A 113,765-nucleotide genomic window follows, 5' to 3' on the forward strand; every position below is an offset into this window, starting at 1 on the left:
AGCTCCCCCCCCCCGCCCAGGCACCGGCTCCTCATCCCCCTCGGCTCTGGGTAGCGTGGGGCCCCCCCCCCCGGCCACAGCTCCCCCCCCCTGTCCAGGCACCGACTCCTCATCCCCCTCGGCTCTGGGTAGCGTGGGGCCCCCCCCCGGCCACAGCTCCCCCCCCCGTCCAGGCACCGGCTCCTCATCCCCCTCGGCTCTGGGTAGCGTGGGGCCTCCCCCCCGGCCACAGCTCCCCCCCCCCCGTCCAGGCACCGGCTCCTCATCCCCCTCGGCTCTGGGTAGCGTGGGGCCCCCCCCCGGCCACAGCTCCCCCCCCCCGTCCAGGCACCGGCTCCTCATCCCCCTCGGCTCTGGGTAGCGTGGGGCCCCCCCCCCGGCCACAGCTCCCCTCTCCCCCGGCCACAGCTCCACCCCCCGTCCAGGCACCGGCTCCTCATCCCCCTCGGCTCTTGGTAGCGTGGGGCCCCCCCCCCGGCCACAGCTCCCCCCCCCTGTCCAGGCACCGGCACCTCATCCCCCTCGGCTCTGGGTAGCGTGGGGCCCCCCCCCGGCCACAGCTCCCCCCCCGTCCAGGCACCGGCTCCTCATCCCCCTCGGCTCTGGGTAGCGTGGGGCCCCCCCCCCCGGCCACAGCTCCCCTCTCCCCCGGCCACAGCTCCCCCCCCCATCCAGGCACCGGCTCCTCATCCCCCTCGGCTCTGGGTAGCGTGGGGCCCCCCCCCCCGGCCACAGCTCCCCCCCCCGTCCAGGCACCGGCTCCTCATCCCCCTCGGCTCTGGGTAGCGTGGGGCCCCCCCCCCGGCCACAGCTCCCCCCCCCGTCCAGGCACCGGCTCCTCATCCCCCTCGGCTCTGGGTAGCGTGGGGCCCCCCCCCCGGCCACAGCTCCCCTCTCCCCCGGCCACAGCTCCACCCCCCGTCCAGGCACCGGCTCCTCATCCCCCTCGGCTCTGGGTAGCGTGGGCCCCCCCCCCCGGCCACAGCTCCCCCCCCCTGTCCAGGCACCGGCTCCTCATCCCCCTCGGCTCTGGGTAGCGTGGGGCCCCCCCCCCGGCCACAGCTCCCCCCCCGCCCAGGCACCGGCTCCTCATCCCCCTCGGCTCTGGGTAGCGTGGGGCCCCCCCCCCCGGCCACAGCTCCCCCCCCGCCCAGGCACCGGCTCCTCATCCCCCTCGGCTCTGGGTAGCGTGGGGCCCCCCCCCGCCCACAGCTCCCCCCCCCGTCCAGGCACCGGCTCCTCATCCCCCTCGGCTCTGGGTAGCGTGGGGCTCCCCCTCCCCCGGACACAGCTCCCCACATCCCCAGGGCTCCCAGTAGCATAGACCCCCCGGCTGCCCCATGCGCAGGGGCTGGTGGGGCTGGCGCGGTGCCCATGGCCCTGGCCTGCGCGGAGGCCAACGTGCTCCTGACGTTCCCCAGCGGGGAGCCCGGCTGGACTGACCACCTGGCCCTGCAGGTCTGGCTGATGGGCGGCCTCGGCGGCGGGGGGCTCGTGGTGAGTGGGGCGGGGGGTGGGCCGGGTGTCCTCTGTCTGTCTGTCTGTCATGCCAGGAGCTGGGTAAATACCCGATCGGGGTGTACTGGGAACTGGGTAAATGCCCAGTTAGGGCACACAGGGAGCTGGGTAAATACCAGATCGTGGTGTGCTGGGAACTGGGTAAATGCCTGATTGGGGCATGCGAGGAGGTGGGTAACTACCCGATCGGGGCGTGCCGAGAGCTGCGTAAATACCCGGTCGGGCCACACAGGGAGTTGGGTAAATACCTGATCGGGGCACGCAGGGAGCTGGGTAAATACCCGACTGGGGCGTACTGGGGGCTGGGTAAATACCCAATCGGGGCATTCCGGGAGCTGGGTAAATACCCTGTTGGGGCACACAGGGAGCTGGGTAAATACCCAATAGGGGCGTGCCGAGAGCTGGGTAAATACCCGGTCAGGCCACACAGGGAGTTGGGTAAATACCTGATCGGGGCACGCAGGGAGCTGGGTAAATACCCAGTAGGGACATGCCGGGAGCTGAGTAAATACCCGACTGGGGCGTACTGGGGGCTGGGTAAATACCCAGTAGGGGCATGCTGGGAACTGGGTAAATACCCGGCCTGGGCTCACGGGGAGCTCAGTAAATACCCAGTTAGGGCGCACAGGGCCTGGGTAAATATCCGCTCACTAACTGGCTGTGTCTGCGGTTCTCTTCCCACAGGGTGAAGGCCCCTGAGCCACATAGGGACCTGGAAAACACGGCAGGGGCCTGACCCCACTTCCCGAGGGAGCCCCGACAGCTCCGTGGCAGGGGCGCCCGGGAGGGGTGAAGGGCTCTGGGGGTCACATCAGTGACTGCTGGGAACCTGGACCCATATGTGGGGGATCCAGCAGGGCCCCCCAGCCTGCTCTGTCCTTGGTTGGGGGGCTCAGTGCACCCCAGATACCCCGGCTTATTCTGCCCCTTCTGCACCATAAAGACCCCCATCCCTGCCCCTAGAGGGGCCAGGCCCTGCCCCATTCCCACCCCGAGCCGGCCAGTCCTGCCCTGGGCCGGGGGGAGCCGGCGCCCCTAGAGGGGCCAGGCCCTGCCCCATTCCCACGCCCTGAACCGGCCAGTCCTGCCCTGGGCTGGGGGAAGCCGGCGCCCCTAGAGGGGCCAGGCCCTGCCCCATTCCCACGCCCTGAGCCGGCCAGTCCTGCCCTGGGCCGGGGGGAGCCGGCACCCCTAGAGGGGCCGGGCCCTGCCCCACTCCCACCCCCTGAGCCAGCCAGTCCTGCCCTGGGCCGGGGGGAGCCGGCGCCCCTAGAGGGGCCGGGCCCTGCCCCACTCCCACCCCCTGAGCCAGCCAGTCCTGCCCTGGGCCGGGGGGAGCCGGCGCCCCTAGAGGGGCCAGGCCCTGCCCCATTCCCTGCCCCTGAGCCAGCCAGTCCTGCCCTGGGCCAGGGGGAGCCGGCGCCCCTAGAGGGGCCAGGCCCTGCCCCATTCCCTGCCCCCCGAGCTATCCTGCTCTCACCTCCCCTTCTACCCCACCTTAGTTGGGGGGCGGGACCAGCCCTCCGACCCATGGCCACGGCCACCCAATAAGACGCAGGCTCTGTTCCCCTGTGAGCTGAATGGCATCTCTATTTTTGGTGGGTCCTTGGGGGGCCGAAGGTGGGAGCCAAGGAGCCGGGTTAGGTGAGGATTTCTCCTATCTGTTCCCCTTCACAGGGGTGTTCTTCGTCCGCGGGTTAGCGGGAGCAAAGAGCACGGTCAAGGTCCTGGCTGGGGCTGGGGTTGGTTGCAGCATCGGAAATAGACGTCATTGAGGGCCGTGTCATCCCCCTTCCCTTTGGGGGGCTCCACCTTGGTGGCAATGGTGCAGATCCCCTCCTGGCCGCAGGGGTTGCTCTGGGGCCCCCAGGTGCCCCAGCAGCACCCCTGGCCCCGCAGCTCCGTCCCGTCCGTGCACTCGAACTCGATGTTGGTGGCCCCCGAGTCGTCCTTCAAGCCCTGGCACTGCTGGGTCCGCAGGCGGAACCGCATTAGCCGGTGATTGCAGGGGCATTTCTTCACCAGGCCCCAATGGCCCCAGCTGCGCAGAGAGAACGGGTCAACCGGGCAGGGCCATGCTGGCCTGGGAACCTGCTGCCTTGGTATCCCACTTCTGCCACCAGGATTCTGCTATGACTCCTACAATCTCACCCCTCCCAACACCACTATCCCACTGCTGACCCCTCCATCCCAATTCTGACCCACAGTCAATGCCTCAGTCCCACCTCTGACACCATTATCTCACCGCTGACACCACTATCCCACCACTGACCCACAGTCAATGCTTCAGTCCCACCTCTTACACCACTATCCCATGGCTGACCCCTCAATCCCACCACTGACACCACTATCTCACCACTGACCCACACTCAATGCCTCAATCCCACCTCTTACACCACTATCCCACTGCTGACCCCTCCATCCCAATTCTGACCCACAGTCAATGCCTCAGTCCCACCTCTGACACCATTATCTCACCACTGACACCACTATCCCACCACTGACCCACAGTCAATGCTTCAGTCCCACCTCTTACACCACTATCCCATGGCTGACCCCTCAATCCCACCACTGACACCACTATCCCACCACTGACCCACAGTCAATGCCTCAATCCCACCTCTTACACCACTATCCCACTGCTGACCCCTCCATCCCAATTCTGACCCACAGTCAATGCCTCAGTCCCACCTCTGACACCATTATCTCACCACTGACACCACTATCCCACCACTGACCCACAGTCAATGCTTCAGTCCCACCTCTTACACCACTATCCCACGGCTGACCCCTCAATCCCACCACTGACACCACTATCTCACCGCTGACACCACTAGCCCACCACTGACCCACAGTCAGTGCCTCAATCCCACATCTCACACCACTATCCCATGGCTGACCCCTCCATCCCACAGCTGACACCAGTATCCCACTGCTGACCCCACTGTCCCACCACTGACCCACAGCTAGTGCCTCAATCCCACCGCTAACGCCACTATCCCACCACTGACCCACAGTTTAATGCCTCAATCCCACTCTAACACCACTGTCCCACTATTGACACCACTATCCCACTTCGAGAACTGCAATCCCACCACTGACCCACACTCAATGCCTCAATTTCACCATTGACACCACTATCCCACCGTCATCCCACTGCTGACATCACCATCCCACTGCTGTCACTATATCACCCTCAACACCACTATCCCCATGCTACCACCACTAATCTACCACCCATAATCCCATCCCACTGCCAACAGCACTACTGCCCATCTGCCACCACTAACCTGTCACTACCCCAATCCCACTGCTTGTAGCACTATCCCACACCTAGGCTACGTCTACACGTGCACCCAACTTCGAAATAGCTTATTTCGATGTTGCGACATCGAAATAGACTATTTCGATGAATAACGTCTACACGTCCTCCAGGGCTGGCAACGTCGATGTTCAACTTCGACGTTGCTCAGCCCAACATCGAAATAGGCGCTGCGAGGGAACGTCTACACGGCAAAGTAGCACACATCGAAATAGGGATGCCAGGCACAGCTGCAGACAGGGTCACGGGGCGGACTCAACAGCAAGCCGCTCCCTTAAAGGGCCCCTCCCAGACACACTTTCATTAAACAGTGCAAGATACACAGAGCCAACAACTAGTTGCAGACCCTGTATATGCAGCACGGACCCCCAGCTGCAGCAGCAGCAGCCAGAAGCCCTGGGCTAAGGGCTGCTGCCCACGGTGACCACAAAGCCCCGCAAGGGCTGGAGAGAGAGTATCTCTCAACCCCCCAGCTGATGGCCGCCATGGAGGACCCCGCTATTTCGATGTTGCGGGACGCGGATCATCTACACGTCCCTACTTCGATGTTGAACGTCGAAGTAGGGCGCTATTCCCATCCCCTCATGGGGTTAGCGACTTCGACGTCTCGCCGCCTAACGTCGATTTCAACTTCGAAATAGCGCCCAACACGTGTAGACGTGACGGGCGCTATTTCGAAGTTACTGCCGCTACTTCGAAGTAGCGTGCACGTGTAGACGCAGCCCTACTGCCATTAACCCACCATCGATACCCCAATCCCACTGTTGACACCATGATCCCACTGTTACCACCAGTAATGCAACGTCAATCCCACTCTGAATGCCGCAATTCCATGGCTACTACCACTAACCCACCTCTCCCACCATGATCCTACCAGTAATACTATAATCCCACCACTGACACCACTAACCCAAGGGCAATATCACAATCCTTTTCCTGGATTGTGCCGCGATCCCACCTCTGCCACCACCGTCCATAGCATCCTCCCATCCCTGCCACCGCCGTCCTCCCACCAGTCGCTGCTCTGTTTGTGGCCACCACCTTCCACGGAGCCCCCACCGCTGCCGACTCACGCCCTCCCCTGCAATACTTACGGCCCCACGGTGGACTGGATGGTGCTACCATTGGAGCAGATCAGCCGGATTCCATTCAGCGCCGTGTCATCCCCGGCCAGCTGGGCGAACTCTACCTGCAGGGAGTCAGTGAGAAGGAGCATGAGAGATTGTCTCCCTCTGGCTGCAGGGCAGGGAGACGGGAGCAGGGAGGCACAGAGGTGTGGGGCAGGGCAGTCTGGAACGAGGCAGTGCGGAGCCTTTACCTTCAGAGCGAACCCATTGGCATAGGTGCCTGGGGGGCAGGACTCTTCCTTTCCCCACTCTCCCCAGTGCCCTCCATTGCTGACGGTGATCTTGGTCTGGGCCCAGGCCCCCCACAGGCAGCAGCAGAGCACAAACGCGAGCCTGGCGTGCCAGGAGGTGTCCATGGCTGGGTGGGTCCTGCACCACCTGACGCAGGGCAGGGTTGTTTTGTACCCTCCTGAGCTGAGTTTCCACCTACGTGGGCAGCGCAAAGGGGCTGGTCCCTTTTCTTGTTGGCTCAAGGGTTATAATTAGGTTAACCCACTGCCAGCTGCCCCAGGGCGCATGGCGCAAGTTTCCTGCTGCCACCCACCAGGGCTCAGTTGCCTCATCGGCCCAACTCTTGGAAACACCCAGAGCAGCACACATCATGGGACCATTAATCTGGCCTCCTCCCAAACAACAAGACGCTCTTCCCTGATACCAGGGGTGTCCTTAGGGTGCCAGGATTTTGATGTCAGCAAATTGCTCATAGCATCCCACCTCTCGCACCACTATGCTGTTACAATGCTAGGGTCCCATCGCTGCTACTGCCACGGACGTGCTATCCCACCGCTGGCACCACTATGCAGCTACAATTTCAGGGTCCCATCGCTGCTACTGCCACGGACGTGGTTCAGGGCTCTGCCCCCCGTCTGCAGGCAGGAGTGACTCTCACTCAGCAGGAGAACAGCGGGTTTATTAGCCGACAGGACACAGCATCGTACAGAGGAGTCAGTGCAGCCGGCAGAGACAGCCAGTCCCATCCATGTGGGGAGAGGAGGCCCCAAGGGGCCCTCAGAGCTGGGGCCTGGCCCCCTCCTTTGTCTCTGTCTCTCCCAGCCCAGATTCACTGCTTCCAACTCCCAGTTCCAATTTAAACCCCTCAGGCTCCACCTCCCCCTTTGTCTGCAGTACAAAGGTGTTACCTGGTCGTCAGGGTTACCCTCAGCAGGAGCCCCACACCCTCTGTGAGCCACTCACACACACACAGGTATCCCCCACTTCATCACATCTCTCCCCCCTTCCAGACCGAACTGAGCAGGGTCACTCAGCCGGTGACCTGGGGAAGTTTGGGGCCCTCCCCTCGTGATTGGGCATCGGCTGTACCCTCAGTGCTCCCCTCGATGTGCACCACCTCCATGTCATAATCGTGCTGGGGGAGGCTCCAACTCAGGAGCTTGGTATTGGCCCTTTTCATGTGATGCAGCCGGGCAAGTCCCTTTAGTTCCCTCAGGTTGGTCGGTCTCCCTGCTTCTGTCTCTGGTCCATTAGCCACGTTCTCAAGTTGGGCAGGGAGAGCCCATACAGATGCTGCACCACCAACAGATCAAACAGGTCTTTTCTGGTCTGGGCCCTGCCCCGTCTGCCCACCAGCCCATACAGCTGCTCCAGCCAATGTTTGGATTTCAGTTACAGTCCAGTAAGGGAAGGTACAAACGCTTTCCACCCTCCGCATTTAGCCAGACCACCCAAATGGCTGTGTGCCTCAGTTTCCCCTGCCCTGCCACACAATAGGTTTGGGATGTTCCTCCTCATGCGCGAGGTTGCAAGACTCGTTACGGGGACCAGCGGTGGCATTTCAGAATTACAGACGCCTGCAACGCACAACTCATGCTAATACATCCATGTCATCATGTTACATGGCTCTTTCCAAACAGTCAGCCCACGGTACAATCCTACAGCTGTGGGAAGCAGCACCCAGTGGCTACAGCCGTCGGCGGGAGTGACAAGAACAAACCCATTGCAATGGTACCTTTGCGTTGCTCTTTGGTAGCCCACACCCTGGAGAACCCGGCCGAGGCCTTTCCTTTGCAAAACCAAGTTCTAACCTTCCCCTTGCCCCGGGGGTGGAAATCTGACCTCTCGGGGTGAGCCCTCCCTTCTCACCAGAGCTGGGCCGTTGCTCAGCCTGAGGAGGAGTTTCCCCTGCCCAGCCAGGCCAGAAATTTGCAAACCCGACTGCTTCCTGAAAGTGGCTTCCTGAGTCCCAGAGGGAGCATCCGCGTGGAGGAATCCCTGCGTGTCCCTTACTGGCCCACGGCTCCTTTGTCCCTCCACCTCCGACGTCTGCCTCCCCTTGGGCTCGGAAGTGGAGCCCGTGAGGCGAGGGTAAGTGTTTCCAGCAGCTGGAGATGGGGGCTCCCCGGCCCTCCGCTGCAGCCCACACAGATTTGCTTGCAGCTGTTTCACTTGCAGCAGAGAGGCGGCCGTGCGAGCCTGCGTCTGGGAGAACAACCAGAAGTCCTGGGGCACCTTAGAGACTAACCTGTTTTGGAGCAAGAGCTTTGGTGGACAAAGACCTGCTTTGTCAGAGGCGTGAGCTGGCGGGGGGAGGTTCCAGGGGGACGTTAAAGGGGGGGCCCCGGTAAAAGGGAGGGCCAGAGCTGACACGGTCTATTCCCTCGGGGTGGAAAAGGCCCATTATCCCTCGTGTGTAGGAAGGGAGGAAAACCGTGTCAGATAAGCCGGGGGACGTGGCCCAGGGTCAGTCTAGCGTGGAGCTGTTAACACCCAGGGCAGAGCAGCTGCTTTCGTAAGGGGCTGCCCACTCCCAGCCTCTGCTTAATCCTTGGCTCATGGAGTCAAATTTGCAAATAAATCGCAGCTCAGAGATTTACTTGCAAATTTGCCTCCATGAACGAAGGGTGAAACAGAGGCTGGGAGTGGCCGGCCCCTTACAAAAGCAGCTGCTCTGCCCTGGGTGTTAACAGCTCCACGCTAGACGGACACTGGGCCACGTCCCCCCGGCTGATCTGACCTGTTTTTCCCCATTTTGGTAAGGGCTGTTGACACTGGGCCATTTCACTTCTGGTTGTTCTGTTTCACGTGGTTCTCACAGGGCTGCTCACGTTCCCTGATGGTTTTCACTCTACCTGGAGCAACTTCCAGCTCCTGGGAGACCTTTACGCTGCCTGCGTTGGACCCTGGCAGAGCACAGCCGGTGGCTTCACGCTCAGGCGGGTCCTGGCCATCAGGAGCTGGGACCACCTTCTCCCCAGGCAAAGGGCTGCTCTGGCTCTTACAGACAAGCACCTTTCCTGTTCACTCTCCTCCACCTCACTCCCATTTTCTGCAGTCCCCACAGACGGGTCAGGAAAAGTTTCAGGGACATTCTTTTCCTCAAGAGCTCCCCCAAACAACAACTCACCCCTGTCTGGCTCCACAGGGGCACTGCTCCCTTGAGCCACAACCAGCTCCTGGGTTTCACCTACACCCAGGATCACTTCTGGCCCATTAGGCAGATTCCCACATAATCCCCCTCCAGGCAGACAGCCAGTATCACCGGACAGAAGGTTAGGGTCCCTTTCCTCCCTTCTGCTGCCAGCTCCTTTATCTTCATCAGTCAGCGTAACTCCATTGCCCGTCTGTTCTTGTGTCCTGGCGAGAGGATGACTCTGGTAGGACAGAGTCCTCTCACCCCCTCCCAATAACACCTCAGCATCAGGCAAAGAACAAGTACCAGAATCGTCTGGTCTCTGGGATTCCCTGATGATACTAACTGGATCAGACCGAGTTAAAGCATCATCCCCCCTGAGAGACACAGAGGTAGGCCCACTTCCCATCTGGGCTTCAGCTGCCCTCAGATCCAGCTCTGGGATCTTGGCTCCATCTCGAGCCCCCACAGGCTCAGGCAAAGGATTCACTTCCCCAGAAGCACTTTTCTTGCACCAAGGACCAGTGTCCTTAGCAGGGATACCACTGCCCATCCCAGAGCCATTCCCTCTGCTCCAGCCCCCATGGCTGGATTCAGAGACGCACCTGGAATGCTCTTTTCTGGTGGATCCTTCTCCAGCCACCCCAGGCTGGGGAATCCTCCTCAGACAATGGGCTAGTTTCCTCATTGGCACCTTTTCCAAACGCAGGCTCTGCTCTCTCCCCAGGCTGCTGCTGCTGTTCAACACAGACAGACAATGGGAGACACTCTCTCCTTTGTCCCAGCCCCCCGGCTGGTCTCCACACACACACAGAAGGTGGAGCAGCTTCTCTCACAGACAACTTGCCATTCCCAGTGGATCAGCTGCTTTCCTGCACAGACACACAGGGACCTTCCTCGGCCCAGGCCTGGAAAACTCTTCGCAGGTCTGTCTTGGCCACTAGTAGACGATGGGGTGGAATCGCTCCTTCCCTCCTTGAGCTGCGGCAGGCCACTCGGTTCAGAGCTCCAGGCAGTCCAGGGTTCCCTGCCCCGATCCGGGCTCACCTCTGCAGGATTCTCCCCAGCCCTGAGCTCCGCCACTGCACATCCACGCTGCCTTGTCCAGCTTCTTTAATCTTGATTCGGTTTCCAGGTGCTGCCACTTCACAGCGGAGTTGCTCAGCGTGGTTGCAGGCTCTCAGGCTGATGCCCTCTGCACCCCACGCTTCCTGGAAGAATCCCTTCAGTGTGCCAGGCTCCTTGCGGGTCACAAGCTGCCCAGGGTTAGGCCGTAGGCCCCTCTGCCCTCTAGGACTGACTCCAACAGACTCCCAGCGGAACCCCTTCTTCAGTGTGACACCCGCTCTCAAGGACCATGAGCACCCTGTCTTGGGAAGAACTCATTCAGCGTCAGCCTCCTCAGGGGTCACTTGTTCCTGGGGGTTGGGCCCTCGGCCCCTCCACCTTCTGGGACCGACTCCAACAGATTCCCAGGAGTAACCCCTGCTCGGGTGTGACCCCCCCCCCGCCCGCCGAGGACCACGACCGCAGTTGCTTGGGTTCGGCCGCAGGCCCCTCCGCCTTGGGGAGCTGCACCTCACTGCCCTTCAGCACACCTGGGTCTCGCAGGCCCCACTTCTTCTTCCGTGGCACCCGTCACTTACTGCTGGATGCTCCATCCTCGGGGTGCAGAACATCCCAATGCTGGCACCAGTGTGATGGGGTTCGGGGTCCCCCAGGCTCTGCACTCCATCTGCAGACAGGAGTGACTCTCACTCGGCAGGAGAACAGTGGGTTTATGAGCCGACAGGACACACCGTCGTACAGAGGAGTCAGTGCAGCCGGCAGAGACAGCCAGTCCAATCCATGTTGGGGAGAGGAGGCCCCGAGGGGCCCCCAGAGCCGGGGCCTGGCCCCCTCCTTTGTCCGTCTCTCTCTCTCTCTCAGCCCAGACTCACTGCTGCCAACTCCCAGTTCCAATTCACACCCCTCAGGCTCCACCTCCTCCTTTGTCTGCAGCCCAGAAGGGTCACCTGGTCGCCAGATTACCCCCAGCAGGAGCCCCCCACCCTCTGTGAGCCCCCCACATACACAGGTATCCCCCACTCCATCACAGGGGCAGGCCAGGAGTTCCTGGGGCAGGGACAGTTGTGTGTGTGGGGGGTCTCCAGGGCAGCTGGTTTGGTGTGGCTCAGCCCTGACCCCACATGCCTGCAGCGTATCCCACTGCACCCACCAGCAGCCCACAAATGGCCCCTCTGCTACTGCCTTGGATGCAGCCTTCCACCATATCCATCCCCCTCCCCAGGCACCAGGCCCACCCCCACGCCCCTGACCCTTGACGGTCGTCATGCTCGGCCCCACGGCCCTTCTTTAGCCGTTCATTGCTTGGCAGTTTCGCAGCCCTTCCAAGAAGCTGCGAAGGGTGGGGAGCACCGCTCACCGCTCCCGACCATGGGAGGAAATATCTCCCCCTCGCCCCAAACCCCCAGCACCAGGTGATGAGATGTGATGTGTGTGCAGGTGGGGAGAAACTGAGTCACGCCACCGGAGCAAACTAAGGATGCAGCTTATCCAGCCCCGCCCGTGCCAGCCACACGATTTCTGACGCAGCCTGCCAGCAACCCTGCCTTCCCCATTCCCAGCAACGCCCCAAGCAGGCAACTCCCCCCACGGCCCCTGGGAATTAGGAGCGTCTCCCTCTGCCGGTGATCACTTGGTGAGATAATGAATTCAAGGGGGGTGTGATGGGGTTCAGGGAACCCCAAGCGCTGCCCCCCGGCCGCAGGCAGGAGGGACTCTCACCCAGCAGGTAGAACGGGAGGTTTAGGAGGCGGCAGAGCCCAGCTCAGCACAGTGGGGTCAGTACAGCCGGCAGAGACAGTCCTTCCAACCCGTCCTGGGGAGAGGAGCCCGAGGGGTGCCCCTCTGGGGTGCAGCTTCCCCCCTCGCCAGGCTGGCTGCCCTCCAGCTCCCTCTCCCCCCAGCTTCTCACTGCCGCCCCCATTCCAACCCAGCTCGGCTCCTCCCTGCTCTGTGCTCAGGGCAGAGGTGTTACCTGCCAGCCTAGGGTGCAGCCCAGGGGTCATCCTTAGCCGCTGGGAGCTGCTCTGCCTGTCACACCCACACCCACACCCACACCCACACACACACACACACAGAGAGAGAGAGAGAGCCTGGGTCTTACCCATGCACTCCCCCCAGTCCATCACATGGGGTTTGATGCAATACAGCAGGCAGGCTTGGACGGTGCTGGTGTCAGTGGGTGACCCAGGGCAGCTGAGGGCCCCTGGGCTGCCAGTGACTGGCTCTGGGTCTCTGCGTCCAGGGTGGGGAGGAGCCCAAGGCCAGGAGGTGTCGAACGTGTGGGTGGGGGCAGTGGGACCCATCACCTCCGTGTGGGCAGGGCGCTGGGGGGCCTCCCTCCGCAGCCCTTTCGCCTGGTGCTGGCTGGCACTGGGGGGCTGCGTTCTGGGCTATCCCCTGTGTGATGGAGTGTGGGGAGTGCAAATGCGAGACTCAGGCTGGATGTGAGAGACAGGCAGAGCAGCTCCCAGTGGCTAAGGGTGACCCTGGGGCTACAACTGGCAGGTAACACCTCTGCCTGAACAAAGAGAAGGGAGGAGCCGAGCTGGGTTTGAATTGGGGGTGGCAGTTAGAGGCTAGGAAAAGGGAGAGCTGGAAGGCAGCCAGCCGGAGGAGGGGGAAGCTACACCCCAGAGGGGCTCCCCTCGGGCTCCTCTCCCCAGGACGGGTTGGAAGGACTGTCTCTGGCTGCTGTGCTGTCGCTTCTGTGAGAAACTGGGCATCTGTTGCCTAATAAACCTGCTGTTGTACCTGCTGAGTGAGAGTCTCTCCTGCCAGCGGACGGGGTGCAGTGTACGGGGACCCCTGAACCCCATCACACCCTGAAACACCCAACGCCCCCTCCTTGTTAATCCAACTCACCCAGGAGTGCTCAGGGCCCCTCTTGCCTACAAACCCCCCTCTGCCTGCAAACCCTGGGGCACTGAGCACTGCCTCCAGGGGCGCTCACTCGTGCCATGTCTCCCAAGACTGAGCACTCCCTCGCACCCCCAGGAGGAAGGGCCCGGTTACTGCCACATCGTCACTGGCAGCGGACTTGCCTCTACATCAGGCCCAAGGCTGGGGGCGCAGAGGGACAGGCCCCTGCCCAGAACGGAGGAGGGAGGTGAGTGCTGTGGGGCAGGGGACCCGGGGGTGCTGGGATCAGGAGATGGGGTGCAGAGCCAGAGCTGGGGAGAGGCAGAGCAGGGAGCAGGGCTGGGTCTGGGCAGGCGCTCACGTGACACCCATCAGGACAGATCCTGCCCTGGGACCTCCAGAGCGTCCAGGAACCGACGTCTCCGGTAACTAATGCAGCAGGAAACCAGCCAGAGGAAGGTCAGGCCAGGGGCCAGGACCCGCCCGACCAGCTGACAAAGTCCCGGTCCCATTCTCTGCCCTGGGGCCCTGCCCCACTCCCTGCCCCCTGAGCCAGCCACCCCTGTTGTCCCTGCCCACACAGCCCTGTTCCTCCTCGCGCCCCGAAGGCTCCTCAGACCATTGTTCCCTGTACAATGCGCACTTGGGCGCCGTCCGCGAGAGATTCAGGTGCCACACAGCAGAACAGCAGAGCTCAGACAGCCTGTTTTTCCACAGGTGGTGCCCGTCTGAACCTCCCACGGTGCACAGAACGAAAGTTATTCTGTGTGTGGATGGGAAAACAAATTAGCAGGATGTGATGGAGTGGGGGATACCGGTGGGGGGGGGGGGGGGCTCACAGAGGGTGTGGGGCTCCTGCTGAGGGTAACCCTGACGACCAGGTAACACCTTTGTACTGCAGACAAAGGAGGAGGTGGAGCCTGAGGGGTTTGAATTGGAACTGGGAGTTGGAAGCAGTTAGTCTGGGCTAAGAGAGAGAGACCAAGGAGGGGGCCAGGCCCCAGCTCTGGGGGCCCCTCGAGGCCTCCTCTCCCCAACATGGATGGGACTGGCTGTCTCTGCCTGCTGCACTGACTCCTCTGTACGATGCTGTGTCCTGTCGGCTAATAAACCTGCTGTTCTCCTGCTGAGTGAGAGACTCTCCTGCCTGCGGACAGGGTGCAGAGCTTGGGGGACCCCAGAACCCCATCACACTGGTGTCAGGAGTGGGATGTTCTGCACCCCGAGGATGGAGCATCCAGCAGTAAGTGACCGGGGCCCCGGAAGAAGTGGGGCCTGTGAGACCCAGGTGTGCTGAAGGGCAGTGAGGTGCAGCTCCCCAAGGCGGAGGGGCCTGCGGCCGAACCCAAGCAACTGCGGTCGTGGTTCTCGAGAGGGGGTGTCACACCCGAGGAGGGGTTACTCTTGGGAATCTGTTGGAGTCGGTCCCAGAAGGTGGAGGGGCCGAGAGCCCAACCCCCAGGAACAAGTGACCCCTGAGGAGGCTGACGCTGAATGAGTCCTTCCCAAGACAGGGTGCTCATGGTCCCTGAGAGCGGGTGTCACACTGAAGAAGGGGTTCCTCTGAGAGTCTGTTGGAGTCAGTCCCAGAGGGCAGAGGGGCCTACGGCCTAACCCCGGGCAGCTTGTGACCTGCAAGGAGCTTGGCACACTGAAGGGATTCTTCCAGGAAGCGTGGGGTGCAGAGGGCATCAGCCTGAGAGCCTGCAACCACGCTGAGCAACTCCGCTGTGAAGTGGCAGCACCTGGAAACTGAATCGAGATTAAAGAAGCTGGACAAGGCAGCGTGGATGTGCAGTGGCGGAGCTCAGGGCTGGGGAGAATCCTGCAGAGGTGAGCCCGGATCGGGGCAGGGAACCCTGGACTGCATGGAGCTCTGAACCGAGTGGCCTGCCACAGCTCAAGGAGGGAAGGAGCGATTCCAGCCCATCGTCTACTAGTGGCCAAGACAGACCTACGAAGAGTTTTCCAGGCCTGGGCCGAGGAAGGTGCCTGTGTGTCTGTGCAGGAAAGCAGCTGGTCCACTGGGAATGGCAAGTTGTCTCTGAGAGAAGCTGCTTCACCTTCTGTGTGTGTGTGGAGACCAGCCGGGGGGCTGGGACAAAGGAGAGAGTGTCTCCCATTGTCTGTCTGTGTTGAACAGCAGCAGCAGCCTGGGGAGAGAGCAGAGCCTGCGTTTGGAAAAGGTGCCAATGAGGAAACTAGCCCATTGTCTGAGGAATATTCACCAGCCTGGGGTGGCTGGAGAAGGATCCACCAGAAAAGAGCATTCCAGGTGTGCCTAAACCCAGCCATGGGGGCTGGAGCAGAGGGAATGGCTCTGGGATGGGCAGTGGTGTCCCTGCTAAGGACACTGGTCCTTGGTGCAAGAAAAGTGCTTCTGCTTCTGGGGAAGTGAATCCTTTGTCTGAGCCTGTGGGGGCTCGAGATGGAGCCAAGGTCCCAGAGCTGGATCTGAGGGCAGCTGAAGCCCAGATGGGAAGTGGGCCTACCTCAGTGTCTCTCAGGGGGGATGATGCTTTAACTCGGTCTAATCCAGTTAGTATCATCAGGGAATCCCAGAGACCAGACGATTCTGGTACTTGTTCTTTGCCTGATGCTGAGGTGTTACTGGGAGGGGGTGAGAGGACTCTGTCCTACCAGAGTCATCCTCTAGCCAGGACACAAGAACAGATGGGCAATGGAGTTACGCTGACTGATGAAGATAAAGGAGCTGGTAGCAGAAGGGAGGAAAGGGATCCTAACCTTCTGTCCGGTGGTACTGGCTGTCTGCCTGGAGGGGGATTACGTGGGAATCTGCCTAATGGGCCAGAAGTGATCCTGGGTGTAGGTGAACCCCAGGAGCTGGTTGTGGCTCAAGGGAGCAGTGCCCCTGTGGAGCCAGACAGGGGTGAGTTATTGTTTGGGGGAGCTCTTAAGGAAGAGAATTTCCCTGAAACTTTTCCTGACCCGTCTGTGGGGACTGCAGAAAATGGGAGTGAGGTGAAGGAGAGTGAACAGGAAAGGTGCTTGTCTGTAAGAGCCAGAGCAGCCCTTTGCCTGGGGAGAAGTTTGTTTCAGCTCCTGATGGCCAGGACCTGCCTGAGTGTGAAACCACTGGCTGTGCTCTGCAAGGGTCCAAAGCAGGCAGGGTAAAAGTTTCTCAGGAATTGGAAGTTGGTGCAAGTAAAGTGAAAACTATCAGGGAATGTGAGCAGCTCTGTGAGAACCAAGTAAAACAGCTGCACAGTCAGTCTCTGTAGGATGCAGGAGAGCACCAGCAATTCCCCATCTCCAGATGGTGGAAACACTTATATTCTCATACTGGACTCGACTTCTGATTCCATGGGGAGGCAGTAGTTGGAGGTGGAAGGACAAAGGAGCTGTGGTCCTGGTGGGCCAGTAAGGGATAAACAGGGATTCCTTCATGTGGATTCTGCGTCTGGGACTCACAAAACAACTCTCAGAAAGCAGTTTGGTTTGCAAATTTCCAGACTGGTGGGGGGGGGGGGGCGGCATCTCCCTGAGATCATCAATGGCCCAGCTCTTGTTAGAAGGGAGGGCACAGCCAGAGAGATCAGATTTCCACCCCAGGGGGCAAGAGAGAAGATTAGAACTTGATGGTGCTAAGAAAGGCCTCAGCCATTGAGCCGCAAAATACCAGATTCTCAAGGATGTTGCACAAAGGTTGTGGTCTACCAAAGAGCAACGTAAGTGTACAGTTGCAATGGGGTTGTTCTGTTACTCACGCTGACTGATGTAACCAAGGGGTGCTGCTACCAAAAGCTGTAGAATTGTACCATGTACTGAATGTTTGGAAAGAGCCATGTGACATGATGACATTGATGTAGAAGCATGAGTTGTATGTTGAAGGAGTCCGTAACTCTGAAATGTCACCATTGTTCCCTGTAACTAGTCTTGCAACCTCTGACATGAGGAGGAACATTCCAAACCTATTGTGTGGCATGGAAGGGGAAACTGAGGCACACAACCATTGTGGTGGTCTGGCTAAATGCCAAGGATGGAAGCATTTGTACCTTCCTTTACTGGACTGTATCTGAATTCCAAACATTGGCTGGAGCAGCTGTATGGACTGGTGGGCAGACAGGGCAGGGCCCAGCCCAGAAAAGAACTATTTGATCTGTTGGTGGTGCAGCATCTGTATGGGCTCTGCCTGCCCGACTTGAGAACGTGGCTGATGGACCAGAGACAGAAGCAGGGAGACCGACCAACCCAAGGGAACTAAAGGGACTTGCCCGGCTGCATCACATGAAAAGGGCCAATACCAAGCTCCTGAGTTGGAGCCTCCCCCAGGGAGGTGGTGCACATCAAGGGGAGCACTGAGGGTACAGCTGATGCCCAATCACAAGGGGAGGGCCCCAAACTTCCCCAGGTCACCGGCTGAGTGACCCCGCTCAGTTCGGTCTGGAAGGGGGGAGAGATGTGATGGAGTGGGGGATACCTGTGTGTGTGTGGGGGGCTCACAGAGGGTGTGGGGCTCCTGCTGAGGGTAACCCTGACGACCAGGTAACACCTTTGTACTGCAGACAAAGGGGGAGGTGGAGCCTGAGGGGTTTGAATTGGAACTGGGAGTTGGGAGCAGTTAGTCTGGGCTGGGAGAGAGAGAGAGACAAAGGAGGGGGCCAGGCCCCAGCTCTGGGGGCCCCTCGGGGCCTCCTCTCCCCAACATGGATGGGACTGGCTGTCTCTGCCGGCTGCACTGACTCCTCTGTACGACGCTGTGTCCTGTCGGCTAATAAACCCGCTGTTCTCCTGCTAAGTGAGAGACTCTCCTGCCTGCGGACGGGGTGCAGAGCTCGGGGGACCCCAGAACCCCCTCACACCGTCCCCCTGCCTCAGGCCCCGGGGCTCACCAGGCGACGGCAGATGGGTCTACCCCTTTCCCATTGCCCTCGGTTTCTGCGCGACGCCTCTCCCGCGGACGGGGCTTCACCTTCCTGTCCGGGTGGGTCCCCGCTGTTGAGCCCCGTTCTCACTGTCCTCCCGCCTCCGGGTCTTTCCTGTCCGGACGGGCGGGCTCCAGCCACACCTTATGGACGAGCCGACCGTTTCGAGCATGAGCGTTCGTGGGCAAGGACCTGCGTCATCAGACGCGTGTGTCTGACGGAGCGGGGCTGTGACCACGACAGCGTCTGCTCCAAAGTGTCTGCTAGTCTCCGAGGTGCCCCAGGACTTCTTGTTCGCGAAGACACAGACTAACGCGGCTGCCTCTCTGGTACAGCACAGCATCACCTTAACTCTGCCCTAGCTCAGGTGGATCTCAGGAAGCAGCTGTGATGGGGTTTGGGGTCCCCCAAGCTCTGCACCCTGTCCGCAGGCAGGAGAGTCTCTCGCTCGGCAGGAGAACAGCAGGTTTATTAGCCGACAGGACACAGTGTCGTACAGCGGAGTCAGTGCAGCCGGCAGAGACAGCCAGTCCCATCCATGCTGGGGAGAGGAGGCCCCGAGGGGCCCCCAGAGCTGGGGCCTGGCCCCCTCCTTTGTCTCCCTCTCTCTCTCCCAGCCCAGACCAACTGCTTCCAACTCCCAGTTCCAATTCACACCCCTCAGGCTCCACCTCCCACTTTGTCTGCAGCCCAGAGGGGTCAATGACGAGTTAGTCTGTGAGGTGCCCCAGGGCCGCTTGTTGTTCTCGAAGCGACGGACGGACGCGGCCGCCTCTGCGCTGCTCGGCTCCGGAAACGCGCCAGGGCGGCAGCCGCGTGGGTGGAGGTACCAGCCGAAGCAAAGAGCAGCCCAGGCGCGCTTGAGAGACGAGCGAAACGACGTATTCGGGGATGGGCTTTGGTGGCTCAGACCCACGTCTGCAGCCCACGGCCGCACCGGGACAGACTCCGCATTTGCGGCCCAGAGGCCCAGCGATTAAGCAGCAGCCCGGGAGCGCCGGGAAGGCGAGGAAGATGATTAATTCGGTGGTGCGCTTTGGTGGGGACACGCGGGGCGGTCCCACGTCCCACCGGTCCCCGCTTCGGCGTGGGGAGACGGTTTGCTGGGAGCCGCACCAGCCGTGGTTATCACCTGGGCCGGGTGCAAGGGCAGCGGGGGGCGGGCAGGCCCAGACACCCGCTTACCTAACAGCTGGCCGCCCACGTCTCTGCCGTTGGTGAGGGGGTGGATCATGGGGGTCTGAACAAGCCGAGAGGTTGGTCCAGGGGGGTGTTGCAGAGGCAGCCAGGTTTGAGCCTCACGACTTGGGGGTGGCGCTGTGGGGCACTGCAGGGATGTGTGGGGTGCGTGGGGACACCAGCCTTGGGGGAGGCGGTGCCATGGGGCACTGCAGGGATGTGTGGGGTGCGTGGGGACACCAGCCTTGGGGGAGGCGGTGCCGTGGGGCGCTGCAGGGATGGGGGACGCCAGCCTTGTGGGGGGTGGTGCCGTGGGGCGCTGCAGGGATGGGGGACGCCAGCCTTGTGGGGGGGCGGTGCCGTGGGGCACTGCAGGGATGGGGGACGCCAGCCTTGTGGGGGGTGGTGCCGTGGGGCGCTGCAGGGATGGGGGACGCCAGCCTTGTGGGGGGGCGGTGCCGTGGGGCGCTGCAGGGATGGGGGACGCCAGCCTTGTGGGGGGTGGTGCCGTGGGGCGCTGCAGGGATGGGGGACGCCAGCCTTGGGGGGGGGCGGTGCCGTGGGGCGCTGCAGGGATGGGGGACGCCAGCCTTGTGGGGGGAGGTGCCGTGGGGTGCTGCAGGGATGGGGGACGCCAGCCTTGGGGGGGGGCGGTGCCGTGGGGCGCTGCAGGGATGGGGGACGCCAGCCTTGTGGGGGGCAGTGCCGTGGGGCGCTGCAGGGATGGGGGACACCAGCCTTGTGGGGGGCCGTGCCGTGGGGCACTGCAGGGATGGGGGACACCAGCCTTGTGGGGGGGTGGTGCCGTGGGGCGCTGCAGGGATGGGGGGGTGCACGGGGACACCATCCTTCTGGGGCGGTGCCGTGGGGCGCCACAGGGATGGGGGCGCACAGGGACGCCAGCCGTGTGGGCTGGATGGGGGCGTGCAGAGACAGGCGTTTCAGGCTCGTTATCTCCCGTCACCGGTTTCCTGCTAACGAGACGCAGGGCCCAGGCGCAGAACCACTTCCCCCCCAGCTCCCCCCGGCCCAGCAGAGCAGAGCGCCAGGGCCTGGCCTGGGGGGAAACCACAGTGATGCAACCGTCCCACCCAGACCCACGGCGCCCCCCGGGGCCAGGAGCGCCGGCTCTGCCGTCTGTCCGCCCCGCCCCGTGGAAGCGCTGCAAACGGAGCCGGGCCCAGGGCCTGTCTCCTCGGCACGGTCTCCCCCAGCCCCCCCGCAGTCCGCCCCAGGGCCTCCGGAGGGCAGGGTGGGGGTTACGCTCTCCCAGGCTGGCGGTCGGGGAGCTGGGTCTCTCTGCGCACACCTGGTGAGTGCCGGGGGCACCAGCCTGAGTGTGTGTCAGTGCAATGGGTGGCTCAGTACGTGTGAAGCTGCTCGCACGAGGCTGCCTATGTTCAAACCTGCTTGCACCAGTGTGTGCGTACGTGCGTCTGCCTCCGTGGGTTCGTGTTTGCACAAGTCGTTGAATCCCTGCCAAGTGCGTGAAGCTGCTCGCACGAGGCTGCCCATGTTCAAATCTGCTTGCACTGGTGTGTGCGTGCATGCGTGACTCTACTTCCATGGGTTCGTGTTTGCACAAGTCGGTGAATCCCTGGCAAGTGCGTGAAGCTGCCCGCACGAGGCTGCCCATGTTCAAATCTGCTTGCACCAGTGTGTGCGTACGTGACTCTGCCTCTGTGGGTTCGTGTTTGCACAAGTCGGTGAATCCACGGGCAAGTGTGTGAAACTGCTCGCACAGATGTGTCTTTTGCACTTGGGTGTGAGCTTTTGCCTTCACAAAGGAGTTAATCTGCTTGTGCCGATTTGCACACCTGTGTGCAAAGGGAGCTTGTCTGTTCCACACTCACACACTGGTCCAACCAACCCAGCCGGAAGCGCTTGGATCTGGGTGTGCAGCCACCCGTCTGGGCCCCGGTGGAGCTCGGCCTGTGCCCCCTGCTCCACCCAGCTGCAGCCTGGCCCGGCACCAAGTCCAGCAGCCCTCTGTGCCTCAGTTTCCCCTTGCGGGGGCTGTGCCCAGGGCAGGGCGCCGCACGCAGCAGAAGCCCCCGGGAGGCGCCGAGCCTACGTGCGAGGTGGGCCGCCCCAGCTGTCGCCTCTGACGTCAGTCCCCCCCCCGGGGGGGCAGGAAATGGGTCCCGCCCCACGGCGCCATCACAGCTGCAGAAGGGCCTGTGGCCCCCGGCGCCATGGAGCCCCCGCTCGGCCTTGTCCTCCTGGTTCTCTGCTTTGGGGGTGAGCTGCCAGGGGGGGCACAATCTGGGGAGCCCCTTCCCTGGGGAACCTGCGTGGGGCAGGGAGGGAACGGGGTGTGGGGCAGGGAGGGAGAGACACACAGATGGAGGCGGGTTTGGGGGTGGCTGGCAGGGCCGATCTCTCGACCCACCTGTGTCACGGGCAGAGGGGCCTTCGCCCACGTCCTCCACCAACCAGACCTCCCCTCCCCGGCACGGGCGGGTTCGCGACGGGCACAGGCTCACCAGACACAGGTTCAGGGGACAGTCCTGGCTCCCACCCCCTGCTCTAACCACCAGCCCCCACTGCCCCCCCTGCGCCGGGGAGAGAACCTAGGAGTCCTGGCTCCCACCCCCTGCTCTAACCACCACCCCCACTGCCCTCCCAGCGCCGGGGAGAGAACCTAGGAGTCCTGGCTCCCGGCCCCTGCTCTAACCACCAGCCCCCACTGCCCCCCTGCGCCGGGGAGAGAGCCCAGGAGTCCTGGCTCCCACCCCCTGCTCTAACCACCAGCCCCCACTGCCCTCCCAGCACCAGGGAGAGAACCCAGGAGTCCTGGCTCCCACCCCCTGCTCTAACCACCAGCCCCCACTGCCCTCCCAGCGCCGGGGAGAGAACCCAGGAGTCCTGGCTCCCACCCCCTGCTCTAACCACCAGCCCCCACTGCCCTCCCAGCACCAGGGAGAGAACCCAGGAGTCCTGGCTCCCACCCCCTGCTCTAACCACCAGCCCCCACTGCCCTCCCAGCGCCGGGGAGAGAACCCAGGAGTCCTGGCTCCCACCCCCTGCTCTGACCACCAGCCCCCACTGCCCTCCCAGCGCCGGGGAGAGAACCCAGGAGTCCTGGCTCCCACCCCCTGCTCTAACCACCAGCCCCCACTGCCCTCCCAGCGCCGGGGAGAGAACCCAGGAGTCCTGGCTCCCACCCCCTGCTCTAACCACCAGCCCCCACTGCCCTCCCAGCGCCGGGGAGAGAACCCAGGAGTCCTGGCTCCCGCCCCCTGCTCTAACCGCCAGCCCCCACTGCCCTCCCAGCACCGGGGAGAGAACCCAGGAGTCCTGGCTCCCACCCCCTGCTCTGACCACCAGCCCCCACTGCCCTCCCAGCACCGGGGAGAGAACCCAGGAGTCCTGGCTCCCACCCCCTGCTCTGACCACCAGCCCCCACTGCCCTCCCAGCGCCGGGGAGAGAACCCAGGAGTCCTGGCTCCCAGCTCCAACCGCCAGCCCCCACTGCCCTCCCAGCGCTGGGGAGAGAACCCAGGAGTCCTGGCTCCCACCTCCTGCTCTAACCACCAGCCCCCACTGCCCTCCCAGCGCTGGGGAGAGAACCCAGGAGTCCTGGCTCCCACCTCCTGCTCTAACCACCAGCCCCCTCTGCCCTCCCAGCGCCGGGGAGAGAACCCAGGAGTCCTGGCTCCCAGCCCCCCTGCTCTAACCACCAGCCCCCACTGCCCCCCCAGCGCCGGGGAGAGAACCCAGGAGTCCTGGCTCCCACCCCCTGCTCTAACCACCAGCCCCCACTGCCCTCCCAGCGCCAAGGAGAGAACCCAGGAGTCCTGGCTCCCAGCCCCCTGCTCTAACCACCAGCCCCCACTGCCCTCCCAGCGCCGGGGAGAGAACCCAGGAGTCCTGGCTCCCACCCCCTGCTCTAACCACCAGCCCCCACTGCCCTCCCAGCACCAGGGAGAGAACCCAGGAGTCCTGGCTCCCACCCCCTGCTCTAACCACCAGCCCCCACTGCCCTCCCAGCGCCGGGGAGAGAACCCAGGAGTCCTGGCTCCCACCCCCTGCTCTGACCACCAGCCCCCACTGCCCTCCCAGCGCCGGGGAGAGAACCCAGGAGTCCTGGCTCCCACCCCCTGCTCTAACCACCAGCCCCCACTGCCCTCCCAGCGCCGGGGAGAGAACCCAGGAGTCCTGGCTCCCACCCCCTGCTCTAACCACCAGCCCCCACTGCCCTCCCAGCGCCGGGGAGAGAACCCAGGAGTCCTGGCTCCCGCCCCCTGCTCTAACCACCAGCCCCCACTGCCCTCCCAGCGCCGGGGAGAGAACCCAGGAGTCCTGGCTCCCACCCCCTGCTCTAACCGCCAGCCCCCACTGCCCTCCCAGCACCGGGGAGAGAACCCAGGAGTCCTGGCTCCCACCCCCTGCTCTGACCACCAGCCCCCACTGCCCTCCCAGCACCGGGGAGAGAACCCAGGAGTCCTGGCTCCCACCCCCTGCTCTGACCACCAGCCCCCACTGCCCTCCCAGCGCCGGGGAGAGAACCCAGGAGTCCTGGCTCCCAGCTCCAACCGCCAGCCCCCACTGCCCTCCCAGCGCTGGGGAGAGAACCCAGGAGTCCTGGCTCCCACCTCCTGCTCTAACCACCAGCCCCCACTGCCCTCCCAGCGCTGGGGAGAGAACCCAGGAGTCCTGGCTCCCACCTCCTGCTCTAACCACCAGCCCCCTCTGCCCTCCCAGCGCCGGGGAGAGAACCCAGGAGTCCTGGCTCCCAGCCCCCCTGCTCTAACCACCAGCCCCCACTGCCCCCCCAGCGCCGGGGAGAGAACCCAGGAGTCCTGGCTCCCACCCCCTGCTCTAACCACCAGCCCCCACTGCCCTCCCAGCGCCAAGGAGAGAACCCAGGAGTCCTGGCTCCCAGCCCCCTGCTCTAACCACCAGCCCCCACTGCCCTCCCAGCGCCGGGGAGAGAACCCAGGAGTCCTGGCTCCCACCCCCTGCTCTAACCACCAGCCCCCTCTGCCCTCCCAGTGCCGGGGAGAGAACCCAGGAGTCCTGGCTCCCGGCCCTGTCTCACTGCTGTGGCGGTGTCTGTGGGTGCGGAGCCGCTGGGTGGGTTTGACCCTTCACCCCGCTCCTCACAGGAGCCCTGGCCGGGCCACCCCAGCTGAGCCAGCTGTCCCCAACCCACACGGTGGACGAGACAATCCCACGGCTCCGCTGCCAGATGTCGGGCGGCGACATCACCAGCCACGTGCTGTCCTGGTACCACCAGCCCCCCGGGCAGGGCCCCGTCTTCCTGCTAAGCCACCGGGCCGGGGAGAGAAAGCCCAGCTACGGGCCGGGCATCTCGGAGCGCTTCATCGCCCACCTGGAGCGCGACACCAACACCTTCAGCCTCACCATCGGCAACGTGAACGCCGCCGACGCCGGCACCTACTACTGTGCCGTCTGGTACGCCGGGCACTACCGCTTCGGAGAGGGCACCCGCCTCCTGCTGCCGGGTGAGGTCACGACGGACGGTGCGCGGGGGGTCGATCTAGAACCGGCCCCGACCGGAGGTGTTCTACAGCCGTCACGTAGGCAGGCCCAAAGGGGCCCGTGTTGGATCTAGAACCCATTCCAGAACACGAGCTAGAATGGGGAAGTCTAGATTGGCCCCAATAAAGGGTTGCCCGGTCTAGAGTTTGCCATGTCTAGATTTAGAACATCACAGACGGGGGGGGGGGAAATTAAATCGATCTAGAACCTGTACTAAACTGATCTGGACCATGCTTGCTCAATGATCTAGAGCTTGTGCTGACTACAATGGGTCTAGAACCTGCAGCACTGCTAGAAACCTTTCATGATGCTCTAGATCAGAGCCTCAGAGGTGCCCCAAAGAAGATATGTGGGTCGTGCCTAGGGTTCATCTAGAACACAACAACCTAGAACCAGTCCTCCGGGATCCACCTCAAACACAGGTCATGGTGCAGATCTAGAACCCATCCCGTTTCAATCCAGAGAGCGAGCAGACCCACTGCGGATCAGATCTACAGCTACACGCCGAGACCTGGGTGGGAAAGGGTTCTCTGTTCTAGATCTGGGTGGGAAATGGGGCAGTTAGGGCATGGGGCAGATCCAGAACCCATCCCAGTCCAATCTAGAGAGTGAGCAGAGCCCCTCCGGGTCAGATCTAGAACCTGTCCAGAGAAGATCCAGGGAGTTCTAGATCTGAGCGGGAAAGGGAGTGGTTCTGTGCCTGGAGTGGGAGGAAGGCATGGTGTGGATCTAGAATTCAATCTAGTGAGCAGAGCCCCCCCGGTCAGATCTAGAACTTGCCCGTAGATCTGGGGGTCGGATCTAGAACCCATCCGAATTATGAACCTGCCCGGATAATTAAGGTAGGTTCTAGATCCGACCCAGGGCCCCCAGCCTGAGCCTCGAACGTGCCCCAATCAAACGATGTTCTAGATCGGGGCGGGAAAGGGGGCGGTTCTGTGCCTGGGGCGTGGTGCAGATCTAGAACCCGTCCCGATTCAATCCAGAGGGCGGGCCGGACCTAGAACCTGCCCTGAGCATCTCCCCATCCGGTTGCAGGCGACGCGGAGCCGAAGCGGCGGCCGGAGGTGGCGGTGCTGGGCCCGGTGCCGGCGGCCCGCCCGGCCTTCCTGTGCCTGGCGTGGGGGTTCTTCCCGCCTCTGGTCCGGCTGCGCTGGCAGGTGGGCGGGCGGGAGCCGGGCCCGGGGGAGGTGGCCCTGCTGGCAGACGGCCAGAGGGAGCCTGGGGCCGCCGGACTGCTCGTCCTCCCGGCGGAGGCCTGGCTGGCTGGCGCCCACGTGACCTGCCGAGTGGAGCACGAGTCGCAGGCCCAGGAGGGCAGCCAGGAGATCAAAGGGGCCGGGCGCCCAGGTGAGACCCCCCCCTGAGCCCCCCAGCCCCCCAGGGCCTGCCCCCCAGATTTGACCCCCACTTCGCCTCTCCCCTCCAGGCTGCTCACGTCCCACTGGAGACCTGGTCTTGCCCCTGGATGGTGCCCTCGGCGACGGCACAGCGGAGACCAGTGCCCCCCGGAGGGCTGGTATGGGACCCCCAAAGGGGGGGGCTGCTGGGGGGGGGGGCTGCTGCCTCTGGGGTCCCCTAACTGTGCCCTCTCTCTGCAGGGGCCCCCAGCCTGGGCCGGATCCTGCAAACAGCCTGGCACTGCTACCTGGGCTCACTGGCCGCCAGCAGCCTCTACAGCCTGGGGGTCTCCCTCCTGCTGGTGCGGCGGGGACCCTGGCGTCCGGGGCCTGCCCCTCCCCCGCAAGAACCCCTTCAGAGAGCTGAGAGGAGACGCCGCCTCGCATGAGGGCCAGGAAGGGGGGTGACCCCCTGCTCTGAACCCTGAGCCACCCACTCCGAGCCCTCGGCCCCCCAGAGGCGGCACCTGGTACCCCCACCCCGCAACTTCAATAAAGCCTTTGAGAAACCACCAGAGCGTGTGCAGTGGGGACCCTCTCCCTGGCGCTGGGAGGGCAGTGGGGGCTGGTGGTTAGAGCAGGGGGCGGGAGCCAGGACTCCTGGGTTCTCTCCCCGGCGCTGGGAGGGCAGTGGGGGCTGGTGGTTAGAGCAGGGGGTGGGAGCCAGGACTCCTGGGTTCTCTCCCCGGCGCTGGGAGGGCAGTGGGGGCTGGTGGTTAGAGCAGGGGCCGGGAGCCAGGACTCCTGGGTTCTCTCCCCGGTGCTGGGAGGGCAGTGGGGGCTGGTGGTTAGAGCAGGGGGTGGAGCCAGGACTCCTGGGTTCTCTCCCCGGCGCTGGGAGGCAGTGGGGGCTGGTGGTTAGAGCAGGGGGTGGGAGCCAGGACTCCTGGGTTCTCTCCCCGGCACTGGGAGGGCAGTGGGGGCTGGTGGTTAGAGCAGGGGGTGGGAGCCAGGACTCCTGGGTTCTCTCCCCGGCGCTGGGAGGGCAGTGGGGGCTGGTGGTTAGAGCAGGGGGTGGGAGCCAGGACTCCTGGGTTCTCTCCCCGGCGCTGGGAGGGCAGTGGGGGCTGGTGGTTAGAGCAGGGGCCGGGAGCCAGGACTCCTGGGTTCTCTCCCCGGTGCTGGGAGGGCAGTGGGGGCTGGTGGTTAGAGCAGGGGGTGGAGCCAGGACTCCTGGGTTCTCTCCCCGGCGCTGGGAGGGCAGTGGGGGCTGATGGTTAGAGCAGGGGGTGGAGCCAGGACTCCTGGGTTCTCTCCCCGGCGCTGGGAGGGCAGTGGGGGCTGGTGGTTAGAGCAGGGGCCGGGAGCCAGGACTCCTGGGTTCTCTCCCCGGCGCTGGGAGGCCCACAGGGCCCAGGGGTTGCGGGTGGTGGGGGCCATAGGAGACACCGAACTCCAGTCTGCTCCTGCCCCACGTCCCTCCCTGGGGCGAAGTCCCTGCAGCTGTTAATGTTTAACCCAACTGTCCCCCTCTCCCCGACCCCAACTTGCAGCGCCCCCCGCCCAGTAGGTGCCGTGGGGCTGGAGGGAGCCCCCCCGGGACACGGGGTGCTGTCTGTGGGGGGACGGGAGCCGGCGGGGAGGGGACATTTCCCTGGCCCCGCCCCAGATAACAGGCCCTTATCTGTGGTGAGCGGGGACAGGGGTCAGGGCCGGGAGAGTGGGGATGGGCCCCCAGCGAGCGCTGCGCCTCGTCCTGCCGGCGGTGGCCTTCCTCGGCCTCCTCTTCCTCTCCGGCCTCCGGCTCCGTGAGTCACCCCCCAGGCCCAGCCAGCCACATCCCGCCCCACCTCTGATCGACACAGGCTGCCCCGTACCCTCACGCCACCGAGCCCCCGTAACCCCCATGCTGGGCACGGGGAGGGGATTGTGCGTGCCCGTGTGACACAGGCGCGGGAGTTCGTGCACGGCCTTGGGGGGCGCCAGCCATAGAGCTGGGCGGGGGGAGAGGGTTGCACGCACACGAGGACGTGCCTGACAGGTTACAGCGAGTGTGTGTTTTCACATGTGTGCAAGGAGGGATTTGCACAAACGTCGTGTGCCTCTGGCTTCTACCTGGCTCTGCGCCCCCATGTTCGTACGGGGCTTTGCGTGGGTCACGTGTGTTCTTCGCACGCCGGCTGCACTGCCATACCCCCCACGTCTGCAGGCCACGAGCCGTGCGAGCCTGGGACGTGTGTGTGCCAGGAGTGTCCTTAGTGTGGAGCGGGGGGTCACGCGTGTCACTGGCGTGTCTGTCTGTCCGCGTCGCTCAGCACTGCCCTTCCCTCCACGGCACAGCAGAGCTGCAGCTCTCAGCCTGCGTTGCTGGCGGGCGGCCCTGTGGCTGGCTCGGGGGCAGAGGGGAGACGGCCCTGGTCGGACAAGACAGGAAGGTGAGACACACACCCCCACGCCCCTTTCCACCTGCCCCACTTCCTGCCCCTTCGCGCCCCACATACACCCTGCCTGTGCGTCTCCTCCGCAGCCCAGCAGCTCCCTCCGGCTCCTTCCCCAGCTCCGGACCCCACAGCCGAGCCCGGCCCCCGGCTGCCCGGGCCAGGACTTCCAGATCGGCCGCCTGATGGGAGCCTTCCGGGAGTGCGTGCACCCCGACGGGGAAATCCTCCTGCAGGAGTATCTGGCCGGCTGGAAAGAACTGATCAAGTGAGTCTAGTGTTATACTCTGCTGCCCCGCCCCAGAGGTGGGCGCATCTCAGTGCTGGGCAAGGGGTCCCCGTGTCACCAGCCGCCCTGCCCCAGAGCTGGACGCACCTCGGTGCCGGACGAGGGGTCCCTGTGTCACCGGCCGCCCCGCCCCAGAGCTGGGCGCATCTCGGCACCAGGCGAGGGGTCCCCATGTCCCCGGCCGCCCCACCCCAGAGCTGGGCGCATCTTGGTGCCGGGCGAGGGGTCCCCGTGTCACCCACCGCCCCGCCCCAGAGCTGGGCGCATCTCGGCGCCGGGCGAGGGGTCCCCGTGTCACCGGCCGCCCCACCCCAGAGGTGGGCGCATCTTGGCGCTGGGCAAGGGGTCCCTGTGTCACCGACCGCCCCGCCCCAGAGCTGGGCACACTGTGACGCCGGGCGAGGGGTCCCCGTGTCACCGACCGCCCCGCCCCAGAGGTAGATGCATCTCGGCGCCAGGCGAGGGGTCCCCATGTCCCCGGCCGCCCCACCCCAGAGGTGGGCGCATCTCGGTGCCGGGCGAGGGGTCCCCGTGTCACCGACCGCCCCGCCCCAGAGCTGGGCGCACCGTGGCGCCGGGCCGGAGCTCAGCCGTCCCCTCTCTCCCGCAGGCTGATCGACGCGCTGGGGGCCGCCTTCGGGCTGCTGGCCCGGGAGACGCGTGCGAAGGTGGCTGTGATGCAGGCCCACCGCTCGGGGCCGCACGCGCCTCACTACCGCACCCTGCAGGGGATGGTGGCCTTCGAGCTGCGCCAGGGGCTGGTGGGGCTGCGGGCGCTGCCCCCCACCCAGCCCCCCTCGGGCTGCCGGACTCTGCTGCGCCTGCACCGGGCCCTGCAGTGGCTGAAGCTCTTCCTGGCCATGCTGGGCCGCAGCCGGCCGGGCGAGGACCCCTCCGAGCTGTGCGCCGCGGCTTACCGGGTGGCCCTGGCCCACTACCACAGCTGGTGGGTGCAGCAGGCGGCTGCGCTGGCCTTCCTGGCTCTGCCCTCGCGCTCCCAGCTGCTGGGGCTGGTGTGCGCCCCCAGGGAGCCCGAGGCCCAGGCCGTGCTGCTGAGCACCGCCAGCGCCCTGGGCCGGGTCTACAACCTCACCCAGCAGGTCTACGCCAGCCGGGGCCTCCTGGACCTGCCCTGAGCCGGGGCCGAGCCACCGGCCCGCGGGCGGAGCGAAGTTTTTCTCGGCGCGGCCGCCACCGCCCGGCTTTGGAACCGGAGGGACCTGAGCGGGAACCGGCCGCGGCCTCACCCAGCGCCCACCCGGGCCCGACGGGCGCCCCCCGCGTGCGGGACAGGAGGGCGCAGCCGGGGTCTCGTCGGGGCGGGGGGCCCCCAACGCAGGACAGAGGGCAGGTCCCCGGTGCGGAGTGACCCAGGGACTTGGCCGAGCGGGAGTTCGTCGGCTGCAGCCGGCGCCGTGATCGGTGGGATGGTGTTAACAATTTCTCTCCCGTCCTCCTCTGCCTTTTCATGGGGACCCTTTCGCCACTGACGGCCGGGCCCGGCGCGCTCCTGGGGGTGGGGTGGGAGGTGCCCGCTGGCCTGGGGAGAACTGGGGTGACTCTCGCGGGCTGGCACGGGGGCAGGAGTGGTCTGGGGCCGGACCATGGAGGCCCCCAGCGTCTGGGCTGTCAGCGGCCCTGGCTCTGAGCAACTCACCCTGAGTTGGTTCTCTAGCGGAGCAGGGAATGGGGCAGGGCCTGTCCCCTTTATGGGCACCGGCTCTCCTGGCCCAGGGCAGGACTGGCTGGCTCAGGGGGCAGGGAATGGGCCGGGGTTCTCCTGCTGGCCCAGCCGAGGGGCCGGGCGCTGGGTGGGGCTCTGGGACCCCAGGGGTTCGGGGCCAGGCACTGGGCGGGGCTCTGGGACCCCGGGGGTTCGGGGCCGGGCGCTGGGCGGGGCTCTGGGACCCCGGGGGTTCGGGGCCGGGCGCTGGGCGGGGCTCTGGGACCCCGGGGGTTCGGGGCCGGGCGCTGGGCGGGGCTCTGGGAGCCCGGGGGTTTGGGGCCGGGTGATGGGTGGTGCTCTGGGACCCTGGGGGTTCGGGGCTGGGCGCTGGGCGGGGTTCTGGGACCCCGGGAGTTCGGGGCCGGGCGCTGGGCGGGGCTCTGGGACCCCGGGCGTTCGGGGCCGGGCGCTGGGCGGGGCTCTGGGACCCCGGGTGTTCGGGGCCGGGCGCTGGGCGGGGCTCTGGGACCCCGGGGGTTCGGGGCCGGGCGCTGGGTGGGGTTCTGGGACCCCAGGGGTTCGGGGCCGGAAGCTGGGTTGTCTCCCAGGCCAGGGGCTTGGATGAGCGTCTGGCTCCCAGGTGCTGGAGTTTGATATTTCTCACCCCGCTCGCGGGGGCTGCACTGCCCTGTGGGGCCTCCAGACCCCCAGTTCCTGGCAGCTGTGCCTGGGGGTCCTTGACCCCTCTGCCCCCCAAGTGTGGGGCTGTGTCCTGGGCTCACCCTGGAAAATCCCCAAACCTGCTGCCCCCCAAGTGTGGGGCTGTGTTCTGGGCTCACCCTGGGATCCCCAAACCTGCTGCCCCCCCAAGTGTGGGGCTGTGCCCTGGGCTCACCCTGGGATCCCCAAACCTGCTGCCCCCCCAAGTGTGGGGCTGTCCACTGGGCTCACCCTGGGGATCCCCAAACCTGCTGCCCCCCCAAGTGTGGGGCTGTGTCCTGGGCTCACCCTGGGGATCCCCAAACCTGCTGCCCCCCCAAGTGTGGGGCTGTGCCCTGGGCTCACCCTGGGGATCCCCAAACCTGCTGCCCCCCAAGTGTGGGGCTGTGCCCTGGGCTCACCCTGGGGATCCCCAAACCTGCTGCCCCCCCAAGTGTGGGGCTGTGTCCTGGGCTCACCCTGGGATCCCCAAACCTGCTGCCCCCCCAACTGTGGAGCTGGGGCAGGGACTCAGGGTACACACGGGGGGGGAGGGGCTGACACAGACACCAGTGGGTTGGGCGGTGACATCACTGTGACGCGATGACGTCAGAGCCCCTGCAGTGACGTCACAACAATGCCAGGCCAGGGTTGTGATGTCACACCGGTCCCCGGCGGGACAACGGTGACATCACAACCGAGAGACGATGTCGTCATTCTGGAACGCCCGGTGCCCTCAGGGCCGCAGCCAATGACGCCAGCGCCACTGATTGCGGGTTGGGGCCGCCCCCCGGCAGCCACGCTGCCGTAAGGCGTCCCGGCAACTGCCGTAAATTCGCTTATGGACCGCAAGCCGTTAAGCAACACGAGAGCGCGTCGCAAAGAGGGGCAGGCGGCCGCGCCGCCGTCAAGCAGCGCCACCTTGGGTGTCATAAAGGAATTGCCGTGTTGCCGTAAAGCAAAGCCCCCACGCTGTCGCAAAGCGCGACGTTCCAGGGGGGTGGGGCTACCGTAAAGCACGCCTCAGGTAGGGTGCCGTAAAGCACAGCCCCCCTCCCGCGGACTGCCGTAAAGTCGCTCTCCTCTCCCCTTCCCCACACGCTGCCGTCAAGTGAAGCCGGACGGGGCCAGCGGTCGCAAAATCGCCTCGCCACGCCGTAAAGCGCCCGGGGGTTGGCGACAGTGTCGCGCGAGGCCGGCGGGGCGATGGCGGCGCTGGCGGTGCTGAGCCCCCTGGGGGGAGCCCCGGACTGGGCGGGGCGGAGCCTGAGCACCGGGGTGCGCCGGGGGCGGGGCATCTGGGGGAGCTGGGGCGGGGGCACTGGGGGAGCTGGGGCGGGAGGCGCCGGGGCACTGGGGCGGGGGCACTGGGGGCTCTGGTGCGGGAGACGCTGGGGGAGCTGGGGCGGGGGGCGCTGGGGGCACTGGGGCGGGGGGCACTGGGAGCTCTGGTGCGGGAGACGCTGGGGGAGCTGGGGCGGGGGGCGCTGGTGCGGGAGACGCTGGGGGAGCTGGTGCGGGAGACGCTGGGGGAGCTGGGGCGGGGGGCGCTGGGGGAGCTGGTGCGGGAGACGCTGGGGGAGCTGGTGCGGGAGACGCTGGGGGAGCTGGGGCGGGGGGCGCTGGGGCGGGAGACACTGGGGGAGCTGGGGCAGGGGGCGCTGGGGGCACTGGGGCGGGGGGCGCTGGGGCGGGAGACACTGGGGGAGCTAGGGCGGGGGCACTGGGGGGCGCTGGGGCGGGAGGCGCTGGGGGAGCGGGGGCGGGAGGCACTGGGGTGGGAGGTGGTGGGGGCAGGAGACACTGGGGGAACTGGGGGGCTATGGTGGGAGGCGCTGGCGCGGGAGGCACTGGGGGAAGTGGGGGTGCTGGGGTGTGGGAAGGCACTGGGGGAAGTGGCTGTGGGTGCGGGAGGCACTGGGGGAAGTGGCTGTGGGTGCGGGAGGCGCTGGGGCGGGAGGCGCTGGTGGGGCTGGGGTGGGAGGTAGTGGGGGGGTGGGGGCAGGAGACACTGGGGGAACTGGGGGGGCTATGGTGGGAGGCGCTGGCGCAGGAGGCACTGGGGGAAGTGGAGGTGCTGGGGTGTGGGAAGGCACTGGGGGAAGTGGCTGTGGGTGCGGGAGGCACTGGGGGAAGTGGCTGTGGGTGCGGGAGGCGCTGGGGCGGGAGGCGCTGGTGGGGCTGGGGTGGGAGGCACTGGGGTGGGAGGTGGTGGGGGCAGGAGACACTGGGGGAACTGGGGGGCTATGGTGGGAGGCGCTGGCGCGGGAGGCACTGGGGGAAGTGGGGGTGCTGGGGTGTGGGAAGGCACTGGGGGAAGTGGCTGTGGGTGTGGGAAGGCACTGGGGGAAGTGGCTGTGGGTGCGGGAGGCGCTGGGGCGGGAGGCGCTGGTGGGGCTGGGGTGGGAGGTAGTGGGGGGGTGGGGGCAGGAGACACTGGGGGAACTGGGGGGGCTATGGTGGGAGGCGCTGGCGCAGGAGGCACTGGGGGAAGTGGAGGTGCTGGGGTGTGGGAAGGCACTGGGGGAAGTGGCTGTGGGTGCGGGAGGCACTGGGGGAAGTGGCTGTGGGTGCGGGAGGCGCTGGGGCGGGAGGCGCTGGTGGGGCTGGGGTGGGAACACACTGGCAGCTCTCTCACCCCCGTATCCCCCCAGACGACCATCATGGCGGTGGAGTTCGACGGGGGGGTCGTTATCGGGGCCGACTCCAGGACCACCACGGGGTGAGTGGGGGCTGTGTGGGGGCAGGGCCCCCCTGTGGCGGGGGGAGGCTCCATAGGTGCCCAAGCTCTGACCCCGCCTCTTGCAGCTCCTACATCGCCAACCGGGTGACGGACAAACTGACGCCCATCCACGACCGCATCTTCTGCTGCCGCTCCGGCTCCGCCGCCGACACCCAGGCCGTGGCCGATGCCGTGGCCTACCAGCTGGGCTTCCACAGGTCCTGCCCCACGCCGCCCACCCCACCTCTTCCCTGCCCCTGAGGCAGCCAGCCCTGCCCTGAGCCGGGGGGAGCCGGCGCCCCTAGAGGGGCCAGGCCCTGCCCCATTCCCTGCCCCTGAGCCAGCCAGTCCTGCCCTGGGCCGGGGGGAGCCGGCGCCCCTAGAGGGGCCAGGCCCTGCCCCATTCCCTGCCCCTGAGCCAGCCAGCCCTGCCCTGGGCCGGGGGGAGCCGGCGCCCCTAGAGGGGCCAGGCCCTGCCCCACTCCCACCCCCTGAGCCAGCCAGTCCTGCCCTGGGCCGGGAGGAGCCGGCGCCCCGAGAGGGACCAGGCCCTGCCCCATTCCCACCCCCTGAGCCAGCCAGCCCTGCCCTGGGTCGGGGGGAGCCGGCGCCCCTGGAGGGGCCAGGCCCTGCCCCACTCCCACCCTCTGAGCCAGCCAGTCCTGCCCAGGGGCTGGCGCCCCCTGACTGCGGTTCACTACCCCCACAGCATCGAGCTGGACGAGCCGCCCCTGGTGCACACGGCTGCCAACCTCTTCAAGGAGATGTGTTACCGCTACCGCGAGGACCTCACCGCTGGCATCATCGTCGCTGGCTGGGACCGACGCAAGGGGGGGCAGGTGAGTGGTGCTGCCCTGGGGCTCAGCATGGCTGCTGTTGTGTGGGGCATGCCCCTGGGGTCTGTGTCCCCGGCCGCCCCGCCCCAGAGGTGGGCGCATCTCGGCGCTGGGCGAGGGGTCCCCGTGTCACCGGCCGCCCCGCCCCAGAGGTGGGCGTATCTCAGCGTTGGGCGAGGGGTCCCAGTGTCACCGGCCGCCCCGCCCCAGAGGTGGGCGCATCTCAGCGTTGGGCGAGGGGTCCCTGTGTCACCGGCCGCCCCGCCCCAGAGGTGGGCGCATCTCAGCACCGGGCGAGGGGTCCCTGTGTCACCGGCCGCCCCGCCCCAGAGGTGGGCGCATCTCGGCGCCGGGCGAGGGGTCCCTGTGTCACTGGCTGCCCCGCCCCAGAGGTGGGCGCATCTCGGCGCCGGGCGTGGGGTCCCTCTCACCCCCCCCCGCCCACTCTCCTACCAGGTGTTCTCGGTGCCCATGGGTGGCATGATGGTCCGCCAGCCCTTCGCGGTGGGCGGCTCCGGCAGCTCCTACATCTACGGCTTCGTCGACGCCTCCTACAAGCCGGGCATGAGCCAGGATGAGTGTCTGCGCTTCACAGCCAATGGTGGGTCCCCGGCAGCCTGCGGGGGGGGGTGGGGACCCAGGCATCCGGGCCCTGCTCCTCCCCCTCACCCCTCTCTGCTCTCCCCTGGCAGCGCTGGCTCTGGCCATGGACCGCGACGGCTCCAGCGGGGGCGTGATCCGCCTGGCTGCCATCACCAAGCAGGGCGTGGAGCGCCAGACCATCCTGGGGGACCAGCTGCCTCGCTTCGCCGCCGCCTGAGGGGCCCCAGCGTCCTGCCCCCCATTAAACCTGCAGCCTGCAACGTCTCCCTCGTTTCTTTGCCCAGCGCCGTGGGGAGGGGCCTCAGAGCCGGGAGCCAGGACTCTCCTGGGTTCTCTCCCCAGCGCTGGGAGGGCAGTGGGGGCTGGTGGTTAGAGCAGGGCCCGGGAGCCAGGACTCTCCTGGGTTCTCTCCCCGGCGCTGGGAGGGCAGTGGGGGCTGGTGGTTAGAGCAGGGGGCGGGAGCCAGGACTCCTGGGTTCTCTCCCCGGTGCTGGGAGGGCAGTGGGGGCTGGTGGTTAGAGCAGAGGACGGGAGCCAGGACTCCTGGGTTCTCTCCCCGGTGCTGGGGGGCAGTGGGGGCTGGTGGGCAGAGCAGGGGCCGGGAGCCAGGACTCCTGGGTTCTCTCCCCGGTGCTGGGGGGCAGTGGGGGCTGGTGGGCAGAGCAGAGGACGGGAGCCAGGACTCCTGGGTTCTCTCCCCGGTGCTGGGGGGCAGTGGGGGCTGGTGGGCAGAGCAGAGGACGGGAGCCAGGACTCCTGGGTTCTCTCCCCGGTGCTGGGGGGCAGTGGGGGCTGGTGGGCAGAGCAGGGGCCGGGAGCCAGGACTCCTGGGTTCTCTCCCCGGTGCTGGGGGGCAGTGGGGGCTGGGGGTTAGAGTGGGGGGGGGGGGCGGGAGCCAGGACTCCTGGGTTCTCTCCCTGGTGCTGGGGGGCAGTGGGGGCTGGGGATTAGAGCAGGGGGTGGGAGCCAGGACTCCTGGGTTCTCTTCCCGGTGCTGGGGGGCAGTGGGGGCTGGGGGTTAGAGCAGGGGGTGGGGCTGGGAGCCAGGACTCCTGGGTTCTGCTGGTTCTTACTTGCAGCCCGTGGGTGGGGAGGCCTCTCCCAGTGTGTGCCCCTGCCTAGGGCTGTGGGGTCGCTGCCAGCAGCGAGTGGGGTGGGGTGGGGCTGGACGGGGGCTGGTTGCAGCTGGTGCTGCTGGATTGTGCCTGGTGGCTGGTGCCCCACCTCAGAGTCACTGGGCTGCCCTGTAGGGCAGAGCGGGTCACCCCCCCCCCCCCCCCCCCGGTTCTGACCCCAACCTCCCTCGGGCTCCCTGTTTCCAGTTCCCCCAGGGCCCGGGCCTGCTGCAGCGCTGGGTCGGCTCCTGGGCTCTGGCGTCCTGGCCCTGGGGTGGGGGTCCCCATCTGTGTCCCGGGGGCTGGTCCCTGTGTCTGCAGCGCAGCCCCGGCCTGTGGGACTGCCCCACACAGTACAGGGCGGCTCCAGCCACGTGGGGCTGACTGGCGCCGGGGGGCTGCCCCACTCAGCCCGGGGTGGGGGGCTGCCCGGGGCGGGTCCTGGCTGGAGCTGTGGGGCTGGCCCACTCTACCTCTGCAGGCCAAGGCGGTGGCAGACGGCTGGGGGGCCCTTCCATGGGGCAGTGGGAAAGTGGGGGGAGTCTCGGGGAGCGGGGTTTGGGGCTGGGGCCTCCAGAGGCGGGGGGAGGGGGGCGGCCCTTGCCTACGCCCCACCCAGCTGAAGCCACGCCCGGCCCTGCCCTCCTCCGCTCGCGGCCTGTGGGGCAGGGCCCCCCCGGCCCAGCCCCCCGTTGTGTGGGGCCCGCCCCGCGGGTGCAGCTGGCTCTGGGGTGGGGCCGGCAGCGCCGCGCACGTGGCTTTGTTTGTGTAGGGTCTCCGCGGCGGGTGGGGCAGGGCTGTCCCGGGCCAGGCTCCGGCCCCTCACCCCGCCCCACTTCCCTTCGCGGGCCGGGCCGGGCCGCCGCCGCCGCCGCCGCCCCCAGCCGGCCGGGCGGGGACACCGGGTAAGGGCCCGGCAGGCGCGGGAGGAGGGGGATTCCCACGGGGGGGCTGTGCTGTCCTGCCCCCCAGCCTGTGGGTCCCGCCCTGCGGAGGGCAGCTCCGCTCCCCGCCCCTTAACGCGCAGGCGAGAGGCTAGTGCGGGTCCCACTTCCCCCCGTTACCCAGCGCCCCGGGGGGGGGGGGGTCAGGGCCGGACCCCGCCGCCCCCCCCAAAACCAATCTGGCTGCCCCACGTGACTCGGACTGCACTTAAAAACTTCCTGAACTCGGGAGATGCAGGAGCTGTGGGGCGGGAGTGAGGGGACGGGCAGGGCTGGGGGGTGCAGGGGCTGTGGGGCGGGAGTGAGGGGACCGGCAGGGCTGGGGGGTGCAGGGGCTGTGGGGCGGGAGTGAGGGGACCGGCAGGGCTGGGGGGTGCAGGGGTTGTGGGGTTAGAAGTGAGGGGATCGGCAGGGCTGGGGGGTGCAGGGGCTGTGGGGCGGGAGCGAGGGGTCCGGCAGGGCTGCGGGATGCAGGAGCTGTGAGGCAGGAGTGAGGGGATGGGCAGGGCTGGGGGGTGCAGGGGCTGTGGGGTGGGAGTGAGGGGGACCGGCAGGGCTGGGGGGTGCAGGGGCTGTGGGGTGGGAGTGAGGGGACCGGCAGGGCTGCGGGATGCAGGGGCTGTGGGGTTAGGAGTGAGGGGACCGGCAGGGCTGGGGGATGCAGGGGCTGTGAGGCGGGAGCGAGGGGACCGGCAGGGCTGGGGGATGCAGGGGCTGTGGGGCGGGAGCGAGGGGACCGGCAGGGCTGGGGGATGCAGGGGCTGTGGAGTTAGGAGTGAGGGGACCGGCAGGGCTGGGGGATGCAGGGGCTGTGGGGCGGGAGTGAGGGGACCGGCAGGGCTGGGGGATGCAGGGGCTGTGGGGCGGAAGCGAGGGGACAGGCAGGGCTGGGGGATGCAGGGGTTGTGGGGTTAGGAGTGAGGGGACCGGCAGGGCTGGGGGATGCAGGGGCTGTGGGGTTAGGAGTGAGGGGACCGGCAGGGCTGGGGGATGCAGGGGCTGTGGGGTGGGAGGGAGGGGACCGGCAGGGCTGGGGGATGCAGGGGCTGTGGGGCGGAAGCGAGGGGACAGGCAGGGCTGGGGGATGCAGGGGTTGTGGGGTTAGGAGTGAGGGGACCGGCAGGGCTGGGGGATGCAGGGGCTGTGGGGTGGGAGGGAGGGGACCGGCAGGGCTGGGAAAGCTGCATGTTGGGAGCCCCAGAAACAGGGTTCTGCAGATGGGGGGGCAATGTGGGGCAGGAGGTCCCAGGGCCTGGGCTCTGGAGGGCGGGGGCACCGTGGAGCAGGGGGTCCCAGGGCCTGGGCTCTGGAGGTGGGGGGGCAATGTGGGGCAGGGGGTCCCAGGGCCTGGGCTCTGGAGGGGGGTGCAATATGGGGCAGGGGGTCCCAGGGCCTGGGCTCTGGAGGTGGGGGGGCACCGTGGGGCAGGGGGTCCCAGGGCCTGGGCTCTGGAGGTTGGGGGGCAATGTGGGGCAGGGGGTCCCAGGGCCTGGGCCCTGGAGGTGGGGGGGCAATGTGGGGCAGGGGGTCCCAGGGCCTGGGCTCTGGAGGTGGGGGGGGCGCCGTGGGGCAGGGCGGGGGCCAGCTCTCTCTGCCAGCCCCTCCTATTCCGGCGAAGCGGAAAGGAATGTGGGACGTGCGCAGCTGAGTTGGCTGCCCTTCCCCCACGCCGCCCCGCCAGCCCAGCCCCCCGGGCCTCCGTCCCTGCCCCCCAGGACCCCCCACGGTCCCGTCCCTGTGGCCTGTCCCTGGAATTCAGCCCCCCCTTGCTTCTCTGCAGTACTCTCCCGGACGCCTGGGTCCCCTGACCCCATTCCCTGAGGCCCCAGGGCTCAGCACTGGGTGCTGCTGTCCTGGACTCCTGGGTCCCTGCCCCCAGGGATGCCATGGTCCCCGGACGCCTGGGTCCTACACAGCTGGGCCCAGCTCTCTCCCATGTGGCCCTGTGAGGAAGTCGTCCCACACCACGACTTCCCCTTGGACAGGATGTCGGCAGGGCTGGAAGCACATCCAGAGATTTCCTAATCCACTGGGTCCCAGACCTGCCAGCCGTGACCCAGCCCCATGGTGGGGGGCAGTGGGGGCTGGTGGCTAGCGCAGGGGGTGGGAGCCAGGACTCCTGGGTTCTCTCCCCGGCGCTGGGAGGGCAGTGGGGGCTGGTGGTCAGAGCAAGGGCTGGGAGCCAGGACTCCTGGGTTCTCTCCCCAGCGCTGGGAGGGCAGTGGGGGCTGGTGGGTAGAGCAGGGGGTGGGAGCCAGGACTCCTGGGTTCTCTCCCCGGTGCTGGGAGGGCAGTGGGGGCTGGTGGTTAGAGCAGGGGCCGGGAGCCAGGACTCCTGGGTTCTCTCCCCAGCGCTGGGAGGGCAGTGGGGGCTGGTGGGTAGAGCAGGGGGTGGGAGCCAGGACTCCTGGGTTCTCTCCCCGGCGCTGGGAGGGCAGTGGGGGCTGGTGGTTAGAGCAGGGGGTGGGAGCCAGGACTCCTGGGTTCTCTCCCCGGCGCTGGGAGGGCAGTGGGGGCTGGTGGGTAGAGCAGGGGCCCAGAGCCAGGACTCCTGGGTTCTCTCCCCGGCGCTGGGAGGGCAGTGGGGGCTGGTGGGTAGAGCAGGGGCCCAGAGCCAGGACTCCTGGGTTCTCTCCCCGGCGCTGGGAGGGCAGTGGGGGCTGGTGGTTAGAGCAGGGGTGGGAGCCAGGACTCCTGGGTCCTCTCCTTGGTGCTGTGGGGGCTGGTGGGGGGCAGACCCAGAGCCAGGACTCCTGGGTTCCCCCGCTCACCTCCCCTCCCTGCAGGCTGGCAGCATGCAGGCCCCGACATGCCCTTTCCCAGAGGACGGCCGGCTGGACGCCTCAGACCTGCAGGTGGAGGGAGACGAGGTGGACGCGCTGCAGGAGGGCACAGCACTGGGTGAGTGGAGCAGGCCCAGCTTGTGGGGGTGGAAGTGTCGTCTCTGGCCCCCTGGCACAGCCGCCGTTGCTGCTACCCCCCTGCCCGCCCAGCTCTGGGTGTCTGTCCCCCCTCACCTGGCTGCCTGTCCCGTAGGGGGTCCGCTCTACCCCTTCCTGGTGGTCTACGACCTGAAGCCACTCAAGTCGCAGGGGCCAGTGTTTGCCAAGGGGGTGCCCGTCATCGCCCGGGTGCAGAGCACCGAGCGCTACACCAGCGGCTCCAAGGTGAGAGGGGCAGAGCCAGGACTCCTGGGTTCTCTCCCCGGCGCTGGGAGGGCAGTGGGGGCTGGTGGTCAGAGCAGGGGGTGGGAGCCAGGACTCCTGGGTCCTCTCCCCGGCGCTGGGAGGCAGTGGGGGCTGGTGGGTAGAGCAGGGGGTGGGAGCCAGGACTCCTGGGTTCTCTCCCCGGCGCTGGGAGGGCAGTGGGGGCTTGTGGTCAGAGCAGGGGGTGGGAGCCAGGACTCCTGGGTCCTCTCCCCGGCGCTGGGAGGCAGTGGGGGCTGGTGGTTAGAGCAGGGGGTGGGAGCCAGGACTCCTGGGTTCTCTCCCCGGCGCTGGGAGGGCAGTGGGGGCTGGTGGTCAGAGCAGGGGGTGGGAGCCAGGACTCCTGGGTTCTCTCCCCGGCGCTGGGAGGGCAGTGGGGGCTGGTGGTTAGAGCAGGGGGTGGAGCCAGGACTCCTGGGTTCTCTCCCCGGCGCTGGGAGGCAGTGGGGGCTGGTGGTTAGAGCAGGGGGTGGGAGCCAGGACTCCTGGGTCCTCTGCGTGCAGATCCGCCCCAACACGCTCTACTCGCTGCGCCTGACCCATGGGGATTTCACCTGGACCATGAAGAAGAAGTTCAAACACTTCCAGGAGCTGCACCGCGACCTGCTGAGACACAAGATCTTCATGAGCTTCCTGCCCCTCTCCAGGTGTGACCCCACTCCCCCCCCCAGTCCTGCAGGGAGTGCCCTGGGACCTCCCCCAATGGACTGCTCCACAGCCCCCACAAGCCCCCCCAAAGCTGTCCAGAAATGTACCAGATCTTTATCTGTCAGGCTCAGGGGCAGGGAATGGGGCAGGGCCTGGTCCCCCTAGGGCACCGGCTCCCCCGGCCCAGGGCAGGACTGGGTGGCTCAGGGGCAGGGAATGGGGCAGGGCCTGGTCCCCCTAGGGCCACCGGCTCCCCCAGCCCAGGGCAGGACTGGGTGGCTCAGGGGCAGGGAATGGGGTAGGGCCTGGCCCCTCTAGGGGCACCGGCTCCCCCCGGCCCAGGTCAGGACTGGCTGGCTCTGGGGCAGGGAATGGGGCAGGGCCTGGCCCCTCTGGGGGTGCTAGCTCCCCCCGGCCCAGGTCAGGACTGGCTGGCTCAGGGGGTAGGGACTGGGGCAGAAGGCCTGACCCCTCCAGGGGCGTCAGCTTCCCCAGGGCAGGGAGTGGCTGGGGCAGGGAATGGAGCAGACGGCCTGACCCCTCTAGGGGCGCCAGCTTCCCCAGGGCAGGGAGTGGCTGGGGCAGGGAATGGGGCAGAGGCCTGTCCACACTAGGTCTCACCCCGTCCGCTTCTGCCCCTCCCAGGTTTGCTCTCCAGGGCTCCCGGGCAGAGGCCACTTCCCAGGAGATGCCAGCCTTGCCTCACGCAGGTGGGGGTGCCGCGAGACGCCCCTCCAGCAAACAGGTATGCGGGGGTCGGGATGCTGGGGAGTTCCAGCAGCTGTCAGGTTGTGGGTGGCATGGGGGGAGGGACCCTGGGTTAGACCAGGGAGCCCCAGCGTGGAGGCCGGGGCTGGTGGGGAGACCAGACTGAAATCCACATCCTGGCGCCCCCAGCAAAATCACCAACCTGTTGTGTTTGGTCGCCCCCACCCGGGGCTCTTGTACACATCTGACGCCCCCGGCTCGTCTCTGGACTCTTTGTCTTCTGTCGGCATTCCTCGGTTTTGCCTTCTGCTCTGTTTTCCATGGGTGACCATCCTGTTCACCCATCCTGAGGGACCGGGTCACATTTTGCTTGGGATTTGTGCCGAAATTCCTGGCAACAAAAACCCCTCGAATGCATTTTTAATGAATCAAACAAGCCTTCCTCAAACACGCCAAACATGTAAGGCCCGAGAGTCTCGGCATGTCCTGCATGTAAAAGAAACCGAGGGATACGCAGCTGCAGGCTCCAGCGTTACAGAAATAAAGTGGCAACATCAGGTCACTGGGTCCTGGTGGATTTTAGAGCTGGTAGATCTCGGCCTGGTTTTCATATGTCACCAGGTCCTGGTGGATATCAGAGTTAGTAGATCTCGGCCTGGTCCTGATGCGTCACCGGGTCCTGGTGGATTTTAGAGCTGGTAGATCTCGGCCTGGTCCTGATGTGTCACTCGGTGCTGGAGGATTTTAGAGCTCTTAGATCTTGGCCTGCTCCTGATGCATCACCGGGTCCTGGTGGATACTAGAGCTAGTAGATCTTGGCCTGCTCCTGATGCATCACCGGGTCCTGGTGGATACTAGAGCTAGTAGATCTTGGCCTGCTCCTGATGCATCACCGGGTCCTGGTGGATACTAGAGCTAGTAGATCTTGGCCTGCTCCTGATGCATCACCGGGTCCTGGTGGATACTAGAGCTAGTAGATCTTGGCCTGCTCCTGATGCATCACCGGGTCCTGGTGGATACTAGAGCTAGTAGATCTTGGCCTGCTCCTGATGCATCACCGGGTCCTGGTGGATACTAGAACTAGTAGATCTTGGGCTGGTCCTGATGCGTCACCAGGTCCTGGTGGATTTTAGAGCTAGTAGATCTTAGCCTGGTCCTGATGTGTGTCCAGAAAGGGAAAAGGCAGAGTTGTGGTTTTGTTACCTCCCTGTCACGTCCGTCACAAGTCGCTGGACTGAGCTTGTGGACTAAATGGGACTGGGGGAACTGGTTGCCTGCACCTGCACAAGGCTGCCAAAGGCAGGGTTACCCCTAGACCCGTGGCTCCCACCTGCTCAGTGCTCTGATTCCTTCCCTTATTCCCCACAGAAGTACCTGGAGTCTTACTTAAACTCCCTGCTGGCAATGTCCTTCTACCGCAACTACCACGCCATGGTAATGTACCACCTCTCCCCGCCCCACAGTACGCAGAGAGGGGGCCTGGCTCCCCTGCCACGGTCCCAGACTCCTAGGTCGCACATCTGGCTCTGGGAGGGGAGTGTGGGCTGGTGGGTTAGACTGGGGGGAGGGGTTGGGAGCCAGAACTCCTGTGTTCTCTCTGCAGCACTCAGACAGGAGCAGGGGGCCAGGAGTCAGGGCTTGTGGGTTCGAGGCTCTGTCCTGCCTCAGTTTCCCTGCCTCTCCCAGCCTGGCTCTGAGCGACTCTCCCACTGCAGGCGGAGTTCCTGGACGTCAGCCAGCTCTCCTTCATCCCTGACCTGGGACCCAAAGGCCTGTAAGTGACGGTCGCATCTCTGCCCAGAGACCCAGCAACCAGACAGCCCCCAAGGCACCCACTTCTCAGGGGGTGGGAGGCGGGGACGCTGCCAGGGACTGCTCCCACACAGAGGAGGGTAGTGAGTGGTGGGGGGAGCATCGGTCACCGGGAGCCAGGACTCCTGGGTTCTCTCCCTGGCGCTGGGGGACAGTGGGGGCTGGTGGTCAGAGCTAGGGGCGGGAGCCAGGAGTCCTGGGTTCTCTCCCCAGCGCTGGGAGGGCAGTGGGGGCTGGCAGTCACAGCAGGGGGTGGGAGCCAGGACTCCTGGGTTCTCTCCCCGGCGCTGGGAGGGCAGTGGGGGCTGGTGGTCAGAGCAGGGGGTGGGAGCCAGGACTCCTGGGTTCTCTCCCTGGCGCTGGGGGTCAGTGGGGGCTGGTGGTCAGAGCAGGGGGGTGGGAGCCAGGACTCCTGGGTTCTCTCCCTGGCGCTGGGGGTCAGTGGGGGCTGGTGGTCAGAGCAGGGGGGTGGGAGCCAGGACTCCTGGGTTCTCTCCCTGGCGCTGGGGGTCAGTGGGGGCTGGCGGTCACAGCAGGGGGTGGGAGCCAGGACTCCTGGGTTCTCTCCCCGGCGCTGGGAGGGCAGTGGGGGCTGGTGGTTAGAGCAGGGGGTGGGAGCCAGGACTCCTGGGTTCTCTCCCTGGCTCTGGGAGGGGGCTGGGAGCAGGTGGGTTAGAGTGGTGGCTGGGTGGGAGCCAGGACTCCTGGGTCCCCCCACCCACACCCCCCTCCAGACCTTGGCTCCTGTTGCAGGGAGGGCATGATCCTGAAGCGCTCCGGTGGGCACCGCCTCCAGGGGCTCAACTGCTTTGGGCACCACCAGATCTGCTACCGCTGGTCGAAGAGGTGAGCTGGGGGCGAGGGGGCGGGGCCTGGACCTGGGTAGCACCGCCCTTCTCACTGGCCCCGCCTCCCCGCAGGTGGCTGGTGGTGAAGGACTCCTTCCTCCTGTACCTCAAGCCGGAGTCCGGGGTCATCTCCTTCGTGCTGCTGTTCGACCCGGGCTTCAGCGTCCTGGTGGGGAAGAAATCCACCGACAGCAAGTACGGCGTCCGTGTGGAGAACAGCACCAGGTCCGGACACCGGGGTCCCACCCTGCCTCGGGGCTGGGGGCAGGACTCCTGGGTTCTCTCCCCGGCGCTGGGAGGGCAGTGGGGGCTGGTGGTTAGAGCAGGGGGTGGGAGCCAGGACTCCTGGGTTCTCTCCCCGGCGCTGGGAGGGCAGTGGGGGCTGGTGGTTAGAGCAGGGGGCTGGGAGCCAGGACTCCTGGGTTCTGTCCTGGCGCTGGGAGGGCAGTGGGGGCTGGCGGTTAGAGCAGGGGGCTGGGAGCCAGGACTCCTGGGTTCTGTCCTGGCGCTGGGAGGGCAGTGGGGGCTGGTGGTTAGAGCAGGGGGTGGGAGCCAGGACTCCTGGGTTCTGTCTTGGCGCTGGGAGGGCAGTGGGGGCTGGTGGTTAGAGCAGGGGGTGGGAGCCAGGACTCCTGGGTTCTGTCCTGGCGCTGGGAGGGCAGTGGGGGCTGGTGGTTAGAGCAGGGGGTGGGAGCCAGGACTCCTGGGTTCTCTCCTGGCGCTGGGAGGGCAGTGGGGGCTGGCGGTTAGAGCAGGGGGTGGGAGCCAGGACTCCTGGGTTCTGTCTTGGCGCTGGGAGGGCAGTGGGGGCTGGTGGTTAGAGCAGAGGGCCGGGAGCCAGGACTCCTGGGTTCTCTCCTGGCGCTGGGAGGGCAGTGGGGGCTGGTGGTTAGAGCAGGGGGTGGGAGCCAGGACTCTTGGGTTCTCTCCCCGGCGCTGGGAGGGCAGTGGGGGCTGGTGGTTAGAGCAGGGGCCCAGAGCCAGGACTCTTGGTTTCTCTCCCTGGCGCTGGGAGGGCAGTGGGGGCTGGCAGTTAGAGCAGGGGGTGGGAGCCAGGACTCCTGGGTTCTCTCCTGGCACTGGGAGGGCAGTGGGGGCTGGTGGTTAGAGCAGGGGCCCAGAGCCAGGACTCCTGGGTTCTCTCCCCGGCGCTGGGAGGGCAGTGGGGGCTGGCGGTTAGAGCAGGGGGTGGGAGCCAGGACTCCTGGGTTCTCTCCCCAGCACTGGGAGGGCAGTGGGGGCTGGTGGTTAGAGCAGGGGCCCAGAGCCAGGACTCCTGGGTTCTCTCTCCGGCGCTGGGAGGGCAGTGGGGGCTGGCGGTTAGAGCAGGGGGTGGGAGCCAGGACTCCTGGGTTCTCTCCCCATCACTGGGAGGGCAGTGGGGGCTGGTGGTTAGAGCAGGGGCCCAGAGCCAGGACTCCTGGGTTCTCTCCCCGGCGCTGGGAGGGCAGTGGGGGCTGGCGGTTAGAGCAGGGGCCCAGAGCCAGGACTCCTGGGTTCTCTCCCCGGCGCTGGGAGGGCAGTGGGGGCTGGCGGTTAGAGCAGGGGATGGGAGCCAGGACTCCTGGGGTCTCTTCCCGGCGCTGGGAGGGCAGTGGGGGCTGGTGGTTAGAGCAGGGGGTGGGAGCCAGGACTCCTGGGTTCTCTCCCCAGCACTGGGAGGGCAGTGGGGGCTGGTGGTTAGAGCAGGGGGTGGGAGCCAGGACTCCTGGGTTCTCTCCCCGGCGCTGGGAGGGCAGTGGGGGCTGGTGGTTAGAGCAGGGGATGGGAGCCAGGACTCCTGGGGTCTCTTCCCGGCGCTGGGAGGGCAGTGGGGGCTGGTGGTTAGAGCAGGGGGTGGGAGCCAGGACTCCTGGGTTCTCTCCCCAGCACTGGGAGGGCAGTGGGGGCTGGCGGTTAGAGCAGGGGGGTGGGAGCCAGGACTCCTGGGTTCTCTCCCCAGCGCTGGGAGGGCAGTGGGGGCTGGTGGTTAGAGCAGGGGGGTGGGAGCCAGGACTCCTGGGTTCTCTCCCCAGCACTGGGAGGGCAGTGGGGGCTGGCGGTTAGAGCAGGGGGGTGGGAGCCAGGACTCCTGGGTTCTCTCCCCAGCACTGGGAGGGCAGTGGGGGCTGGTGGTTAGAGCAGGGGGTGGGAGCCAGGACTCCTGGGTTCTCTGCCCAGCACTGGGAGGGCAGTGGGGGCTGGTGGTTAGAGCAGGGGGTGGGAGCCAGGACTCCTGGGTTCTCTCCCCGGCACTGGGAGGGCAGTGGGGGCTGGCGGTTAGAGCAGGGGGTGGGAGCCAGGACTCCTGGGTTCTCTCCCAGCACTGGGAGGGCAGTGGGGGCTGGCGGTTAGAGCAGGGGGCAGGAGCCAGGACTCCTGGGTTCTCTCTTGGCACTGGGAGGGCAGTTGGGGTGGTGGCTAGAGCAGGGGGTTGGGTGCCCGGACTCCTGGGTTCTCTGCCTGGCAGGCCGGGCTGCTTAGTAAGCCCTGCCCCGCGCCCGCAGGACGCTGGTTCTGAAGTGCAGCAGCTACCGCCAGGCTCGCTGGTGGGGGCAGGAGATCTCAGAGCTGGCCCAGGAGAAGGGCAGTGACTTCCTGCAGCTGCACCGGCACCAGTCCTTCGCACCCCTCCGCAAGGACACCCCGGCGCGCTGGTGAGGGGAGCGCACCCCCGGGGGGCTGGGTGGAGGGTCCCGGTGCCTGGAGATGGGGAGGGCGGGGGACTGAGGGCTGAGGGGGATCCCAGCCCCACTGGGGGCATTGCTGCGGGAACCAGCCCCCCACGTCCCGTCTGCCCCCCGGCAGGTTCGTGAACGGCGCTGGGTACTTTGCTGCTGTGGCCGACGCGCTGATGCAAGCCAAGGAGGAGATTTACATCACTGACTGGTGGTGAGCGCCCCCCCAGCCCTGGCCACGGCCTCCCCCGAAGCCCCCCGGCCACGGCCACGGCCTCCCTCTTGCAGCCCCCAGACCACGTCCTCCCCCTGACCCTCCGCTGTCCCTCAGGTCCTGCCCCCCGGCTCTGTTCTCTTCACCTTCCCACTGGCCCCACACCCCCTTGCTCCCAGGAGCGTGCTGGGTCCCCGCGGAGGCCCATGGGCTCCCTCAGTCCCCATGCGGGATCCCGGCCAGCCATCAGGGCGCGGGGGCAGCTGCAGGGATCCAGGCCGCTCTCTGCCTTCCCCTTCCCCCTCCAAGGCTGAGCCCCGAGATCCACCTCAAGCGCCCGGCACAGATGGACGACTGGCGCCTGGACATCCTCCTCAAGCACAAGGCGGTGAGTGGCCGGGGTGGGGCTGGCCTGGGGCTTGTCCCCAGGACTCCCGCCCCCCTGACGCCCCCTGCCCCCCAGGAGGAGGGCGTGAGGGTCTGCGTGCTGCTCTTCAAGGAAGTGGAGCTGGCCTTGGGCATCAACAGTGACTACAGTAAGAGAGCGCTCATGCTCCTCCATCCCAACATCAAGGTAGGGAACCCAGGCGTCTGGGCCCCTGGGAAGCGAGAGGGGACCCAGGCGTCCGGGACACTCACCCTAGGGGAGGGAGAGGGGACCCAGGCGTCCGGGACACTCACCCTAGGGGAGGGAGAGGGGACCCAGGCGTCCGGGACACTCACCCTCGGGGAGGGAGAGGGGACCCAGGCGTCCGGGTCCCTGGGGAGGGAGAGGGACCCAGGTGTCCAGGCCCCCCAGGGAGGGAGAGAGGCGTCTCACCCGAGGCCCTGGAGCTCCTGGCCACCTTTGCTCCGCCATCCCCAGGTGATGCGCCACCCCGACCACGTCTCATCTGTCGTGTTCCTGTGGGCCCACCATGAGAAGCTGGTGGTGGTAGACCAGAGCGTGGCCTTCCTGGGGGGGCTGGACCTGGCCTATGGGCGCTGGGACGACCTCTGCTACCGTCTCACCGACCTGCCCCCACCGGCGGAGGTCAGTGCCTTCCGCCCTCCCCTGCCCCTGCAGCTGGCTGTGGGGAGGCCGCATTGCGCCCCCCTGGGGGGCTGCTGCGGGGTCTACGCTGGGTTCTGTCTCCCGCAGGGTTGGGGGGAGCCGCCTGCTGACTTGGCCACCAACCAGCAGCTCTGGCTGGGCAAGGACTACAGCAACCTCATCTGCAAGGACTGGGTGCAGCTCGACCGGCCCTTCGAAGGTGAGCCCTTCCGGCACTGGGGCGGGAGTGGGGCTGGCCACAGCCGAGGGCCTGGCAGCCAGCGTGTGCCTGGACACTGACCTGGGGCCGCAGCCCCTTAACTCTGCCCCAGAGCGTGTGGGAGAGCTACACCCATCCTTAAATGTGCCCCTGAGCATTACAGCCCCTTAACTCTGCCCCTGGAGAACATAGGAGAGCCATACCCATCCTTAACTGTACCCCTGAGCATTACAGCCCCTTAACTCTGCCCCTGGAGAACATAGGAGAGCCATACCCATCCTTAACTGTACCCCTGAGCATTACAGCTCCTTAACTCTGCCCCTGGAGAACATAGGAGAGCCATACCCATCCTTAACTGTACCCCTGAGCATTACAGCCCCTTAACTCTGCCCCTGGAGAACATAGGAGAGCCATACCCATCCTTAACTGTACCCCTGAGTATTACAGCCCCTTAACTCTGCCCCTGGAGAACGTAGGAGAGCCACACCCATCCTTAACTGTGCCCCTGAGCATTACAGACTCTTAACTCTGCCCCTGGAGCATGTAGGAGAGCCACACCCATCCTTAACTGTGCCCCTGAGCATTACAGACTCTTAACTCTGCCGCTGGAGAACGTAGGAGAGCCACACCCATCCTTAACTGTGCCCCTGAGCATTACAGACTCTTAACTCTGCCGCTGGAGAACGTAGGAGAGCCACACCCATCCTTAACTGTGCCCCTGAGCATTACAGACTCTTAACTCTGCCCCTGGAGAACGTAGGAGAGCCACACCCATCCTTAACTGTGCCCCTGAGCATTACAGCCCCTTAACTCTGCCCCAAGAGCAGCATATCCCCCTTAGCTCTGCCCGCTGAGAGTGGCACATTCCCTTAACTGTCCTTGCGAGCATTACACCCCCGTAGCTGTGTCCATGGTAGTATTAGAGCCCCATAACGATATCCCTGAGAGCATTCCACATCCTTAACTCTGCCCTTGAGAGCATTCCACCCCCCGACTGCGCTCTGGAGAGCGGCCCTGCCCCTGTTCCCAGCCGGGACGCCCCAGGCCGTGAGTTGCCCGAAAAGAGCTGAGGACGGCCAAGAGGCAGGGCCAGGGGGCACAGTGACGCTGGGGCGGAGCGCTCCCACGCCAGCCCCGCTCCCCAGCTGAGCAGCGCCCCCGCTGTCAGATTTCATCGACAGGCGCCGTATGCCGCGGATGCCCTGGCGGGACGTGGGGGTGGCGGTGTACGGCCGAGCTGCCCGCGACGTGGCCCGCCATTTTGTCCAGCGTTGGAACTACACCAAGGTGGGGGGGCCGTGCTCCTGGGCTGGGGGGCGGGCGGGGGGGACCCCTGGGCGCTCCGCCCACCTCTCGTCCCGTTGCAGACGGTGAAGAGCAAGTACAAGGGCCCGGAGTATCCGCCCCTGCTGCCCAAGTCACTCAGCACAGCCCAGCGCCTGCCCGGCCCCGTGCCCGGCGCCCAGGCCGCCAGCGTGCAGGTCAGGGGGTGCGGGGGCAGGGGAGCGGGCCAGCCCTCTGGCCTGGGGGGGGCTGCAGGGTGGGCTCCCCTCACCCCTCCCGTCCCCGCAGGTGCTGCGCTCGGTGGATCGCTGGTCGGCCGGGACCCAGGAGTGCTCCATCTACAACGCCTACCTGAGCCTCATCGAGGGGAGCCGGCACTACATCTACATCGAGGTGTGGGGCGGGGCCGGGGTGGGGCTGGGGCCGGGCTGGGGGCTGGCCTGGGGGGCTCTGTCCATCCTGGCGCTCTCCCCACAGAACCAGTTCTTCATCAGCTGCGCCGACGGGCGCTCGGTGCTCAACGCCGTGGGAGACGCCATCGTCAGCCGCATCCTGCGTGCCCACAGGTCACCCTGCGGGGGGGGCGGAGGGGAGCCCCGGCACGTGTCACAGGGGGAGGGGGAGCGGGAGCCCCGGCCCCTGTCACCCCCAGAGGAGAGGGGGCGCCCCAGCCGATGACACCCCCAGAGGGGAGGGGGAGCGCCCCAGCTGATGATACCCCCAGAGGGGAGGGGGAGCCCTGGCCCATGACACCCCCAGAGGAGAGGGGGAGCCCCAGCCCCTGTCAGCCCCAGAGGGGAGGGGGAGCCCCGGCCCCTGTCAGCCCCAGAGGGGAGGGGGAGAGCCCCAGCCCCTGTCACCCCCAGAGGGGAGGGGGAGCGCCCCAGCTGATGATACCCCCAGAGGGGAGGGGGAGCCCTGGCCTATGACACCCCCAGAGGAGAGGGGGAGCGCCCCAGCTGATGATACCCCCAGAGGGGAGGGGGAGCCCTGGCCCCTGTCAGCCCCAGAGGGGAGGGGGAGCCCCAGCCCCTGTCAGCCCCAGAGGGGAGGGGGAGAGCCCCGGCCCCTGTCAGCCCCAGAGGGGAGGGGGAGCCCCAGCCCCTGTCACCCCCAGAAGGGAGGGGGAGCCCCGGCCGATGACACCCCCAGAGGGGAGGGGGAGCCCCAGCCCCTGTCACCCCCAGAGGGGAGGGGGAGCCCCGGCCCATGACACCCCCAGAGGGGAGGGGGAGCCCCGGCCCCTGTCAGCCCCAGAGGGGAGGGGGAGCCCCGGCCGATGACACCCCCAGAGGAGAGGGGGAGCCCCGGCCTGAGTCATGGGGGGGGCAGACCCCAGGACTGGAGGGGGAGGCGCGCTGGGGTGCGGGTCTCACCTCTCCCTGTGCCCCCTGCAGGGAGCAGCGGCGGTTCCGGGTTTTCCTGCTCCTACCCCTGCTGCCTGGCTTCGAGGGGGACATCGCCGAGGGTGGGGGCAACTCCATCCAGGCCATCCTGCACTTCACCTACCGGTACGGCGCTGGGGGAGGGAAGGGCCCGGTGCAGCTGTCAGAGAATCGGAGTGCATGAGAACAGGCAGGGACCCCCCAGGTCGCCCAGTCCGGCTCCCGGCAGGCCTGGCGCCGTCCCGGCCGACGTCTGTCCGACCTGCTTGGAAACGTCTCCCGCCGCCCAGATCCCAAACCGCCCTGGCTGCAGGTTAAGCCCATTGCTCTGACCTGCCCTCAGAGGCCCAGGGGAGCCATTCGTCCCCAAGCTAAACGAGCCCCGGTCGTTCCGGTGTCGCTCCCGTTCTCCGCCCCGCTGCTGTTTCTTTCCCCAAACGCGGGGCCCAGAGCCGAGCGGGAGAACGTCGGCTGGGGGCTGGCTTGCCGCACTCCTGTTAACGTTGTGTGGGGCAGGGCCCAGCCACTGGGTGGGAGGGTGTGGGGCCAAGCGCCCCGGTTTAGTGGCTGCCTCTGCTTTTCCCCAGGACGCTCTGCCGGGGTGACTCCTCCATCCTGAGCCGCTTGAAAGCTGACAGTGAGTGTTGAGGGGCTCCTCTGTAATGCTTCCAGCCTCCATCCTCTCCCAGCACCAGGGAGAGAACCCAGGAGTCCTGGCTCCCGGCCCCCTACTCTAACCACCAGCCCCCACTGCCCTCCCAGTGCCGGGGAGGGAACCCAGGAGTCCTGGCTCCCGGCCCCCTACTCTAACCACCAGCCCCCACTGCCCTCCCAGTGCCGGGGAGGGAACCCAGGAGTCCTGGTTCCCACCTCCTGCTCTAACCACCAGCCCCCACTGCCCTCCCAGCGCCGGGGAGAGAACCCAGGAGTCCTGGCTCCTGGCCCCCCTGCTCTAACCACCAGCCCCCACTGCCCTCCCAGCGCCGGGGAGAGAACCCAGGAATCCTGGCTCCCAGCCCCTGCTCTGACCACCAGCCCCCACTGCCCCCTCCCAGCACTGGGGAGAGAACCCAGGAGTCCTGGCTCCTGGCCCCCCTGCTCTAACCACCAGCCCCCACTGCCCTCCCAGCACCGGGGAGAGAACCCAGGAGTCCTGGCTCCCAGCCCCTGCTCTAACCACCAGCCCCCACTGCCCTCCCAGCGCTGGGGAGAGAACCCAGGAGTCCTGGCTCCTGGTCCCTGCTCTAACCACCAGCCCCTACTGCCCCCCAGCGCCAGGGAGAGAACCCAGGAGTCCTGGCTCCCGGCCCCTGCTCTAACCACCAGCCCCCACTGCCCTCCCAGCGCAAGGGAGAGAACCCAGGAGTCCTGGCTCCTGGCCCCCTGCTCTAACCAGCAGCACCCGCTGCCCTCCCAGCGCCAGGGAGAGAACCCAGGAGTCCTGGCTCCCGGCTCCCACTCCCCTCCCAGGGCAGGGGCCGACCCCAGGAGCCAGGGCTGTCGGGGGGTGATAGGCATCGAAGGGAAGACTGCCGTGTCCAGGGGTGTCCCGCCTAAGCCCCTGTTCCCTCCCTCGGCAGTTGGGGACGACTGGAAGAACTACATCTCTGTCTGCGGGCTACGCACCCACGGCGAACTCTGCGGTGCCCCCATCACCGAGCTCATCTACGTCCACAGCAAAATGCTCATTGTGGACGACCGTCACGTCCTGATTGGTGCGTGCTGGTGCGGACTCAGGCGTCCTGGGCCCCTCCCTGCCCCACTGAATCCCACCAACCTCCCCCAGCTGGGAGAGAACCCAGGAATTCGGGGCCCCTCCCCTCGCCCCTTAAGCCCCACCCACCTCCCGCAGCTGGGAGAAAACCCAGGAGTCCTGGCTCCTACTGGGAGGCCAGAGGTCAGGCCTGAGGGGCAGTGGCAGGCCAGGGGCAGGCCCACGGGCCGGGCGCAAGGGGTGCCTCCGGCTCTGATCCCAGCCCTGCCCGCCAGGCTCTGCCAACATCAACGACCGCAGCCTGCTGGGGAAGCGGGACAGCGAGCTGGCTGTGCTGGTGGAGGACTCCGAGGTCGTGCCATCCGTGATGGACGGGGAGCCCTACCAGGCTGGGAAATTCGCCCTGAGCCTGCGACTCGACTGCTTCAGGTGGGCTGTGATGGGGTTTTGGGGTCCCCCAAGCTCTGCACCCTGTCCGCAGGCAGAAGAGTCTCTCACTTAGCAGGAAAACAGCAGGTTTATTAGCCGACAGGACACAGCATCGTACAGAGGAGTCAGTACAGCAGGCAGAGACAGCCAGTCCAATTCATGTTGGGGAGAGGAGGCCCCGAGGGGCCCCCAGAGCCGGGGCCTGGCCCCCTCCTTTGTCTCTCTCTCCCTCAGCCCAGACTAACTGCTTCCAACTCCCAGTTCCAATTCAAACCCCTCAGGCTCCACCTCCTCCTTTGTCTGCAGTACAAAGGTGTTACCTGGTCATCAAGGTTACCCTCAGCAGGAGCCCCACACCCTCTGTGAGCCACTCACACACACACAGGTATCCCCCACTCCATCACATCTCTCCCCCCTTCCAGACCGAACTGAGCGGGGTCACTCAACTGGTGACCTGGGGAAGTTCGGGGCTCTCCCCTTGTGACAGGGCATTGGCTGTACCCTCTGTTCTCCCCTCGATGTGCACCACCTCCACTTCATAGTCCTGCTGGGGGAGGCTCCAAGTCAGGAGCTTGGTCTCGGCCCTTTTCATGTGATGCAGCCGGGCAAGTTCCTTTAGTTCCCTTGGGTTGGTTGGTCTCACTGCAGCACCAACAGATCAAACAGGTCTTTTGTGGTCTGGGTCCTGCCCCATCTGACCACCAGTCCATACAGCTGCTCCAGCCAATGTCTGGAATTCAGTTACAGTCCAGTAACGGAAGGTACAAATGCTTCCATCCTTGGCATTTAGCCAGACCACCACAATGGCTGTGTGCCTCAGTTTCCCCTTCCATGCCACACAATAGGTTTGGAATGTTCCTTCTCATGTCAGAGGTTGCGAGACTAGTTACAGGGAACAATGGTGACATTTCAGAGTTACAGACTCCTTTAGCATACAATTTATGCTTCTACATCAATGTCATCATGTCACATGGCTCTTTTTAAACATTCAGTGCATGGTACAATTCTACAGCTTTTGGTAGCAGCACCCCTTGGTTACAGCAGTCAGCGTGAGTAACAGAACAAACCCATTGCAACTGCACATTTACGTTGCTCTTTGGTAGACCACAACTTTTGTGTAACCTCCTTGAGAATCTGGTATTTTGGGGATAAATGGCTGAGGCCTTTCTTAGCACCATCAAGTTCTAATCTTCTCCCTTGCCCCCTGGGGTGGAAATTTGATCTCTCTGGCTGTGCCCTCTCTTCTAACAAGAGCTGGGCCATTGATGATCTCAGGGAGATGCCTCCCCTCCACCAGTCTGGAAATTTGCAAACCAAACTGCTTTCTGAGAGTTGTTTTGTGAGTCCCAGACGCAGAATCCACATGAAGGAATCCCTGTTTATCCCTTACTGGCCCACCAGGCCCAAAGCTCCTTTGTCCTTCCACCTCCAACTACTGCCTCCCCATGGAATCAGAAGTGGAGTCCAGTATAAGAATATAAGTGTTTCCACCATCTGGAGATGGGGAATTGCTGGCGCTCTCCTGCATCCTACAGAGACTGACTGTGCAGCTGTTTTACTTGGTTCTCACAGGGCTGCTCACATTCCCTGATAGTTTTCACTTTACTTGCACCAACTTCCAATTCCTGAGAAACTTTTACACTGCCTGCTTTGGACCCTTCCAGAGCACAGCCAGTGGTTTCACACTCAGGCAGGTCCTGGCCATCAGGAGCTGAAACAAACTTCTCCCCAGGCAAAGGGCTGCTCTGGCTCTTACAGACAAGCACCTTTCCTGTTCACTCTCCTTCACCTTACTCCCATTTTCTGCAGTCCCCACAGACGGGTCAGGAAAAGTTTCAGGGAAATTCTCTTCCTTAAGAGCTTCCCCAAAACAACTCCTCACCCCTGTCTGCCTCCACAGGGGCACTGCTCCCTTGAGCCACAACCAGCTCCTGGGTTTCACCTACACCCAGGATCACTTCTGGCCCATCAGGCAGACTCCCACGTAATCCCCCTCCAGGCAGACAGCCAGTACCACCGGATAGAACGTTAGGGTCCCTTTCCTCCCTTCTGCTACCAGCTCCTTTATCTTCATCAGTCAGCTTAACTCCATTGCCCGTCTGTTCTTGTGTCCTGGCGAGAGGATGACTCTGGTAGGACAGAGTCCTCTCATCCCCTCCCAATAACACCTCAGCATCAGGCAAAGAACAAGTACCAGAATCGTCTGGTCTCTGGGATTCCCTGATGATCCTAACTGGATTAGACCAAGTTAAAGCATCATCCCCCCTGAGAGACACAGAGGTAGGCCCACTTCCCATCTGGGCTTCAGCTGCCCTCAGATCCAGCTCTGGGATCTTGGCTCCATCTCGAGCCCCCACAGGCTCAGGCAAAGGAGTCACTTCCCCAGAAGCAGAAGCACTTTTCTTGCACCAAGGACCAGTGTCCTTAGCAGGGATACCACTGCCCATCCCAGAGCCATTCCCTCTGCTCCAGCCCCCATGGCTGGATTCAGAGACACACCTGGAATGCTCTTTTCTGGTGGATCCTTCTCCAGCCACCCTAGGCTGAGGAATCCTCCTCAGACAATGGGCTAGTTTCCTCATTGGCACCTTTTCCAAACGCAGGCTCTGCTCTCTCCCCAGGCTGCTGCTGCTGCTGTTTAACACAGACAGACAATGGGAGACACTCTCTCCTTTGTCCCAGCCCCCCGGCTGGTCTCCACACACACACAGAAGGTGAAGCAGCTTCTCTCACAGACAACTTGCCATTCCCAGTGGACAAGCTGCTTTCCTGCACAGACACACAGGCACCTTCCTCGGCCCAGGCCTGGAAAACTTTTCACAGGTCTGTCTTGGCCACTAGTAGATGATGGGTTGGAATCGCTCCTTCCCTCCTTGAGCTGTGGCAGGCCACTCGGTTCAGAGCTCCATGCAGTCCAGGGTTTCCTGCCCCGATCCGGGCTCACCTCTGCAGGATTCTCCCCAGCCATCAGCTCCGCCACTGCACATCCACGCTGCCTTGTTCAGCTTCTTTAATCTTGATTCGGTTTTCAGGTGCTGCCACTTCACAGCGGAGTTGCTCAGCGTGGTTGCAGGCTCTCAGGCTGATGCCCTCTGCACCCCACGATTCCTGGAAGAATCCCTTCAGTGTGCCAGGCTCCTTGCGGGTCACAAGCTGCCCAGGGTTAGGCCGTAGGCCCCTCTGCCCTCTGGGACCGACTCCAACAGACTCCCAGCGGAACCCCTTCTTCAGTGTGACACCCGCTCTCAGGGACCATGAGCACCCTGTCTTGGGAAGGACTCATTCAGCGTCAGTCTCCTCAGGGGTCACTTGTTCCTGGGGGTTGGGCTCTCGGCCCCTCCACCTTCTGGGACCGACTCCAACAGATTCCCAGGAGTAACCCCTCCTCGGGTGTGACACCCCCTCTCGAGGACCACAACCGCAGTTGCTTGGGTTTGGCCGCAGGCCCCTCCGCCTTGGGGAACTGCACCTCACTGCCCTTCAGCACACCTGGGTCTCGCAGGCCCCACTTCTTCCGGGGCCCCGGTCACGTACTGCTGGATGCTCCATCCTCGGGGTGCGGAACATCCCACTCCTGACACCAGTGTGATGGGGTTTTGGGGTCCCCCAAGCTCTGCACCCTGTCCGCAGGCAGAAGAGTCTCTCACTTAGCAGGAAAACAGCAGGTTTATTAGCCGACAGGACACAGCATCGTACAGAGGAGTCAGTACAGCAGGCAGAGACAGCCAGTCCAATTCATGTTGGGGAGAGGAGGCCCCGAGGGGCCCCCAGAGCCGGGGCCTGGCCCCCTCCTTTGTCTCTCTCTCCCTCAGCCCAGACTAACTGCTTCCAACTCCCAGTTCCAATTCAAACCCCTCAGGCTCCACCTCCTCCTTTGTCTGCAGTACAAAGGTGTTACCTGGTCATCAAGGTTACCCTCAGCAGGAGCCCCACACCCTCTGTGAGCCACTCACACACACACAGGTATCCCCCACTCCATCACATGGGCCTAGGCTCGGCCACGCGCCTCCCCGCGGCCCTGGCCGTGCCCCTCCCCTCGCAGCCCAGACCGGGTACCAAACCCCGGCGCTCCAGCCGCGGCCGTTACCTGGGGCGGCGCCTCATCTGGTGCTGGCCCTTCTCCGCAGGGCGCTGCTGGGGGCCTCGGACAGCTCCCCTGACGTCCAGGATCCCGTCTGCGACCGCTTCTTCCACAACACCTGGAAAGGCACCGCCTGGGCCAACGCCAACATCTATGAGCAGGTGTGGGATGCAGCGGCTGTGGGGCAGGAGTGTGGGGACCGGCGGGGCCGGGGGGGCAGGGCCGGGGAATGGAGGGGCGGCGGGTGGGGAGCGAGGGGACCTGGGGGACCAGGGGGTGCAGAGGCTGCGGTGCAGGAGCGAGGGGACCGGCAGGGTACGGAGGCTGTGGGGTGGGAGCGAGGGGACCGGCAGGGCCGGGGGGAGCAGGGTTGGTGGGGCGGGAGCGAGGGGACCGGCAGGGTACGGAGGCTGTGGGGCGGGAGCGAGGGGACCGGCAGGGCCGGGGGAAGCAGGGTTGGTGGGGCGGGAGCGAGGGGACCGGCAGGGTACAGAGGCTGTGGGGCGGGAGCGAGGGGACCGGCAGGGCCGGGGGGAGCAGAGGCGGCAGGTGCGGAGTGAGGGGAGCGGCAAGGCCGGGGGAAGCAGGGTTGGTGGGGCGGGAGCGAGGGGACCGGCAGGGTACAGAGGCTGTGGGGTGGGGAGTGAGGGGAGCGACAAGGCCGGGGGAAGCAGGGTTGGTGGGGCGGGAGCGAGGGGACCGGCAGGGTACAGAGGCTGTGGGGTGGGAGCGAGGGGACCGGCAGGGCCGGGGGGAGCAGAGGCTGTGGGGTGGGGAGTGAGGGGAGCGACAAGGCCGGGGGGAGCAGGGTTGGTGGGGCAGGAGCGAGGGGACCGGCAGGGTACGGAGGCTGTGGGGTGGGGAGTGAGGGGACCGGCAGGGCCGGGGGGAGCAGGGTTGGTGGGGCGGGAGCGAGGGGACCGGCAGGGTACGGAGGCTGTGGGGTGGGGAGTGAGGGGACCGGCAGGGCCGGGGGAAGCAGGGTTGGTGGGGCGGGAGCGAGGGGACTGGCAGGGTACAGAGGCTGTGGGGTGGGGAGCGAGGGGCACTGTGGGCCGACCCCCGCCTGCCCCCCACCGACTCCCGCCTCCCCCCCAGGTTTTCCGCTGCCTGCCCAGTAACGCGGTGTGCTCGCGGCGGGCGCTGCGGGAGTACACGGCGGTGCCCAGCCTGGCCTGCGTCAGCCCGGAGCTGGCCCGCCGACGCCTGGCGCAGGTGCGGGGCCACCTGGTGCACTTCCCCCTGCGGTTCATGGAGGAGGAGGACCTGCTGCCCCCTCTCAGCTGCAAGGAGGGCATGATGCCCACCGAGGTGTGGACCTAGGCCGCCCCCAGGCTCTGCGGGGCCCGTCGCGACATTCCTGGGGCCGAGCGCTCCCCGGAGGGGCGCCTGGGAGCCAGTCTGCCTCAGTTTCCCCTGCCCCGTGCTCAGGACGGGGCCGGGCCGGCAGCGCGTGGCTCGCCCCACTACCTGCTGCTACTAACCAGCCGGTGCCGGCCCGGCCCGGCCCGGCCCGGCCCCCAACACTATCATTACCCCCCGGCCGGCAGGGGAACCCGCGCCCCCAGCTGTCACCGCCGGAGGGGCAGAGCTCTGCCCGCGCCCGCCCTCGTGGGACCAGCTCGGCGCGCTGCCGCTCCCTGCTTCTCCGCGCGCGGCTGCTAATAAAGGCCTGTACGCTGCACCAGCTCTGTGCTTCCTGCGCGGCCCCCCGACCTCGGGAGTCGCGTCTGTGCCTGCTCTGGGCACGCCCCTCTGTGAGCTCCCCCCGCCAGCGGAGACCCGGCCAGGCCCAGCCAGGGGTGTGATGAACCAGCTCGGGGCCAGGACGCCAGGCGGGTTATGGGGCGACGGGTCAGCCGAGGAGCTGCCAGGACCAGCCATCCTGGGGAGAGGGGCCCTGTCCCCTTCCTTCCCCCTCCAGCCTGCCCCCCGGCCCCTCCTCCCCCGGGCGCTATTACCTCCGTGCCCCTCTCCTGGGCATTGGCCCTGACGTAGGCTGGGGGGTTCCCACGGCCGTCTGGGTGCTGGTGCGATGCTGAGGGAAACTGAGGCCCGGGCCCGGGGTTACCCCAGGCCGGCAGGAAAGAGACGGGGCTGCAAAAGAAGGTGAATGAACCCTGCCCCCTCCCCATTCTACACGGGCCAGGCCCCAGGGAGGGTGCTTGGCTTCCTGGGTGCCCCCCAAGCACCATGTGCACCCCCAGGGCCCCCACACCAGCACCATGCTGGGGGGGTGGGGGGAGGGGTTTGTCACCTAGGCCGTGAGGCGTTGCGGGGGGGCGCCGCAGGCCCTGGCGCAATGGGGCCCCGGCAGCGCCTGCCCCAGCAGGGTCCCGGGGCTGCCCCCAGTTCGGGATAGGCCCCACCTGTTCCTCCAGCTGCTTGGAGGGGACCAGCCTCCCCCTGCCTGCGTCCCTCTTGGGGCCTCTCTGGTCCATGCACAAGCCCCTCCCCCTCACCACAGGCTCCACCCGCTCAGGCAGCCCCTCCCCCTTTGCCACAGGCTCCACCCCCCTCAGGCAGCCCCCCCCCCCGCCCATGAACAAGCTCCTCCCCCTCAGCAACTGGTCCCTCCCTCTCAGGCTGCCCTCCATTAGCAACAGGCTCCTCCCCCTCATACAGCCCCTCCCCCTTCACCATAGGCCCCGCCCCCTGACGAACAAGCTCCTCCCCATTATGACCGGGCCCCGCCCCATCCAATCCCTCTCGCTAGCAACAGGCCCCTCCCCTTAGCAACAAGCCCCGCCCTCCCGCCCCCGGCGAAAAAGGCGGGCACGGTGCGCGCTCCCGCCCTCCCCCGGGCTTCGACCTCGCGCCTGCGCGGTGCGGCGGGGAGGGGGTGTGGGGGAAGGACGCTCACGCTTCCGCCTCCCCTCCCTTCCCTTCCCTTCCCTTCCCTTCTCGGCGCCTGCGCGCTCCGTCCCACTTCCTCCCGCCGCCCCCAGGCGCCTCACTGCGCAGGCGCGGGGCGCGCGGGAAGGCCGGGGGGGGTGGGGGGCTGACCGTTGGGCGCAGGCGCCGGCGCGCGCCCAACGGCCAACCGACCCCCCCACCCCCCGCCACACCCGCCCCGCGCCTGCGCAGTGCGGCGGCTGGTGTGAGGCAGGCGGGCGGGTGCGCGCAGGCCGGCGCCGGGTGCAGGGGGCGCAGCGAGCCGCCCCCGTCCCGTCCCCGCCATGGCCGACCCCGCCCCCGCCCGCAGCCTGGACGACATCGACCTCTCCGCCCTGCGGGTAAGGGGGGCGGGGCCATGGGAGGGGGAGGGGGACCCCCCCACTGGGCCCCTCTGGGGACCCCCTGGCTGCTGTGAGGGGGGGCAATGGGGGGGTAGGAGCTCCCCCTCTGGGCCCCTCTGGGGTCCCCCTGGCTGCTGTGAGGGGGCAATGGGGGGGGTAGGAGCTCCCCCTCTGGGCCCCTCTGGGGTCCCCCTGGCTGCTGTGAGGGGGCAATGGGGGGGGTAGGAGCTCCCCCTCTGGGCTGCTGTGAGGGGGGGCAATGGGGGGGTAGGAGCTCCCCCTCTGGGCCCCTCTGGGGTCCCCCTGGCTGCTGTGAGGGGGCAATGGGGGGGGTAGGAGCTCCCCCTCTGGGCCCCTCTGGGGTCCCCCTGGCTGCTGTGAGGGGGGGCAATGGGGGGGTAGGAGCTCCCCCTCTGGGCTGCTGTGGGGGGGGCAATGGGGGGGTAGGAGCTCCCCCTCTGGGCCCCACTGGGGTCCCCCTGGCTGCTGTGAGGGGGCAATGGGGGGGGTAGGAGCTCCCCCTCTGGGCCCCTCTGGGGTCCCCCTGGCTGCTGTGAGGGGGGGCAATGGGGGGGTAGGAGCTCCCCCTCTGGGCTGCTGTGGGGGGGGCAATGGGGGGGTAGGAGCTCCCCCTCTGGGCCCCACTGGGGTCCCCCTGGCTGCTGTGAGGGGGCAATGGGGGGGGTAGGAGCTCCCCCTCTGGGCCCCTCTGGGGACCCCTGGTTGCTGTGAGGGGGGGCAATGGGGGGTAGGAGCTCCCCCTTTGGCTCCTCTGGGGACCCCCTGGCTGCTGTGGGGGGGGGCAATGGGGGGTAGGAGCTCCCCCTCTGGGCCCCACTGGGGACCCTCTGGCTGCTGTGGGGGGGCAATGGGGGGTAGGAGCTCCCCCTCTGGGCCCCTCTGGGGTCCCCTGGCTGCTGTGGGGGGGCAATGGGGGGTAGGAGCTCCCCCTCTGGGCCCCTCTGGGGACCCCCTGGCTGCTGTGAGGGGGGGCAATGGGGGTAGGAGCTCCCCCTCTGGGCCCCACTGGGGTCCCCCTGGTTGCTGTGAGGGGGGGCAATGGGGGGTAGGAGCTCCCCATCTGGGCCCCACTGGGGTCCCCTGGTTGCTGTGAGGGGGGGCAATGGGGGGTAGGAGCTCCCCCTCTGGGCCCCTCTGGGGTCCCCCTGGCTGCTGTGAGGGGGCAATGGGGGGGGTAGGAGCTCCCCCTCTGGGCCCCACTGGGGTCCCCCTGGCTGCTGTGGGGGGGCAATGGGGGGGTAGGAGCTCCCCCTCTGGGCCCCACTGGGGTCCCCCTGGCTGCTGGGGGGGGGGCAATGGGGAGTGTGATTCCCCCCTCTGGGCCCCCTTGGGGACCCGCTGGCTTCTGTGGGGGTGGTGGTAATGGAGGAGTGTGATGTCCCCCCATGCAGGGTCCATTGGATACCCCCGGCTGCTGTGGGGGTGGTGGTAATGGAGGGGTGTGACGTCCCCCTATGCAGGGTCCATTGGATACCCCTGGCTGCTGTGGGGGTGGTGGTAATGGAGGGGTGTGACATCCCCCCATGCAGGGTCCATTGGATACCCCTGGCTGCTGTGGGGGTGGTGGTAATGGAGGGGTGTGACGTCCCCCCATGCAGGGTCCATTGGATACCCCTGGCTGCTGTGGGGGTGGTGGTAATGGAGGGGTGTGACGTCCCCCCATGCAGGGTCCATTGGATACCCCTGGCTGCTGTGGGGGTGGTGGTAATGGAGGGGTGTGATGTAATGGGACCCCCTGGCTGCTGTCGGGGAGGGACACTCGTGGGAGGGGTATGAGCCCTCCCTCAGCCTGTATTCAGGGAGGGGGGCTAACGTGTCAGGGAAAGAGCCCCCCCCCGGGTTGGGTCAGGTGGGGTGGGCCTGGGGGTTCAGGGAGACCTCTCCCAGTCTGTACCATGTTGTGAGGTAGGGGTTAGGGTGAAATGACCCCCCTCCCCGTGTGTGTGTGTGCTGGACCCCCTCCCCCTCGTTGCCCTTGGCCAGGGACGTTCAGGGTTCCCCGCGGCGCAGGGGTAGGCTGATGGGGGTCCGTGGCCCCCCACGGGGGGAAGGCAGGGGCCACTTCCAGGCTGCACCCCAAACTGCCCCCGCAGAGGGGGCAGGAGCCTGGGGCCTTTGGTCCAGTCTCGGCCCTTGCTCCTGTCTGGCTGCCCCTCTGAGGCCTCCCTCTCCACACCTGTTCTCTGCACCAAGAGCCTTCCCCAGCACAGCCCCCCATTGTTGCTGCCCTTCATCCCTCCCCGGTGTCGCTGCAGTGCCTTGTCCCCGTTTTCTTTTCCCGCGCCGCCACCGCAGCGACCCTGAGTCCCTGCCTCCCCCCAGACTCCTTGCAGCTTCCCTCCCCCAGTGTCGCCGTGGTTACCCCGATTCTCCCCCCCCCACTTCTGCAGTGATCTCACTGGCTGGTCCCCACGCACGCTGCTGCATTACCCTGTGCTTGGCGCCCAGCCCCTGCGTAGCTACGGGGCGCAGCAGGCGGCGGGGGGGGGGGCTGGGAGGGCCGGCACGGAGAGTACAGGTGTGGTAGCAGCATGACGCTTGGGCACGGGTTGTGGGCTCCCTGCCCTGGCCCAGGGTAAACTGCCAGCCCTCAGAGCTGGTTCCCAGGCGTCTGGTCTGGTATGAGCCCTCCCCCGAGCCCTGCAGCAGCGTCAGACTGCCCCCGCTCCCTGAGTGCTCCCGGGCAGGTGAACGCCAGGCAGCCGGCAGGAAGCGGGGCGTCCCTCCCCCCCTTGCTGCCTGGCCCAGGGGAGCTGGGGTTATGTCTGCGCCCCTGTCGTAGTGCTGCCCGGGACCCACCCCCATTTTACAGACGGGCACACTGAGGCGGAGTGGGGGCCTGCGGCTTATCAAAGGGCACTAACTGCTGCAGGGCCAATGTGCTAGCCAGGCAGCGCTGCCTTCCTGCTGGTAGGAGACCTCGGCCTGGCCGCTCTAGCTCTGCCCCGGCTTGCGTCTTCCTCTCCTGCCCGACAGCTCCTAAACCCTCCTGGCTGGCTCCGCCCTCCACAGGGTGTGTCAGGCAGGCAGCCGATAAAGCCAGTTTCACGCAGGGCGGGGGCAGTCTCCGGCTCTGCCTGGCGTCTGGTTGAGCAGTGTTCCCTGGATGCCGAACGCATGGGCAGCTGCAGGGCGGGGATGCGGGTGCTGCCCAGCTGATGAGCAGCGTGCCTGTGGTGTGCGGTGCACACAGAATAAAATTTATTCCACAAGTGGCTGGAATAAATGCGGGACCCCTGGGATCTGTGTGGGAGTCTCTGGCCCGTGCTGTATGGGGGCCTGGGTGATAGAGTGGAGGGGTATATGTGAGACTCAGGCTGGATGTGTGTGACAGGCAGAGCAGCTCCCAGCGGCTAAGGATGACCCCTGGGCTGTACCCTAGGCTGGCAGGTAACACCTCTGCCCTGAGCACAGAGCAGGGAGGAGCCGAGCTGGGTTGGAATGGGGGCGGCAGTGAGAAGCTGGGGGGAGAGGGAGCTGGAGGGCAGCCAGCCTGGCGCGGGGGGAAGCTGCACCCCAGAGGGGCACCCCTCGGGCTCCTCTCCCCAGGACGGGTTGGAAGGACTGTCTCTGCCGGCTGTACTGACCCCTCTGTGCTGAGCTGGGCTCTGCCGCCTCCTAAACCTCCCGTTCTACCTGCTGGGTGAGAGTCCCTCCTGCCTGCGGGCGGGGGGCAGCGCTTGGGGACTCCTGCACCCCATCACACTGGTGTCAGGAGTAGGATGTACTGCACCCACGGATGAGCTCCCAGCACTGGCTGACTGAGCACAGGAGAAGGAAGGAGCTTCACAAGAGCCAGAGGTGCCAGAGGTGGAACAGCGCGATATTTGGGGAGCCTAGCGGTGCTGCAGCTTCTTCCAGTGAGTGGATACCATGGGACACAGTGGGGAGATGGATTATACCCAACTCCTGAAGGCAGAGCCAGTGGGCCTGTGCAGAGAGAGGGGCCTGACCGTGGGGAAGGCGACCAAGGCCCACCTGATAGCCCAGCTGGAAGAGAATGACCGATCCGGGGTCCAGATCCTGTCCCGGCAGGAAGTGGTTGGTCAGCCCCGGGAGCGTTTCAGCTTCTCAGACAGGAGTGGGGGCTCGACACAGTCAGACAGACACAGTGCCCACCAGGTCACGCTCAGCTAGTGGTAGTCCATGGCGGGCAGAGTCCCCCACCGCAGAGCTGCGACGGCTGGAGCTCGAGGTGCGCTTGGAGGACCTGGAAGCCCAAGAACAGGGGAGAGAACGTGAGCGCCAGGAACAGGAAAAAGAGTGTGAGCACGAGCGCCAGCTACAAGAGAGAGAGCGGGAGCAGGAGTGGGCCATGGCAGAGGCGAGACGCCAAGAAGCCCCAGCTGCGGTAAGCGGGGAGAGGGCCAGGCGGCTCGGGGTGGCCAGTCACTTGGAGACGCATGTGCTGGCCCAGTGTCAGGACCCAGGGGACATGGACGAGTTCCTTACTGCCTTTGAGCGAGCCTGTGAGTTGCACGAGGTTCCCCCAGCCGAATGGCTCCGACACCTCACCCCCTTGCTGGGCCAGAAGGCCACAGCGATGCTCAGCCAGCTGGAGGGGCTGCAGCCTGGGGACTATGAACGGGTCAGACAGGCCCTGCTGCATAAGTTCGGGCTGACTCCAGAGACGTACAAGATTCAGTTCCAGGAGGCGCAGAAGAGGCCAGAGGAAACGTACGTAGACGCAGCCTCCCGCCTGAGGCAATACTACCAGAAGTGGGTGTTCGGGAGGGGAGTCCAGTCCGTAAAAGACCTGGTTGAGCTGACGGTCCTGGAATGATTCCACAAGTTGTGCTCACCTGACCTGAGGGTGTGGCGCGGGGACCAGACATCCGGGGATCCACACAGCGTGGGGAAGCTGGCGGATGACTTCATAAACAGCCGGGCCAGGTTTGAAAGTGAACCTCAGAGAGAGAGGGAGTCCTGGAGAGACCGGCTCCTGGCTGTACGACGTGGGGGGGGCGGGGATCACCGCTTGGGCGAGCCCAGGAAAGAGGGGCCACCCACCCACCCCCCACAGGGCCAGCCACAGCCTGGACAGAGCAGCTGGCCCGAGGAACACAGCAAGACCTGGGATGTTATCGCTGTGGGCGAACGGGGCATAGATCAGCCCATTGCCCCAAGTTCCCAGATAGGTTGAGCAGGCTGGGGGGCCATGGAGTCAACTGAGTGGAGTCCCAGAAGCCAGAGGGGCTGGCAGCGTGTCCTCGGCTTGGGCTGAGCCTGCCCCGCAGACCAGCTCCTCAGGGGGCCCAAATGCTCAGAGATCAGTTTACAGAGTGGGGGCGGCGCTGCCTCTGCAGAGTGAGTGTGTCACACCCCTCGCAGTGGAGGGGACAAAGGCCACGGGTTTCTGGGACGTGACGCTGGCCCGGCCCAGGGTGGTGGCACCGGGCTGGATGATGCCCAGTTCCCACCTGACTGTAACGGGAATCGACAGGACCCCTTTCAAGGTGCCCGTGGCGAGGGTGCAACTGAAATGGGGGGGTAAGGAAGGCCCGAAGGAGGTGGGCGTGCACAGCCATTTGCCTGCAGCTGTACTAATGGGAGGTGATCTGGAGAACTGGCCAGGTGGATGGCCTTGTGCCCTGGTCTTGACCCTCAGGCAAAGAAAACGAGGGGTACTCTGCTCAGGTTCGGGGGTAGATACCTAGCCAAAGCCACAGGGGCCGACCTTGTGGGGCCCCCTTTCTCCCCAAAAACCAGGGGTCTCAGGCTGGTGGTTCTGGAGCCAGGCAGGGAAGGGGAAGCAGCTTCCGCCCCTTCCCCGGCCAAAGAGTTCCAGGCAGAGCAGCAGAGAGACCCCTCCTTGCAGAAGGTGAGGGAACTGGCCAGTCTCAGCCCAGCTCCACACCTGGGGGAGGGCTGCAGGGAGAGATTCCTGTGGGAAAAGGGATTCCTGTAAGGGGAATGGGTTCCCAGACGCAAAGCGGAGCCAGGGTAGGTCCAGAGGCAACTGGTTGTTCCCCCAAAAGTAGTGGCTGTGATGGAGTGGGGGGAGTGCATGTGTGAGTCAGGCTGGATGTCTGAGGCAAGCAGCAGCTCCCAGTGGCTAAAGATGACCCTGGGGCTACAACTGGCAGGTAACACCTCTGCCTGAACAAAGAGCAGGGAGGAGCTGAGAGGGGTTTTGAATTGGGGGTGGCAGTGAGAGGCTAGGAAAAGGGAGAGCTGGAAGGCAGCCAGCCGGAGGAGGGGGAAAGCTACACCCCAGAGGGGCTCCCCTCGGGGTCTTCTCCCCAGGACAGGTTGGAAGGACTGTCTCTGGCTGCTGTGCTGTCGCTTCTGTGAGAAACTGGACATCTGTTGCCTCATAAACCTCCTGCTGTACCTGCTGAGTGAGAGTCACTCCTGCCAGCGGATGGGGTGCAGTGCAGGGGGACCCCTGAACCCCATCACACTGGCGCACGCTGCTGTACCTAGCCCATGATGTCCTGCTCGCAGGACACCAGGGGATCCACTGTGCCAGAGGAAGGTTGTTACGGAACTTTTTCTGGCCAGTGGTCTTTGCAGCTGTCCGTCTGTATTGCCTGTCCTGCGATCCCTGCCAGAGGGTGGGGAAGAGCCGGGACAAGGGGAAAGCTGCCTTGAGGCCGCTGCTCATCATAGAGGAGCCTTTCCAGAAAGTGGTGTGATGGAGTGTGGGGAGTGCATGTGTGAGACTTGGGCTGGATGCGTGAGACAAGCAGAGCAGCTCCCAGTGGCTAAGGATGACCCTGGGACTATAATCTAGGTTGGCAGATAACACCTCAGCCGTGAACAAAGAGGAGGGTGGAGCTGAGCTGGTTTTGAATCAGGGGCAGTAGTTAGAGGCTAGGGGGAGAGGGAGCTGGAAGGCAGCCAGCCAAAAGCTGCACCCCAGAGGGGCACCCCTCAGGCTCCTCTCCCCAGGACGGGTTGGAGGGACTGTCTCTGACTGCTGTACTGTTGCTTTTGTGAGAAACTGGGCATCTGTTGCCTAATAAACTTCCTGTTGTACCTGCTGAGTGAAAGTCACTCCTGCCAGCGGATAGGGTGCAGTGCAGGGGGACCCCTGAACACCATCACAAGTGGCTGTGGACATAGTGGGACCCCTTCAGTAAGGCAACGCGTACTGAGAAGAAATATATTTTGGTGGTGGTAGATTTTGCCACGCGATACCCAGAAGCAGTGGCCCTGACCTCGATCGAAGGTGACACCGTGGCGGATGCACTGCTGTCCATTTTTAGCAGAGTGGGGTTCCCCAAGGAGGCCCTCACAGATCAGGGGTTCAACTTCATGTTGGCCCTGCTGCAAAGCTTGTGGGACAAGTGTGCGGTCCGGCACACCTGGGCCACAGCCTACCACCCTCAGACCAATGGGCTGGTGGAGAGGTTCAATGGGACTCTGAAGCAGATGCTGAGAACCTTCATGAATCAGCACCCCCATGACTGGGACAAGTACTTACCCCACCTGCTGTTTGCATACAGGGAGGTGCCCCAGGAATCCACGGGGTTCTCCCCGTTTGAGCTGCTGTACGGAAGGAGGGTACGGGGACCCTTGGACTTGCTCAGAGAAGAGTGGGAGGGGACGGCCTCTCCTGAAGGGGAATCAGTGGTACAGTATGTACTGACCTTCCGGGAAAAACTCACCGAGTTCATGGGCCTCGCCAGGGAGAACCTCTCTGTGATGGGGTTCAGGGGTCCCTCTGCACTGCACCCTGTCTGCTGGCAGGAGTTACTCTCACTCAGCAGGTACAACAGGAGGTTTATTAGGCAACAGATGCCCAGTTTCTCACAGAAGCGACACTACAGCAGTCAGACAGTCCTTCCAACCCGTCCTGGGGAGGGGAGCCCGAGGGGTGCCCCTCTGGGGTGTAGCTTTCCCCCCTTCCCTCTCTCTTCCCCTCCCTCTCTAACTGCCGTCCCCGATTAAAAAACCCAGCTCGGCTCCTCCCTGCTCTTTGTTCAGGGCAGAGGTGTTACCTGCCAGTTGTAGCCCCAGGGTCATCCTTAGCCCCTGGGAGCTGCTCTGCTTGTCTCTCACATCCAGCCTGACTCTCACAGGCACTCCCCCCACTCCTTCACACTCTCCAGGGCCCAAAGGCAGCAAAAGGTCTGGTGTGACCGTAACGCCAGGGCCCGAGTCTATGCCACCGGGGATCAAGTGATGGTCCTTATACCTGTGCGGCGGAACAAGCTGCAAGCGGCCTGGGATGGGCCCTTCAAGGTTGTCAAACAGCTAAATGACGTGAATTATGTGGTGGAACTGTCGAACCGGGCCCACAGCCACCAGGTCTATCATGTGAACATGATGAAACCGTACTGGGACAGACAGAACTTGGTGCTGGCCGTGTGCAGACACTGGAAGGGGAAGGGGGATGATCCCTTGGTGGATTTACTCACAAGGACTGGAGCCGGCTCCTTGCTGGAGTCTATTCCCCTCTCAGACCAGCTGACCCCTGCCCAGCAGACGGAGATCAAGGAGGTGCTGCATTTGCATCAACAGCTGTTCTCGGACAGACCCGGACGCACTGACCTGGCTGTCCACCGAATAGAGACAGGCACCCACGCCCCTATCAAGTGTGTGCCATTCAGAGCCACAGGGAGGACGGCTCAGGACATAGAGCGGGAGGTTGAAGACATGCTGGCTCTGGGGGTGATCCAACCCTCGTCCAGCCCCTGGGCCTCTCCCGTGGTGTTAGTCCCTAAAAAAGATGGTTCTGTTCGGTTTTGTGTGGACTGTCGCAAGCTTAACACCGTCACTGCATCGGACGCCTACCCCATGCCCAGGCCTGATGACCTTTTAGACAAGCTGGGGGGAGCCCGTTACCTCACCACCATAGACCTCACCAAGGGGTACTGGCAAGTGCCATTAGACGATGATGCCCGGCTCAAGTCGGCTTTCATCACCCCTGTGGGGCTCTACGAGTTCCTGGTCCTGCCCTTTGGCCTCAAGGGGGCACCCGCTACCTTCCAGCATCTGGTGGACCAGCTACTGAAAGGGATGGAGAGCTTTGCCCTGGCTTACATGGACGACATTTGCATCTTCAGCCAGACGTGGGAGGACCACGTGTCCGAAGTCAAGCAGGTGCTGGACCGACTCCAGAAGGCCGGTCTGACTGTCAAGGCAGGGAAGTGCAAGGTGGGAATGGCTGAGGTGACCTACCTGGGCCACAAGGTGGGCAGCGGCTGCTTAAAGCCGGAGCCAGCTAAAGCGGAGGCTGTCAGAGATTGGCCCACACCCCAGACTAAGAAGCAGGTCCAGACCTTCATTGGGATGGCGGGGTACTACCGGAGGTTTGTGCCCCACTTTAGCTCCATCGCAGCCCCCCTCACGGAGCTGTGTAAAAAGGGAAAGCCTGACAAGGTGGTCTGGACCGAGTAGTGCCAAGAGGCCCTCTGCGACCTGAAGGAGGCTCTGGTCAGGGCCCCAGTGCTGGCAAATCCAGACTTCAACAAGCCCTTCCTGGTGTTCACCGATGCCTCAGACGTGGGGCTGGGGGCGGTGCTAATGCAGGTGAATGACAAGGGGGAGAAACACCCCGTCGTGTACCTGAGTAAGAAGCTGCTGCCCCAGGGAGTAGAACTACGCAGCCATAGAGAAGGAATGTCTGGCCATGGTGTGGGCGCTGGGGAAGCTGCAGCCGTACCTGTTTGGACGGCGTTTCACCGTGTACACCGATCACTCACCCCTGACCTGGCTGCATCACATGAAAGGGGCCAACGCCAAGCTCCTGCGGTGGAGTCTGCTCCTGCAGGACTACGACATGGAAGTGGTCCACGTCCAGGGGAACAGCAACACCATAGCCGATGCCCTGTCACGCAGGGAGGGCCCCGAACTTCCCCAGGTCACTGGCTGAGTGACCCTGCTCAGTTCGGTCTGGAAGGGGGGAGAGATGTGATGGAGTGGGGGGTGTATGTGAGACTCAGGCTGGATGTGTGTGAGGGGCAGAGCAGCTCCCAGCGGCTAAGGATGACCCCTGGGCTGTACCCTAGGCTGGCAGGTAACACCTCTGCCCTGAGCACAGAGCAGGGAGGAGCCGAGCTGGGTTTGAATGGGGGCGGCAGTGAGAAGCTGGGGCGAGAGGGAGCTGGAGGGCAGCCAGCCTGGCGAGGGGGGAATCTACACCTCAGAGGGGCACCCCTCGGGCTCCTCTCCCCAGGACGGGTTGGAATGACTGTCTCTGCCGGCTGTACTGACCCCTCTGTGCTGAGCTGGGCTCTGGCGCCTCATAAGCCTCCTGTTCTACCTGCTGAGTGAGTCACTCCTGCCTGCGGCCGGGGGGCAGCGCTTGGGGACCCCAGAACCCTGTCACGCTGTGCCAACAGGGTGGCGTGCAGCCCTGCTGGCTGCGTCCCAACCTGCCTCTCCCCAGGTGGCCTGGCAGTGTGGTCAGGGAGGGCCTCCAGGCAGCTGTGGCTCAGGGGCATGTCCCCTGCTCTGCATTCCCCCAGGGAGCCCCTTGGAGCCCCCACTGCCCGTCTGCGCCATTGGCCCCTGGGGGAGTCCCCTCGCTCCCTGTTCTCCCAGCTGCCTCGACTCAGCCAGTGGCGGCACACAGCAGTTCAATGAGCGTTAAACCCCACACAGCTCTGCGCCCTGTCGGCCTGGCCTCTCTAGCACCACATGGCTGAGTCTGCCCTGTGAACCCCAGGGGAGTTAGTCAGGGATGGGAGCCAGGACTCGTGGGTTCTCTCCCTAGCGCTGGGAGGGCAGTGGGGGCTGGTGGTTAGAGCAGGGGGTGGGAGCCAGGACTCGTGGGTTCTCTCCCTAGCGCTGGGAGGGCAGTGGGGGCTGGTGGCCGCTGTCCCTGAGCTGGATGTATGTGTGGTTTGTGGTTCCTGTGCTGACGAGTCTGCTTTGTGCTGTGTCCCTGTTTGCTGATGACCCTCGTGTTGTGCCTGCAGAATGTCACAACTGTCTGTGGATGGGGCAGGGCCTGGGGACCTGGGTGCTCCATGACAGGGTGGCACCCCCTTATCTGGGCCAGGTGGGTAGAGATGGACCTTGTGTCTTTCCTTCCCCCTTGGGCCATGTCTGGCTTTGCTGCTTGGTGCCCTGTGGCCTGAGTGGCTACAGGCCAGTCCCGGCTGGTTCTCCTGGGGAAGGGCTGTCTGAGTACCTGGGGACTGACCACCCATCCCAACCCCCAGAGCCGGGCGCGGTACGAGGAGCTCTTGCAGGGCTGCTTTGGTTCCCTTCACCATTACCAGCAGAGCGCTGTCACCGGGCCCCTCCCACCATCCGCAGGTGCCCTGGGGGAGCTGCTGTCTCTCATCTGTAATGGCAGCTCTGCCCGGTTCTTCCCTCCCCATCCAATATAGGTCAGTGCAGGAGCTCGGGGGATATCCCTGCAGGCCACCACACTGCTATTAATAGCTCCGCGGAGTGATAGCTTCTGGCTCCCACCTCCTGCTCAAGCCACCAGCCCCCACTGCCCTCCCAGCGCTGGGGAGAGAACCCAGGAGTCCTGGCTCCCGGCCCCCTGCTCTAACCACCAGCCCCCACTGCCCTCCCAGCACTGGGGAGAGAACCCAGGAGTCCTGGCTCCCGCCCCCTGCTCCAACCACCAGCCCCCACTGCCCTCCCAGCGCTGGGGAGAGAACCCAGGAGTCCTGGCTCCCGGCCCCCTGCTCTAACCACCAGCCCCCACTGCCCTCCCAGCACTGGGGAGAGAACCCAGGAGTCCTGGCTCCCGCCCCCTGCTCCAACCACCAGCCCCCACTACCCTCCCAGCGCCGGGGAGAGAACCCAGGAGTCCTGGCTCCCGCCCCTGCTCCAACCACCAGCCCCCACTGCCCTCCCAGCGCCGGGGAGAGAACCCAGGAGTCCTGGCTCCCGGCCCCTGCTCCGACCACCAGCCCCCACTGCCCTCCCAGCGCCGGGGAGAGAACCCAGGAGTCCTGGCTCCCGGCCCCTGCTCTAACCACCAGCCCCCACTGCCCTCCCAGCGCTGGGGAGAGAACCCAGGAGTCCTGGCTCCCGCCCCTGCTCCGACCACCAGCCCCCACTGCCCTCCCAGCACCGGGGAGAGAACCCAGGAGTCCTGGCTCCCGCCCCCTGCTCTAACCACCAGCCCCCACTGCCCTCCCAGCGCCGGGGAGAGAACCCAGGAGTCCTGGCTCCCGCCCCCTGCTCTAACCACCAGCCCCCACTGCCCTCCCAGCGCCAGGGAGAGAACCCAGGAGTCCTGGCTCCCACCCCTGCTCCGACCACCAGCCCCCACTGCCCTCCCAGCGCCGGGGAGAGAACCCAGGAGTGCTGGCTCCCACCCCCTGCTCTAACCACCAGCCCCCACTGCCCTCCCAGCGCTGGGGAGAGAACCCAGGAGTCCTGGCTCCCGGCCCCTGCTCCAACCACCAGCCCCCACTGCCCTCCCAGTGCCGGGGAGAGAACCCAGGAGTCCTGGCTCCCGCCCCCTGCTCCAACCACCAGCCCCCACTGCCCTCCCAGCGCCGGGGAGAGAACCCAGGAGTCCTGGGTCCTGGCCCCTGCTCTACCCACCAGCCCCCACTGCCCTCCCAGCGCCGGGGAGAGAACCCAGGAGTCCTGGCTCCTGGCCCCTGCTCTACCCACCAGCCCCCACTGCCCTCCCAGCGCCGGGGAGAGAACCCAGGAGTCCTGGCTCCCGGCCCCTGCTCCAACCACCAGCCCCCACTGCCCTCCCAGCGCCAGGGAGAGAACCCAGGAGTCCTGGCTCCCACCCCCTGCTCTACCCACCAGCCCCCACTGCCCTCCCAGCACTGGGGAGAGAACCCAGGAGTCCTGGTCCCGCCCCCTGCTCCAACCACCAGCCCCCACTGCCCTCCCAGCGCCGGGGAGAGAACCCAGGAGTCCTGGTTCCCACCCCCTGCTCTAACCACCAGCCCCCACTGCCCTCCCAGCACCGGGGAGAGAACTCAGGAGTCCTGGCTCCCGGCCCCTGCTCTAACCACCAGCCCCCACTGCCCTCCCAGCGCTGGGGAGAGAACCCAGGAGTCCTGGCTCCCACCCCCTGCTCTAACCACCAGCCCCCACTGCCCTCCCAGCGCTGGGGAGAGAACCCAGGAGTCCTGGCTCCTGGCCCCCTGCTCTGACCACCAGCCCCCACTGCCCTCCCAGCGCCGGGGAGAGAACCCAGGAGTCCTGGCTCCCACCCCCTGCTCTGACCACCAGCCCCCACTGCCCTCCCAGCGCCGGGGAGAGAACCCAGGAGTCCTGGCTCCCACCCCCTGCTCTAACCACCAGCCCCCACTGCCCTCCCAGCGCCGGGGAGAGAACCCAGGAGTCCTGGCTCCCGGCCCCCTGCTCTGACCACCAGCCCCCACTGCCCTCCCAGCGCCGGGGAGAGAGCCCAGGAGTCCTGAGCAAAGCAGATGGCCCCCCGCCCCCTTTGCCCTGGGCTCTGTGTGGTGCCTCGCTCTCCCCCAGAATCAAGGCCCTCATTGGGCCAGCTGCTCATTCTGCAAGCGAGACCGCGCACCCGTACGAACATGGGAGCACAGAGCTTGTGGGAGGGGAACCTGAGGCACAGGCGGCAGCTCTTTGCACCACTGTCCTGCGGGAGGGGCTGTGTGTCCTGCTGCCAGCCGGTGCTATGGCTCCCCTGGCTTTGCAGGGGCGGAGCTGCGATGGAGTTGGCAGGGGGTGAGACTCAGGCTGGGTGTGTGTGAGGGGCAGAGCAGCTCCCAGCGGCTGAGCATGACCCCTGGGCTGGCAGGTAACACCTCTGCCCTGAGCACAGAGCAGGGAGGAGCCCGAGTGGGGGTGAATCGGAGGCGGCAGGTAGAAGCTGGGGGGAGAGGGAGCTGGGGGGCAGCCAGCCTGAGGAGGTGGGAAGCTGCACCCCAGCGGGGCTCCCCTCAGGGAGAATGACTGTCTCTACCGGCTGTACTGTCGCTTCTGTGAGAAACTGGGCCTCTGTCACCTAATAAACCTCCTGTTGTACGTCCTGAGTGAGAGTCGCTCCTGCCTGCGGGTGGGGTGCAGTGCAGGGGGACCCCTGAACCCCATCACAGGGGCACCGAAGGCTGCGCCCAGTGAGGGGGCTTGCAGTGTGCTCTAGGAGGAGGAGAGGGAGAGTCAGGCAGGCGGGGGTCCGTCCTAGGACAGGCACCGAAGGCTGCGCCCAGTGAGGGGGTTTGCAGTTTGCTCTAGGAGGAGGAGAGGGAGAGTCAGGCAGGCGGGGGTCCGTCCTAGGACAGGCACCGAAGGCTGCGCCCAGTGAGGGGGTTTGCAGTTTGCTCTAGGAGGAGGAGAGGGTGAGTGAGGCAGGCGGGGGTTTGTCCTAGGACAGGCACCGGAAGGTATGTGGCACAGTCACGCCTGACTCCTGTCTCTTTCTCCCACCCAGGACCCCGCTGGCATATTCGAACTGGTGGAGGTGGTGGGGAACGGGACGTATGGCCAGGTCTACAAGGTGAGTCACGCCCTCCCCTCTCGCCCACAGCCCTGGGGGTGGCGCTCACTGCCTCTCCGCACCGGCGCGCAGCGGGACAGGAGCTGCCCACGTGCTAGGGCAGAGCCGGGAATGGAAGCCCGGCGTCCTGGGCCCAGGCCAGGGCACATGAAGAGAAGAGAATAGCACCTCGCACTGGCTGCTGCCTGGGCTGATATGGTTTGGTAGTGTCAGGTACCCCAGGCAGAGCTCTCTGGCGTTGTGCGCTATTAGGTGTGTTATGGTACCATCAAGGTCCCCAGGCGCAGCCCAGGCCCCATGCTCTTGTGCATTATGGTATCATTGGGGGAGCCAGCCACATCTGAGGCCCTGTGGCATTGGACATGGAGTGTTATTAGGTGTAACGTGGTATCACGGGATACCCGGCTGTGACCCAGGCGCTGGGCGTCGGTAGGTGTATTACTGTACCCCCCGGGTACCCGGCTGTAGCACGGGGTGCTGTTAGGTGTATTCCGGTACCCCTGGGTACCCGGCCATGGTGCTGGGCACTGTTAGGTGTATTACGGTACGCCCGCAGTACCTGGCCGTGGCGCTGGGTGCTGTTAGGTGTATTAACGGTACGTGCGCAGTACCCGGCCATGGTGCTGGGCGTTATTAGGTGTATTACGGTACCCCCGGGTACCCGGCCGTGGCCCTGGGCGCTGTTAGGTGTATTACGGTACGCACGCAGTACCCGGCCGTGGCACTGTTAGGCATATTACGGTACCCCCGGGTGCCCAGCCGTGGCCCTGGGTGCTGTTAGGTGTATTACATTACACCTGCAGTACCCGGCCGTGGCGCTATTAGGTGCATTACGGCAGCTTGGCGGTCCGAGGCTCGAACAGAGGGTGTCCCGGGCACCAGTCTCTGCCCTAGCCTGCAGGCGGCCCCCAGCTGCTGCCCCTCAGTCCCCTGCTGGCACTGGCAGCCCTTGGCTCGGCCCATCTGGCGCTCAGGGCACCGAGTGGCCGTGCGCGGAGGACAGGCTGGTCCCCGCTGGGAGCCCTGGGGGAGCGCCTCAGCACCGGCTGCTTGGTCCCACACAGCCGCTGGCTCTGGCACAGAGCGAGCAGGAGGCGGTTGCTATGCAACAGCCGCCCACACGCCGGTGTATACCCCGCTGCACGCTACACGTGGGCCGCCTGACTCCCCCTTGCCCGCGGGGGCTGGCTCCAGGAGAGCCGCCCTGTGCCGCTGGGTCCCCTTGCCCGGCCCCCAGCCGTGGCGACACCAGCAGAGCACACCCAGGGCGGACCTGCTGGCTGCGCGCCTGGCCCTGGACCCCCTGGTTTTGCAGCACCGGGGAAAGAACCCCCGAGTCCTGGCTCCCAGCCCCTGCTCTACCCACCAGCCCCCACTGCCCTCCCAGCGCTGGGGGGAGAACCCAGGAGTCCTGGCTCCCGGCCCCCTGCCCTAACCACCAGCCCCCACTGCCCTCCCAGCGCCGGGGACAGAACCCAGGAGTCCTGGCTCTCGGCCCCCTGCCCTAACCACCAGCCCCCACTGCCCTCCCAGCGCCGGGGAGAGAACCCAGGAGTCCTGGCTCCCGGCCCCCTGCCCTAACCACCAGCCCCCACTGCCCTCCCAGCGCTGGGGAGAGAACCCAGCAGTCCTGGCTCCCAGCCCCTGCTCTAACCACCAGTCTCTGCTGGCCTCCCAGCAGCCAGGACGCCTGGGTTCTCTGCTAGCTCTTGGAGGGCATGGGCAGTAGGACACCCCTCCTGTGTGGGGTGGGAGGCTCTGCATGTTTCCGCTGGACTGGGGGTCTGGCTCCCCTGCTGTCACTGGGGCGCGCCCAGCAAGTGGGGCAGGCTCCTGCCAAGATCTCAGCAGGGGACAGAGCTGTGCAGCAGCTGCCAGCAGGTGGTGGCCTGTGGCCCCTTCCCATAGTCACAGGCTCCCAGGGCCATGGAGTGCCGCGCCCTGCCCGCAGCATGTCCAGCCCCAGCCCAGTCGCCCCAGCCATGGCTGTGTCCAGCGGGACTCTAACATCTCCAGGGCCCCGTCCCAGCGCCGCCCCGCCCTGGTGGGAAAGAGCGTTTCCCCCTCCTCCCGGCCCCCCAAGAACAGCCTCTCCCCGGCCTCATCTGAGCCCCTCCAGGGGGTGGAGGCTGCCAGCAAATCCCCCCTGGCTCTGCTCCTCTGCCGACTCATCACGCCCCAATCCCTCGGCCACGTGCTCCGTCCCCCGACGCCTTTCCGTGGCCTCCGCCGGCCCCTCTCCAGCGCACCCCCGTCCTTTCTGCACGGGGGGCCGGAACCGGACGCGACCCTCCGGCTGCGGCCTCCCCGGTGCCGAGGGGAGGGGAACAGCCACTTCCCTAGCGCCACTGGAAATGCTCCTCCGGACACAGCCCCATGCGCCCTTGGCCGTCTCGGCTACAAGGCCCCACTGGCGGCTCCTCTCCGGCCCCTCGCCCACCGCGCCCCCCAGGGCCTTGTGTGATGGGGTTCTGGGGTCCCCCAAGCTCTGCACCCCGGCCATAGGCAGGAGAGTCTCTCACTTAGCAGGAGAACAGCGGGTTTATTAGCCGACAGGACACAGCATCGTACAGAGGAGTCAGTGCAGCAGGCAGAGACAGCCAGTCCAATCCATGTTGGGGAGAGGAGGCCCCGAGGGGCCCCCAGAGCTGGGGCCTGGCCCCCTCCTTTGTCTCTCTCTCTCTCCCAGCCCAGACTAACTGCTCCCAACTCCCAGTTCCAATTCAAACCCCTCAGGCTCCACCTCCTCCTTTGTCTGCAGTACAAAGGTGTTACCTGGTTGTCAGGGTTACCCTCAGCAGGAGCCCCACACCCTCTGTGAGCCACTCACACACACACAGGTATCCCCCACTTCATCACATCTCTCCCCCCTTCCAGACCGAACTGAGCGGGGTCACTCAGCCAGTGACCTGGGGAAGTTTGGGGCCCTCCCCTCGTGACTGGGCATCGACTGCACCCTCTGTTCTCCCCTCGATGTGCACCACCTCCATGTCATAATCCTCCTGGGAGAGGCTCCAACTCAGGAGCTTGGTATTGGCCCTTTTCATGTGATGCAGCCGGGCAAGTCCCTTTAGTTCCCTCAGGTTGGTTGGTCTCCCTGCTTCTGTCTCTGGTCCGTCAGCCACGTTCTCAAGTCGGGCAGGCAGAGCCCATACAGATGCTGCAGCACCAACAGATCAAACAGGTCTTTTGAGGTCTGGGTCCTGCCCCATCTGACCACCAGTCCATACAGCTGCTCCGGCCAATGTCTGGAATTCAGTTACAGTCCAGTAAAAGAAGGTACAAATGCTTCCACCCTTGGCATTTAGCCAGACCACCACAATGGCTGTGTGCCTCAGTTTCCCCTTCCATGCCACACAATAGGTTTGGAATGTTCCTTCTCATGTGAGAGGTTGCAAGACTAGTTACAGGGAACAATGGTGACATTTCAGAGTTACAGACTCCTTCAACATACAATTCATGCTTCTACATCAATGTCATCATGTCACATGGCTCTTTTCAAACATTCAGTACATGGTACAATTCTACAGCTTTTGGGAGCAGCACCCCTTGGTTACAGCAGTTAGCGTGAGTAACAGAACAAACCCATTGCAACTGTACATTTACGTTGCTCTTTGGTAGACCACAACTTTTGTGTAACCCCCTTGAGAATCTGGTATTTTGGGGATAAATGGCTGAGGCCTTTCTTAGCACCATCAAGTTCTAATCTTCTCTCTTGCCCCCTGGGGTGGAAATTTGATCTCTCTGGCTGTGCCCTCTCTTCTAACAAGAGCTGGGCCATTGATAATCTCAGGGAGATGCCGCCCCCCCCCCCCCCCCACCAGTCTGGAAATTTGCAAACCAAACTGCTTTCTGAGAGTTGTTTTGTGAGTCCCAGACGCAGAATCCACATGAAGGAATCCCTGTTTATCCCTTACTGGCCCACCAGGCCCAAAGCTCCTTTGTCCTTCCACCTCCAACTACTGCCTCCCCATGGAATCAGAAGTGGAGTCCAGTATACGAATATAAGTGTTTCCACCATCTGGAGATGCGGAATTGCTGGCGCTCTCCTGCATCCTACAGAGACTGACTGTGCAGCTGTTTTACTTGGTTCTCACAGGGCTGCTCACATTCCCTGATAGTTTTTACTTTACTTGCACCAGCTTCCAATTCCTGAGAAACTTTTACCCTGCCTGCTTTGGACCCTTCCAGAGCACAGCCAGTGGTTTCACACTCAGGCAGGTCCTGGCCATCAGGAGCTGAAACAAACTTCTCCCCAGGCAAAGGGCTGCTCTGGCTCTTACAGACAGACAAGCACCTTTCCTGTTCACTCTCCTCCACCTCACTCCCATTTTCTGCAGTCCCCACAGACGGGTCAGGAAAAGTTTCAGGGACATTTTCTTCCTTAAGAGCTCCCCCAAACAATAACTCACCCCTGTCTGGCTCCACAGGGGCACTGCTCCCTTGAGCCACAACCAGCTCCTGGGTTTCACCTACACCCAGGATCACTTCTGGCCCATCAGGCAGATTCCCACGTAATCCCCCTCCAGGCAAACAGCCAGTACCACCGGACAGAAGGTTAGGGTCCCTTTCCTCCCTTCTGCTACCAGCTCCTTTATCTTCATCAGTCAGCGTAACTCCATTGCCCGTCTGTTCTTGTGTCTTGGCGAGAGGATGACTCTGGTAGGACAGAGTCCTCTCACCCCCTCCCAGTAACACCTCAGCATCAGGCAAAGAACAAGTACCAGAATCGTCTGGTCTCTGGGATTCCCTGATGATCCTAACTGGATTAGACCAAGTTAAAGCATCATCCCCCCTGAGAGACACAGAGGTAGGCCCACTTCCCATCTGGGCTTCAGCTGCCCTCAGATCCAGCTCTGGGATCTTGGCTCCATCTCGAGCCCCCACAGGCTCAGGCAAAGGATTCACTTCCCCAGAAGCAGAAGCACTTTTCTTGCACCAAGGACCAGTGTCCTTAGCAGGGACACCACTGCCCATCCCAGAGCCATTCCCTCTGCTCCAGCCCCCATGGCTGGATTCAGAGACACACCTGGAATGCTCTTTTCTGGTGGATCCTTCTCCAGCCACCCCAGGCTGAGGAATCTTCCTCAGACAATGGGCTAGTTTCCTCATTGGCACCTTTTCCAAACGCAGGCTCTGCTCTCTCCCCAGGCTGCTGCTGCTGTTCAACACAGACAGACAATGGGAGACACGCTCTCCTTTGTCCCAGCCCCCCGGCTGGTCTCCACACACACACAGAAGGTGGAGCAGCTTCTCTCACAGACAACTTGCCATTCGCAGTGGATCAGCTGCTTTTCTGCACAGACACACAGGCACCTTCCTCAGCCCAGCCCTGGAAAACTCTTCGCAGGTCCGTCTTGGCCACTAGTAGACGATGGGCTGGAATCGCTCCTTCCCTCCTTGAGCTGTGGCAGGCCACTCGGTTCAGAGCTCCAGGCAGTCCAGGGTTCCCTGCCCCGATCCGGGCTCACCTCTGCAGGATTCTCCCCAGCCCTGAGCTCCGCCACTGCACATCCACGCTGCCTTGTCCAGCTTCTTTAATCTCGATTCAGTTTCCAGGCGCTGCCACTTCACAGCGGAGTTGCTCAGCGTGGTTGCAGGCTCTCAGGCTGATGCCCTCTGCACCCCACGCTTCCTGGAAGAATCCCTTCAGTGTGCCAGGCTCCTTGCGGGTCACAAGCTGCCCGGGGTTAGGCCGTAGGCCCCTCCGCCCTCTAGGACCGACTCCAACAGACTCCCAGCGGAACCCCTTCTTCAGTGCGACACCCGCTCTCAGGGACCATGAGCACCCTGTCTTGGGAAGGACTCATTCAGCGTCAGCCTCCTCAGGGGTCACTTGTTCCTGGGGGTTGGGCTCTCGGCCCCTCCACCTTCTGGGACTGACTCCAACAGATTCCCAGGAGTAACCCCTCCTCGGGTGTGACACCCCCTCTCGAGGACCACAACCGCAGTTGCTTGGGTTCGGCCGCAGGCCCCTCCGCCTTGGGGAGCTGCACCTCACTGCCCTTCAGCACACCTGGGTCTCGCAGGCCCCACTTCTTCCGGGGCCCCGGTCACTTACTGCTGGATGCTCCATCCTCGGGGTGCAGGACATCCCACTCCTGACACCAGTGTGGTGGGGTTCTGGGGTCCCCCAAGCTCTGCACCCCGGCCGTAGGCAGGAGAGTCTCTCACTTAGCAGGAGAACAGCGGGTTTATTAGCCGACAGGACACAGCGTCGTACAGAGGAGTCAGTGCAGCTGGCAGAGACAGCCAGTCCAATCCATGTTGGGGAGAGGAGGCCCCGAGGGGCCCCCAGAGCTGGGGCCTGGCCCCCTCCTTTGTCTCCCTCTCTCTCTCCCAGCCCAGACCAACTGCTTCCAACTCCCAGTTCCAATTCAAACCCCTCAGGCTCCACCTCCTCCTTTGTCTGCAGTACAAAGGTGTTACCTGGTCGTCAGGGTTACCCTCAGCAGGAGCCCCACACCCTCTGTGAGCCACACACACACACACACACACACACACACACACACACACACACACACACACACACACACACACACACACACACACACACACACACACACACACACACAGGTATCCCCCACTCCATCACACCTTGTGTCGGGCCCAGCCTGGAGCAGTGCGTGGGACTCTTCCGGCCCACGGGCAGCACTTGGCCCTTCTCCTTGTTTGACCTCCTTGGGTCCCCCTGGGCCCCCACCCCGTTTACCTGGGTCCCCTGGGCCCTGTCCTGCCCTCCCACATATCTGCCCGTCCCCTGTCAGTGGGTCGTGGATGAGCTATGCTCCGGTCACCCTGACGCCCGCTCCCATACCCCGGGCGCACCCGCTGCAGCAAAGCTGCTGGGGCGCCGAGCTCGGCCGGGTGCTGACCCTCTGCCTGTGCCTCCCCAGGGCCGCCACGTCAAGACGGGGCAGCTGGCAGCCATCAAGGTGATGGACGTCACGGAGGTAAGGGGTGCGGCAGGTGCCGGGCGGGGGCAGCGAGGGGCTGCTGGGGGCTCACCCTCTTTCCCACCCAGGACGAGGAGGAAGAGATTAAGCAGGAGATCAACATGCTGAAGAAATACTCCCACCACCGAAACATCGCCACCTACTACGGGGCCTTCGTGAAGAAGAGCCCCCCCGGGAACGACGACCAGCTCTGGGTGCGTGGGGTCCCCGGGGGGCGGGGCCGGGCCGGAACGGAACGGAACGTAAGGTAACGTAACCCTGCTCTCCCTGCAGCTGGTGATGGAGTTCTGCGGGGCTGGCTCCGTCACAGACCTGGTCAAGAACACCAAGGGCAACGCACTCAAGGAGGACTGTATCGCCTACATCTGCCGGGAGATCCTGCGGGTACGCGGGCGGCTGCGAGCCAGGACGCCTGGGTCCTCTCCCAGCGCTGCTGCGTCATGGGTCACGGGGGCAGGACGCCTGGGTCCTCTCCCAGCGCTGCTGCGTGATGGGTCACGGGGGCAGGACGCCGGGGTCCTCTCCCAGCGCTGCTGCATCATGGGTCATGGGGGCAGGACGCCTGGGTCCTCTCCCAGCACTGCTGCGTGATGGGTCACGGGGGCAGGATGCCTGGGTCCTCTCCCAGCGCTGCTGCGTGGTGGGTCACGGGGGCAGGACTCCTGGTCCTCTCTGGGAAGGCAGTGGGTCGGGGGCAGGACTCCTGGGTCCCCTCTGGGAAGGCAGTGGGTCGGGGGCAGGACTCCTGGGTCCCCTCTGGGAAGGCAGTGGGTCGGGGGCAGGACTCCTGGTCCTCTCTGGGAAGGCAGTGGGTCGGGGGCAGGACTCCTGGTCCTCTCTGGGAAGGCAGTGGGTCGGGGGCAGGACTCCTGGGTCCCCTCTGGGAAGGCAGTGGGTCGGGGGCAGGACTCCTGGGTCCCCTCTGGGAAGGCAGTGGGTCGGGGGCAGGACTCCTGGTCCTCTCTGGGAAGGCAGTGGGTCGGGGGCAGGACTCCTGGGTCCCCTCTGGGAAGGCAGTGGGTTGGGGGCAGGACTCCTGGGTCCCCTCTGGGAAGGCAGTGGGTCGGGGGCAGGACTCCTGGTCCTCTCTGGGAAGGCAGTGGGTCGGGGGCAGGACTCCGGGGTTCCTGTGACCGGAGCCCAGGCGCTATTTTCCTGCCCCCAGGGCCTGGCGCACCTGCACGCCCACAAGGTGATCCACCGGGACATCAAGGGGCAGAACGTGCTGCTGACGGAGAACGCGGAGGTGAAGCTGGGTAGGCTCCATTCCCCATCGTGGGCACCGACTGGCTGCGGGCTGGGGAGGGGGCCCTGGCCAGGGCCGGCTTTGGGTGCTGACCGCCGCCTCTGCTCCCTCCCAGTGGACTTTGGGGTGAGCGCCCAGCTGGACCGGACAGTGGGGCGCAGGAACACCTTCATCGGCACCCCCTACTGGATGGCCCCGGAGGTGATCGCCTGTGACGAGAACCCTGACGCCACCTACGACTACAGGGTAGGCTGACCGAGCTCCGCGGTGTCCCTGCCCCGCCGGCTCGCCTGCATCCCAGCAGCCCCAGGCTCCCTCCACGTGACTCCTGGCTGCGGTGTGGCTGTCCCCTCCCTACCCAGTGCCCCTTTCTCTCCACAGAGCGACATCTGGTCCCTGGGAATCACTGCGATTGAGATGGCCGAGGGTGCACCACGTGAGTGTCGGGCTCCACCCTGCCCAGAGGGGCACCTGGGGCTTCCCCACTGCCACATGGCTCCTTCTGGGGGCACCGACTCACGCAGCCAGCCAAACACAGGGTGTAGGCTGTCCCCGGCGCTGGGGGGCAGTGGGGGCTGGTGGTTAGAGCAGGGGACCGGGAGCCAGGACTCCTGGGTTCTCTCCCCGGCGCTGGGGGGCAGTGGGGGCTGGTGGTTAGAGCAGGGGGTGGGAGCCAGGACTCCTGGGTCCTCTCCCTGGCGTTGGGAGGGCAGTGGGGGCTGGTGGTTAGAGCAGGGGGTGGGAGCCAGGACTCCTGGGTTCTCTCCCGGCGCTGGGAGGGCAGTGGGGGCTGGTGGTTAGAGCAGGGGGTGGGAGCCAGGACTCCTGGGTTCTCTCCCGGCGCTGGGAGGGCAGGAGGGCTAGGGGGGTGGAGCCAGCCCTGCCTGCTCCGCTTCCCAGCAGGGGTGGACGGATTGGCTTGGGGCCCAGGGGAGAGGTGCACTCAGGGCGCAGGGCTTGGCGAGGCTGCAGCCCCACGTGCCGGTGTCTCTCCTCCAGCGCTGTGCGACATGCACCCCATGCGAGCGCTCTTCCTCATCCCCCGCAACCCACCGCCCAAGCTCAAATCCAAGAAATGGTACGTTCCCCCTGGAGGGAGCTGGGGGAGGTTTGCGGGAGGGGCCCACAGAGCACCTCAGGCTGGGTCCGTGGTCCCCACCCATCTTCAGCTGGGTTAATGGACTGATCCATGCTCAGAGTCACTGCCTCTTTACCCCACCAGCTGTGGTCAGTGGTGTGTCCCTTTTCCTCCAGTCACTGCCGCCTTCCCAGCCAGGGTCAATGGTCTGTCCCTTTTCCTCCAGTGATTGCCCCCCTCCCAGCCAGGGTCAATGGTCTGTCCCTTTTCCTCCAGTGTTTGTCCCCCTCCCAGCCAGGGTCAATGGTCTGTCCCTTTTCCTCCAGTCACTGCTCCCTCCTAGCCAGGGTCAATGGTCTGTCCCTTTTCCTCCAGTGATTGTCCCCCTCCCAGCCAGGGTCAATGGTCTGTCCCTTTTCCTCCAGTTATTGTCCCCCTCCCAGCCAGTGTCAATGGTCTGTCCCTTTTCCTCCAGTGACTGCCGCCTCCCAGCCAGGGTCAATGGTCTGTCCCTTTTCCTCCAGTCACTGCTCCCTCCTAGCCAGGGTCAATGGTCTGTCCCTTTTCCTCCAGTGATTGTCCCCCTCCCAGCCAGGGTCAATGGTCTGTCCCTTTTCCTCCAGTTATTGTCCCCCTCCCAGCCAGGGTCAATGGTCTGTCCCTTTTCCTCCAGTTATTGTCCCCCTCCCAGCCAGGGTCAATGGTCTGTCCCTTTTCCTCCAGTGACTGCCGCCTCCCAGCCAGGGTCAATGGTCTGTCCCTTTTCCTCCAGTGTTTGTCCCCCTCCCAGCCAGGGTCAATGGTCTGTCCCTTTTCCTCCAGTCACTGCTCCCTCCCAGCCAGGGTCAATGGTCTGTCCCTTTTCCTCCAGTTATTGTCCCCCTCCCAGCCAGGGTCAATGGTCTGTCCCTTTTCCTCCAGTTATTGTCCCCCTCCCAGCCAGGGTCAATGGTCTGTCCCTTTTCCTCCAGTGACTGCCGCCTCCCAGCCAGGCTCAATGGTCTGTCCCTTTTCCTCCAGTGATTGTCCTCCTCCCAGCCAGGCTCAATGGTCTGTCCCTTTTCCTCCAGTGACTGCCGCCTCCCAGCCAGGGTCAATGGTCTGTCCCTTTTCCTCCAGTGATTGCCCCCCTCCCAGCCAGGCTCAATGGTCTGTCCCTTTTCCTCCAGTGACTGCCGCCTCCCAGCCAGGCTCAATGGTCTGTCCCTTTTCCTCCAGTGATTGTCCTCCTCCCAGCCAGGCTCAATGGTCTGTCCCTTTTCCTCCAGTGATTGTCCTCCTCCCAGCCAGGGTCAATGGTCTGTCCCTTTTCCTCCAGTGACTGCCGCCTCCCAGCCAGGCTCAATGGTCTGTCCCTTTTCCTCCAGTGATTGTCCCCCTCCCAGCCAGGGTCAATGGTCTGTCCCTTTTCCTCCAGTTACTGCCGCCTCCCAGCCAGGCTCAATGGTCTGTCCCTTTTCCTCCAGTGATTGTCCCCCGTCCCAGCCAGGGTCAATGGTCTGTCCCTTTTCCTCCAGTGATTGTCCCCCTCCCAGCCACGGTCAATGGTCTGTCCCTTTTCCTCCAGTGACTGCCGCCTCCCAGCCAGGCTCAATGGTCTGTCCCTTTTCCTCCAGTGACTGCCGCCTCCCAGCCAGGCTCAATGGTCTGTCCCTTTTCCTCCAGTGTTTGTCCCCCTCCCAGCCAGGGTCAATGGTCTGTCCCTTTTCCTCCAGTCACTGCTCCCTCCTAGCCAGGGTCAATGGTCTGTCCCTTTTCCTCCAGTGATTGTCCCCCTCCCAGCCAGGGTCAATGGTCTGTCCCTTTTCCTCCAGTTATTGTCCCCCTCCCAGCCAGGGTCAATGGTCTGTCCCTTTTCCTCCAGTGATTGTCCTCCTCCCAGCCAGGCTTAATGGTCTGTCCCTTTTCCTCCAGTGACTGCCGCCTCCCAGCCAGGGTCAATGGTCTGTCCCTTTTCCTCCAGTGACTGCCGCCTCCCAGCCAGGCTCAATGGTCTGTCCCTTTTCCTCCAGTGAGTGCCCCCCTCCCAGCCAGGGTCAATGGTCTGTCCCTTTTCCTCCAGTGACTGCTCCCTCCTAGCCAGGGTCAATGGTCTGTCCCTTTTCCTCCAGTGACTGCCGCCTCCCAGCCAGGCTCAATGGTCTGTCCCTTTTCCTCCAGTGATTGTCCTCCTCCCAGCCAGGCTCAATGGTCTGTCCCTTTTCCTCCAGTGATTGTCCTCCTCCCAGCCAGGGTCAATGGTCTGTCCCTTTTCCTCCAGTGACTGCCGCCTCCCAGCCAGGCTCAATGGTCTGTCCCTTTTCCTCCAGTGATTGTCCCCCTCCCAGCCAGGGTCAATGGTCTGTCCCTTTTCCTCCAGTTACTGCCGCCTCCCAGCCAGGCTCAATGGTCTGTCCCTTTTCCTCCAGTGATTGTCCCCCGTCCCAGCCAGGGTCAATGGTCTGTCCCTTTTCCTCCAGTGATTGTCCCCCTCCCAGCCACGGTCAATGGTCTGTCCCTTTTCCTCCAGTGATTGTCCCCCTCTCAGCCAGGCTCAATGGTCTGTCCCTTTTCCTCCAGTGATTGTCCCCCTCCCAGCCACGGTCAATGGTCTGTCCCTTTTCCTCCAGTGATTGTCCCCCTCTCAGCCAGGCTCAATGGTCTGTCCCTTTTCCTCCAGTGATTGTCCCCCTCCCAGCCATGGTCAATGGTCTGTCCCTTTTCCTCCAGTGACTGCCGCCTCCCAGCCAGGCTCAATGGTCTGTCCCTTTTCCTCCAGTGATTGTCCCCCTCCCAGCCACGGTCAATGGTCTGTCCCTTTTCCTCCAGTCACGGCCCCCTTCCCAGCCAGGCTCAATGGTCTGTCCCTTTTCCTCTAGTCGTTGCCCCCCTCCCAGCCACGGTCAATGGTCTGTCCCTTTTCCTCCAGTCGTTGCCCCCCTCCCAGCCAGGCTCAATGGTCTGTCCCTTTTCCTCCAGTCGTTGCCCCCCTCCCAGCCAGGCTCAATGGTTTCTCCCTCCCAGTCACTGCCCCCCAGCTGCAGTCAATGGTCTGTCCTCCCATGGGTGCCTGGCCCCTCCCCCAGGGTTATTGTAGCTCCAGCAGGGGGCCGCGGCCCGTCTGCCCCTCCCCGCTGGGGCTGTGCTCAGCCTGCGTCCGCCCCTGCCCCTCGCAGGTCGAAGAAGTTCATCGACTTCATCGACACCTGCCTGATCAAGGCGTACCTCAACCGCCCGCCCACCGAGCAGCTGCTGAAATGCCCCTTCATCCGCGACCAGCCCACCGAGCGCCAGGTGCGCATCCAGCTCAAGGACCACATCGACCGCTCCCGCAAGAAGAGAGGGGAGAAGGGTGAGTGGTGGGGCGCCACTGGGGCAGGGCCTGGCCTCCCTAGGGCATGGGCTTCCACGGCCCAGCAGGACTGGCTGGCTCAGGGGCAGGGAATGGGGCAGGGCCTGGCCCCTCTAGGGGCGCCGGCTTCCCCGGCCCAGGGCAGGGCTGGCTGGCTCAGGGACAGGGAGTGGGGCAGGGCCTGGCCCCTCTAGGGGCGCCGGCTTCCCCGGCCCAGGGCAGGGCTGGCTGGCTCAGGGGCAGGGAATGGGGCAGGGCCTGGCCCCTCTAGGGGCGCCAGCTCCCCCCAGCGCAGGTGTGATGGGGTTCAGGGGTCCCCCTGCACTGCACCCCATCCACTGGCAGGAGTGACTCTCACTCAGCAGGTACAACAGGAGGTGTATTAGGCAACAGATGTCCAGATTCTCACAGAAGTGACAGCACAGCAGCCAGAGACAGTCCTTCCAACCCGTCCTGGGGAGAGGAGCCCGAGGGGAGCCCCTCTGGGGTGTAGCTTTCCGCCTCCTCAGGCTGGCTGCCTTCCAGCTCTCCCTTCTCCTCGCCTCTCACTGCCGGCCCCCCCCCCCCCCCCCCATTCAAAACCCAGCTCAGCTCCTCCCTGCTCTTTGTTCAGGCAGAGGTGTTACCTGCCAGTTGTAGCCCCAGGGTCACCCTTAGCCCCTGGGAGCTGCTCTGCTTGTCTCTCACATCCAGCCTGACTCACACAGGCACTCCCCCCACTCCATCACACCAGGGCAGGACTAGCTGGCTCAGGGGCAGGGAATGGGGCAGGGCCTGTCCTCTCTAGGGGTGTCAGCTCCCCCTGGCCCAGGGGCAGGGAATGGGGCAGGGCCTGGCCCGTCTAGGGCACAGGCTCCCCCGGCCCAGGGCAGGACTGGCTGGCTCGGGGCCTGGCCCCTCGGGGGCTCTGTGAGCTGGGCTCTCCGTCTCTTGCCCCCAGATGAGACGGAGTACGAGTACAGCGGCAGCGAGGAGGAGGACAATGGCCATGGGGAGGAAGGGGAGCCCAGGTAGGGACTGGGGATTCCCAGCAGGGCAAGTTCTGTGGGTCATGTGGGCGGGGCCAGCGGGGGTCTGGTACTGGTTGTGTAGGGGTGGACTTGAATGGGCACAGGAAAGAAGCCAGGTCTGGGGAGGGGCCTGGTGCCGTGGGCGGGGCTGAGCTGTGGGTGGGCGGAAGGAGGGGTTGTGGGAGGTGCCTGGTGCCATGGGCGGGGCTGAGCTGTGGGTGGGCGGAAGGAGGGGTTGTGGGAGGGGCCTGGTGCCGTGGGCGGAGCTGAGGTGTGGGTGGGTGGAAGGAGGGGTTGTGGGAGGGGCCTGGTGCTGTGGGCGGGCAGAAGGAGGGGTTGTGGGAGGGGCCTGGTGCTGTGGGCGGGCAGAAGGAGGGGTTGTGGGAGGGGCCTGGAGCCGTGGGCGGGCAGAAGGAGGGGTTGTGGGAGGGGCCTGGTGCCGTGGGCGGGGCTGAGCTGTGGGTGGGTGGAAGGAGGGGTTGTGGGAGGTGCCTGGTGCCATGGGCGGGGCTGAGCTGTGGGTGGGCGGAAGGAGGGGTTGTGGGAGGGGCCTGGTGCCGTGGGCGGAGCTGAGGTGTGGGTGGGTGGAAGGAGGGGTTGTGGGAGGGGCCTGGTGCTGTGGGCGGGCAGAAGGAGGGGTTGTGGGAGGGGCCTGGTGCTGTGGGCGGGCAGAAGGAGGGGTTGTGGGAGGGGCCTGGAGCCGTGGGCGGGCAGAAGGAGGGGTTGTGGGAGGGGCCTGGTGCCGTGGGCGGGGCTGAGCTGTGGGTGGGTGGAAGGAGGGGTTGTGGGAGGGGCCTGGAGCTGTGGGCGGGGCTGAGCTGTGGGTGGGTGGAAGGAGGGGTTGTGGGCGGGGCTGAGCCTGGCCCCGCCCCTGCCAGCTCCATCATGAACGTTCCGGGGGAGTCGACGCTGCGGCGGGAGTTCCTGCGCCTGCAGCAGGAGAACAAGGGCCACTCGGAGGCGGCACTCAAGCAGCAGCAGCTGGCGGCCCAGCACCGCGACTCCGAGGCCCACGTCCAGCACCTGCTGCACCAGCGCCAGCGCCGCATCGAGGAGCAGAAGCAGGAGCGGCGCCGCGTGGAGGAGGTCGGCGGGGCAGGGGCTGTCAGCAGCATGCCTGGGGTCTCTCCCGGTGCTGGGGGGCAGTGGGGGCTGGTGGGTAGAGCAGGGGCTGAGAGCCAGGACTCCTGGGTTTTCTCCCCGGTGCTGGGAGGGCAGTGTGGGCTGGTGGTTAGCGCAGGCGGCCGGGAGCCAGGACTCCTGGGTTCTTTCCCTGGTGCTGGGAGGGCAGTGGGGCTGGTGGTTAGAGCAGGGGGTGGGAGCCAGGACTCCTGGGTTCTCTCCCCGGTGCTGGGAGGGCAGTGGGGGCTGGTGGTCAGAGCAGGGGGTGGGAGCCAGGACTCCTGGGTTCTCTCCCTGGCGCTGGGAGGGCAGTGGGGGCTGGTGGTTAGAGCAGGAGCTGGGAGCCAGGACTCCTGGGTTCTTTCCCCGGCGCTGGGGGGCAGTGGGGGCTGGTGGTCAGAGCAGGGGGTGGGAGCCAGGACTCCTGGGTTCTCTCCCCAGTGCTGGGGAGGGCAGTGGGGGCTGGCGGTCAGAGCAGGGGCTGGGAGCCAGGACTCCTGGGTCCCGGGATGCCAGTCCCACGTCCTGCTGGCTCCTGCCCCACAGCAGCAGCGGCGGGAGCGGGAGCAGCGGCGGCTGGAGGACATGCAGGTGCTGCGGCGGGAGGAGGAACGCCGGCAGGCTGAGCGTGAGCAGGTACTGCCCCCCCTCCCTGCCCTGCTCAGCCCAGCTCTTTCCCTCTGACGGGGGTGGCCCAGGGGCTGTAACCACCACTGTCTCTTGGGGCCCCCTGGCATCCCCCATCATCCCTCATCTGAGCCAGGCTGGGCCTCAGCAGGGCCTCTTGCAGGTCATTGAGCCTTCAGAATGGGAATGAGGACTGGTGGTTAGAGCAGGGGGTGGGAGCCAGGACACCTGGATTGTCTCCCCTGCGCTGGGAGGGCAGTGGGGGCTGGTGGTTAGAGCAGGGGGTGGGAGCCAGGACTCCTGGGTTCTCTCCCTGGCGCTGGGAGGGCAGTGGGGGCTGGTGGGTAGAGCAGACGGTGGGAGCCAGGACTCCTGGGTTCTCTCCCCGGCGCTGGGAGGGCAGTGGGGGCTGGTGGTTAGAGCAGAGGGTGGGAGCCAGGACTCCTGGGTTCTCTCCCTGGTGCTGGGAGGGCAGTGGGGGCTGGTGGTTAGAGCAGGGGGCGGGAGCCAGGACTCCTGGGTTCTCTCCCTGGCGCTGGGAGGACAGTGGGGGCTGGTGGTTAGAGCAGGGGGCGGGAGCCAGGACTCCTGGGTTCTCTCCCTGGCGCTGAGAGGGCAGTGGGGGCTGGTGGTTAGAGCAGGGGGCGAGAGCCAGGACTCCTGGGTTCTCTCCCTGGCGCTGGGAGGGCAGTGGGGGCTGGTGGTTAGAGCAGGGGGCGGGAGCCAGGACTCCTGGGTTCTCTCCCTGGCGCTGGGAGGACAGTGGGGGCTGGTGGTTAGAGCAGGGGGCCGGGAGCCAGGACTCCTGGGTTCTCTCCCCGGCGCTGGGAGGACAGTGGGGGCTGGTGGTTAGAGCAGGGGGTGGGAGCCAGGACTCCTGGGTTCTCTCCCTGGCGCTGAGAGGGCAGTGGGGGCTGGTGGTTAGAGCAGGGGGCCGGGAGCCAGGACTCCTGGGTTCTCTCCCTGGCGCTGAGAGGGCAGTGGGGGCTGGTGGTTAGAGCAGGGGGCCGGGAGCCAGGACTCCTGGGTTCTCTCCCTGGCGCTGAGAGGGCAGTGGGGGCTGGTGGTTAGAGCAGGGGGCTGGGAGCCCGGACTCTGGGGTTCTTCGCTATTCTCACTTCTGCTCTTGTGACCTCTCGACTGCCCAGGGGTCAGTGCCCCGCTCTGTTTCTGCCAGGGGTTGGGATCTCTCAGGCCCCGAAGTCTGCACTGCCTGGGGTGGGGTCTGGGCTAAGGGCTTCCCCCTCTTGTGGCCGCGGCTGTCGCCTCTGGGCTCTGGGCCCCTTCTCTGTGACCGGGCTCCGTCTGTCCCTCTGCAGGAGTATATCAGGCACAAGTTAGAGGAGGAGCAGAGGCAGCTAGAAATCCTGCAACAGCAGCTCCTGCAGGAACAGGCTCTGCTTCTGGTAACCCGGGCCTTGCTGCGGCCGGCCCCGCCCTGCTTGGAGCAGCCTTGGGGTCGCTCTGAGCTGCACTCAGCCGGGAGGCTGCCCCCAGGGAAGTGTGCCCCTGAGGGGCCTCGGGGGTTCCCGGCCTGGCTGCCGGGTGGGGGCTCTGGGGGCAGGGTCCAGCCCCATGGCCCACGCCGCTGGTGGGGGGAGCCGTTCCTGCCCCCAGAGCAGTCACGGCCGTTCCCGTCAGGCTGTGCGGGGTCTGCCTAGGGCATGCCTTGTCCCCCGCTGCTGCGTGCACGTGCGTGTGTCGGGGCGCCTGGGTCTCCCCCCGCTGCTGCGTGCACGTGCGTGTGTCGGGGCGCCTGGGTCCCCCCCTGCTGCTGCGTGCACGTGCGTGTGTCGGGGCGCCTGGGTCCCCCCCCGCTGCTGCGTGCACGTGCGTGTGTCGGGGTGCCTGGGTCCCCCCCCGCTGCTGCGTGCACGTGCGTGTGTTGGGCTGTGATGGAGTGGGGGGGGTGCATGTGTGAGTCAGGCTGGATGTCTGAGGCAAGCAGCAGCTCCCAGTGGCTAAGGGTGACCCTGGGGCTACAACTGGCAGGTAACACCTCTGCCTGAACAAAGAGCAGGGAGGAGCCGAGCTGGGTTTTGAATCGGGGGCAGCAGTTAGGAAGCTGGGGAAAGAGGAGCTGGAAGGCAGCCAGCCTGAGGAGGGGAAAACTGCACCCCAGAGGGGCTCCCCTCGGGGTCTTCCCCCCAGGACGGGTTGGAAGGACTGTCTCTGGCTGCTGTGCTGTCGCTTCTGTGAGAAACTGGACACCTGTTGCCTAATAAACCTGCTGTTGTACCTGCTGAGTGAGAGTCTCTCCTGCCAGCAGACGGGGTGCAGTGCAGGGGGACCCCTGAACCCCATCGCACGGAGTGCCTGGGTCCCCCCCGCTGCTGCGTGCACGTGCGTGTGTCGGGGCGCCTGGGTCCCCCGCTGGTGCGGGGACGTGTGTGTCGGGACACCTGGGTCCACCTCAGCATGGACACGTCTCAGGATGCCTGTGTCACCTGCTGTGTGCTTGCGCGTGTCAGGATGCCTGGGTTCCCTCTGTGTGTGTGTGTGTTGGGACGTCTGGGTTCGCTCTGTATCTATGTGTTAGGATGCCTGTGTCACCCGCAGCGTCCTTGTGCATGTCAGGACACCTGGGTCCCCCTCCGTGCACACATCAGGATGTGTGCGTGAGCGGCTGTACACGCGTCAGGATGCCTGGGTCCCCTCCGTGCATGTTGGGACACCTGGGTCTCCTCCGCATGCATCGGGACGCCTGTGTGAGCGGCTGTGTGTGTCAGGACTCCTGGGTCTTGTCCGTGCGTGTCGGGACGCCGTGTGAGCGGCCGTGCGCGTCGGGACGCCTGGGTCCCTGTGCCACTCCGCCTGATGGTGCCGTCCCCCAGGAGTACAAGCGGAAGCAGCTGGAGGAGCAGCGGCAGTCGGAGCGACTCCAGCGGCAGCTGCAGCAGGAGCACGCCTACCTGCGCTCCCTGCAGCACCAGCAGCAGCAGCAGCAGCAGCAGCAAGGGGCGCTGGGCCGCGGCGACAAGCCCCTGTACCACTACAGCCGCAGCGCCCACGCTGCCGACAAGCCCGCCTGGGCCCGGGAGGTAGGGGAGCCAGCGCGCCGGGCTTCTCCCTGGGACAGGGGGCTGGTGGGTAGACCAGGGGCTGGGAGCCAGGACTCCTGGGTTCTCTCCCTGGCGCTGGGAGGGCAGTGGGGGCTGGTGGTTAGAGCAGGGGCCGGGAGCCAGGACTCCTGGGTTCTCTCCCTGGCGCTGGGAGGGCAGAGGGGGCTGGTGGTTAGAGCAGGGGGCCGGGAGCCAGGACTCCTGGGTTCTCTCCCCGGCGCTGGGAGGGCAGTGGGGGCTGGTGGTTAGAGCAGGGGGTGGGAGCCAGGACTCCTGGGTTCTCTCCCTGGTGCTGGGAGGGCAGTGGGGGCTGGTGGTTAGAGCAGGGGCCGGGAGCCAGGACTCCTGGGTTCTCTCCCTGGTGCTGGGAGGGCAGTGGGGGCTGGTGGTTAGAGCAGGGGGCGGGAGCCAGGACTCCTGGGTTCTCTCCCTGGCGCTGGGAGGGCAGTGGGGGCTGGTGGTTAGAGCAGGGGCTGGCAGCCAGGACGCCTGGGTTCTGTCCCCAGCAGACGGGGAGGGCAGTGGGGGCTGGCAGCCAGGACGCCTGGGTTCTGTCCCCAGCAGAGGGGGAGGGCAGTGGGCGCTGGGAGCCAGGACGCCTGGGTTCTGTCTCCAGCAGAGGGGGAGGGCAGTGGGCGCTGGGAGCCAGGACGCCTGGGTTCTGTCCCCAGCAGAGGGGGAGGGCAGTGGGGGCTGGGAGCCAGGACGCCTGGGTTCTGTCCCCAGCAGAGCGGGAGGGCAGTGGGCGCTGGGAGCCAGGACGCCTGGGTTCTGTCCCCAGCAGAGGGGGAGGGCAGTGGGCGCTGGGAGCCAGGACGCCTGGGTTCTGTCCCCAGCAGAGCGGGAGGGCAGTGGGCGCTGGGAGCCAGGACGCCTGGGTTCTGTCCCCAGCAGACGGGGAGGGCAGTGGGGGCTGGGAGCCAGGACGCCTGGGTTCTGTCCCCAGCAGAGCGGGAGGGCAGTGGGCGCTGGGAGCCAGGACACCTGGGTTCTGTCCCCAGCAGACAGGGAGGGCAGTGGGGGCTGGCAGCCAGGACGCCTGGGTCCCCGCCCTGCCCTGCTGTCTCGCGCCCAGCAGGTGGAGGAGCGCACGCGGCTGAACAAGCAGAGCTCTCCAGCTGCGCAGACCAAGCTGGGCAGCACCGTGTCAGACCCAGCCCTGCAGACGCGCTCGGAGTCGGTGTCCCTGGGCTCTGGCCCCACAAGCCAGACGCCCCCCATGCAGCGCCCCGTCGAGCCGCAGGAGGGGCAGCACAAGGTGGGGGCTGCAGCTGGGGGCCAGGCGCCCACACTCCGGGTTGGGGCCCCGGGGGCTGCGTGGTGCTGGGGTGCCCCGAACCCGGCAGTGATGTCCCCGCTTCCCGCAGAGCCACCTGGCCCACCGCGTGCCGCTGAAGCCCTACGCCGCGCCGGTGCCGCGCTCCCAGTCCCTGCAGGACCAGCCCAGCAAGAACGTGGCGGCCTTCCCCGTGCAGGACCCCACCACGCCCGCGCCAGCCCGTGCCGCCATCATCCGCCAGAACTCGGACCCCACCTCGGAGACGCCGGGCCCTGCCGACGCTCCCCGGGGGCCCTGGGGCCGCGCCGAGACCGAGGCTCCCCCCAAGGTAGCAGCGTCTCGCCAGGGCGAGCAGCTCACAGCCCGTCTGTCATGCTGCTCCGGTGCGCCTTGGGGCCTGGTCAGGCCAGCCCAGTGCCCAATCACAGACGGGGCCCCTTCCCCAGGGCTGGCCCGGCCTCAGCCTCCCGCCGAGGTCTGACCCACCCGACGTGGGCCGGACACGTAGGGACCCCACTGCCGGCGCTGTGCCCGGAACGGCTCCAGCCTCCCGCCGAGGTCTGACCCACCCGACGTGGGCCGGACGCGTAGGGACCCCACTGCCGGCGCTGTGCCCGGAACGGCTCCGGTCTCCCGCCGAGGTCTGACCCACCCGACGTGGGCCGGACGCGTAGGGACCCCACTGCCGGCGCTGTGCCCGGAACGGCTCCGGCCTCCCGCCGAGGTCTGACCCACCCGACGTGGGCCGGACGCGTAGGGACCCCACTGCCACCGCTGTGCCCGGAACGGCTCCGGCGTCCCGCCGAGGTCTGACCCACCCGACGTGGGCCGGACGCGTAGGGACCCCACTGCCGGCGCTGTGCTCGGAACGGCTCTGGCCTCCCGCCGAGGTCTGACCCACCCGACGTGGGCCGGACGCGTAGGGACCCCACTGCCACCGCTGTGCTCGGAACGGCTCCGGCCTCCAGCCGAGGTCTGACCCACCCGACGTGGGCCGGACGCGTAGGGACCCCACTGCCGGCGCTGTGCCCGGAACGGCTCCGGCCTCCCGCCGAGGTCTGACCCACCCGACGTGGGCCGGACGCGTAGGGACCCCACTGCCGGCGCTGTGCTCGGAACGGCTCCGGTCTCCCGCCGAGGTCTGACCCACCCGACGTGGGCCGGACGCGTAGGGACCCCACTGCCGGCGCTGTGCCCGGAACGGCTCCGGTCTCCCGCCGAGGTCCGACCCACCCGACGTGGGCCGGACGCGTAGGGACCCCACTGCCGGCGCTGTGCTCGGAACGGCTCTGGCCTCCCGCCGAGGTCTGACCCACCCGACGTGGGCCGGACGCGTAGGGACCCCACTGCCGGCGCTGTGCTCGGAACGGCTCTGGCCTCCCGCCGAGGTCTGACCCACCCGACGTGGGCCGGACGCGTAGGGACCCCACTGCCGGCGCTGTGCTCGGAACGGCTCTGGCCTCCAGCCGAGGTCTGACCCACCCGACGTGGGCCGGACGCGTAGGGACCCCACTGCCGGCGCTGTGCTCGGAACGGCTCCGGCCTCCCGCCGAGGTCTGACCCACCCGACGTGGGCCGGACGCGTAGGGACCCCACTGCCGGCGCTGTGCCCGGAACGGCTCTGGCCTCCGGCCGAGGTCTGACCCACCCGACGTGGGCCGGACGCGTAGGGACCCCACTGCCGGCGCTGTGCCCGGAACGGCTCTGGCCTCCGGCCGAGGTCTGACCCACCCGACGTGGGCCGGACGCGTAGGGACCCCACTGCCGGCGCTGTGCTCGGAACGGCTCCGGCCTCCTGCCGAGGTCCGACCCACCCGACGTGGGCCGGACGCGTAGGGACCCCACTGCCGGCGCTGTGCTCGGAACGGCTCTGGCCTCCGGCCGAGGTCTGACCCACCCGACGTGGGCCGGACGCGTAGGGACCCCACTGCCGGCGCTGTGCTCGGAACGGCTCTGGCCTCCTGCCGAGGTCTGACCCACCCGACGTGGGCCGGACGCGTAGGGACCCCACTGCCGGCGCTGTGCTCGGAACGGCTCTGGCCTCCGGCCGAGGTCTGACCCACCCGACGTGGGCCGGACGCGTAGGGACCCCACTGCCACCGCTGTGCTCGGAACGGCTCTGGCCTCCGGCCGAGGTCTGACCCACCCGACGTGGGCCGGACGCGTAGGGACCCCACTGCCGGCGCTGTGCCCGGAACGGCTCTGGCCTCCCGCCGAGGTCTGACCCACCCGACGTGGGCCGGACGCGTAGGGACCCCACTGCCGGCGCTGTGCTTGGAACGGCTCCGGCCTCCCGCCGAGGTCTGACCCACCCGACGTGGGCCGGACGCGTAGGGACCCCACTGCCGGCGCTGTGCTCGGAACGGCTCCGGTCTCCCGCCGAGGTCTGACCCACCCGACGTGGGCCGGACGCGTAGGGACCCCACTGCCGGCGCTGTGCCCGGAACGGCTCTGGCCTCCCGCCGAGGTCTGACCCACCCGACATGGGCCGGACGCGTAGGGACCCCACTGCCGGCGCTGTGCTCGGAACGGCTCCGGTCTCGGCCTCCTGCCGAGGTCCGACCCACCCGACGTGGGCCGGACGCGTAGGGACCCCACTGCCACCGCTGTGCTCGGAACGGCTCCGGTCTCCCGCCGAGGTCTGACCCACCCGACGTGGGCCGGACGCGTAGGGACCCCACTGCCGGCGCTGTGCTCGGAACGGCTCCGGCCTCCCGCCGAGGTCTGACCCACCCGACGTGGGCCGGACGCGTAGGGACCCCACTGCCGGCGCTGTGCTCGGAACGGCTCCGGTCTCGGCCTCCCGCCGAAGTCTGACCCACCCGACGTGGGCCGGACGCGTAGGGACCCCACTGCCACCGCTGTGCCCGGAACGGCTCCGGCCTCCCGCCAAGGTCTGACCCACCCGACGTGGGCCGGACGCGTAGGGACCCCACTGCCGGCGCTGTGCTCGGAACGGCTCCGGTCTCCCGCCGAGGTCTGACCCACCCGACGTGGGCCGGACGCTTAGGGACCCCACTGCCGGCGCTGTGCCCGGAACGGCTCTGGCCTCCGGCCGAGGTCTGACCCACCCGACGTGGGCCGGACGCGTAGGGACCCCACTGCCGGCGCTGTGCTCGGAACGGCTCCGGCCTCCCGCCGAGGTCTGACCCACCCGACGTGGGCTGGACGCGTAGGGACCCCACTGCCGGCGCTGTGCTCGGAACGGCTCCGGTCTCGGCCTCCTGCCGAGGTCCGACCCACCCGACGTGGGCCGGACGCGTAGGGACCCCACTGCCGGCGCTGTGCCCGGAACGGCTCCGGCCTCCCGCCGAAGTCTGACCCACCCGACGTGGGCCGGACGCGTAGGGACCCCACTGCCGGCGCTGTGCCCGGAACGGCTCCGGCCCAGCTTCCCGTATCCCCTCCCTGGGCAGCCCGGACTCACCCCTGTCTGCGCGTGCTTCTCCCCTTCCCACATCGTCCCGGCAGGCCTGGATTCCAGAGCACGGTCTTGCGGATGTAATGCCCCCAGAGCCCCTCACTGCTCTGCCCCTCTCCTCCCAGGTGCCGCAGCGAACCTCGTCCATCGCCACGGCGCTCAACACCAGCGGGGTTGGCGGCAGCAGTCGGCAGAGCCACGCCGTGAGAGCCAGGTGAGACGTCCGCCCCCCTCGGGCCCCCATCCCTCAGCCCCGTCCTGTTGGGCTCTGTGACTACCCCCCCGAGCCTTCTCTTCCCCAAAGTACGGGGCCTCCCTCGTCCCTGTGACAGGGTGCAGGGTCCCCAAGCGCTACCCCCCGGCCGCAGGCAGGAGTGACTCTCACTCAGCAGGTAGAACGGGAGGTTTAGGAGGCGGCAGAGCCCAGCTCAGCACAGAGGGGTCAGTACAGCCGGCAGAGACAGTCCTTCCAACCCGTCCTGGGGAGAGGAGCCCGAGGGGTGCCCCTCTGGGGTGTAGATTCCCCCCTCACCAGGCTGGCTGCCCTCCAGCTCCCTCTCCCCCCAGCTTCTCACTGCCGCCCCCATTCCAACCCAGCTCGGCTCCTCTGTGCTCAGGGCAGAGGTGTTACCTGCCAGCCTAGGGTGCAGCCCAGGGGTCATCCTTAGCCGCTGGGAGCTGCTCTGCCCCTCACGCACACACGCAGCCTGAGCAGTAACAGAGAGAGAGTCGGGCTAGTCTGTATACTATCAAAACAACAGACCTGTCCAGTCGCACTTTACAGACGAGCAAAATAATACCTTAGTTCAGCTTTGGTGGGACAGACCCACTTCTTCAGCCCACGGCCGCACCAGAGCAGACTCCATATTTAAGGCCCAGAGACCCAAAAGCAGTAAGCAATGTGGCCAAATCAGAGAGCAGAGGGGCGGGGGCAGCCGAGGGTTCGCTGAAGCCCAGCATGCAAACGAGCCCCTCTAGCGACCCAGGAAACCTCCATCCCGGTCAAACCCCGCAAGAAGGTGTCGCAGTTCAGGGGCCTCTGGGCAGAGTGGGGTGAGAACCGCTCTCCAGCGAGACGCAGAGCGAGCCGTGACGAGACGGCTGGCGGGTCTGTGGATCGGGAGTTTGGTGCCCGCTAACTCTGTGTCTGAGGGAGTCTGAAGCCTGTGCGATGGACAAAGCAGCTGGGCGTTGCTGGCCCAGCGTGAGTCTGACGCCCCCCTCAGTCCCGCTCTCCAGCGCTGTCGCCCTGCTGCCATCCCTTTCCCTGCCTGCGGGGCCGGCTCGGCAGCGCTCTGCCCGGCTCCCTCGGCTGTGCCTGACTGCTGCCTGAGGATTTGCGTTCATCCGGTGGCCTGGGAGTCCTGCGTGCGCTCTACACCGTCCCCCGGGCTGTGTGAGAGATGGGACCGGGCCGTCTGCCGGCGTGGAGAGCGAGCCTGGTCCAGAAGGCCGAGGAGTGCCGGTGCGACTGGGGCCTCACCGTGCTGTCCTGGCCCACAAGTCTGTGCTTTCCAGGCTGGCCTTGTTTCCCTTTCCCCCTCCTGGGGCGGCGGCGGCTGCGTGTGGCGTGAAGGCCTCGAACTTGCCTGAGGAACCGTTAATTGGCTTTTCCCGGCCGTAGCTTCCGGCCCGACCTCGGCTGTGTCCAGCAGCCCCAGCTTTGTGGGTGAAAACTGACCCAGGCGTCGTTAGTGCCGTGCCATCCTGTCCCTGCTTCTCGGTTACCGCCTCTCCCTGTGCGCCGGGCAGGGTCCGACCCCGTCCGTGGCCGGCCGGCCTCTCGCTTCTGTGAGCCGCTGGGAGCATGTTTCCATGGGGCCCTTTTCTGTCCCTTTTGAGCTCCTCTGCGGACTCGTGTCACTTGTGTTTCGCCCAAGTTCCCTCTCAGTACGACTCCTTCCCAGCGAATAGCTCACTGCAGCTCTCCTGGGCAAGCCAGGCCCGTCTCTTGCCTTGTGTCCGTCTTCCCTACGCTGCAGGGCCCTGGAGAACGTGCCCTGTCCTCCGTTGCTTGGGTCCCATGGGCCCCTGCGGACCCGTGCCTTGCGTTTGCGCGGCGTGAGCTGCCTCGAAGCACCTGGGGTTTTGGAGGGGAGGCCAGTGAGCACTCCCGTGCCGAGCACGCCCCAGCCGGAGGGGGTCGCGGCCAGGCAAACTGCTGCGGAAGAACCGGTCCCCCGACGCTGCCACCACCCTTGCGAGCAGCCAAGCCCACGCGACGCTTCTTGGGAGAGCGGCTGGTGTGGCTGCTGGCACATGCTGCGTCCGGCAGCCCAGGGCCCGTCCGCATGCCAGCCGTCTTCCTTACGCAGCCGCAGGAGGGACCAGGGCAGGAGCGGCACTCGCCAGGCGCTTTCCCGAGGCAGCGGAAGGGTCCACGCTGGCCCTGCATGTGCGCTGGGTGCGCCTGCTTGCAACTCGGCATAAGCTCCAGTCAGGCTTCTCTACCGGCCCCGCTCCGGCCACTCCTGAGCAGCACAACCTTGTCATTGCGCGATCGCTTATACCCGCTTGGCTGCCTGGCCCTCGCCCGGCACCGAGATGCACCCACCTCTGGGGCGGGGCGGCCAGAGACACAGGCACCCCTCGCCCGGCGCCGAGATGCGCCCACCTCTGGGGCGGGGCGGCCAGTGATACAGGCAGCCCTCGCCCGGCGCCGAGATGCGCCCACCTCTGGGGCGGGGCGGCCAGTGACACAGGCACCCCTCGCCCAGCTCCAAGATGCGCCCACCTCTGGGGCGGGGCGGCCAATGACACAGGCACCCCTCACCTGGCACCGAGATGCGCCCACCTCTGGGGCGGGGCAGCCAGTGACAGGGGGACCCCTCGCCCAGTGCCGAGATGCGCCCGCCTCTGGGGCAGGGCGGCCGGTGACACAGGGACCCCTCGCCCGGCGCCGAGATGCACCCAGCTCTGGGGCGGGGCAGACAGAGACACAGGCACCCCTCACCTGGCACCGAGATGCACCCACTTCTGGGGCGGGGCGGCCAGTGACACGGGGGCCCAGTGCCGAGATGCACCCACTTCTGGGGCAGAGCAGCTGACTGCACACACTGTGATGGGGTTCTGGGGTCCCCAAGCACTGCCCCCTGGCCGCAGGCAGGGGTGACTCTCACCCAGCAGGTAGAACGGGAGGTTTAGGAGGCGCCAGAGCCCAGCTCAGCACACAGGGGTCAGTACAGCCGGCAGAGACAGTCATTCCAACCCATCCTGGGGAGAGGAGCCCGAGGGGTGCAGCTTTCCCCCTCGCCAGGGTGGCTGCCCTCCAGCTCCCTCTCCCCCCAGCTTCTCACTGCCGCCCCCATTCAAACCCAGCTCGGCTCCTCCCTGCTCTGTGCTCAGGGCAGAGGTGTTACCTGCCAGCCTAGGGTACAGCCCAGGGGTCATCCTTAGCCGCTGGGAGCTGCTCTGCCTGTCTCACCCGGCTCAACTGCCCTGCAGATGGCAGTGACCCTCCTCTCCCCTCTGCAGACCCCACAGCAAGCTGGCCCGGCACATCCACCCGCAGGGCCGGCCGGAGAGGGCACTGCCCGAGGAGCCCCCGGCACCGGCACCTCCTCCCCAGCCACCCCGGCGGGGACTGGGCCGTGCCCCGGCCCCCGTGCCCAGCAGCAGTAGGTAATGCCGCAGGGGCTCGGCTTGGGACGTGGTGCTGCAGCTGTGCTGGTGATGGGCTGCTCTGCTCTCCTGGGCTCTGGCTGGGGTGCAGGGGCGGTGCTGGGCCCTGTCTGACTCTTTCTACTCTGCACAGCAACCCAGACCTGCGGCGCAGCGACCCTGGCTGGGAGCGACCCTCGAGCAGCATCGACCTGCCCCAGGCTGGCTCCCTGGAACGCAACCGTCTTGGGGGTAGGCAGGCGGGGGGGGCGGGCCGGGCCGGGGGGCATGGCGGGGGTACATCCAGCCCCACTGACACGCTCTCCCCCCAGCCGCCTCAAAGAGGGACAGCTCCCCCATCCTGCCCCCGGTGAGCAAGCCCAAGGCAGAGGATCACCGCTCGCGCCCCGGCCGGCCTGCGGTAAGTGTGCAGGGAGGAGACCTGGATCCCATGCTGCCCTGGGCCACCACCCCCTGCCCAGGGGGGCCAGACATCCAGGAGCAGGTGTTCACCCTGTGATGTGAGCAGAGAACCCAGGAGTCCTGGCTCCCAGCCCCTGCTCTAACCACCAGCCCCCACTGCCCTCCCAGCGCCGGGGAGAGAACCCAGGAGTCCTGGCTCCCGGCCCCCTGCTCCGACCACCAGCCCCCACTGCCCTCCCAGCACCGGGGAGAGAACCCAGGAGTCCTGGCTCCCAGCCACTGCTCTAACCACCAGCCCCCACTGCCCTCCCAGCGGCACGGAGAGAACCCAGGAGTCCTGGCTCCCGGCCCCTGCTCTAAACACCAGCCCCCACTGCCCCCCAGTGCCGGGAGAGAACCCAGGAGTCCCAGCTCCCAGCCTTGTGCTGATTGGTGTGTGCTGAGGGGGGCTGGAGGCTGTGCCAGCCCCCCGACATTGCGTTGCAGTTGTGGCTGAGGTCAGGGGCTCCCAGGGTCTTGCTGTAACAGCATTAACCTCTCCCCCTTGCTTCCCTCTGCTGCCCGCACCTTGCCGCAGAGCTATAAACGCGCCATCGGCGAGGTCAGTGTGTGTGTGTGTCGGTAGCAGCTGTGCCCCATCCTGTGCTGTGTGCGTCTTCCTCTCCTGAGAATGGGGCCAGGCCCAGGGGGGGCAGGCTGGGGGTCAGACCCAGCAGGAGAGGGGGACAGAACCCAGGCATCCAGGCTCCCGGCCTCCTGCTCTAACCACCAGCCCCCACTGCCCTCCCAGCACTGGGGAGAGAACCCAGGAGTCCTGGCTCCCACCCCCTGCTCTAACTACCAGCCCCCACTGCCCTCCCAGCACTGGGGAGAGAACCCAGGAGTCCTGGCTCCCACCCCCTGCTCTAACCACCAGCCCCCACTGCCCTCCCAGCACGGGGGAGAGAACCCAGGAGTCCTGGCTCCCGGCCCTGCTATAACCACCAGCCCTCACTGTCCTCCCAGCGCCGGGGAGAGAACCCAGGAGTCCTGGCTCCCAGCCCTGCTCTAACCACCAGCCCCCACTGTCCTCCCAGCGCCGGGGAGAGAACCCAGGAGTCCTGGCTCCCGGCCCTGCTCTAACCACCAGCCCCCACTGCCCTCCCAGCGCTGGGGAGAGAACCCAGGAGTCCTGGCTCCCGGCCCTGCTCTAACCACCAGCCCCCACTGCCCTCCCAGCACTGGGGAGAGAACCCAGGAGTCCTGGCTCCTGGCCCTGCTCTAACCACCAGCCCCCACTGTCCTCCCAGCACGGGGGAGAGAACCCAGGAGTCCTGGCTCCCGGCCCCTGCTCTAACCACCAGCCCCCACTGCCCTCCCAGCGCTGGGGAGAGAACCCAGGAGTCCTGGCTCCCGGCCCCCAACTGCCCTCCGAGTGCCTGGGAGAGGACCCAGGCGTCCGGGCCCCGCTCTTGGGCTGGTGTGGGGCCAGCTGGGTGTGTGTGGCTGTCGCCAGGCTGGCCCCCCAGGACTCCCCCTGCCCCCCCAGAACTTGGTGCTGCTGAAGGAGCGGCCAGAGGAGCCCCTGCGGCCCCCCAAGAAGGCGATGGACTACTCCTCCTCCAGTGAGGAGCTGGACAGCAGCGAGGAGGAGGAGGAGGAGGGCGAGGCCCCAGCCGGGGGCGTGGAGCCAGCTGGCAGCAGGTGGGGGCGGGGCCTGGCGGGTGCGGGGTTGAGGGGGCAGGGAGCCCCGCCCCCCCTCACAGCCCCTGCCCCTGCCCCCCAGGCACAGTGGGGACGGCGACACGGACAGCGTGAGCACCATGGTGGTGCACGAGCTGGACGAGCCGGCGGGGAGCGGATCGGAGACCAGCTCCTACGGCGGCCATGGCACCTTGCTGGTGCAGCGGGTGAGTGGGGCCGGGGCCTGGGGTGGGGCGGGGCGGGAGGGCAAGGCCAGGCCCCGGGGGGGGCGGGGTGGGGTGAGATCGGGGAGGGGAGGGCCAGCCCCCGGGGGGGGTGAGATTGGGGCAATGTGGGAGGGGAGGGCCAGGCCCCGGAGGGGGGTGAGATCGGGGTGGGGTGGGAGGGGAGGGCCAGGCCACGTGGGTGGGGGGGGGTGAGATTGGGGCAGTGTGGGAGGGGAGGGCCAGGCCCTGGGGGGGGGTGTGATCAGGGTGGGGTGGGAGGGGAGGGCCAGGCCCTGGGGGGCACAGTGAGATCAGGGCAATGTGGGAGGGGAGGGCCAGGCCCTGGGGGGCGCGGTGAGATTGGGGCAGTGTGGGAGGGGAGGGCCAGGCCCTGTGGGCGATGGGGGGTGAGATCGGGGCAGGGAAAGGGGCGCAGCTGGCCTCCTGCTGACGTCCCACCCCCAGACCCCCGAGGAGGAGCGCAGCCTGCTGCATGCCGACAGCAACGGCTACCCCAACCTGCCAGACGTGGTGCAGCCCAGCCACTCGCCCACCGAGGCCAAGGGCCAGGCCGGCTCCCCCGCCAAGGAGAGCACCAGTGAGGTGAGCCGCTGGGTTGCGGGACCGAGGGGTCCAGGCTGGATTGCAGGGAGTGGGAGGGGTCCTGGCTGGGCTGCAGGGAACGCGGAGGGGTCCCGGCTGGGCTGGGGGGGGCTCAGGGAGGGGTCCCGGCTGGGCTGCAGGGAACGCGGAGGGGTCCCGGCTGGGCTGGGGGGGGCTCAGGGACCAAGGGGTCCTGGCTGGGCTGGGGGGGGCTCAGGGACCGAGGGGTCCCGGCTGGGGCCGCTCTGGGCGACCCGGGCCAGGGAAGGAGGGTCAAGGAGTCGTGTCTCCCTCCAGTATCAGTCGCGGGGGCTGGTGAAGGCCCCTGGTAAAAGCTCCTTCACCATGTTTGTGGACCTGGGCATCTACCAGAGCGCCGGCACCGGGGACAGCATCCCTCTCACCGGTGAGTGGAGGGCCGGCGCTGGGGAAGGGGGCGCTGGGGAAGGGGTTGCTGACAATGGGCCAGGCGGGGAGGGGGGCGCTGGCAGGGGCTGATCCAAGCCCTGAGCCGTGTCTCCCCCCAGCGCTGGCAGGGAAGGGAGCGCTGGTGGGGGCTGACCTCAGCCCTGAGCCATGTCTCCCCCCAGCGCTGGTGGGGGCCGACCCCAGCCAGCTGGAGCAGCTGAAGCTGGAGGTGCGCAAGGGCTCGGTGGTTAACGTGAACCCCACCAACACGCGGCCCCACAGCGACACCCCCGAGATCCGCAAGTACAAGAAGCGCTTCAACTCGGAGATCCTCTGCGCAGCCCTGTGGGGTGAGCGGGGCCGGGGGGTCAGACCAGGGCGAGTAGCTCAGAGCCAGGGCCACCGCCTGCCCAGACCGGGGGCCTCGGCAGCGCCCCCAGAGCCCGGCCCACAAGGGTCACCCCAGCACATCCCTCCAATGCTCCTGTTCTCCTGGGCTGGGCTGGGCTGGGACAGGACAGCTGAGAGGTGCTGGGCCCCAGCCCCCCATCCCCACTCCAGCGGGCACTTCCCCCCCGCATCCCCACGCGCGCCGGGCCCGGCCGTGAGGGGCAAAAGGGTCCTGCTGCCCCCACCGATCGCACCAGGCTCGGCACCAGCTGCAGCCAACGGACTCGCTGCTCCGCAAAGTCCTCCTGCCCGCTGGGAGCAGAGTGAGGGCAGAGCCGGGGGAACCCCAGGACCCCCTCGGTGCCCGTGTGGAGGGAGCCCCCTTGTTCTCCCCCGGGGCAGCACGTCCAGGATGGAGCCTGTCCGGGAAGCCGCTCACCCGACCGCGGCCTTTTCGGGCAGTCGGCCGTCGCCTCTGCTGGGGCACCCGACGCAGCCAGACTCCTCTGCAGGGGGCTGGAGTCGGAGCAGCCCCGTGTGGGTCCGGTCCCATTGGGAGGGGTGGGATGGGGTCGGGCTTCCCCTGCCCGGGGACCTTCTGCAATAGGTCTCCACCACCCCTTGGGCGCTCCCGGCCCCGGCCCTGGCCCCGGGCCAACCCCGGTAACGCCCCACGGAAATGCTGCGCCCACACAAGCGGCGCCAGCCGGCTCAGCGCCCCCCAGCTGCCCCCACACCTCCCTGGGCCTGGGGCAGAGACCCACCAACGCCCCAAGGAAACGCAGCGCCCACACGAGCGGTGCCAGCCAGCTCAGCGCCCCCCAGCTGCCCCCACACCTCCCTGGGCCTGGGGCAGAGACCCATGAACACCCCACGGAAACGCTGCGCCCACACGCGCGGCGCCAGCCGGCTCAGCGCCCCCCAGCTGCCCCCACACCTCCCTGGGCCTGGGGCAGGGACCCACGAACGCCCCACGGAAACGCTGCGCTCACACGTGCGGCGCCAGCCGGCTCAGCGCCCCCCAGCTGCCCCCACAGCTCCCGGGGCAGGGACCCACGAACGCCCCACGGAAACGCTGCACCCACACGCGCGGCGCCAGCCGGCTCAGCGCCCCCCAGCTGCCCCCACACCTCCCTGGGCCTGGGGCAGGGACCCACGAACGCCCCACGGAAACGCTGCGCTCACACGTGCGGCGCCAGCCAGCTCAGCGCCCCCCAGCTGCCCCCACAGCTCCCTGGGCCCGGGGCAGGGACCCACAAACGCCCCACGGAAACGCTGCGCCCACACGAGCGGCGCCAGCCGGCTCAGCGCCCCCCAGCTGCCCCCACAGCTCCCTGGGCCCGGGGCAGGGACCCACAAACGCCCCACGGAAACGCTGCACCCACACGCGCGGCGCCAGCCGGCTCAGCGCCCCCCAGCTGCCCCCACACCTCCCTGGGCCTGGGGCAGGGACCCACGAACGCCCCACGGAAACGCTGCGCTCACACGTGCGGCGCCAGCCAGCTCAGCGCCCCCCAGCTGCCCCCACAGCTCCCTGGGCCCGGGGCAGGGACCCACGAACGCCCCACGGAAACGCTGCGCCCACACGAGCGGCGCCAGCCAGCTCAGCGCCCCCCAGCTGCCCCCACACCTCCCTGGGCCCGGGGCAGGGACCCACGAACGCCCCACGGAAACGCTGCGCCCACACGAGCGGCGCCAGCCGGCTCAGCGCCCCCCAGCTGCCCCCACAGCTCCCTGGGCCCGGGGCAGGGACCCACGAACGCCCCACGGAAACGCTGCGCCCACACGAGCGGCGCCAGCCGGCTCAGCGCCCCCCAGCTGCCCCCACAGCTCCCTGGGCCCGGGGCAGGGACCCATGAACGCCCCACGGAAACGCTGCGCCCACACGCGCGGCGCCAGCCGGCTCAGCGCCCCCCAGCTGCCCCCACACCTCCCTGGGCCCGGGGCAGGGACCCACTAATGGTCGTCCCCTGCCCTGCTCTGGCCCCCAGGCGTGAACCTGCTGGTGGGCACGGAGAGCGGGCTGCTGCTGCTGGACCGCAGTGGGCAGGGAAAGGTGTACGGGCTGATCAGCCGCCGGCGCTTCCAGCAGATGGACGTGCTGGAGGGACTCAACTTGCTCACCACCATCTCGGGTAAGTGCCCCCGGCCCTGGCATGTGGCGGGGTTCTGGGCACCGCCCCGGGGAACGAACCCAGGGCAAGTTGGTTCAAAGCAGCCCCTGGCGTCCCGGCTGGGGTTTCCGTCTTGCTAGGGGGAGTCCAGCCTCGCCCCAGAGCCCCACACACCACCCCCAGCCCTGCCAGCCTGTCCCTGCCCCACGGGCGCTGTGCCGGTGCGCCAGGCGGGAGCCCCTGCGGAGACAAGGGCAGCTCAGCAGCGCCTCCCTGGCAGCCCCAGCTGGGGCCGCGGCAGGCAGGGAGCTCGGCTCAGGCCCGTCTCGCGCAGGCAAGCGCAACAAGCTGCGGGTCTACTACCTGTCCTGGCTGCGCAACAAGATCCTTCACAACGACCCCGAGGTGGAGAAGAAACAGGGCTGGACCACCGTGGGGGACATGGAGGGCTGTGTCCACTACCGCGTGGGTAAGGGCCCTCCCCTCCCAGCTGGCCCCGCCCCTTCCCAGCCCGTGGGCATGGCCACTGCCCCATGGGTAAGGGCCCCGCCCCTCCCAGCTGGCCATGCCCCTTCCCAGCCCGTGGGCATGGCCACTGCCCCATGGGTAAGGGCCCTCCCCTCCCAGCTGGCCACGCCCCTTCCCAGCCCGTGGGCATGGCCACTGCCCTGTGGGTAAGGGCCCCGCCCCTTCCCAGCCTGTGGGTAAGGGCCCCGCCCCTCCCAGCTGGCCACGCCCCTTCCCAGCCCGTGGGCATGGCCACTGCCCCATGGGTAAGGGCCCCGCCCCTCCCAGCTGGCCACGCCCCTTCCCAGCCCGTGGGCATGGCCACTGCCCTGTGGGTAAGGGCCCCGCCCCTCCCAGCCCATGGCCACGCCCACCACTGCATGGGTAAGGGCTCCCCTCTTTGCGGCTGCCCACTCCCCTTCGGGCTGGACAGCCCAGGACATGACCCGTACTGCGCAGTTGAGGGCCCTGCCCCCTGTGGGCTGGCCACGCCCACTGCTGCGAGGTAAGGGCCCCTCCCTGGTCTGGCCACCCCCCATGTGCCGCAGGGTCGCCCCGTGGCCGACCCCCACAGGGGGACGTACCCTGCTACCGGGTGGGAGGGGCTCCCTGGGCTGCCCCCGCCTGCTCAGCTCGGCTCACCTCCCCCCACACCGGCAGTGAAGTACGAGCGCATCAAGTTCCTGGTCATCGCCCTCAAGAGCTCGGTGGAGGTGTACGCCTGGGCCCCCAAGCCCTACCACAAGTTCATGGCCTTCAAGGTACCCGCCGGCCGGGAGCCCGGACCCCTGCGTTCTCCCCAGTGCTGGGAGGGGAGAGCCCAGACTCCTGCGTTCTCCCCAGTGCTGGGAGGGCAGTGGGGGCGGGTGGGCAGAGCAGGGGCCTGGAGCCAGGACTCCTGGGTTCTTTCCCTGGCGCTGGGAGGGCCGTGGGGGCTGGTGGTCAGAGCAGGGGCCGGGAGCCAGGACTCCTGGGTTCTCTCCGCGGCGCTGGGAGGGCAGGGGGGGCTGGTGGTCAGAGCAGGGTCCGGGAGCCAGGACTCCTGGGTTCTCTCCCCGGCGCTGAGAGGGCAGTGGGGGCTGGTGGTTAGAGCAGGGGCCGGGAGCCAGGACTCCTGGGTTCTCTCCCCGGCGCTGGGAGGGCAGTGGGGGCTGGCGGTCAGAGCAGGGAGCCAGGACTCCTGGGTTCTCTCCCCGGCGCTGGGAGGGCCGTGGGGGCGGGTGGTCAGAGCAGGGGGCCGGGAGCCAGGACTCCTGGGTTCTCTTGCAGCCGGCGCAGGGCAGTGGGGTGAGTGGTGAGCGCAGGCACCGCCCAGCTGTGACCCACCCCCCTCCATTTCAGTCCTTCGCTGACCTGCCGCATCGCCCCCTGCTGGTGGAGCTGACGGTGGAGGAGGGGCAGCGGCTGAAGGTGATCTATGGGTCCTGTGCCGGGTTTCACGCCATCGACGTCGACTCTGGGAACACCTATGACATCTACATCCCTGTGCACGTGAGTGGGGCGGGGCCTCAGAGTCGGGGGGCGGGGCCTGCGGCTGGCAGCCCTTTGTCCCTGACCTGTGTCCTGCCCACAGATCCAGACTCACATCACACCCCACGCCATCATCTTCCTGCCCCAGACGGAGGGGGTGGAGATGCTGCTCTGCTACGAGGACGAGGGCGTCTATGTCAACACCTACGGCCGCATCATCAAGGACGTGGTGCTGCAGTGGGGCGAGATGCCCACCTCCGTGGGTGAGCCCGGACACCTGGGTCCCTCTGGGGCAGGGGTGGGAGCCAGGACTCCTGGGTTGTCTCCCCGGCACTGGGAGGGCAGTGGGGGCTGGTGGGTAGAGCAGGGGGTGGGAGCCAGGACTCCTGGGTTCTCTCCCCAGCGCTGGGAGGGCAGTGGGGGCTGGTGGTTAGAGCAGGGGGTGGGAGCCAGGACTCCTGGGTTCTCTCCCCAGCGCTGGGAGGGCAGTGGGGGCTGGTGGTCAGAGCAGGGCAGGTGGGAGCCAGGACTCCTGGGTTCTCTCCCTGGTGCTCGGGGGCAGTGGGGGCTGGTGGTTAGAGCAGGTGCTGGGAGCCAGGACTCCTGGGTTCTGTCCCCGGTGCTCGGGGGCAGTGGGGGCTGGTGGTTAGAGCAGGGGGTGGCAGCCCCTCCCCTGACTCTTGTTGTCCCCCCAGCTTACATCTGCTCCAACCAGATCATGGGCTGGGGTGAGAAGGCCATTGAGATCCGCTCAGTGGAGACGGGCCATCTGGATGGCGTCTTCATGCACAAGCGGGCACAGCGCCTCAAGTTCCTCTGCGAGCGCAATGACAAGGTGGGCTGGGGCCCTCCCCGTAGCTACCGTCTTGTCAGCTGGTACGCCCCGCCCTAGAGGTGGGCACATCTCGGCACTGGGCGAGGGGTTCCCATGTCACTGGCTGCCCCACCCCAGAGGTGGGTGGGATGGGGTTCAGGGGGCCCCAAGCGCTGCCCCCCCGGCCGCAGGAACTCTCACCCAGCAGGTAGAACGGGAGGTTTAGGAGGCGGCAGAGCCCAGCTCAGCACAGTGGGGTCAGTACAGCCGGCAGAGACAGTCATTCCAACCCGTCCTGGGGAGAGGAGCCCGAGGGGTGCCCCTCTGGGGTGCAGCTTCCCCCCGCGCCAGGCTGGCTGCCCTCCAGCTCCCTCTCCCCCCAGCTTCTCACTGCCGCCCCCATTCCAACCCAGCTCGGCTCCTCCCTGCTCTGTGCTCAGGGCAGAGGTGTTACCTGCCAGCCTAGGGTACAGCCCAGGGGTCATCCTTAGCCGCTGGGAGCTGCTCTGCTCCTCACGCACATGCACTCCCCTGACTCCATCACAGTGGGCGCATCTCAGCGCTGGGCGAGGGGTCCCCGTGTCACCGGCCGCCCCGCCCCAGAGGGGTGTGATGGGGTTCTGGGGTCCCCCAAGCTCTGCACCCCGTCCGCAGGCAGGAGAGTCTCTCACTCGGCAGGAGAACAGCAGGTTTATTAGCCGACAGGACACAGCGTCGTACAGAGGAGTCAGTACAGCCGGCAGAGACAGCCAGTCCCATCCATGTTGGGGAGAGGAGGCCCCGAGGGGCCCCCAGAGCTGGGGCCTGGCCCCCTCCTTTGTCTCTCTCTCTCTCCCAGCCCAGACTCACTGCTTCCAACTCCCAGTTCCAATTCAAACCCCTCAGGCTCCACCTCCCCCTTTGTCTGCAGCCCAGAGGGGTCACCTGGTCACCAGGTCACCCTCAGCAGGAGCCCCCCACCCTCTGTGAGCCACTCACATACACAGGTATCCCCCACTCCATCACATCGGGCGCATCTCGGCGCTGGGTGAGGGGTGCCCATGTCACCGGCTGCCCTGCCCCAGAGGTGGGCGCATCTCGGCGCTGGGTGAGGGGTGCCCATGTCACCGGCTGCCCTGCCCCAGAGGTAGGCGCATCTCGGCGCTGGGTGAGGGGTGCCCATGTCACCGGCTGCCCTGCCCCAGAGCTGGGCACATCTGAGACCTTCTGCTCTCTTCCTCTCAGGTTTTCTTTGCCTCCGTGCGCTCAGGGGGCAGCAGCCAGGTTTACTTCATGACACTAAACAGAAACTGCATCATGAACTGGTAAGGTCCCGCCCCCAGCTCGGGCCCCACCTCCGAAGGGCAGGGGCAGGGTGGGGCCAGGCTGGGCTGGGCCCACTGAGACCCTGGATCCATGTGCCAGAGACTCCCCCAGCCTGCAAGGATCAGGACTGACTACTCAGAAGTACCGATGCCTTGAGTGACTTCTCCCACCTACGTCTGCTGCTGCTTCAGGGGGGTCGCCAGCGTGACAGTGGGGGCCCCCCATGACTGACAACTGACAGCCCCACCTGCGCTTCACTCGCCCCCACCCTGACTGCTGGGGACCTGCTGTGTTCATAGCTATGCAAGGTCCCTGTGTCCCGGCCACCCCACCCCAGAGGTGGGCGCATCTCAGCACCGGATAAGGGGTCCCCGTGTCACCGGCTGTCCCACCCCAGAGGTGGGCGCATCTCGGCACTGGACAAGGGGTCCCTGTGTCCTGGCCACCCCACCCCAGAGGTGGGCGCGTCTCGGCACTGGACAAGGGGTCCCTGTGTCCTGGCCACCCCACCCCAGAGGTGGGCGCATCTTGGCACTGGACAAGGGGTCCCCTGTGTCAACGGCCGCCCCGCCCCAGAGGTGGGCGCATGTGTGCAGCATTCTGGCTGCCCCAGGTTTGTGTGGGGGGAAGCGCTGGCTCCTTAGTGATGCACACTGGGGGCGGGGACTGCAGTCAGAGCTGCGGAGGTCTTAGACCCATCACCTTGTGCCAATTTAGCTTTGCCTGTAGGTAGGGGCATGGGGCAGGGCTGCCCTTTGGGGGGCTGGGGTAGGGGCGAGCCCCTGACGGCGCGGTGCCCCCAGAACTGCTCCCCACAGCCGTGTGCCCTGCAGGCGCTGGCTGAGCAGGTGGGGGTGAATGTACAGGGGGAGCTGGGGCCTCCCCGCCCCCAGGCTCTGTGTATATTTTGCTTTAATTAATTTTATTTTCTAACAATGATTCATTAACGAAGCACTTTAATGCCCTCGCTGCATCCCCCCGGGCGGCTATGGGGCTATTCTAACTGACACGAGGGAGTCGGCCCCCAGGGCAGGACTGGCTGGCTCAGGGGCAGGGAACGGGGAAGGGCCTGGCCCCTCTAGCGGTGCCGGCTCCCCCTGGCCCAGGGCAGGGCTGGCTGGCTCAGGGGCAGGGAGTGGGGCAGGGCCTGGCCCCTCTAGGGGCGCCAGCTCCCCGGGCCCACAGGCACCTGGCTGCAGCAGCCATGTAAGGGTTGAAGAGGGGCCTCTTCAGTCCCCTTCAGGGACCTTGGCTGCTGTGTGCAGAGGAGGGGGGAGGGCTCCTGCCTGGGCCCCCCGAGAGCCATCAGCAGTGGGGGGTCTGGGGTTTGTGGGACACCCCCTTGTTCTGTTTCCTCTGTACATTGCTTGCATCTGTCTGTCAGCCCCCACCTGCGTCGTGGCCTTGAACTTTGGTCTGTTAATAAAAACCAAATTCTACAACTTTGTTCTCCGTGTCCGGACTTATTTCCGCGGAGCACTAGGGGGCTGACCCCACCGGCAGCACAACAGCGTCCCTGGGGCAGAGGAGCTGCGCCCCTCCAGCCAGCGCCCTGGCCCGCTGGAGCTTTGGGGGGTCACAGTTGTGGGTGTAGGGCACTGATCAGGGCAGGTAAAGGCTGGGGGGGCGACTGGGGGGCCAGCAACATGTCAGGGCAAACCCACATTTCAGGGGGACCCTGGAAGGGCAAATGGTCTGTGATACCCCCCCAGGGGCTCAGTGCCCAACTCAGGTGTCTCCCAGGGCTACGCTAGGGGTGTTCC

The 113,765-nt window shown here is 66.2% G+C and overlaps 6 protein-coding genes across 17 annotated transcripts; 5 read left to right on the forward strand and 1 right to left on the reverse strand.

Annotated features, from left to right (window-relative positions):
- Nucleotides 1–3,237: 3,237 nt before the first annotated feature.
- VMO1 (vitelline membrane outer layer 1 homolog) lies at nt 3,238–6,323 on the reverse strand. Its single transcript, XM_074982897.1, has 3 exons — nt 6,159–6,323; nt 5,935–6,029; nt 3,238–3,559 (listed from the first exon to the last, which is right to left on the reverse strand). Exons 1-3 carry the CDS (start codon nt 6,321–6,323, stop codon nt 3,238–3,240), a joined length of 582 nt encoding a protein of 193 aa, XP_074838998.1.
- A 10,589-nt stretch (nt 6,324–16,912) lies between these two features.
- Nucleotides 16,913–26,201, forward strand: LOC142005619 (immunoglobulin lambda-1 light chain-like). Its single transcript, XM_074982898.1, has 3 exons — nt 16,913–16,950; nt 24,438–24,797; nt 25,873–26,201. Exons 2-3 carry the CDS (start codon nt 24,521–24,523, stop codon nt 26,199–26,201), a joined length of 606 nt encoding a protein of 201 aa, XP_074838999.1. The 5' UTR covers nt 16,913–16,950; nt 24,438–24,520.
- A 1,699-nt stretch (nt 26,202–27,900) lies between these two features.
- Nucleotides 27,901–30,037, forward strand: GLTPD2 (glycolipid transfer protein domain containing 2). The gene is made up of 4 exons (XM_074982907.1): nt 27,901–27,982; nt 28,515–28,684; nt 28,747–28,880; nt 29,512–30,037. The coding sequence occupies exons 1-4, from the start codon at nt 27,901–27,903 to the stop codon at nt 30,035–30,037; spliced, it is 912 nt and encodes a 303-aa protein (XP_074839008.1).
- Nucleotides 30,038–32,388: 2,351 nt separating this feature from the next.
- Nucleotides 32,389–35,687, forward strand: PSMB6 (proteasome 20S subunit beta 6). Its single transcript, XM_074982912.1, has 6 exons — nt 32,389–32,544; nt 33,921–33,988; nt 34,075–34,206; nt 34,698–34,827; nt 35,281–35,425; nt 35,517–35,687. Exons 1-6 carry the CDS (start codon nt 32,473–32,475, stop codon nt 35,642–35,644), a joined length of 675 nt encoding a protein of 224 aa, XP_074839013.1. The 5' UTR covers nt 32,389–32,472; the 3' UTR covers nt 35,645–35,687.
- Nucleotides 35,688–37,215: 1,528 nt separating this feature from the next.
- On the forward strand, nt 37,216–59,409 carry PLD2 (phospholipase D2). 4 transcript variants are annotated; one of them, XR_012643098.1, is made up of 26 exons: nt 39,093–39,553; nt 40,273–40,387; nt 40,523–40,653; nt 41,197–41,339; nt 41,986–42,085; nt 43,417–43,482; nt 43,764–43,822; nt 44,614–44,706; nt 44,781–44,933; nt 47,195–47,344; nt 47,496–47,579; nt 47,889–47,967; nt 48,043–48,153; nt 48,445–48,612; nt 48,721–48,832; nt 50,001–50,119; nt 50,200–50,313; nt 50,405–50,509; nt 50,594–50,682; nt 51,514–51,627; nt 52,089–52,138; nt 53,082–53,216; nt 53,491–53,644; nt 56,677–56,806; nt 57,772–57,886; nt 58,824–58,961. XR_012643098.1 is itself a non-coding variant. In XM_074982979.1 (25 exons), exons 1-25 carry the CDS (start codon nt 39,551–39,553, stop codon nt 59,046–59,048), a joined length of 2,787 nt encoding a protein of 928 aa, XP_074839080.1. In that variant the 5' UTR covers nt 39,107–39,550; the 3' UTR covers nt 59,049–59,409. The 4 variants fall into 4 exon arrangements, 3 of the variants coding, with proteins under 3 accessions (XP_074839079.1, XP_074839078.1, XP_074839080.1); XM_074982979.1 differs by lacking the exon at nt 56,677–56,806 and having other exon boundaries at nt 39,107–39,553; nt 58,824–59,409; XM_074982978.1 differs by lacking the exons at nt 39,093–39,553; nt 56,677–56,806 and adding an exon at nt 37,216–37,447 and having other exon boundaries at nt 48,445–48,832; nt 58,824–59,409.
- Nucleotides 59,410–60,807: 1,398 nt separating this feature from the next.
- MINK1 (misshapen like kinase 1) lies at nt 60,808–113,444 on the forward strand. Of its 9 annotated transcripts, none has more exons than XM_074982987.1 (34): nt 60,808–60,961; nt 75,282–75,347; nt 82,244–82,300; nt 82,372–82,497; nt 82,577–82,687; nt 83,469–83,559; nt 83,665–83,795; nt 83,931–83,985; nt 84,549–84,627; nt 87,783–87,958; nt 88,899–88,968; nt 89,847–90,054; nt 90,640–90,726; nt 92,037–92,123; nt 93,552–93,758; nt 94,858–95,037; nt 95,147–95,386; nt 98,605–98,693; nt 101,954–102,100; nt 102,234–102,331; nt 102,412–102,500; nt 103,080–103,103; nt 104,031–104,185; nt 104,268–104,391; nt 104,857–104,994; nt 105,292–105,400; nt 105,585–105,752; nt 107,784–107,927; nt 108,241–108,375; nt 109,074–109,174; nt 109,755–109,904; nt 109,987–110,146; nt 110,579–110,718; nt 111,922–113,444. In XM_074982987.1, the coding sequence occupies exons 1-34, from the start codon at nt 60,905–60,907 to the stop codon at nt 112,003–112,005; spliced, it is 4,083 nt and encodes a 1,360-aa protein (XP_074839088.1). In that variant the 5' UTR covers nt 60,808–60,904; the 3' UTR covers nt 112,006–113,444. The 9 variants fall into 9 exon arrangements, with proteins under 9 accessions (XP_074839088.1, XP_074839091.1, XP_074839086.1 ...); XM_074982985.1 differs by having other exon boundaries at nt 60,809–60,961; nt 90,637–90,726; XM_074982990.1 differs by lacking the exon at nt 92,037–92,123.
- The last annotated feature ends 321 nt before the right edge of the window (nt 113,445–113,765 follow it).

This window comes from Carettochelys insculpta, chromosome 34 (assembly GCF_033958435.1).
Source record: "Carettochelys insculpta isolate YL-2023 chromosome 34, ASM3395843v1, whole genome shotgun sequence".
In the NCBI taxonomy this organism is placed as follows: Eukaryota; Metazoa; Chordata; order Testudines; family Carettochelyidae; genus Carettochelys; species Carettochelys insculpta.

Bases quoted from the DNA above. Each gene is read 5' to 3' on its own strand.
- LOC142005619 (XM_074982898.1), top strand. From the start codon at position 24,521: ATGTCGGGCGGCGACATCACCAGCCACGTGCTGTCCTGGTACCACCAG. The intron at 24,798-25,872 runs GTGAGGTCACGA...ATCCGGTTGCAG, and splicing joins CACCCGCCTCCTGCTGCCGG to GCGACGCGGAGCCGAAGCGG.
- VMO1 (XM_074982897.1), bottom strand. From the start codon at position 6,323: ATGGACACCTCCTGGCACGCCAGGCTCGCGTTTGTGCTCTGCTGCTGC. The intron at 6,030-6,158 runs GTAAAGGCTCCG...GACTCCCTGCAG, and splicing joins CCAATGGGTTCGCTCTGAAG to GTAGAGTTCGCCCAGCTGGC. The intron at 3,560-5,934 runs GTAAGTATTGCA...CTCTCTGCGCAG, and splicing joins ATCCAGTCCACCGTGGGGCC to CTGGGGCCATTGGGGCCTGG.
- GLTPD2 (XM_074982907.1), top strand. From the start codon at position 27,901: ATGGGCCCCCAGCGAGCGCTGCGCCTCGTCCTGCCGGCGGTGGCCTTC. The intron at 27,983-28,514 runs GTGAGTCACCCC...TCCACGGCACAG, and splicing joins CCTCTCCGGCCTCCGGCTCC to CAGAGCTGCAGCTCTCAGCC. The intron at 28,881-29,511 runs GTGAGTCTAGTG...TCTCTCCCGCAG, and splicing joins GGCTGGAAAGAACTGATCAA to GCTGATCGACGCGCTGGGGG.
- MINK1 (XM_074982985.1), top strand. From the start codon at position 60,905: ATGGCCGACCCCGCCCCCGCCCGCAGCCTGGACGACATCGACCTCTCC. The intron at 95,038-95,146 runs GTGGGGGCTGCA...CGCTTCCCGCAG, and splicing joins CGCAGGAGGGGCAGCACAAG to AGCCACCTGGCCCACCGCGT. The intron at 109,175-109,754 runs GTACCCGCCGGC...CCTCCATTTCAG, and splicing joins ACAAGTTCATGGCCTTCAAG to TCCTTCGCTGACCTGCCGCA.
- PLD2 (XM_074982977.1), top strand. The intron at 48,833-50,000 runs GTGAGCCCTTCC...CCCCGCTGTCAG, and splicing joins GCTCGACCGGCCCTTCGAAG to ATTTCATCGACAGGCGCCGT. The intron at 50,314-50,404 runs GTCAGGGGGTGC...CCGTCCCCGCAG, and splicing joins CCCAGGCCGCCAGCGTGCAG to GTGCTGCGCTCGGTGGATCG.
- PSMB6 (XM_074982912.1), top strand. From the start codon at position 32,473: ATGGCGGCGCTGGCGGTGCTGAGCCCCCTGGGGGGAGCCCCGGACTGG. The intron at 33,989-34,074 runs GTGAGTGGGGGC...CGCCTCTTGCAG, and splicing joins GACTCCAGGACCACCACGGG to CTCCTACATCGCCAACCGGG. The intron at 34,828-35,280 runs GTGAGTGGTGCT...CTCTCCTACCAG, and splicing joins ACCGACGCAAGGGGGGGCAG to GTGTTCTCGGTGCCCATGGG.